This window comes from Cyanistes caeruleus, chromosome 4 (genome assembly GCF_971803275.1).
Source record: "Cyanistes caeruleus chromosome 4, bCyaCae1.hap1.1, whole genome shotgun sequence".
Taxonomy (NCBI): Eukaryota; Metazoa; Chordata; class Aves; order Passeriformes; family Paridae; genus Cyanistes; species Cyanistes caeruleus.
The window spans coordinates 322868-464413 of record NC_141704.1 but is presented as its reverse complement, the minus strand read 5'-3'; the positions used below and the strand labels follow the sequence as shown (position 1 = coordinate 464413).

Sequence of the window (141546 nt, the reverse complement as noted above, 5' to 3'; positions counted from 1 at the left end):
GGCTCTGGCGTTCGCGACCCCCCCGAGCGGCCGCGCCCCCCCCGGCGGCCCCCCCGAGCCCCCCGAGGGCGGCGGCGGGCGGGGGGCGGGCGAGGAGGGGGGGGCGCCCCCCGAGTCCCCCCTGGACGTGGACGGGGACCCCACGGCCGGGTACCGGCCCCCCTCCCCCATCGACCTGCGCCGCTCCATCGACGAGGCCCTGGGGGCGCCGGGAATGTTCCGCACCGGGATCAACACCGGGAACACCGGGAACGGCCGGATCGGCGGCACCGGGAACACCGGGAACACCGGGAATAGCGGGAAAAGCAAGAGCAACGGGATCAGCGTCCTCGGGAGCACCGGGAACACCGAGATCAGCGTCATCAGCGCGGCCGGGAGCGCCGGGAGCGCCGGGAGCACCGGGAGCACCGGGAGCACCGGCACCAGCGGCACCAGCGGCACCAGCGGCACCGCCTTACCGGGGAGCGGCAGCGCCGTGCCGGGGGTGGGCACCGGGAGCGGCGGCACCGGGATCCGCACAGCTGGAACGGCTGGAACAGCTGGAACAGCTGGAATAGCTGGAACAGCCGGCAAACCTGGCACAGCTGCTGCTCCTGACACACCTGGAACACCTGGCACAGCTGGAACACCTGGAACAGCTGGAACACCTGGAACAGCCAGCACAGCCAGAACACCTGGAACAGCTGGAACAGCCAGCAAACCTGGCACAGCCGGCACAGCCAGCACAGCCGGAGCAGCCAGAACAGCTGGAACAGCCGGAACAGCCAGAACAGCTGGAGCAGCCAGCACACCTGGCACAGCCGGCACAGCCGGAGCAGCCAGAACAGCCGGAACAGCTGGAACAGCCGGCACAGCTGGAGCAGCCAGCACAGCCGGCACAGCTGGAACAGCTGGAACAGCCAGCACAGCCAGAACAACCGGCACAGCCAGAACAGCTGGAACAGCCAGCACACCTGGCACAGCCGGCACAGCCGGCACAGCCGGCACAGCTGGCACAGCCGGCACACCTGGCACAGTCAGCACAGCTGGAACAGCCAGAACAGCCGGCACACCTGGCACAGCCGGCACAGCTGGAACAGCTGGCACACCTGGCACAGTCAGCACACCTGGCACAGTCAGCACAAGCAGGGACAGCAAAGCTGCGGCCCCGGGAATTGGCACCGCCGGCACCTCCGGGACTGCGGCAGCGGGCAGCAGCAGCGGCACAGCTGGAACAGCTGGAACACCGGGAACACCGGGAACACCGGGAACACCGGCCACAGCTGGAACAGCTGGAACAGCACAGGGAACACCGGGAACACCGGCCACAGCTGGAACACCTGGCACAGCACAGGGAACACCGGGAGCCCAGGGAACAGCTGGAACACGCGGCACAGCTGGAACAGCTGGAACAGCTGGCACCACACAGGGAACACCGGGAGTACCGGGGACACCTGGAACAGCACAGGGAACACCAGGAACACCTGGCACAGCTGGAACAGCTGGAACACCTGGCACAGCTGGAACAGCGGGAACACCTGGCACAGCTGGCCCAGCACAGGGTCGCAGCAGCTCCGGGCCCCGCGGCCCCCCCAGCGCCCCCCGCCCCCCCGGCCTAGCCCGCGCCGCCTCCTGCGGGGGTCCCTCCGGGGGTCCCTCCGGGGGTCCCTCCGGGGGTCCCTCCGGGGGGGATCCCGGGGCCGCCCCCTCGCCCCGGGGACCCTCCCGGGGGGACCCGGCCCCCAGCGCCCCCCCGCAGGGTCCCCCCCGGGGGGCGCCGCCCCCGCTGCGGCCGTCCCAGAGCTGGGCTGAGGGGAGCCCCCGGCCCCCCCCGGGCCCCCAGACCCCCGGCGGGGGGAGCCCCGCGCCCCCCGCGCCCCCCGCGCCCCCCGGGAGCGGTGACGGCCGCAGCCCGGGCAGCGACACCATAGACTTGTAGGGTGGGGACAGCGGGGAGACCCCGGCCAGGGACCCCCAGGACCCCCTCAGCCGCCCCCCAAACCCCTGAGACCCCCAGATAAGGGTGACAACCTCGGGACCCCCCAATTCCTGAGACCCCCACGTGCTGGTGACAATCTGGGGACACCCCAGGTCCCTGAGACCCCCCCCCCAATGCGGGTGACAATCCGGGGACCCCTCCCCGTGCCCTCGAGACCCCCAAGTGTTGATGACAATCCGGGGACCCCCAAGGTGCCCCCCCAGGTCCTCGAGACCCCCAAATACGGGTAACAAACTTCCCCCCCCCCATGTCCCTGAGACCTGGGACAACCGGGGGACCCCCCAAGTTCCTGAGCCCCCCAAGTGCTGACCATGACCTGGGGACCCCCCAAGTGGCTCCCAAGTCCTTAAGGTCCCCGCAGAGGGGTGACAGCCCGAGCCCCCCCATATCCTGGAGACCCCAAGTGCTGGTGACATTCCGGAGACCCCCCCGAGTCCCCCCAAACAGGGGTGACAAACTCCCCCCGCCCCAGCTGAGCCCCCCAAGTGCTGACACTGCCTTGGGGACCCCCGAGCCGCCCCCCAAGTCCTTGAGATCCCCAAATACGGGTAACGAAGTGCCCCACCCAAAGCCTTGAGCCCCCCGTTTGCTGGTGCCAATCTGGGGACCCCCCCCAGCCGTCCCCAAGTCCTCGAGACCCCAAAGGGCAGGTGCGAACCTGGGGACCCCCCCCAATTCCATCAGACCCCCAAATACGGGTAAGAAACGCCCCTCCCCCATGTCCTTGAGCCCCCAAAGTGCTGGTGCCAGTCTGGGACCCCCCGGACGCCCCTCAGGTCCCTGCGAGCCCCCCAATACGGGTAACAAAGTGCCGCCCCAGTCCCCGAGACCCCCAAGTGCTGGTGACGACCTGGGGCCCCCCAAAATCCCCCACGGCCCCCCCAGTTCTCCCCCCATTGTACCCAATAAAGTGCCACGTGCGAAGGATGTGTGCGACCCCCGGGACCCCCGGATGGGCTCCTGAGCACCCCCAGCCCAGGGGCGGGACCCCCGAGCCCCTCTGAGCCCCCCGAGCCCCTCTGACCCCCCCGAGCCTCTCTGACCCCCCCAATCCCCTCTGACCCCCCCCAATCCCCTCTGACCCCCCCAATCCCCTCTGACCCCCCCAATCCCCTCTGACCCCCCCAATCCCCTCTGACCCCCCCCCAATCCCCTCTGACCCCCCCAATCCCCTCTGACCCCCCCGAGCCCCTCTGACCCCCCCCCGATCCCCTCTGACCCCCCCCGAGCCCCCCAATCCCCTCTGACCCCCCCCCGAGCCCCTCTGACCCCCCCCCCGAGCCCCTCTGACCCCCCCCGAGCCCCTCTGACCCCCCTCAATCCCCTCTGACCCCCCCCGAGCCCCTCTGACCCCCCCCAATCCCCTCTGACCCCCCCAATCCCCTCTGACCCCCCCGAGCCCCTCTGACCCCCCCCCGATCCCCTCTGACCCCCCCCGAGCCCCCCAATCCCCTCTGACCCCCCCCCGAGCCCCTCTGACCCCCCCCCGAGCCCCTCTGACCCCCCCCGAGCCCCTCTGACCCCCCCAATCCCCTCTGACCCCCCCGAGCCCCTCTGACCCCCCCCAATCCCCTCTGACCCCCCCCGAGCCCCCCAATCCCCTCTGACCCCCCCAATCCCCTCTGACCCCCCCGATCCCCTCTGACCCCCCCAATCCCCTCTGACCCCCCCCCCGAGCCCCTCTGACCCCCCCCAATCCCCTCTGACCCCCCCCCCGAGCCCCTCTGACCCCCCCAATCCCCTCTGACCCCCCCAATCCCCTCTGACCCCCCCCGAGCCCCTCTGACCCCCCCCGAGCCCCTCTGACCCCCCCCAATCCCCTCTGACCCCCCCCGAGCCCCTCTGACCCCCCCGAGCCCCTCTGACCCCCCCCGAGCCCCTCTGACCCCCCCCGAGCCCCTCTGACCCCCCCCGAGCCCCTCTGACCCCCCCAATCCCCTCTGACCCCCCCAAGCCCCCCAATCCCCTCTGACCCCCCCTGAGCCCCTCTGACCCCCCCAATCCCCTCTGACCCCCCCCGAGCCCCCCAATCCCCTCTGACCCCCCCGAGACCCCCGCCCCGGGACCCCCGATGTGCCCCAGCCCCTCGGTCCTCCGCTCCGCCAGGGGGCGCTGTCCCCCCGGCCCCTCGGTCCTCCGCTCCGCCAGGGGGCGCTGTTCCCCCGGCCCCTCGGTCCTCCGCTCCGCCAGGGGGCGCTGTCACTTCCCGCGCTCCGCCAGGGGGCGCTGTTCCCCCGGGCCGTTCCCGCTCCCGGCATTCCCCGCGGGCCAAGATGGCGGCGGCCGAGCCGCGCACGGTGCTGGTTCGGGGCCTCCCCGGCGGCGCCACCGCCGCGCTCCTGGAGCGGCTCTTCGGGCACCTGGGGCCGCTCCGCCGCTGCTTCGTGGTCACCGAGAAGGGTCCGAGCCGGGGGGAGCGGGGGGGAGCGGGGAGCGGGCAGGGGCGGCGTGTGGGGCGGGCTGGGAGCGACGTTTGGGGGGCTGGAGAGGGTGGGAGTGGGACTTGGGGGGCTACAGGGGCTGGGGGCAGAGTTTGGGGGGGCTGCAGGGTCCCGGGGCAGAGTTTGGGGGGCTACAGGGTCCCGGGGCAGAGTTTGGGGGGCTACAGGGGCTGGGGGCAGAGTTTTGGGGGGCTGCAGGGGTTTGCAGTGGGATTTGGGGGGGCTGTCAATGGGATTTGGGGGGGCTGCAGGGGTTTGCAGTGGGATTTGGGGGGGCTGCAGGGGTTACAGTGGGATTTGGGGGGGCTGCAGGGGTTACAGTGGGATTTGGGGGGGCTGTCAATGGGATTTGGGGGGGCTGCAGGGTCCCGGGGCAGAGTTTGGGGGGGCTGCAGGGTCCCGGGGCAGAGTTTGGGGGGGCTGCAGGGGTTGGGAGCGGAGTTTTGGGGGTCTGGGGGTGCTGGGAGCGGAGTTTTGGGGGGCTGCAGGGCTGGCAGTGGGATTTGGGGGGGCTGTCAATGAGATTTGGGGGGGCTGCAGGGATTGGGGGCAGAGTTTGGGGGGCTGCAGGGGTGGCAGTGGGATTTGGGGGGGCTGTCAATGAGATTTGGGGGGGCTGCAGGGATTGGGGGTAGAGTTTGGGGGGCTGCAGGGGTTACAGTGGGATTTGGGGGGGCTGTCAATGGGATTTGGGGGGGCTGCAGGGATTGGGGGCAGAGTTTGGGGGGCTGCAGGGGTTACAGTGGGATTTGGGGGGGATGCAGGGTTTAGGGACAGAGTTTGGGGGGCTGCAGGGGTGGCAGTGGGATTTGGGGGGGCTGTCAATGAGATTTGGGGGGGCTGCAGGGGTTTGCAGTGGGATTTGGGGGGGCTGTCAATGGGATTTGGGGGGGCTGCAGGGATTGGGGGCAGAGTTTGGGGGGCTGCAGGGGTTTGCAGTGGGATTTGGGGGGGGCTGCAGGGGTTGCAGTGGGATTTGGGGGGGCTGTCAATGGGATTTGGGGGGGCTGCAGGGGTTTGCAGTGGGATTTGGGGGGGCTGTCAATGAGATTTGGGGGGGCTGCAGGGATTGGGGGCAGAGTTTGGGGGGCTGCAGGGGGGGGGCCGGGTCTGGGCACGGAGGGATTTGGGGGGGTTTGGGGGGGGCCCAGGTGCGAGTTTGGGGGGAATGGGGGGGTTGGGTTGCGGTTTGGGGGGGTCTGGGAATTGGGGGGGACATTTGGGTTTGGGGTCTGGGCTGGGAACGGGGTTTGGGGTGTCGGAAATTCGGGGTATCAGGAATTTGGGGTGTCAGGGATTCGGGATATCAGAGATTCGGGGTGCCAGGGATTCGGGGTGCCAGGGATTCGGGGTATCAGAGATTCGGGGTGCCAGGGATTCGGGGTGCCAGGGATTTGGGGTGTCAGGAATTTGGGATATCAGAGATTCGGGGTATCAGGGATTCGGGGTGCCAGGGATTTGGGGTGTCAGGGATTTGGGGTATCAGGGATTTGGGGTATCAGGAATTTGGGGTATCAGGGATTTGGGGTATCAGGAATTTGGGGTATCAGGGATTTGGGGTATCAGGGATTTGGGGTATCAGAAATTTGGGATATTAGGATATTGGGGTGACAGGGATTTGGGGTATCAGGGATTTGGGGATGTCAGGGATTTGGGATATCAGGAATTTGGGGTGCCAGGGATTTGGGGTGCCAGGAATTCGGGCTGTCGGGGATTTAGGGTGTCAGGAATTTGGGATATCGGGAATTCGGGATATCAGGGATTTGAGCTATCAGGGTATCAGGATATCAGGAGTTGGGGTATCAGGAATTTGGGATATTGGGAGTTTGGGATATCAGAGATTCGGGGTATCAGGGATTTGTGATATTGGGAATTTGGGGTATCGGGAATTTGGGATGTCAGGGATTCGGGATATCAGGGATTTGAGCTATCAGGGTATCAGGAGTTTGGGTTATCAGGAATTTGTGATATTGGGAATTTGAGATATTGGGAATTTGGGATGTCAGGGATTCAGGATATTGGGAGTTTGGGATGTCAGAGATTCGGGGTATCAGGAATTTGGGATATTGGGAATTTGGGATATTGGGAGTTTGGGATGTCAGGAATTTGGGATGTCAGGAATTTGGGATATTGGGAGTTTGGGATATCGGGAATTCGGGATTTCGGGAATTTGGGATATCGGGAATTCGGGATTTCGGGAGTTTGGGATATCGGGAATTTGGGATATTGTGAGTTTGGGATATTGGGAATTCGGGATATTGTGAGTTTGGGATGTCAGGGATTTGGGATATTGTGAGTTTGGGATATCGGGAATTCGGGATTTCGGGAGTTTGGGATGTCAGGGATTCGGGGAGCAGGATGGGGGCACTCAGCAGTCCCTGGGCTCAGGGGCTGGGCTGTGTTTGGGGGTCCCAGCTGGGTCTGGGGGTCCCAGCCGGGTCTGGGGGTCCCAGCTGGGTCTGGGGGTCCCAGCTGGGTCTGGGCTGTGTCCGGGGGTCCCAGCTGTGTCCGGGGGTCCCAGCTGGGTCTGGGCTGTGTCCGGGGGTCCCAGCTGTGTCCGGGGGTCCCAGCTGGGTCTGGGCTGTGTCCGGGGGTCCCAGCTGTGTCCGGGGGTCCCAGCCGGGTCTGGGCTGTGTCTGGGGGTCCGGGCTGGGTCTGGGCTGTGTCTGGGGGTCCCAGCCGGGTCTGGGGGTCCCAGCTGTGTCTGGGGGTCCCAGCCGGGTCTGGGGTCTCTCCAGCTCTCACCGCCCCCTCCCCAGGCTCTGTCTGGGCTGTGTTTGGGGGTCCCAGCTGGGTCTGGGCTGTGTCCGGGGATCCCAGCTGTGTTTGGGGGTCCCAGCCGGGTCTGGGGGTCCCAGCCGGGTCTGGGCTGTGTTTGGGGGTCCCAGCCGGGTCCGGGGGTCCGGGCCGGGTCTGGGGTCTCTCCAGCTCTCACCGCCCCCTCCCCAGGCTCTCGCCGGTGCCGGGGTTTTGGCTTCGTGACGTTCTCGCTGCCCGAGGACGCGGGGCGGGCGCTGCGGGAGCCCCCCGAGCTGGGGGGGCAGCGCCTGGGGGTGACCCCGGCCCGGCCCCGCTGCGAGGGGAGGGGGCAGGGCCGGGGGGAGGGGCGGGGGGCGCGGCCCCCCCCGGGACCCCCCCGGCCCAAGAAGCCGCGGGGCCCCTCCCGCAAGGCTCGGCTGATCCTGCGCAACCTCAGCTTCCAGGTGAGGGGGGCGGGACCCCCGGGACCCCCTGAGTGACCCCGGGACCCCCTGAGTGACCCCGGGACCCCCTGAGTGACCCCCTGAGTGACCCCCGGGACCCCCTGAGTGACCCCCGGGACCCCCTGAGTGACCCCCTGAACATCCCTGGGACCCCCTGAGTGACCCTGGGACCCCCTGAGTGACCCCCTGAGTGACCCCCTGAGTGACCCCCAGGACCCCCTGAGTGACCCCCTGAGTGACCCCCTGAGTGACCCTGGGACTCCCTGAGTGACCCTGGGACTCCCTGAGTGACCCCGGGACCCCCTGAGTGACCCCCTGAGTGACCCCCGGGACCCCCTGAGTGACCCCGGGACCCCCTGAGTGACCCTGGGACCCCCTGAGTGACCCCGGGACCCCCTGAGTGACCCCCTGAACATCCCTGGGACCCCTGAGTGACCCCGGGACCCCCTCAGCCTCCCCAGGACCCCCCTCTTCCCACAGGCCCCGTTCCCTGGGGAGCCCCCGGAACCCTCCAGGGACCCCCGGGATCCTCCCAGCACTCCCCCATCCCCAGGGACCCCCCAGCCCTCCCCAGGCCCCCCAGGACCCCCCCAGGACCCCCCAGGACCCCCCAGGACCCCCAGGCCCCTCCCCAGGACCCCCCCCAGGACCCCCAGGAACCCCCCAGGACCCCCCAGGACCCCCAGGCCCCCCAGGACCCCCCCAGACCCCCTGTCCCCCGTTCCCGCAGTGCTCCGAGGAGCAGCTCCGCGCTCTCTTCAGCCCCTTCGGGTCCGTCCTGGAGCTGAACCTGCCCCGCAAGCCTGGTGAGACCCCCGGGACCCCCTGAGCCCCCCTGAGCCCCCCGGGACCCCCCCCAGCCCCGGGGGCTCACTCGGGGGGCTCCTGCAGACGGGACCCCGAGGGGCTTCGCCTTCGTCCAGCTCCGGAACCTGCGGGAGGCGGCGGCGGCGCTGCGGGGGCTGCACGGGGCCGAGCTGCGAGGTGGGGGGGTCTCTGGGGGTCCTGGGGGGTCCTGGGGGGGTCCTGGGGGGTCCTGGGGGGCTCAATGGGGCCGAGCTGCGAGGTCTGGGGGTCCTGGGGGTCCTGGGGGGTCCTGGGGGGTGCTGGGGGGTCCTGGGGGGGTCCTGGGGGGCTGCACGGGGCCGAGCTGCGAGGTGGGGGGTGCTGGGGGTGCTGGGGGGGGTCCTGGGGGGTCCTGGGGGTCCTGGGGGGTCCTGGGGGGTCCTGGGGGTCCTGGAGGGGTCCTGGGGGGCTGCATGGGGCCGAGCTGCGAGGTCTGGGGTGCTGGGGGTCTGGGGGTCCTGGGGGGTCCTGGGGGTGCTGGGGGGCTGCACGGGGCCGAGCTGCGAGGTCTGGGGTGCTGGGGGTCCTGGGGGGGTCCTGGGGGGGTCCTGGGGGGTCCTGGGGGGGTCCTGGGGGGTCCTGGGGGGGTCCTGGGGGTGTCCTGGGGGTCCTGGGGGGGTCCTGGGGGGTCCTGGGGGGTCCTGGGGGGGTTCTGGGGGGTCCTGGGGGGCTCAATGGGGCCGAGCTGCGAGGTCTGGGGGTCCTGGGGGTCCTGGGGGGTCCTGGGGGGTGCTGGGGGGTCCTGGGGGGGTCCTGGGGGGCTGCACGGGGCCGAGCTGCGAGGTGGGGGGGTCCTGGGGGTCCTGGGGGGTCCTGGGGGGGTCCTGGGGGGTCCTGGGGGGTCCTGGGGGGTCCTGGGGGGCTGCACGGGGCTGAGCTGCGAGGTCTGGGGGTCCTGGGGGGTCCTGGGGGGTCCTGGGGGGGTCCTGGGGGGTCCTGGGGGGTCCTGGGGGGCTGCACGGGGCCGAGCTGCGAGGTCTGGGGTGCTGGGGGGTCCTGGGGGGTCCTGGGGGGTCCTGGGGGGTCCTGGGGGGTCCTGGGGGTCCTGGGGGGCTGCACGGGGCCGAGCTGCGAGGTCTGGGGGTGCTGGGGGTCCTGGGGATCCTGGGGGGGTTCTGGGGGTCCTGGAGGGGTCCTGGGGGGTCCTGGGGGGGTCCTGGGGGGCTGCACGGGGCTGAGCTGCGAGGTGGGGGGGTCCTGGGGGTCCTGGGGGGTCCTGGGGGGGTCCTGGGGGGGTCCCTGGGGGTCTCTGGGGGTCTCTGGGGGGTCCCTGGGGGTCTCTGGGGGTCTCTGGGGGGTCTCTGGGGGGTCTCTGGGGGTCTCTGGGGGTCTCTGGGGGGGGGTCTCTGGGGGGTCTCTGGGGGGTCTCTGGGGGTCTCTGGGGGTCTGTGGGGGTCTCTGGGGAAGGCACACACCGAGGGGGGGCTGTGGGGTGTGGGGGGCTCTCAGGAATTGGGGTCTGACCCCCCCTGACCCCCCCTGTCCCCAGGGCGGCCGCTGGCCGTGGACTGGGCCGTGGCCAAGGACAAATACCAGGGGACACAGGGACCCCCAAAAACACCTGGTGAGACCCCGAGACCCCCATGAGACCCCCAAAAACCCCTGAGAGACCCCCCCAAACCCCTGAGAGACCCCCAAAAACACCTGAGAGACCCCAAAACCCCCAGAGACCCCTGAGAGACCCCCCCAAACCTCCCAGAGACCCCCCCAAACCCCCTGAGAGACCCCCAAAAACACCTGGTGAGACCCCCAAACCCCCCATGAGACCCACAAAAACACCTGAGAGACCCCCAAAACCCCTGAGAGACCCCCAAAAACACCTGGTGAGACCCCAAACCCCCCTGAGACCCCCAAACCCCTGAGAGACCCCCCCCAAACCCCCAGAGACCCCCCCAAACCCCCAGAGACCCCCAAAAACCCCTGAGAGACCCCCCCAAACCCCCCCAGAGACCCCCCCAAACCCCCAAGAGACCCCAAACCCCCGTGAGACCCCCCCAAACCCCCTGAGAGACCCCCAAATCCCTCTGTGAGACCCCCAAAAACACCTGGTGAGACCCCAAACCCCCCGAGACCCCCAAACCCCTGAGACCCCCAAACCCCCAGAGAGACCCCAAACCCCCCAGAGACCCCCCCAAACCCCTGAGAGACCCCCAAACCCCCCAAGAGACCCCAAACCCCCAAGAGACCCCCCCAAGCCCCCCCAGCCCTGGGGGGGGCTGTCCTGCCGGGACCCCCGGATTTGGGGTGGGGGGTGACTGTGCCCCCACCCCCCGTTCCTGCAGAGGGGGGGCAGAACGGGCAGGAGGAGGAGGGGGAGGAGGAGGAAGAGGAGGAAGAGGAGGAAAAGAACGAAGAAGAGGAAGAGGAGGAAGAGGAAGAGGAAGAGGAAGAGGAAGAAGAGGAGGAAGAAGCCGCCCAGCCCCCCGGCAGACCCCAAAAGGGAAATCAGGGGTCAGAGCTGGGCTGGAGCACAGGAAAAGGAAAAAGGAGGAGGAAGAGGAAGAGGAGGAGGAGGAAGAGGAGGAGGAAGAAGCTGCCCAGCCCCCCTTGCAGACCCCAAAAGGGGGGTCAGGGGTCAGAGCTGGGCTGGGGCACAGGAAAAGGAAAAAGGAGGAGGAGGAAGATGAGGATGATGAGGATGATGATGATGAGGATGAAGATGAGGATGAAGAAGATGAAGATGATGAGGATGATGAGGATGAGGATAAGAAAGGTTTGTTGGGCGCTGGCAGGAGGGGCAGGGCTGGGGGCTCGGGGAAGGGGGAGGGGTCTTCTGGGGGGTCTGGGGGGGCTTGGGCAGAACCTGGAGGGGCTTGGGGGGCTCAGGGGGGCTGGGGGGGGTTTGGGGGGCTCCGGGGGGGCTGGGGGGCTCTGGGGGGGGGGTTTGGGGTGGGCTGGGGGAGGTTTGGGGGGCTCTGGGGGGGGTTTGGGGTGGGCTGGGGGCTCCTGGGGGGCTCTGGGGAGGTTTGAGGGAGGGGCTTAGGGTGGTCTGAGGGGTGTTCTGGGGTCTGGGGGGGTTTCTGGGGGTCCGGGGATGTTTTTGGGGTCTGGGGGGGTTTCTGGGGGTCCGGGGATGTTTTTGGGGTCTGGGGGGGTTTCTGGGGGTCCGGGGATGTTTTTGGGGTCTGGGGGGGTTTCTGGGGGTCCGGGGATGTTTTTGGGGTCTGGGGGTGCCCCTGGCTCACCCCCCCCCGCAGAGAAGCCCCCCCGGCAGCGCCCGTCGGACGTGGGCGAGGGCAGGACCGTGTTCATCCGGTGAGTGGGGGGCTGCGGACCCCCGCCCTGGGGGCTGCCCTGGGACCCCCTGAACGCCCCCCTGAGCCCCCCGGGACCCCCTGAGCCCCCCCTGAACGCCCCCCTGAGCCCCCCCTGAGCCCCCCCGGGACCCCCTGAGCCCCCCTGAGCCCCCCCGGGACCCCCTGAGCCCCCCGGGACCCCCTGAGCCCCCCCGGGACCCCCTGAGCCCCCTGAGCCCCCCGGGACCCCCTGAGCCCCCCTGAGCCCCCTGGGACCCCCTGAGCCCCCCCGGGACCCCCTGAGCCCCCCCTGAGCCCCCCTGACCCCCCGGGACCCCCGGGACCCCCGGCCCCGCAGGAACCTCTCGTTGGACACGGAGGAGGAGGAGCTGCAGGAGAGGCTGAGCCGCTTCGGGGGGCTCCGCTACGTCCGGCTGGTGCTGCACCCCCAGAGCGGGACCCCCAGAGGTGGGGCTGGGGGCACTGGGACCCCCAGAGCGGGACCCCCAGAGCTGGGGCTGGGGCTGGGGGGGCACTGGGACCCCCAGAGCTGGGGCTGGGGCTGCACCCCCAGAGCAGGACCCCCAGAGGTGGGGCTGGGGGCACTGGGACCCCCAGAGGTGGGGCTGGGGGCACTGGGACCCCCAGAGCTGGGGCTGGGGGGACTGGGACCCCCAGAGGTGGGGCTGGGGCTGGGAGGGCACTGGGACCCCCAGAGCTGGGGCTGGGGGCACTGGGGGGGCACTGGGACCCCCAGAGCTGGGGCTGGGGGCACTGGGGGGGCACTGGGACCCCCAGAGGTGGGGCTGGGAGGATCTGTCCCACATTTGGGGGGGTCTGTCCCATTTTGGGGGGCTCCTGTGTTTGGGAAGCCCCACGTTCCCACGGGGGGGATTCTCTCATGTTTGGGGTCCCCAATTTTGAGGTGTCCCACGTTTGGGGGTTGGCTCCCACACTTTGGGGTTCCCCCTCCCTCGGGAGCCCCCTGACCCCCCCTGACCCCCCCTGACCCCTCCTGACCCCCCCTGACCCCCCCTGACCCCCCCTGAACCCCCTGACCCCCCCTGACCCCCCCATGACCCCCCCTGACCCCCCTGACCCCCCTGACCCCCCCAGGCTCCGCCTTCGCCAAGTTCGAGACCCCCGAGGGGGCCCAGAAATGCATCGAGGCCGCCCAGGAGGGGCCCGAGGTGAGGGGGGACCCTGGGGGCTCCCCCAGAGTGACCGGGGACCCCCAGAGTAACCAGGGACCCCCAGAGTGACCGGGGACCCCCAGGGTGGGGTGGGGACCCCCAGGGTGACCAGGGACCCCCAGGGTGGGTGGGGGGACCCTGGGGGCACCCCCAGAGTGACCAGGAACCCCCAGAGTGACCGGGGACCCCTAGGGTGACCGGGGACCCCCAGAGTGACCGGGGACCCCCAGAGTGACCGGGGACCCCCAGGGTGGGTTGGGGACCCCCAGGGTGACCAGGGACCCCAAGAGTGACCAGGGATCCCCAGGGTGGGTGGGGGGCACTGGGGGCACCCCCAGAGTGACCGGGGACCCCCAGGGTGGGGTGGGGACCCCCAGGGTGACCAGGGACCCCCAGAGTAACCAGGGACCCCCAGAGTGACCAGGGATCCCCAGGGTGGGTGGGGGGCACTGGGGGGACCCCCAGAGTGACTGGGGACCCCCAGAGTGACCAGGGACCCCCAGAGTGACCAGGGACCCCCAGAGTGACCGGGGACCCCCAGGGTGGGGTGGGGACCCCCAGAGTGACCGGGGACCCCCAGAGTGACCGGGGACCCCCAGGGTGGGGTGGGGACCCCCAGGGTGGGTGGGGGGCACTGGGACCCCCCTGGGGGCACCAGGGGTCCTGGTGGGGGAGTTTTGGGGGGTTGGGTGGGGTGGGGGGGATCTTGAGGGGCTTTGGGGGGAGTTTGGGGGGGTCTCGGAAGGTTTTGGGGGCAGTTTGGGGTTTTGGGGGGTTAGGAAGGTTTGGGGGGAGGTTTGGGGGGGTCAGGAGGGTTTGGGGTGTGTTTGGGGGATGCTGTGGGGTTTTGGGGTGATGCTGTGGGGTTTGGGGGGTCAGGAGGGTTTGAGGGGAGGTTTTGGGGGGTCAGGAAGGTTTGGGGGGAGGTTTGGGGGGGTCAGGAGGGTTTGGGGTGTGTTTGGGGGATGCTGTGGGGTTTTGGGGGGTCAGGAAGCTTTGGGGGGCGGTTTTGGGGGGTCAGGAGGGTTCGAGGGGAGGTTTTGGGGTGTCAGGAAGGTTTGGGGGCCGGTTTTGGGGGGTCAGGAAGGTTTGGGGTGTGTTTGGGGTGATGCTGTGGGGTTTTGGGGTGTCAGGAAGGTTTGGGGTGTGTTTGGGGGGAGGTTTTGGGGGGTCAGGAAGGTTTGGGGTGTGTTTTGGGGTGTCAGGAAGGTTTGGGGTGTGCTTGGGGGGCGGTTTTGGGGGGTCAGGAAGGTTTGGGGTGTGTTTGGGGTGTGTTTGGGGTGTGTTTTGGGGGGTCAGGAAGGTTTGGGGGGTGGTTTTGGGGGGTCAGGAAGGTTTGGGGTGTGTTTGGGGTGTGTTTGGGGTGATGCTGTGGGGTTTTGGGGTGTCAGGAAGGTTTGGGGTGTGTTTGGGGGGAGGTTTTGGGATGTCAGGAAGGTTTGGGGGGAGGTTTTGGGGTGTCAGGAAGGTTTGGGGTGTGTTTGGGGTGTGTTTTGGGGTGTCAGGAAGGTTTGGGGTGTGTTTGGGGGGAGGTTTTGGGGTGTCAGGAAGGTTTGGGGGGTGGTTTTGGGGGGTCAGGAGGGTTTGGGGGGAGGTTTTGGGGTGTCAGGAAGGTTTGGGGTGTGTTTGGGGTGCTGACCCCGCTGTTCCAGGGCGGGGGGCTCCGCGTTGGGGGGCGGCTGCTGCGCGTGGACCCCGCCCTGAGCCGGGAGCAGGCCCGGGGGCTCCAGGGGGGCTCGGGGGGCGCCCGGCCCCGAAGCGGCACCAGGAACCTGTACCTGGCCCGGGAGGGGGGTGAGTCGGGGGTCCCCCAACCCCCAGACCCCACACCCATCCCTGCCCCCACACCCCCAGACCCCACAGACCCCCAGACCCCCACACCCCCAGACCCCACAGACCCCACACCCACAGACCCCACACCCCCACACCCCCAGACTCCACACCCATCCCTGCCCCCACACCCCACACCCCCACACCCCACACCTCCACACCCACAGACCCCCAGACCCCACACCCATCCCTGCCCCCACACCCCCAGACCCCACAGACCCCCAGACCCCCCACACCCCCAGACCCCACAGACCCCACACCCTGAGCCCCCACACCCCCAGACCCCACACCCATCCCTGCCCCCACACCCCACAGACCCCACACCCATCCCTGCCCCCACACCCCCAGACCCCACAGACCACACACCCCACACCCCCACACCCCACAGACCACACACCCACAGACCCCACACCCCACACCCCCACACCCCCACACCCCCACACCCCACACCCTGAGCCCCCACACCCCCAGACCCCACATCCATCCCTGCCCCCACACCCCACTGACTCCACACCCCACACCCCCACACCCCCATACCCCACACCCTGAGCCCCCACACCCCCAGACCCCACACCCTGAGCCCCCAGACCCCACACCCCCACTCCCCACACCTCCATACCCCCAGACCCTACACCCATCCCTGCCCCCACATCCCACACCCCCACACCCCACACCTCCACACCCACAGACCCCCAGACCCCACACCCCCAGACCCCACAGACCCCCAGACCCCACATCCCTCCCAGCCCCCACACCCCACACCCCCCACACCTCCACACCCCACACCCTGAGCCCCCACACCCCACACCTCCACACCCCACACCCCACAGACCCCACACCCCACAGACCCCACACCCCACACCCCACAGACCCCACACCCCCAGACCCCACACCCTGAGTCCCCACACCCCCCTCCCTGCCCCCCAATCCCACACCCCCAGCCCCTCGTTTTCCCCGTGACCCCAAACCCCCCAAGCCCCCGTTCCCTCTGCCCCCGACGCTCCCCAAACCCTTCCCAACCCCCCCGGCCCCTTTTCCCCCCAGAATTTCCCCAAATCCCCCTGACCCCCTCATCCCTTGCCCCAAACATCAGCCAAGACTGTCCCGTTAGCTGATCCCCAAATTCCCCAAATTATCCCATGTCCTCCGTGCCCTGAGCTCCCCCAATCCCCCTGACCCCATATCCACATTCCCATCCATCCCAAATCCCCCTGACCCCATATCCCATCCATCCCTGACCCCATATCCCATCCATCCCTGACCCCCTGACCCCATATCCCATCCATCCCCGACCCCATATCCCATCCATCCCCTGACCCCATATCCCATCGATCCCAAATCCCCTGACCCCATATCCCATCCATCCCTGACCCCCTGACCCCATATCCCATCTATCCCTGACCCCATATCCCATCCATCCCCAATCCCCTGACCCCATATCCCATCCGTCCCTGACCCCATATCCCATCCATCCCTGACCCCATATCCCATCCATCCCCGACCCCATATCCCATCCATCCCCAATCCCCCTGACCCCATATCCCATCCATCCCTGACCCCATATCCCATCCATCCCTGACCCCGTATCCCATCCATCCCCAATCCCCCTGACCCCATATCCCATCCATCCCTGACCCCATATCCCATCCATCCCCTGACCCCATATCCCATCCATCCCCAATCCCCCTGACCCCATATCCCATCCATCCCCAATCCCCTGACCCCATCCATCCCTGACCCCGTATCCCATCCATCCCCAATCCCCTGATCCCATTCCCATCCATCCCCAATCCCCCTGACCCCATATCCACATTCCCATCCATCCCAAATCCCCTGACCCCATATCCCATCCATCCCTGACCCCCTGACCCCATATCCCATCCATCCCTGACCCCCTGACCCCATATCCCATCCATCCCTGATCCCCTGACCCCATATCCCATCCATCCCTGACCCCATATCCACATTCCCATCCATCCCAAATCCCCCTGACCCCATATCCCATCCATCCCTGACCCCCTGACCCCATATCCCATCTATCCCTGACCCCATATCCCATCCATCCCCAATCCCCTGACCCCATATCCCATCCGTCCCTGACCCCATATCCCATCCATCCCTGACCCCATATCCCATCCATCCCTGACCCCATATCCCATCCATCCCTGACCCCATATCCCATCCATCCCTGACCCCATATCCCATCCATCCCTGACCCCATATCCCATCCATCCCCTGACCCCCTGACCCCATATCCCATCCATCCCTGACCCCATATCCCATCCATCCCCAATCCCCCTGACCCCATATCCCATCCATCCCCAATCCCCCTGACCCCATATCCACATTCCCATCCATCCCAAATCCCCCTGACCCCATATCCCATCCATCCCCGACCCCATATCCCATCCATCCCCGACCCCATATCCCATCCATCCCTGACCCCATATCCCATCCATCCCCAATCCCCTGACCCCATATCCCATCCATCCCCTGACCCCATATCCCATCCATCCCTGACCCCATATCCCATCCATCCCCAATCCCCTGACCCCATATCCCATCCATCCCCAATCCCCTGATCCCATTCCCATCCATCCCTAAATCCTCCTGACTCCATATCCACATTCCCATTCATCCCAAATCCCCTGACCCCATATCCCATCCATCCCTGATCCCATATCCCTGATCCCATATCCCATATCCCATATCCCTGATCCCTGATCCCATATCCCATATCTCATATCCCATATCCCATATTTCATATCCCTGATCCCATATTCCTGATCCCATATCCCTCTGATCCCATATCCCATATCCCTGATCCCATATCCCTGATCCCATATCCCATATCCCTGATCCCATATCCCCCTGATCCCATATCCCATATCCCATATCCCATATCTCATATCTCATATTTCGTATCTCATATCTCATATCCCATATCCCTGATCCCATTATCCCATATCCCATATTGCATATCCCATATTCCATATCCCATATCCCACATCCCATATCCCATATCCCATATCCCACATCCCATATCCCATATTGCATATCCCATATTCCATATCCCTGACCCCATATTGCATATCCCTGATCCCATATCCTGACTCCATATCCCATTCTCATCCATTCCAATATCCCTGACCCCGTATCCCGTTCCCTGACCCCATATCCCATCTCCCGTTCCCATATCCCACATCCCCTGTCCTGACCCTGTATCCCGTTCCCGACCCCGTATCCCGTTCCCGACCCCGTATCCCGTTCCTGATCCCACATCTCCTATCCCGACCCCGTATCCCGTTCCCATATCCCACATCCCCTATCCCGTTCCTGATCTCTGTTCCTGACCCCGTATCCCATTCCTGACCCCGTATCCCGTTCCCGACCCCGTATCCCATTCCTGACCCCGTATCCCGTTCCCGACCCCGTATCCCGTTCCCGACCCCGTATCCCGTTCCTGATCTCTGTTCCTGATCCCGTATCCCATTCCTGACCCCGTATCCCGTTCCTGACCCCGTATCCCGTTCCTGACCCCGTATCCCGTTCCTGACCCCGTATCCCGTTCCTCACCCCGTATCCCGTTCCTGACCCCGTATCCCGTTCCTGACCCCGTATCCCATTCCTGACCCCGTATCCCGTTCCTGACCCCGTATCCCGTTCCTGACCCCGTATCCCGTTCCTGATCCCACATCCCCTGTCCCGACGCCGTTTCCCGTTCCCATATCCCACATCCCCTATCCCGTTCCTGATCTCTGTTCCTGACCCCGTATCCCGTTCCTGACCCCGTATCCCGTTCCTGACCCCGTATCCCGTTCCTGACCCCGTATCCCGTTCCTGATCCCACATCCCCTATCCCAACCCCGTATCCCGTTCCTGACCCCGTATCCCGTTCCTGATCTCTGTTCCCGACCCCGTATCCCGTTCCTGACCCCGTATCCCGTTCCCGATCCCGTATCCCGTTCCTGACCCCGTATCCCGTTCCTGATCTCTGTTCCTGACCCCGTATCCCGTTCCCAGCGATCCGCCCGGGTTCCCGCGCTGCCGAGGGCGTCAGTGACTCGGACATGGCCAAGCGGGCGCGGGTGAGCGCCGGGCTTGGGGTTTGGGGTGCTGGGGTGGGTTTGGGGTGCTGGGGTTTGGGGTGCCAGGGCTGGGTTTGGGGTGCTGGGGTTTGGGGTGCTGGGGTTTGGGGTGCTGGGGTGGGTTTGTGGTGCTGGGGTTTGGGGTGCTGGGGTTTGGGGTGCCAGGGCTGGGTTTGGGGTGCCGGGGCTGGGTTTGGGGTGCTGGGGTTTGGGGTGCTGGGGCTGGGTTTGGGGTGCTGGGGTTTGGGGTGTCAGTCCTATATTTGGGGTACCATCCCCACATTTGGGGTGTCATTCCCATGTTTGGGGTGCTCTCCTCACGTTTGGGGTGCTCTCCCCACATTTGGGGTACTCTCCCCATGTTTGGGGTGCTCTCCTCACGTTTGGGGTGCTCTCCCCGTGTTTGGGGTGCTCTCCCCATGTTTGGGGTGCCCCCCTGCCCCCCCGATCCCCAGTTTGAGGAGCTGAAGCGGCGGCGGCTGCAGGACCCCAATGTTGGGGTGTCATTCCCGTGTTTGGGGTACCAGGGTGGGTTTGGGGTTTGACCCCATGTTTGGGGTGCTCTCCCCGTGTTTGGGGTGCTCTCCTCACGTTTGGGGTGCTCTCCTCACGTTTGGGGTTTGACCCCATGTTTGGGGTGCTCTCCCCATGTTTGGGGTGCTCTCCTCACGTTTGGGGTACCCCCGATCCCCAGTTTGAGGAGCTGAAGCGGCGGCGGCTGCAGGACCCCAATATTGGGGTGTCCCGGACCCGGCTGTGCCTGCACAACCTGCCCAAGGCGCTGGACACGGGGGGGCTGCGGGCGCTGCTGCGGGAGCGGCTGAGACCCCCGGGGGGGCCGGGACCCCACATCAGAGAGGTGAGGGGGGCTGGGGGGCACTGGGGGGACACTGGGGACACTGGGGGGGCACTGGGGGGACACTGGGGACACTGGGGGGACACTGGGGGGACATTGGGGGGACACTGGGGGACACTGGGGGGACATTGGGGACACTGGGGGACACTGGGGGGACACTGGGGGACACTGGGGGGACACTGGGGGGACACTGGGGGGCACTGGGGGGCACTGGGGACACTGGGGGGGCACTGGGGGGACATTGGGGGGACACTGGGGGGCACTGGGGGGACACTGGGGGGCACTGGGGGGACATTGGGGGGACACTGGGGGGCACTGGGGGATATTGGGGGGACACTGGGGGGCACTGGGGGGCACTGGGGGACACTGGGGGGCACTGGGGGGACATTGGGGGGACACTGGGGGACACTGGGGACACTGGGGGGACACTGGAGAGGTACTGGGGGATGTTTTAGGGGTGACCCGAGGATGTTTTAGGGGTGACCCGGGGATGTTTTTGGGGTGACTCGGGGATGGTTTTGGGGTGACCCGGGGATGTTTTTGGGGTGACTCAGGGATGGTTTTGGGGTGACTCAAGGGTGTTTCAGGGGTGACCCGGGGATGTTTTTGGGGTGACTCAGGGATGTTTTGGGGTGACTCAGGGATGGTTTTGGGGTGACTCAGGGATGTTTTGGGGTGACCCCGTCCCTTCCCCAGTGCCGGGTGATGCGGGAGCTGCGGGGCCAGGGCCAATCTTTGGGGTTCGCCTTCGTGGAGTTTGGGGAGCACGAGGAGGCGCTGGGGGCCCTGCGGTGCCTCAACAACAACCCCGAGCTCTTCGGGGCGCACAAGGTCAGTGGGGGCACCCCAAATCCGGGGGGACCCCGTTTCCACACCCCGGAGCTGCCCCCCACACTCCGGGGTCCCCCTGGCATTCCTGGGACCCCCCGGGGGTTTTGGGGTACCCCACGGCTTCTGGGGGTTCTCCTGGGTGTTTTGGGGTCCCTCTGGGTGTTTCGGGGTCCCCCCAGTGTTTGGGGTGTTGTTTTGGGGTCCCCTCGGTGTTTGGGGTGTTTTTTGGGGTGTTGTTTTGGGTGTTGTTTGGGGTGTTGTTTGGGTGTTGTTTGGGGTGTTGTTTGGGGTGTTGTTTGGGTGTTGTTTGGGTGTTGTTTTGGATGTTGTTTGGGTGTTGTTTGGGTGTTGTTTGGGTGTTGTTTCGGGGTCCCCTCAGTGTTTGGGGTGTTGTTTGGGGTGTTGTTTGGGGTGTTGTTTGGGTGTTGTGTTGTTTGGGTGTTGTTTGGGTGTTGTTTGGGTGTTGTTTGGGGTGTTGTTTGGGTGTTGTTTGGGTGTTGTTTTGGATGTTGTTTGGGTGTTGGTGTTGTTTGGGTGTTGTTTGGGGTGTTGTTTGGGGTGTTGTTTGGGGTGTTGTTTGGGTGTTGTTTGGGTGTTGTTTGGGGTGTTGTTTGGGGTGTTGTTTGGGGTGTTGTTTTGGATGTTGTTTGGGTGTTGTTTGGGGTGTTGTTTGGGGTGTTGTTTGGGTGTGGTGTTGTTTGGGTGTTGTTTGGGTGTTGTTTGGGTGTTGTTTGGGGTGTTGTTTGGGTGTTGTTTGGGTGTTGTTTGGGTGTTGTTTGGGTGTTGTTTCGGGGTCCCCTCAGTGTTTGGGGTGTTGTTTGGGTGTTGTTTGGGGTGTTGTTTGGGTGTTGTTTGGGGTGTTGTTTTGGGTGTTGTTTGGGTGTTGTTTGGGTGTTGTTTGGGTGTTGTTTCGGGGTCCCCTCAGTGTTTGGGGTGTTGTTTGGGTGTTGTTTGGGGTGTTGTTTGGGTGTTGTTTGGGTGTTGTTTGGGGTGTTGTTTGGGTGTTGTTTGGGTGTTGTTTGGGTGTTGTTTGGGTGTTGTTTCGGGGTCCCCACGGTGCCCCCCCAGCGCCCGATCGTGGAGTTCGCGCTCGAGGACCGGCGGAAGCTGCGGCTGCGGGAACAGCGGATCCAGCGGGGCCTGGTACGGGGAGCCCCCCTGAGACCCCCCTGGGACCCCCCCTGGGACCCCCCCTGAGACCCCCCTGAACCCCCTGAGCCCGCCCTGATCCCCCCCTGAGACCCCTGAAACCCCCCTGAACCCCCTGAGACCCCTGAAACCCCCCTGAAACCCCCCTGAGACCCCTGAAACCCCCCTGAACCCCCTGAGATTCCCCCTGGGAACCCTGAAACCCCCCTGGGACCCCCTGAGACACCCCTGAGACCCCCCTGGGACCCCTGAAACCCCCCTGAACCCCCTGAGACACCCCTGAGACCCCCCCAGAACCCCCTGAACATTCTCTGAGCCCCCCTAAACCCCTCCTGAACCCCCCTGAGCCCCCCCTGAGCCCCCCCTGAACCCCCCTGAGCCCCTCCCTGACCCCCCCTGAACCCTCCCTGAGCCCCCCCTGAACCCCCTGATCCTCCTGAGCCCCCCACTGACCCCCCAGACCCCCCAGCCCCCTCCCTGACCCCCCCTGAACCCTCCCTGAGCCCCCCCTGAACCCTCCCTGAGCCCCCCCTGAACCCCCTGATCCTCCTGAGCACCCCCCAGACCCCCCAGACCCCTCCCTGACCCCCCCTGACCCCCACCCCTCTCTCCCCCCAGCTGAAGGCCAAGGCCAAGGCCAAGGCGGCCGCGGGACCCCCAGAGCCGCCCCAGGGACCCCCGGATCCCCCCCGGGGGCAGCCAGACCCCCCCGCGGGTTCGGGGGGACCCCGGGCCCCCCCCGGGCCGCCCCCCGGGACCCCCTGGGCCGGGTTCCTGACGCAGGGCCCGGGGCAGGGGGGGGCTCCCGGTGCCCCCCGCACCAAAGTGCTGGCAGTGCCCTCCCACCGCGGCCCCAAAATCAGGTGAGGGGGGCCCGGAGCCCCCAGACTTCATCCCCCCCTTTTCCTTTTCCTTTTCCTTTTCCTTTTCCTTTTCCTTTTCCTTTTCCTTTTCCTTCCCCTTTTCCTTCCCTTTTCCTTCCCTTTTCCCTTCCCTTTTCCCTTCCCTTTTCCCTTCCCTTTTCCCTTCCCTTTTCCTTCCCTTTTCCTTCCCCTTTTCCCCCCTTCCCTTCCCTTTTCCTTCCCTTTTCCCTCCCTTTTCCTTCCCCTTTTCCCCTCTTTTCCCCCCTTTTCCTTCCCTTTCCCCCCCTTTTCCTTCCCCTCTTCCCCCACCATTTCCCCTTTCTCTCCCCTTTCCCCCTCATTTTTCTCCCCATTTCCCTTTTCCTTTTCCCCTCTTTTTTCCTTTTCCCCCCTTTTTCCCTCCCCCTTCCCTTCCCCCCGTTTCCCCCCGGGGGTCTCTGTCCCCAATTCCGCTTTTCCCGCAGGAAACGGGACCGGGCTCAGGCCCAGCCCCCCCCGAAGCCCCCCAAAGCCCCCCGGGGCTCCCGGCGGCGAAAGGAGAAACTGCCCCTCCCCCAGGTAGGGATTTGGGGGTTCACCCCCACCCCCCCCCCCCCCCAGCCCCGGGGGTTTTGGGGTCCCCCTGACTCTCGGTTCCGCAGGGCCGGCGCCGGGGGGGCCCCGGGGGGGCCGAGGTTCGGTTCCAGGAGCTGGTGGAGAGGTACAAGAGGAAGATTTTGGGGAGCAACCCCCCCACGGCCCAGGGGGGCAAATGGTTCGAGAGCTGAGACCCCCCCCCGGGCACCCCAAAACATCCCTGGCACCCCAAAACCCTCCCTGGCACCCCAAAACCCCCCCTGGCACCCCAAATCATCCCTGGCACCCCAAAACCCCCCCTGGTACCCCAAAACACCCCCCCGGCACCCCACACATCCCCCCACACCTGGGGGTGCGGGGGGTCCCAAACCTCCCAGGGGGGTTTTGGGGTCCCAGGGGGTTTTGGGGTCCCGGGGGGGGTTTTGGGGTCTGGGGGATTTTGGGGTCCTTGCAGTTTTGGGGTCCAGGCAGTTTTGGGGTCCCAGGGAGGTTTTTGGGTCCCCGGCTGGTTTTGGGGTACCAGGCTGGTTTTGGGGTCCCAGGGAGGTTTTTGGGTCCCCGGCTGGTTTTGGGGTACCAGGGCGTTTTTGGGGTGCTGCTCCCGTGCAGCCCGGGGGGGGTTGGGGGGTCAGACCCGGCCCTGGGTGCCCCCAGCCCCCCCCGGGATTTGGGGGTGCTCCCCTCCCCCCCCGCTGTTGTTCTGGGTTTTAATAAAAATGCGTTTTTTAAGGAAAATTTGGGCTCCTGGTGTCACCTCCACCTTGGGGGGGTCCCCAGGACGTCTCCCCTGGGGTGGGGGACAGCGCCCATGTCCCCCCCGTGTGTCCCCTCCATGTCACCCCCCGTGTGTCCCCTCCATGTCACCCCCTGTGTCACCTCCCCTGTGTCACCTCCCCTGTGTCACCCCTGTGTCACCTCCTGTGTCACCCCTGTGTCACCCCTTGTGTCACCTCCCCTGTGTCCCCTGTGTCACCTCCTCTGTCACCCCTGTCTCACCCCGTGTCACCCCCCCTGTCACCTCCCCTGTGTCACCCTTGTGTCACCCCTTGTGTCACCTCCCCTGTGTCACCTCCTGTGTCACCTCCCCTGTGTCACCTCCTGTGTCACCACCTGTGTCACCCCGTGTGTCACCTCCTGTGTCACCCCTGTGTCCCCCCCGGCCAGTGGGCGGAGCCTTGGGTGTGTGGCAGGTGACCCGGGGGTGACTGCCCCACAGCCACCAACAGCCACCAACGGCCACCAACGGCCACCAATGGCCACCAACGGCCACCAACGGCCACCAGCAGCCACCAACGGCCACCAACGGCCACCAACGGCCACCAATGGCCACCAACAGCCACCAACGGCCACCAGCAGCCACCAACGGCCACCAACGGCCACCAACGGCCACCAACAGCCACCAACGGCCACCAACGGCCACCCTGTCCTGGGGTGTCCCCACCGGGGGGATCCGGGCAGGGCCGGGAGGGACAGCGAGCGGCTCTCAGTGACACCATGTGTGACACTGACACCGTGTGTGTGACACTGACACCGTGTGTGTGACACTGTGCGTGTGACACTGACACTGTGTGACACTGACACTGTGTGACACTGACACTGTGTGACACTGACATCGTGTGTGACACTGACACCATGTGTGACACTGACACTGTGTGACACTGACATCGTGTGTGACAGTGACATCATGTGTGACAGTGACACTGTGCGTGTGACACTGACACCGTGTGTGTGACACTGACACCGTGTGTGTGACACTGTGCGTGTGACACTGACACTGTGTGACACTGACACTGTGTGACACTGACATCGTGTGTGACAGTGACATCATGTGTGACAGTGACACTGTGCGTGTGACACTGACACCGTGTGTGACACTGACACTGTGTGACACTGACATCGTGTGTGACAGTGACATCATGTGTGACAGTGACACTGTGCGTGTGACACTGACACCGTGTGTGACACTGACACCGTGTGACACCGTGTGTGTGACACTGACACTGTGTGACACTGTATGACATTGTGCGTGTGACACTGACACTGTGTGTGACACTGACACTGTGTGTGACACTGTCACTGTGTGCAACTGTGTGTGACACCGTGTGTGTGACACTGACACCGTGTGTGACACTGACACCATGTGTGTGAAACTGACACCGTGTGTGACACTGTGTGTATGACACTGACACTGTGTGCGACACTGTGTGACATTGTGCATGTGACACTGTGTGTGACATGGTGTGTGACACTGTGTGTGTGACACTGTGTGTGACAGTGTGTGTGACAGTGTGTGTGTGACTGTGTGTGTGTGACAGTGTGTGTGACAGTGTGTGTGTGACAGTGTGTGTGTGACTGTGTGTGTGTGACACTGTGTGTGACAGTGTGTGTGTGACAGTGTGTGTGACACTGTGTGTGACACTGTGTGTGTGACAGTGTGTGTGTGACAGTGTGTGTGACACTGTGTGTGACACTGTGTGTGTGACTGTGTGTGTGTGACAGTGTGTGTGTGACAGTGTGTGTGACACTGTGTGTGTGACACTGTGTGTGACAGTGTGTGTGACAGTGTGTGTGTGACAGTGTGTGTGACACTGTGTGTGTGACAGTGTGTGTGACACTGTGTGTGTGACAGTGTGTGTGACAGTGTGTGTGTGACAGTGTGTGTGACAGTGTGTGTGACAGTGTGTGTGACACTGTGTGTGTGACAGTGTGTGTGACAGTGTGTGTGTGACAGTGTGTGTGTGACACTGTGTGTGACAGTGTGTGTGACACAGTGTGTGTGACACTGTGTGTGTGACAGTGTGTGTGGCAGTGTGTGTGTGACAGTGTGTGTGTGACAGTGTGTGTGACAGTGTGTGTGACACTGTGTGTGTGACAGTGTGTGTGACACTGTGTGTGACACTGTGTGTGACAGTGTGTGTGTGACACTGTGTGTGTGACAGTGTGTGTGTGACAGTGTGTGTGTGACACTGTGTGACAGTGTGTGTGACAGTGTGTGTGACAGTGTGTGTGACACTGTGTGTGACAGTGTGTGTGACACTGTGTGTGTGACAGTGTGTGTGACAGTGTGTGTGTGACACTGTGTGTGTGACACTGTGTGTGACAGTGTGTGTGACAGTGTGTGTGTGACAGTGTGTGTGACACTGTGTGTGACACTGTGTGTGTGACACTGTGTGTGTGACAGTGTGTGTGACACTGTGTGTGTGACACTGTGACAGTGTGTGTGTGACAGTGTGTGTGTGACACTGTGTGTGACACTGTGTGTGTGACACTGCGTGTGTGACAGTGTGTGTGACACTGGCACTGTATGTGACACTTTGTGACACTAACATTGTGTGACACACTGTGACACTGTGACACTGTGTGACACTGTGTGACACTGTGACACTGACACTGTGACACTGACACTGTGTGACACTGTGACACTGTGACACTGTGTGACACTGACACTGTGACACTGACACTGTGACACTGACACTGTCACTGACACTGTGACACTGTGACACTGTGTGACACTGACGCTGTGACACTGTGACACTGACACTGTGACACTGACACTGTGACACTGACACTGACACTGTGACACTGTGTGACACTGTGACACTGACACTGACACTGTGACACTGACACTGTGACACTGACACTGTGACACTGACACTGTGTGACACTGTGTGACACTGTGACACTGACACTGTGTGACACTGTGTGACACTGTGACACTGACACTGTGACACTGTGTGACACTGACACTGTGACACTGTGTGACACTGTGACACTGACACTGTGACACTGTGTGACACTGACACTGTGACACTGACACTGTGTGACACTGTGACACTGTGACACTGTGTGTGACACTGTGTGACACTGTGTGTGACACTGTGACACTGACACTGACACTGTGACACTGTGACACTGACACTGTGACACTGTGTGACACTGTGACACTGACACTGTGACACTGACACTGTGACACTGTGACACTGACACTGACACTGTGACACTGTGTGTGCCCTCCTGTGTCCCCCCCGTGTCCCCTCCTCTGGAGGTGTTGGGGTCACTCGGGGCCGGGGGGTGACGAAGCCACCAGTGAGTCACCAACAGCCCCTGAGTCACCGCGGCCGTGTCCCCGCGTCACCCCTGGCCTGGGGACATCCTGGGGCCCCGCTGGCCCTGTCACCCCGTGTGTCCCTGTGTGTCCCCAGGGTCCTGTGTGTCCCCATGTCCCCCCGTGTCCCCGTGTGTCCCCAGGATCCCATTTGTCCCTGTGCGTCCCTGTGTGTCCCCAGGGTCCCCATGTCCCCCCATGTCCCTGTGTGTCCCCAGGGTCCCCATGTCCCCCCATGTCCCCGTGTGTCCGTGTGTCCGTGTGTCCCCAGGGTCCCGTGTGTCCCCATGTCCCCCCATGTCCCCAGGGTCCCCAGGGTCCCCAGGGTCCCGGTGTCCCTTGTCCCCAGAGTCACCACAGACACGAGTGAGGCTGCTGGAAAAGGGGCTTTAAATTCAATAAATTATTAATAATAGTAAATAATAATAATAATAATAATAATAATAATAATAATAATAATAATAATAATAATAATAATAATAATAACAATAACAACAACAATAATAATAATAATAATAATAATAATAATAATAATAATAATAATAATAATGGAATGTTGTAGATAAAAGCAGCTCGAGCTCTCTCCGGTGTCTGGGGATGCTCTTGGTGTCCCTGCTGAGGTCCTGGGGGGGTCCCAGGGAGGTCCCGGGGGGGTCCCGGGGGTCCTGATGAGATCCCGGGGGTCTCCGTGGGGTCCCGGGGGTGTCCCGGGGATCCCGGGGGTGTCCCGGGGGTCGGGGGTGTCCCGGGGGTGTTCCGGGGGTGTCCCGGGGATCCCGGGGGGGTCCCGGGGGTCCCTAACACGCGGGGACCCCCTCCAGGCAGGCGGCGACCCCCTCCAGGCAGCCCCGGAGCCGCGCCAGGGCCACCCCGGCCACCGTGTGCGGAGCCTCGGCGAGCGGGGCGGGGGGCGGCGGGGGGGGCTGGCGGGGGGGGGCGCAGCCGAGCAGCGCCCCCAGCACGGCCAGGAGGCTCCGCAGGTTCTCCAGGTCGTTGGCCACCTGGGCCAGGCGCAGGTCGCCCCCGGCCAGCGCCCCCAGGAGCCGCTGGAACAGCTGGAGCCGCTGGGCCGCCCACGCCAGCCCCGGAGCGACCCCCCCGGCCGGGACCCCCCCCTCCGGGACCCCCCCCTCCGGGACCCCCTCCAGGCCGGTGACGCGCAGGGTCAGCGGGAACAGCTGGGGGGGGACACGAACGCGGGGGTCGGGCTGGAGGGGACCCCCCCGGGGACCCCAGTTTGGGGCACGGAGCCCCCCCAGCTCTGGGTGTCCCTCGCTGGGGACCCCCAACCCTCGGGGTGCGGAGCCCCCCCCGAATCTCCATCCCTGGGGGTGCAGAGCCCCCCAGACCCCCCCACACCCCCCAGACCCCATCCCTGGGGGTGCAGAGCCCCCCAGACCCCCCCCGAATCCCCATCCCTGGGGGTGCAGAGCCCCCCAGACCCCCCCAGACCCCCCCAGACCCCATCCCTGGTGGTGCAGAGCCCCCCACACCCCCCAGACCCCCCCAGACCCCATCCCTGGGGGTGCAGAGCCCCCCCCTCAGGAAATGCCCGATTTAGGGTCAGACCCCCCCCCCCCCCCCAGCCACAGGCGCCCCTTCCTGGGGACCCCCGAAATCTGGGTACGGGATCCCCCCCACTGAGAACCAGCCCCCCAAATCTGGGGGACGTTCCCTTCCCCGCCCCAATGTCCCCCCGGTGTCCCCTCTGTCCCCCCGGTGTCCCCCCGGTGTCACCCCTGTTCCCCTGTCCCCCCTGTCCCCCCCTGTCCCCCTGGTGTCCCCGGTGTCCCCCCTGTCCCCCCGGTGTCACCCCTGTCACCCCCCGGTCTCCCCCCTGTCCCCCCTGTCCCCCCCTGTCCCCCCTGTCCCCCCGGTGTCCCCCCTGTCCCCCCGGTGTCCCGGTGTCCCCCCTGTCCCCCCGGTGTCACCCCTGTCACCCCCCGGTCTCCCCCCCTGTCCCCCCCTGTCCCCCCTGTCCCCCCTGTCACCTGCAGCTGCTGCAGGCGCGCGCTCAGGGTCCGGGTCAGGGCTCGCGCGTCCGCCCGGGCCCGCTCGAGCCCGACGGGGCGAGCCCGGGCCAGGGCCAGGGCCAGGGCCAGCAGCCCCCACAGGGACACGCGGGGACACCGCATCCCGCCGCCTCTGCCCGCGGGGACAGCGGGGACACGCGTCACCCCGCTCACCGGGGAGCCCCAAAACCCCCCGGGACAGCGGGGACAGCGGGGACACGCGTGACCCCCGGCGGTGACGTCACCGGGGACGGGAGCGGGACGGGAGCGGGGACAGGAGAGGGGACAGGAGCGGGGACACGAGCGGGGACAGGAGCGGGACGGGAGCGGGGACACGAGCGGGGACACGAGCGGGGACGGGAGCGGGGACGGGAGCGGGGACACGAGCGGGACAGGAGCGGGGACACGAGCGGGGACACGAGCGGGGACACGAGCGGGGACACGAGCGGGACAGGAGCGGGGACACGAGCGGGGACACGAGCGGGGACACGAGCGGGACGGGAGCGGGGACGGGAGCGGGGACACGAGCGGGGACACGAGCGGGACACGAGCGGGGACACGAGCGGGACGGGAGCGGGGACACGAGCGGGGACACGAGCGGGGACGGGAGCGGGGACACGAGCGGGGACGGGAGAGGGGACACGAGCGGGACGGGAGCGGGGACACGCGGGAGGTGGCGCTGCTGGCGCGGGGACTCCGGAGCCCGCCCGGTGTCGCCGTGTCCCCGCCGGCACGTGCAGCCCGCGCCGTGTCCCTGACGCCTTCCCGGAGCCCTTCGGCTCCTGTCACCGGGGCCAGCGCCGTGACGGTGACAGTGGCTCGGAGGGGTGGGGGGAGGGTCCCCAGGGTTGTGTCACCTCCCTGGGGACCCCCTGCCCTCGGTGGGGCGGGACAGCGGGGTCACCTCGTCACCCACTGCTTGAGGATGGGGGGCACGTGGGGACACGGGTGACACGGGGACACGGGACACGGGTGACACAGGAGCGGGGGGACACGGGGACAGGGGACACGGGTGACACGGGTGACACAGGAACAGGGGGACACGGGTGACACGGGGACAGGGGACAGGGGACACGGGGACAGGGGGACAGGGTGACACAGGAACAGGGTGACACGGGTGACACGGGGACAGGGGACACGGGGACAGGGGACAGGGGGGAAGCCGAGGGGACACGGGGACAGGGTGACAGGGGACACGGGTGACACGGGGACAGGGGACACGGTGACAGGGGACAGGGGGGAAGCCGAGGGGACACGGGGACACGGGGACAGGGTGACAGGGGACACGGGTGACACGGGGACAGGGGACACGGGGACAGTGCCACTCACCGGAGCCTCGCGCGCACTCGCTGAGCCTGGAACGGGACGGTGCCGGCTGAGGGGACACGGGGACCCCCGCCAGGCCCCCCCGGTGCCACCACCCCGGCGGGGAGGGCCCGTGTCCCCTGGGTCACCCCCGGCTGGTGGCACTGCCGGCACCTCGGGGACAGCAGGGCCGGGGGGACAATGACAGGGACAAGGACCCCCCCAGACCCCCCCAGACCCCCCCTGTCCCCGCCGGTCCCCCGGGGGGAGGGGCCGGGGGCGATGTCCCAGGGTGGGGGTCCCGGGGAGGGGGGCGGGGGACAGTGGGGGGGGTCCCTCTGGGGGGGTTGGGCTGTCCCGGTGCCGGGGGGGGTGGGGGGGGTCGGGGGTGATCGGGGGGGGTCAGGGGTGATCAGGGGTGTTCGGGGGGGGTCGGGGGGGTCAGGGGGGGGTTCAGGGGTGATCAGGGGGGTTCGGGGGGTGTCAGGGGTGATCGGGGGGGTTCGGGGGGGGTCGGGGGGGGTCAGGGGTGTCCGGGGGGTGTCAGGGCTGATCGGGGGGTGTCAGGGGTGTTCGGGGGGGGTCAGGGGTGTTCGGGGGGTGTCAGGGCTGATCGGGGGGGTTCGGGGGGGGTCGGGGGGTGATCAGGGGGGTTCGGGGGGGGTCGGGCTCACCTGGTGGCCTGGCGGGTCCCGTCGGTCGCGGCGGTGGCTCCATCGCGCCGCCCCCCCCTTTTATAGCGGCGGGGCCGATCCCCAAAGCGCTGCCCGCCCCCGCCCCCCGCCCCCCGCCCCCCGCCCCCCGCGCTGTCCGGCCGGGCTGTCCGGCTGTGTCCGAGCCGTGTCCGGCTGTGTCCCCCAGGGGTGTCCGAGCCGTGTCCCCCCGGGGTGTCCGAGCCGTGTCCCCCCGGGGTGCGCGGGGTGGGGGGTCCCGGGTGCCTCGATGCGGGGCGGGGGTCCCGGAGCAGGAGGAACTGGGGACACTGGGATGGCTGCGGGGGGTCGCGGGGCACTGGGGGGGTCCGGGGGGTCCGGGGGGGTCCGGGGGGTCCGGGGGGTCTGGGGGGATCCGGGGGGGTCTGGGGGGATCCGGGGGGTCCGGGGGGGTCCGGGGGGTCCGGGGGGGGTCCGGGGGGGTCCGGGGGGGTCCGGGGGGTCCGGGGGGTCCGGGGGGGTCCGGGGGGTCCGGGGGGGTCCGGGGGGGTCCGGGGGGGTCCGGGGGGGTCCGGGGGGGTCCCGGTTCCCCGCCCCCCCCAGTCCCCTCCCCCCCCGCGCATACGTGCCCAGGTGAGCGCAGCCCCGCGCGTGGCGGTGACACATCCCCCGCGCCCTGACCGCGGACACGCGCCCGTGTCCCCCTGTGTCACCTCCCGTGTCACCTCCGTGTCACCTCCCGTGTCCCTCCGTGTCACCTCCCGTGTCACCTCCGTGTCACCTCCGTGTCACCTCCCGTGTCCCTCCGTGTCACCTCCCGTGTCACCTCCCGTGTCCCTCCGTGTCCCTCCGTGTCCCTCCGTGTCCCTCCGTGTCCCCCTGTGTCACCTCCCGTGTCCCCCTGTGTCACCTCCGTGTCACCTCCCGTGTCCCCCTGTGTCACCTCCCGTGTCCCCCTGTGTCACCTCCGTGTCACCTCCCGTGTCCCCCTGTGTCACCTCCGTGTCCCTCCGTGTCCCCCCGTGTCCCCTCCCGTGTCCCCTCCCGTGTCCCCCTGTGTCACCTCCGTGTCACCTCCCGTGTCCCCCTGTGTCACCTCCCGTGTCCCCCTGTGTCACCTCCCATGTCCCCGTGTCACCTCCCGTGTCCCTCCGTGTCACCTCCGTGTCCCCCTGTGTCACCTCCCGTATCCCCCTGTGTCACCTCCCGTGTCCCTCCGTGTCCCCCTGTGTCCCCTCCCGTGTCCCCCCGTGTCCCCCCGTGTCACCTCCCCGTGTCCCACCCGTCCCCAGGCACACACACCTGGCACAGGATGGGGACAGGGACAGGGACAGGGACAGGACAGGGATGGGACAGGGACAGGGACACAGGGGACAGGGACAGGGACAGGGACAGGACAGGGACAGGGACAGGGACAGGGACACAGGGGACAGGGACAGGGACAGGGACAGGGACAGGGACAGGGACAGGGACAGGACAGGGATGGGACAGGGACAGGGACAGCACCGATGTCCTCGAGGCTCCCCGGTGTCCCCAAGGATGCCCCCGGACCATGTCCCCCCCCCCCCCCCCGGCCGGGGACACCGCCAGGGTGACACGGGGGGAGGGGGGACCCCCGCAGTGTCACTGGGGGGAGCAGGGTGGCTCCTGTCCCTGTCACCGCCCCGGCCCGGGGTGTCCCCAAAGTGTCCCCGAGTGGGTCCCCAGGCCCCGGGGAGGGTCGGGGTCCCCAGGCGGGGCTGTCACCGCCGGAGCTGGTGTCACCACGGCGGTGACACTCGGCCAACACTGTGGTGGCCCTTCCGGGAAGGCCGGCGGTGACACTGGTGACACCAGTGCCCGGCAGCCGCTGGCAGGACCCCAGGTGCCACCGCCAGGACACTGGGGACACACTGGGGACACACTGGGGACACACTGGGGACACACAGCGTTCCCCGCGGCCAGCACGGTGACCTGGGTGACGTCACGGCGTGTCCCCTCCCAGCTGGCATCCTTCGTGTCGCCGGTCTTGTCACCTCCTGGACAGCTCCCCTTGTGTCCCCATCCCTGTCCCCTGTCCCTGTCACCTCCCTGCCGGCTCCCCTTGTGTCCCCATCCCTGTCCCCAAGCCGGTGTCACTCATGTCCCCGTCCCCACCACCGAGGGCCACCAGGGGTCACGCGGCCACCCGCCCCTCCCCCGTCACTGGGCAGCGATGGGGACCCAAACTGGGAGCACTGGGGACCCCCCTGGCACCCCCAGGGTCACCCCCCGCCCTCGGGTGTCCCCAGTGTCACCCCCCGCCCTCGGGTGTCCCCAGTGTCACCCCCCGCCCTCGGGTGTCCCCAGTGTCACCCCCCGCTGGTCCCCGACCATGGCGGGAGCTGCGGTGGCCTCGTGCCCCCCCCGCGGCACGGCCCCCCCGCTGTCCCCTCGCTGTCCCCAAAGGGCCCAATGAGCCCCCCCCGCACTTACCTGGGGTCCCGGGGGTCCCGGGGGTCCCGGGGGTCCCGGGGGTCCCGGGGGTCCCCGCTGGCTCGGCCCCCCGCGGATGCTTTTTGGGGTAAGGGCTTCCTGGCTGGGGGAGGGACAGCAAGCCCAGACCGCAAAAAGACCCGAGAGGGACAGGGACGGTGGCCCCGAGGTGGCCCCGCGGTGACAAGGGAGCGGTGACAAGGGAGCGGTGACAAGGGGGACACGCGGAGCCCCCGGGGTGGCCCTGAGGGGGGACGCGGCCCCCGCCAGCCCCACGCTGTCCCCTGTGCTGGGGGGGACAGGGGACGCTGCCAGCCCTGGGTGCCACCCCCCGTGTGCCCCTGCCGTGTGCCACCTGTCACCTGCCGTGTGCCACCTGTCACCTGCGCGCTGCCCCGGCACTGCCACCCCTGAGAGGTGGCACAGAGGGACAGGGCACAGAGGGACAGGGACAGGGCACGGGGCGATGGGGACTGGCACAGTGAGGTGACACTGTGGCACAGAGTGACATGGGTGTGACACAGAGCCACGGGGACACAGCGCAGAGTGAGGTGACACGGCACAGAGTGAGGTGACATGGCACAGAGGTGACATGGCACAGAGTGAGGTGACACTGCACAGAGTGAGGTGACACGGCGCAGAGTGAGGTGACACGGCACAGAGTGAGGTGACACGGCACAGAGGTGACATGGCACAGAGGTGACATGGCACAGAGGTGACATGGCACAGAGGTGACACGGCCCAGAGTGAGGTGACACGGCCCAGAGTGAGGTGACACGGCGCAGAGTGAGGTGACATGGCACAGAGTGAGGTGACATGGCACAGAGGTGACACGGCACAGAGTGAGGTGACATGGCACAGAGTGAGGTGACACGGCACAGAGGTGACACGGCACAGAGTGAGGTGACATGGCACAGAGGTGACATGGCACAGAGTGAGGTGACACGGCACAGAGCAATGCTGGTGTGACACAGAGTGATGGGGACACAGCACAGACCACTGGGGACATGGCACGGGGTGACAGGGATGTGGCACAGGGTGACGGGACATGGCACAGAGCGATGGTGGCATGGGACAGAGCCGTGTCCCCAGCTCCTGCCAGCTCATCCTGGGTGTCCCCAGGCTCCTGTCCCTCAGCCACCAGAGCACCCGGGGATGGCAGGAGGCCACCAGAGGAGCCATCGCTCGGTGTCACCTCAGGAGCCATCGCTCGGTGTCACTGCAGGAGCCATTGCTCGGTGTCACTGCAGGAGCCATCACTCGGTGTCACCTCAGGAGCCATTGCTCGGTGTCACCTCAGGAGCCATCGCTCGGTGTCACTGCAGGAGCCATTGCATGGTGTCACCTCAGGAGCCATCGCTCGGTGTCACCTCAACAGTCGAATCTATGTCCCCACAGGGACGTGGCCGTGACCGATCCCGTCCTTGGTGGCATTGGCTGAGTGGCAGTGCCCGAGTTCGGGGTGTCCGAGCCGTGGCCGGGGCTGGGGACAGGACGGGCCCGTGGCTCCGGAGCTCCGTGGCTCTGTGTCCCCACGGCCACCCTGTGGCTCTGCTGTCCCTGTCCCTGTGGCTCTGCTGTCCCTGTCCCCGTGGCTCTGTGTCCCCACGGCCACCCTGTGGCTCTGCTGTCCCTGTCCCCGCGGCTCTGCTGTCACTGTCCCCGTGGCTCTGTGTCCCTGTCCCCGTGGCTCTGTGTCCCTGTCCCCGTGGCTCTGCTGTCCCTGTCCCCGTGGCTCTGTGTCCCCACGGTCACCCCGTGGCTCTGCTGTCCCTGTCCCCGTGGCTCTGTGTCCCTGTCCCCGTGGCTCTGTGTCCCTGTCCCCGTGCTCAGACCGGCTCTGTGGCCAGTCCAGGGAGGTGTCCCCAGCTCGGGGTCCCGGTGCCACGGGTGTCCCCGAGGGCCTTTGTGGGGATCCCCCGTTGGTGGCACTCCCCAGGGCTGGTGCCGAGGTGCCACCCCGGGGACAGCGGGAAGCGGCCCCGAGGCCACCAGCGGGCAGTTGGCTCCTCACTGGTGTCACCTGGGCCTGCACTGGTGTCACCGTCACCTGCAGCAGCGAACGCGTCCCTGCCCCACGTCATCCCCAGCCGTGATCCTGTCGCCACCCCATGGCCCTGTCCCCACCCCGTGTGCCCGTCCCCATGGCCCTGTCCCCACCCCACATCCCCACCCCATGTCCCCACTCCCCCCCGTCCCCACCCTGCAGCCCCAGCACGCCAGGGACAGGGATGGTGACACTCTGCTGGCTGCCACCCCCGGCCGTGTGTCCCCCCCGGCTGCAGCCAGAGCGGGACAGCCCGGGGGACACGGCTGAGGCCACCACAGCCCTGTCACCCCCAGCCCGGGGGACACGGCTGAGGCCACCACACCCCTGTCACCCCCAGCCCGGGGGACACGGCTGAGGTCACCACAGCCCTGTCACCCCCAGCCCGGGGGGAGCCCATTCGGGGGGATGAGGGGACAGAGGGGACAGAGGGGACAGAGGGGACAGAGGGGACAGAGGGGACAGAGGGGACATCCCTCGGTGGCTGCGCCTGCGGGGACTTGGGGGTGGCTCCCCCTCACCCGGGGGTCCCCCAGAGCTTGGGAGGGGCTCAGAGGGGACCGGGGGGATCCCAGAGGGTCCTTGAGCGCTGCCAGCAGCCGGGGCCGGGCGCAGGGGGACACTGGCGGTGGCAGTGGCGGTGACAGTGACAGTGGCGGTGACAGTGGCAGTGGCAGTGGCGGTGACAGTGGCGGTGACAGTGGCGGTGACAGTGACAGTGGCGGTGACAGTGGCAGTGGCAGTGGCGGTGACAGTGGCGGTGACAGTGGCGGTGGCAGTGGCAGTGGCAGTGACAGTGGCAGTGGCGGTGGCAGTGGCAGTGGCGGTGACAGTGGCGGTGGCAGTGGCAGTGACAGTGGCAGTGACAGTGGCGGTGACAGTGACAGTGACAGTGACGGTGACAGTGACGGTGACAGTGACAGTGACAGTGGCAGTGACAGTGGCAGTGGCGGTGACAGTGACAGTGGCGGTGACGGTGACAGTGACAGTGGCGGTGACGGTGACAGTGGCAGTGACAGTGGCAGTGGCGGTGACAGTGACAGTGGCGGTGACAGTGGCGGTGGCAGTGGCAGTGACAGTGGCAGTGACAGTGGCAGTGGCAGTGACAGTGACAGTGACAGTGACGGTGACAGTGACAGTGGCAGTGGCGGTGGCAGTGACAGTGGCGGTGGCAGTGACAGTGGCAGTGGCAGTGACAGTGACGGTGACAGTGGCAGTGACAGTGGCGGTGGCAGTGACAGTGGCAGTGGCAGTGACGGTGACAGTGACAGTGGCAGTGGCGGTGGCGGTGACAGTGACAGTGACAGTGGCGGTGACAGTGGCAGTGGCGGTGACAGTGACAGTGGCAGTGACAGTGGCGGTGACAGTGACGGTGACAGTGACAGTGGCGGTGGCGGTGACAGTGACAGTGGCGGTGGCAGTGACAGTGGCGGTGGCGGTGACAGTGGCAGTGACAGTGACAGTGACAGTGACAGTGGCAGTGACAGTGGCGGTGGCAGTGGCAGTGACAGTGGCGGTGACAGTGACAGTGGCGGTGGCGGTGACAGTGGCAGTGACAGTGACAGTGACAGTGACAGTGACAGTGGCAGTGGCAGTGACAGTGACAGTGACAGTGACGGTGACAGTGGCGGTGACAGTGGCGGTGACAGTGGCGGTGACAGTGACAGTGACAGTGACAGTGGCAGTGACAGTGACAGTGGCAGTGACAGTGACAGTGACGGTGACAGTGGCGGTGACAGTGGCAGTGACAGTGGCCGTGTGTGGCACAGACCTTTCCAGATCTCCGCGGGCGGGTTTGGGGTCCCCCGGGTGGGGAGGGCGGTGCCACCCCCGGGGACGTTCGGTGTGACCCCCCCGGGGGCAGCTGGAGCTGAGGGACCCCCGGTGCCCCCCGGGACAGAGGGGACACGGGGGGGGGCAGGGAGGGGCCGGGGCCGGGGGTCCCGGGGGGTCCCGGGGGGTCCCGGGGGGTCCCGGGGGTCTCGGACGGGGCTCGGGTCCCGGGGGGTCCCGGGGGTCCCGGGGGTCTCGGACGGGGCTCGGGTCCCGGGGGTCCCGGGGGGTCCCGGGGGGTCCCGGGGGTCCCGGGGGTCTCGGACGGGGCTCGGGTCCCGGGGGTCCCGGGGGGCTCTGGCGGGGCCCCCCCTGAGCCGCGCTCGGGGCCGGCAGGGCGGGGGTCCCGGGAGGGGGGGTTCCGGGGGGTGGGGGGGGGTCCCCGGGTGGGGGCTCCCCCATGGGCGGGGCGGGGGCGGGGCGGGGGGGGGGACAGGGGGATCCCGCCCCTCCCCCCCCGACCCCTCGGTCCTACCTGGAGCTGCGGCCGCGCTGCGCTGGGGGCGGGGGTCCCGGGGGTCCCGGGGGTCCCGGGGGTCCCGGGGGGCCCGCGGGGCCCGGGGGGGTCCCGGGGTGCGGGGGGGCCCCGCGGCGGCCGCGCGAGCCCCGGCGGCGGCGATTGACCCGCATTGACGTCACTGCGTCACCAGGGTTCCCCTGGAAACACGCGGGGGCTAAAAATAGCCCGGGGGGGCGGGGGGCGGGGCGGGGGCCGCCCCCTCCCCCGCGTCTGCCGCTATTCTGGGGACAAAGCGACAAATATAGAGCGGCCACTCCCGCCGCGGGGACACCCCCACGGGGGGCGCGGGGACACCGGGGGCGGACACCGGGGACACCCGCGGGACACGGGGGGGACGCGGGGGGGGACACGGGGGGGACACGGGGGGACACGGGGGGACACGGGGGGAACACGGGGGGGACACCGGGGACACCCGCGGGACACGGGGGGGACACGGGGGGACACGGGGGGGGGACACGGGGGGGACACGGGGGGGGGACACGGGGGGGACACGGGGGGAACACGGGAGGGACACGAGTGGGACACGGGTGGGGCACGAGTGGGACACGGGGGGGACACGGGGGGGACACAGGGGGACACGGGGGGACACGGGGGGGACGCGGGGGGAACACGGGAGGGGCCACGGGGGGGGACACGGGGGGGACACGGTGGGGACGGGCATGGGGACAGCGACATGGGGGGACACCATCACAGCGGACAGGCGACAACCGGGGAACAAGGGGACACGGGGCACCGGGACACTGAGAGAGGGGACACTGGGACAGGCAGATACCAGGACAACGGGACACGGGGACACCGGGACACGGGGACACCGGGACACTGAGAGGGGGGACACTGGGACAGGCAGATACCAGGACACCGGGACACCGGGACATGGGGACACCGGGATAGTGAGAGAGGGGACACTGGGAAAGGCAGATACCGGGACACGGGGACACCGGGACACTGAGAGGGGGGACACTGGGACAGGCAGATACCAGGACAACGGGACACGGGGACACCGGGACACCGGGACACTGGGATAGTGAGAGAGGGGACACTGGGACAGGCAGATACCGGGACACCGGGACATGGGGACACCGGGACATGGGGACAGACAGACACGAGGACATCGGGACACCGCGAGAGGGGACAGGGGACGGGAACAGGGACGGGGGGTAGGGACGGTCACAGCTGCAATGGGGCCCTACCGGGACTGGGCTGTACTGGGAATGGGCTGTACTGGGATGGGGCTGTACTGGGATGGGGCTGTACTGGGATTGGGCTGTACTGGGATGGGGCTGTACTGGGAATGGGGCTGTACTGGGATGGGGCTGTACTGGGAATGGGCTGTACTGGGATGGGGCTGTACTGGGATGGGGCTGTACTGGGAATGGGCTGTACTGGGATGGGGCTGTACTGGGAATGGGCTGTACTGGGATGGGGCTGTACTGGGATTGGGCTGTACTGGGATTGGGCTGTACTGGGAATGGGCTGTACTGGGAATGGGCTGTGCTGGGATGGGGCTGTACTGGGATTGGGCTGTACTGGGAATGGGCTGTACTGGGATGGGCTGTACTGGGAATGGGCTGTACTGGGAATGGGCTGTACTGGGAATGGGCTGTGCTGGGATGGGGCTGTACCGGGATTGGGCTGTACTGGGAATGGGCTGTACTGGGAATGGGCTGTACTGGGATGGGGCTGTACTGGGAATGAGCTGTACTGGGATGGGGCTGTACTGGGATGGGCTGTACTGGGATGGGGCTGTACTGGGAATGGGCTGTACTGGGAATGGGCTGTACTGGGAAGGGGCTGTACTGGGATGGGGCTGTACTGGGATGGGCTGTACTGGGATGGGGCTGTACTGGGATGGGGCTGTACTGGGATTGGGCTGTACTGGGATTGGGCTGTACTGGGATTGGGGCTGTACTCGGATGGGGCTGTACTGGGAATGGGCTGTACTGGGAATGGGCTGTACTGGGATTGGGCTGTACTGGGAATGGGCTGTACTGGGATTGGGCTGTACTGGGATGGGGCTGTACTGGGATGGGGCTGTACTGGGATTGGGCTGTACTGGGCTGGTTACACTGTGCATTCCACTGGGGTGGAACTGTACTGGGATGAGTTATACTGGGATGGGCGGTACCAGTACTGGTTCTGTACTGGGAATGGGCTGTACTGGGATGGGGCTTTACTGGGATGGGGCTGTACTGGGAATGGGCTGTACTGGGAATGGGCGGTACTGGGAATGGGCTGTACTGGGATGGGGCTGTACTGGGAATGGGCGGTACTGGGAATGGGCTGTACTGGGAATGGGCTGTACTGGGAATGGGCTGTACTGGGATGGGGCTGTACTGGGAATGGGCTGTACTGGGAATGGGCTGTACTGGGATGGGGCTGTACTGGGAATGGGGCTGTACTGGGATGGGGCTGTACTGGGAATGGGCGGTACTGGGAATGGGCTGTACTGGGAATGGGGCTGTACTGGTATTGGGCTGTACTGGGAATGGGCGGTACTGGGAATGGGCTGTACTGGGATGGGGCTGTACTGGGATGGGGCTGTACTGGGAATGGTGCTGTACTGGGATGGGGCTGTACTGGGATGGGGCTGTACTGGGATGGGGCTGTACTGGGAATGGCCTGTACTGGGAATGGGCTGTACTGGGAATGGGCTGTACTGGGATGGGGCTGTACTGGGAATGGGCTGTACTGGGATGGGTTGTACTGGGAATGGGCTGTACTGGGATGGGGCTGTACTGGGATGGGGCTGTACTGGGATGGGTCTGTACTGGGATAGGGGCTGTACTGGGATGGGGCTGTACTGGGAATGGGCTGTACTGGGATGGGGCTGTACTGGGATTGGGCTGTACTGGGATGGGGCTGTACTGGGAATGGGCTGTACCGGGCTGGTTACACTGTGCATTCCACTGGGGTGGAACTGTACTGGGATGAGTTATACTGGGATGGGCGGTACCAGTCCTGGTTCTGTACTGGGAATGGGCTGTACTAGGATTGGGCTGTACTGGGATGGGGCTGTACTGGGAATGGGCTGTACTGGGAATGGGCGGTACTGGGAATGGGCTGTACTGGGATGGGGCTGTACTGGGAATGGGCGGTACTGGGAATGGGCTGTACTGGGAATGGGCTGTACTGGGATGGGGCTGTACTGGGAATGGGCTGTACTGGGAATGGGCTGTACTGGGATGGGGCTGTACTGGGAATGGGCTGTACTGGGAATGGGCTGTACTGGGATGGGGCTGTACTGGGACTGGGCTGTACTGGGATGGGGCTGTACTGGGATGGGGCTGTACTGGGATGGGGCTGTACTGGGAATGGGCTGTACTGGGAATGGGCTGTACTGGGAATGGGGCTGTACTGGTATTGGGCTGTACTGGGAATGGGCTGTACTGGGAATGGGCTGTACTGGGATGGGGCTGTACTGGGATGGGGCTGTACTGGGAATGGTGCTGTACTGGGATGGGGCTGTACTGGGATGGGGCTGTACTGGGATGGGGCTGTACTGGGAATGGCCTGTACTGGGAATGGGCTGTACTGGGATGGGCTGTACTGGGAATGGGGCTGTACTGGGATTGGGCTGTACTGGGATTGGGCTGTACTGGGAATGGGCTGTACTGGGATTGGGCTGTACCGGGCTGGTTACACTGTGCATTCCACTGGGGTGGAACTGTACTGGGATGAGTTATACTGGGACGGGTGGTACCGGTACTGGGACGGGCGGTACCGGCACTGATTCTGTACTGGGATGGGCGGTACCGGTACCGGTTCTGTACTGGGATGGGCGGTACCGGTACCGGTTCTGTACTGGGATGGGCGGTACCGGTACCGGTTCTGTACTGGGATGGGTGGTACCGGTACTGGGATGGGCGGTACCGGTACCGGTTCTGTACTGGGATGGGCGGTACCGGTACCGGTTCTGTACTGGGATGGGCGGTACCGGTACTGGTTCTGTACTGGGATGGGCGGTACCGGTACCGGTTCTGTACTGGGACGGGTGGTACCGGTACTGGGATGGGCGGTACCGGCACTGATTCTGTACTGGGATGGGCGGTACCGGCACTGATTCTGTACTGGGATGGGCGGTACCGGTACTGGTTCTGTACTGGGATGGGCGGTACCGGTACTGGGATGGGCGGTACCGGTACTGGTTCTGTACTGGGATGGGCGGGACCGGTACTGGTTCTGTACTGGGATGGGCGGTACCGGTACTGGGATGGGCGGTACCGGTACCGGTTCTGTACTGGGATGGGCGGTACCGGTACCGGTTCTGTACTGGGATGGGCGGTACCGGTTCTGTACTGGGATGGGCGGTACCGGTACTGGTTCTGTACTGGGAGGGGCGGTACCGGTACCGGTTCTGTACTGGGATGGGCGGTACCGGTACTGGTTCTGTACTGGGATGGGCGGTACCGGTACCGGTACCGGTACTGGAATGGGCGGTACCGGTACCGGTTCTGTACTGGGATGGGCGGTACCGGTACCGGTTCTGTACTGGGATGGGCGGTACCGGTACCGGTTCTGTACTGGGATGGGCGGTACCGGTACCGGTTCTGTACTGGGCTGTTCTGTGTTTGTCGTTCCGGTCGGTCCCGCCAGGTGGCGCCATTTCCCTTCTGCCGACGGAGCCCGCCCAGTACGGACCAGTATAGACCAGTACGGACCAGTATAGACCAGTACGGACCCGTATAGACCAGTACGGACCAGTACGGACCAGTACGGACCAGTACGGACCAGTACGGACCAGTATAGACCAGTACGGACCCGTACGGACCAGTACGGACCAGTATAGACCAGTACGGACCCGTACGGACCAGTTCGGACCAGTATAGACCAGTACTGACCAGTACCGCCCAGTACGGACCAGTACTGACCAGTACCGCCCAGTCCCCCTCTGCTCCAGCAGCACCCCTGCACCTGCCGACCCCCAGAGACCCCCAGATGCACCCGGAGCCCCCGAGGGACCCCCAGAGACCTCCCGAACCCTTCCCAGGCCCCCGATGGGCTCAGAGCCCCCCAGAGCCCCCCCGGTCACATCCCCCAGAGCCCCCCAGAGCCCCCCCCGGTCACATCCTGACCCCTAGAGCCCCCCGGTCACATCCTGACCCCCAGAGCCCCCCAGAGCCCCCCCCGGTCACATCCTGACCCCCAGAGCCCCCCGGTCACATCCTGACCCCTAGAGCCCCCCAGAGCCCCCCCCGGTCACATCCTGACCCCCAGAGCCCCCCGGAGCCCCCCCGGTCACATCCTGACCCCCAGAGCCCCCCGGAGCCCCCCCGGTCACATCCTGACCCCCAGAGCCCCCCCCGGTCACATCCTGACCCCCAGAGCCCCCCCCGGTCACATCCTGACCCCCAGAGCCCCCCAGAGCCCCCCCCGGTCACATCCTGACCCCCAGAGCCCCCCAGAGCCCCCCCCGGTCACATCCTGACCCCCAGAGCCCCCCAGAGCCCCCCCTGTCACATCCCCCAGAGCCCCCCCGGTCACATCCTGACCCCCAGAGCCCCCTCCCCGGTCCGGAGCCCCCCCCGCGCCCCCAGAGCCTCGTGTGGGGCAGGTGAGGGTGGCCGGGTGGGGACAGGGACAGGGGGACAGAGGGACAGGGACAGGGGGACAGGGGGACAGGGCCCCCCCGCCCTCCCCCCCCTTTAATTACGATCGGTTCCCGGCGTTAATTATCGATCCTGCCGCTCCATGTTAATTGGCTTGGGATTCAATTAGCGCTGCCCCCTGCAGCCCCCCCCCCCCAGCATCGACCCGCGGGGACAGCGGGGACAGCGCGGGGGGGTCGGGGTGACCCTGGGGCGGGGGGAGGGGAAGCGGGGGGCTCGGGGGGGGACGCTGCCCCCCCCCAGGTCCTTTCGGGGTTCAGGGAGAGGGGTCCAGGTTTGGGGTCCAGGTTTGGGAGCCAGAGTTGAGGTTCAGGAGCCACTTTGGGACCCAGCTCTGGGGGTGGGGGTCCAAGGGCAGGGGCTGTTTTGGGGTCCCAGGGCGGGGGTCCCCGACTGGGACCCGGGTTTGGGGTCCAAGTCCAGGTTCCAGGGTTGGGGTCCCGATTTGGGGGTCCCACTTTGCCCCGGGGGGATTTGGCTGCTGTTCCTGTTCCCATCCCCCTCCACGCCCCCCCAGCAGCCAGGACAGGGTGGGGGTCCCAGGGCTGCACCCCCAGAGAGAACCCCCCCCCACAGAGCGGGGGTCCCAGGCTCGTTCCGAGGGGTGGGGGGCGCTGACCCAGCACAGAGGGGACCCCAAAACACCAGGACGCTTCTCTACGTTTATTGGGCCTCTGCAGCTTTAAATACAGGCCAGGGTTTGGGGGGGCCGGGGGGGGGGCAAGGCAGGGCGGGGGGGCTGAGGGCGCCCCTCCCCCCCCAGCACCCCCAGGGCTCGGAGCCGCCCCCCGGCCGCCCCCCCATGGGCCGGGGGGTTTTGGGGTGCCCCCAGGGCCCCCCCGGCCCCTCAGCGGCTGTAGCCGAACTCGTCGGCGTCGTCTGCGCGGAAATCGCCGTAACGCCACAGGTTCAGCTGGGGGGGACACGGGGGGGTCAGGGGGCTCCCCCAAATGGGGGGGGCTGCAGCTGGCACCACCCCGGGGTCGGGGGTGCCACATCCAGCCCCTGGCCCAGGGGTCCCCCCGGATTTGGGGTCCCCCCGACTCACCCGGGCGCTCTTGGCCGCCTCCTGCGCGTTCAGGTACTCGGTGATCTGGGGGGGCAGTCCTGGGGTGACCCCGGGCCCCTCCCCACGGGACCCCCCGGGGATGGGACCCCCCCTCCTTCTGTGGCTCCCACTGCCCACAGGGGTCCCCACGGGGGGGTTGGGGGGGGGGTGACAGCCCCAGGGGGGACCCGGGGGTCTGGGGGGGTGGGCAGCATGGGGGGTGGGGGACCCCATCCCCCCAGTGGGGCAGTGGCTGGGCTGGGATCGATCAGCGCTGGTGGGGTGGGGGCACAGGGACCCCCCAGAACCCACCTGACTCCCCCTGACACCCCCAGCACCCCCCAGAACCCACCCGACACCCCCGACAGTCCCCCCACCCCTCCAAGCACCCATATAAGGATCCCCAAAAACCAGCCCAACATCCCAGCACCCACCTAGAGCCTCCAGCCCCTCCAAACTCCCCCTAAGCCCCCACCCAGCACCCCCAGAACAACCCCCAGCACCCACCCAGCACCCCCAGAACAACCCCCAGCACCCACCCAGCACCCCCAGAACAACCCCCAGCACCCACCCAGCACCCCCAGAACAACCCCCAGCACACCCAGCACCCCCAGAACACCCTCCCAGCCCCCCCCGAGCCCCCCCAGCCCCCCCAGAACAACCCCCAGCCCCCCATCACCCACCCAGCACCCCCAGAACAACCCCCAGCACACCCAGCACCCCCCGAGCCCCCCCAGAACAACCCCCAGCACCCACCCAGCACCCCCAGAACAACCCCCAGCACCCACCCAGCCCCCCCAGAACACCCTCCCAGCCCCCCCCGAGCCCCCCCAGCCCCCCCAGAACAACCCCCAGTGCCCACCCAGCACCCCCAGAACACCCCCCCAGCCCCCCCGAGCCCCCCCAGCCCCCCAGCACCCACCACTTTCTGGAACTGCCTCTCCTTGCGGGGCTCCACCATCACCAGCCCCTCCTTGACGAGCCCCAGCCCCACGTCGCTCTTGGAGTCTGCGAACTGCAGGGTGACGTGGGGACAGCCGGGCCCCAGGTGCTCCACGTTGAGCAGGCACTGCGTGTTCTGGATGTCCCTCACCACGCTGTCCACCGCGTCCGCCCGCGCCTCCTCCTGCGGCCGCGCCCGTCACCGACCCCGCGGGGACCCCGCGGGGCCGCCCCGCACCCCACTGACACCCCCCGGCCTTCGGGGACCCCCCCATGACTGTTGGGGACCCCCGAACCCTCAGAGGTCCCCTGTGGCCTTCAGGAACCCCCCCCAGACCCCAGGGACCCCCCCACTGGGTGTTTTGGGGACTCCACAACCGTGGGCTTGGGGTTCCCCTGGGATTGGGGTTCGGGGTTGGGGTTTTGGGGTTCAGGGCACGCACTGGGGACCTGGGGTTGGTGTTCGGGGTCAGGAGACACATTTGGGTTCCAGGTTAAACGTTCCCAATCGGGACCAAGTTTGGGGAGACGCTTTGGGGTCCAACCCCTGATCCCAGGGTTGGGGTCCAGAGGTGGGACCTGGGGCAGGGGTGTGGGACTGGACCCACGGGTGGGACATGGGGTGGAGGTCCAAGGTGACAGAGGGGTCACAGAGGGGCTCAGGGCTGGGGCTGAGGTGTGGGGGCACAGTGGGACCCCCGGTACTCACGTCCTGCGGCACCTGGATGAAGGCGAAGGTGTACTCGGTGGCTTGGGGCGGCAGCACCCGCGGCGAGAACGCCGGGGGCAGCGGGGCCAGGCGGCTCGGGGGCAACGTCTCCTTCTGCAGGGACACCACCGGGGACATCACTGAGGGGTCACAGCGTGAGGGACACCAGGGACACCAAGGGGAGGGATGGAGGGACAGATGATGGACGATGGATGATGGATGATGGACGGATGGATGGATGGATGGATGGATGATGGATGATGGATGGATGGATGGATGGATGGATGGATGGATGGATGATGGATGGATGGATGGATGGATGGATGATGGATGGATGATGGATGGATGATGGATGGATGATGGATGGATGATGGATGATGGATGATGGATGGATGGATGGATGGATGGATGATGGATGGATGGATGGATGATGGATGGATGGATGATGGATGGATGATGGATGGATGGATGGATGGATGGATGGATGGATGATGGATGGATGGATGGATGGATGGATGGATGATGGATGATGGATGGATGATGGATGGATGATGGATGGATGATGGATGGATGATGGATGATGGATGATGGATGGATGGATGGATGATGGATGGATGGATGATGGATGGATGATGGATGGATGATGGATGGACGGATGATGGATGATGGATGGATGATGGATGGATGGATGGATGATGGATGGATGGATGGATGGATGGATGATGGATGGATGGATGGATGGATGGATGATGGATGGATGGATGGATGATGGATGGATGATGGATGGATGGATGATGGATGGATGATGGATGATGGATGGATGGATGGATGGATGGATGATGGATGGATGATGGATGGATGGATGATGGATGGATGATGGATGATGGATGATGGATGGATGATGGATGATGGATGATGGATGGATGGATGGATGGATGATGGATGGATGGATGGATGGATGGATGATGGATGGATGGATGGATGGATGGATGGATGATGGATGGATGGATGATGGATGGATGGATGGATGGATGGATGATGGATGGATGGATGGATGATGGATGGATGATGGATGGATGGATGGATGGATGGATGGATGATGGATGGATGGATGGATGGATGGATGGATGATGGATGGATGATGGATGGATGGATGGATGGATGATGGATGGATGGATGATGGATGGATGGATGGATGATGGATGGATGGATGGATGATGGATGGATGATGGATGGATGATGGATGGATGATGGATGATGGATGGATGGATGATGGATGGATGGATGATGGATGGATGGATGGATGATGGATGGATGGATGGATGATGGATGGATGATGGATGGATGATGGATGGATGATGGATGATGGATGGATGGATGGATGGATGATGGATGGATGATGGATGATGGATGGATGGATGATGGATGGATGATGGATGATGGATGGATGGATGGATGATGGATGGATGGATGGATGATGGATGGATGGATGGATGGATGGATGATGGATGGATGATGGATGGATGGATGATGGATGGATGGATGGATGATGGATGGATGATGGATGATGGATGGATGGATGGATGATGGATGGATGGATGGATGGATGGATGATGGATGGATGATGGATGGATGGATGATGGATGGATGGATGGATGATGGATGATGGATGATGGATGGATGGATGGATGGATGATGGATGGATGATGGATGGATGGATGGAGGATGGATGATGGATGATGGATGGATGGATGGATGATGGATGGATGGATGGATGGATGATGGATGGATGGATGATGGATGGATGGATGATGGATGGATGGATGGATGGATGGATGATGGATGGATGGATGATGGATGGATGGATGATGGATGGATGATGGATGGATAGATGATGGATGGATGGATGGATGGATGGATGATGGATGATGGATGGATGGATGATGGATGGATGGATGGATGGATGATGGATGGATGATGGATGGATGATGGATGGATGGATGATGGATGGATGATGGATGATGGATGGATGATGGATGATGGATGGATGATGGATGGATGATGGATGGATGATGGATGATGGATGGATGATGGATGGATGGATGATGGATGGATGGATGGATGGATGGATGGATGGATGGATGATGGATGGATGGATGATGGATGGATGGATGATGGATGGATGATGGATGGATAGATGATGGATGGATGGATGGATGGATGGATGATGGATGATGGATGGATGGATGATGGATGGATGGATGATGGATGGATGGATGGATGGATGGATGATGGATGGATGGATGATGCATGGATGGATGATGGATGGATGGATGGATGATGGATGGATGGATGATGGATGGATGGATGGATGGATGATGGATGGATGATGGATGGATGGATGATGGATGGATGGATGGATGATGGATGGATGATGGATGGATGATGGATGGATGGATGGATGATGGATGATGGATGGATGGATGATGGATGGATGATGGATGGATGATGGATGATGGATGGATGATGGATGATGGATGGATGATGGATGATGGATGATGGATGGATGATGGATGGATGGATGATGGATGGATGGATGATGGATGGATGGATGGATGGATGGATGATGGATGGATGGATGGATGGATGATGGATGGATGGATGGATGATGGATGGATGATGGATGATGGATGGATGGATGATGGATGATGGATGGATGGATGATGGATGATGGATGGATGGATGGATGGATGGATGATGGATGGATGATGGATGGATGATGGATGGATGGATGATGGATGGATGGATGGATGGATGGATGGATGGATGATGGATGATGGATGGATGGATGGATGGATGGATGATGGATGATGGATGGATGATGGATGGATGGATGATGGATGGATGGATGGATGGATGGATGATGGATGGATGGATGGATGGATGATGGATGGATGGATGGATGGATGGATGATGGATGGATGGATCCATGGATGGATGATGGATGATGGATGGATGGATCCATGGATGGATGATGGATGATGGATGGATGGATCCATGGATGGATAGATGGATCCATGGACAGAGGGATCCATGGAAGGCAGGCTGTTTTCCCCCCCCGTTTCCCGGTGCCACTCACGTTGCCGTAGTCAATGTAGAAGATGTGCACTTTCCCACCCGACTCCACCTTCTCCACGCGGGCGCGGTACCTGCAGGGTGTGATTTGGGGTTTGGTGCTCAGCCCACGCCCCGCTGCTGCCCTGGCCCAGCCCCGTGCCCTCCTCACCATTCCCCGTCGACAAACTTGGCGATGCAGAAGTCGCCGCGGCGCGGGGCGAAGGAGCCCTCCACGGGCGGGTGGGTGCCCACCTCGGCGCGCATGTTCTCCATCAGCTTCTCCAGCTGGGCGCCTGCGGGGTCCCGATCCCCGATAAACCCCCGGTCCCGTCCCAAAGCTGACCCCAGCCCCGCTCCCCAGTGCGGCCCTGGAGCCTGAACCCCAACGACGACTCCAGGGGTAAATCCCAAACCTGGAGCTCAGCCCCTGCCGCAAGACCCAAACCTCTGGACCCCAAAATGGATCCCACCCATGGACCCCCACCCTGGGGGGAGGAGAGGTGACCCCCCCGGACATCCAGGTTTGGGCGTTACCCACCAAAGCCACAAACCCTCATCCCGTCCCGCTGGCCCCCGCCGTGCCGGGTCTGGGGGGGCCCAGGTGTCCCCCCGTACCCGTCTCCACGTCCTGCACGTAGAAGTGGAGGTCGTCGGTGATCTCGGTGACAAACACGGGTTTGTAGTTGGCCGCGCGCTCCTTCTCCTCCAGCACCGGCACCACCTCTTCCACCGGCGTCTCCTCGTAGTGGGACCACACCTGGGGGGACACGGGCGTGGGGACCCCGGCCACGCTCCAGGGGACGGCAGTGGGAGCGTGGGGGGCTGCAGCCGGCACTGGGAACATCCCCAGGCCTCAGCTGGGGCGGTCGTGTGCCTTGGGTGGGACATCCCTGGGCTGGGACATCCCTGAGGTGGGACGTCTCTTGGCATGGGGACACCTCTGGGGTGGGATGTCTCTTGGCACGGGGACGCCCCTCAGAGTGGGGACATCTCTCAGGGTGGAGACTCCCCCTGGAGCGAGGCCACCTCTTGACACGGGACATCCTTTGGTGGGCACACGTGGTGTGGTGGGGCCATCTCCAGGGATGGGGCCACGTCTCTGGGGTGGTGACAGTGCTGGGCCGGGTCCCCTGATGTCCCCTCACCTTCTCCTTCCTCTGCTTGGCCGCGTCCTGGGCCGCCAGCAGCGCCTTGCAGTAGGGGCTGCGCTCGGCCGTGAAGTGGACGCGGGACAGCGCCTGCTCCACCAGCGCCACCGACAGGTTCACGCCCTCGATGTGCAGCCACCCGATGAAATTCCCGGCCTTGTCCATGCTCTCCACCTCCACCTCCACCTGTGGGACCCCGGGAGCCGCAGCAGCCGTCAGTGCCCGTCCCACCCCAGCCTGCCCCAACTGCCCGGGGGGGACCCCAGAGCCACCTCCCGGCACCCAGACACCCCCAAAGTGTTCCTGAGGGGGGGACAAGGGACACGGGGACCCAACCACAGGGTACAGGTGGCCACCAGGTCCTGCCACATCCCCTATCCCAGTCCATCCTGAGATCACATCCTGTGATCACACCTGGGGATCACATCCTGATATCACACCCTGGGATCACATCCTGATATCACACCCTGGGATCACACCCAGGGATCATCCTGGGATCACATCCTGATATCACACCCTGGGATCACACCCAGGGATCATCCTGGGATCACATCCTGATATCACACCCTGGGATCACACCCAGGGATCATCCTGGGATCACATCCTGATATCACACCCTGGGATCACATCCTGGGATCACATCCCGGGATCACCCCCTGGGATCACCCCCTGGGATCACATCCTGGGATCACACCCTGGGATCATCCTGGGATCACACCCAGGGATCACATCCTGGGATCACACCCTGGGATCACATCCTGATATCACACCCTGGGATCATCCAGGGATCACCCCCTGGGATCACACCCTGGGATCACATCCTGGGATCACATCCTGATATCACACCCTGGGTTCACACCCTGGGATCATCCTGGGATCACATCCCTGTCCCACCCCTGAGCCCCCCTGTCCCACCACAACCGCTCCCGCTGCTCCCCAAAGCCTGCAGGTGTCCCCCTGTCCTTGTACTGCACCGGACACGGCTCCAGTATGGACATCATGGCACCAGACTGGACATGGCACCAGTATGGACATCATGGCACCAGTATGGACATCATGGCACCAGTATGGCCACGGTACCAGTATGGACATCATGGCACCAGACTGGACACGGCTCCAGTATGGACACGGCACCAGTATGGACGTGGCACCAGTATAGACATCACGGCACCAGACTGGACATCATGGCACCAGACTGGACATGGCACCAGTATGGACATCACGGCACCAGTATGGACGTGGCACCAATATGGCCATGGCACCAGTACGGACACGGCACCAGTATGGACACAGCACTGTACTGGACATTACACTGTACTGGGCATGGCACCAGTATGGCCATCACGGCACCAGTATGGACGTGGCACCAGTATGGACATGGCACCAGTATGGACATCATGGCACCAGTATGGACATCATGGCACCAGTATGGACATCACGGCACCAGTATGGACATGGCACCAGTACAGACACGGCACCAGTATGGACATCATGGCACCAGTATGGACATCTTGACACCACTATGGACGTGGCACCAGTATGGACGTGGCACTGCACTGGACATCATGGCACCAGTATGGACACGGCACCAGTATGGACATCATGGCACCACACTGGACATCACGGCACCAGTATGGATGTGGCACTGGTATGGACATCACGGCACCAGTATGGACACGGCACCAGTATGGACATCATGGCACCAGTATGGACATCATGGCACCAGTATGGACACGGCACCAGTATGGACGTGGCACCAGTATGGACATCATGGCACCAGTATGGACATCATGGCACCAGTATGGACATCATGGCACCAGTATGGACGTGGCACCAGTATGGACATCATGGCACCAGTATGGACGTGGCACCAGTATGGACATCATGGCACCAGAATGGACATCATGGCACCACTATGGACGTGGCACCACACTGGACATCACGGCACCGGTATGGACGTGGCACCAGTATGGATGTGGCACCAGTATGGACGTGGCACCAATATGGACACGGCACCAGTATGGACAGGGCACCGCACTGGACATCACGGCACCCGTATGGACGTGGCACCAGTATGGACATCATGGCACCAGACTGGACACGGCACCGGTATGGATACGGCACCGGTATGGACGTGGCGCTGGTATGGACGTGGCACCGGTATGGACGTGGCACCAGTACGGACGTGGCACCGCACTGGACATCACACTGTACTGGCCGTGGCACTGTCCCTGCCGAGGCCGGTGTGTGGCAGGGCCGCGGTGCAGGACCCGGCCCCAGGCCACCGCTGTCCCCACAGTGCCAGTGCCGGGCTGGGCCCCGGGGTCGGCACCCTGTGCACAGCTGTGGCACAACCCCGGTGCCACCGGGTGACGCTCCGGGTGACAACAGTGTCCCTGTCCCCTGCGCCACCCCCGCGTCCCTGGCTGGGGGCCGCGCAGGAGCCGATGGACTCGGGGACGAGATGTGGCCGCTTGTGACCCGGGAACACGTGGGAGCCACCCCCGGGGGGGGCTCAGGAGCCACCAGCCCCTGCAGCTCCTGGGGGGGACGAGCCTGGAACAGCTGCAGCCCCCTGGGGACGTGCCACCCTCATGGGGACAGCCACCCCGGTGAGGAAGGACAGGAGGGCCCTGGGACACTGCCGGACAGGGTGTCCCAGAAGGGCCACCAGCCCCACCGAGGTCCCCACCAGCCACTGGTGGCACTCAGGTGACAGCCCCAAGGGCCACCAGTGCCACCGAGAGCAGGGGAGGGCACAGGGCACTCACAGGGGCTGCAGGTGGCACCGAGCTCCCCATGCCAGGAGCCGGGGGGGGACGGGACAGGGCACAGCTGGGGACACCAGGCCGTGGTCCCCACGCCCCCCCATGTCCCCCCGTGTCCCCCCGTGTCCCCCCCGGCCCTGCAGGGCTCGCGCTCCCGTCAGTGTCACAGCCTGGCTCGGGTCTCAGCCCCGCGGGGCCGGAGCCGGGGGGTTCCGGGGCCGGGGTCTCCCCGGTCCTTGTCACCTCAAAGCCGCCGAGCTCTGCCCCCCGCGCTGTCCCCGTCCGTCCCTCTGTCCGTCCCTCTGTCCGTCCATCCCTCTCCGTCCATCCCTGTCCGTCCGTCCGTCTGTCCGTCCCGTCTGTCCGGCCCCGGCCGCGGGGAGGGGTCGCTCAGGGAGCGCCCCCCCCTCTTTTCCCCGAGCCCCGAGCGGGGCTGCGGGGAGCGGGGGGGAGGAGGAGGAGGCGGCGGGAGGGAGGGAGGGAGGAGGAAGAGGAGGAGGAGGAAGCGGCGCATCCCGCATCCCCCTCCCCGCGCACAAAAGCGCTCCGGGGCCGCCGCACCGGCCGAAGCGGGGCCGGCGGGGGCCCCTCCGGAGCGCGGCGGGTGGGTGGGTGGGTGGGGGCGCGGGGGGGCGCGGGGGGGTCTGTGCGGAGCCGGGATGCGTCAGCAGGAGCAGCGGGAGCGGCGGCAGCAGCAATCCATCCGCGCTCGCACTGAAGGACAAAAGGATGAGCCAGCCGCCTGCGCGGCTGCTTCCCGCACCGCCCGCACCGCCCCGCACCGCACCGCCCGCACCGCCCGCACCGCCCCGCGCGGCCCCCGCCACCGGAGGATGCCCGCCGGCACCGCCACCGCCACCGCTGTCACCGCCGCTGTCACCGCCACCATCGCCCCGCGCCGCCGCTGAACGCGACACCCACGCGGGGACGCGGGAACGACACGCGGGAGGGGACGGGACGGGACCCCCCCGCCCCGCCACCAGCGCAGCCGCCGCCGCTACCGGGAGGTGCCCCCGGCATCTCCCCCCACCCCCCCTCCCCCCCCCGCCGACGCCCTTTCCTCCCCCCCGCTCCCTCCCCGAACCGCGATTTTCCCTCTCCCGGGGGGGGCTCCCCGCCATTTATTTATTTATTTCGGCCTATTTTTAATCTTTATTTTCCTGTTTTATTTTTAGGTTTCGTCCGGGTTGTTTGGGTTTTTTGATTTTTTTTTTTTCTTTTTTTTTTGGTTTTTTTTTTTTTAATATTTTGAATTTTTATTTTTAGTTTTTCATCTGATTTTAGCCTTATTTTAACTTTTATCCTCATTTCCGTTCTTATCTTGATTTGATTTTAAATTTTTTTTTTATTCCGTTTTTACCTCCTTTCCCAATTCCCTTTCCTCGCCAATTTTTTTTTTTTTTTTTTTTTTTTTTTTTCTCTCCCCATTCCCATTTTCCTCTCCGGTTTTCATTAATTTTATTTTTTTAAAATTTTTTTTTCCTCCCCCCCCCCCCCCCACTTTTTTTCTCCTGCGCTCCCTCCCCTTTCCCCAATTCTTCCTTTTCTCCCCGCTTCTTTTTTTTTTAATTATTTCCTTTTTCACCACTTTCCCCGCGTCTCCCCCCCCCCCTCCCCTTTTCCCCGCGGCCTGCGGGGGGGGGCGGCCATGCGGGCCCCGCCGAGCCCCCCGGGCCGGCGCCACGGGCGGAGGAGCGAAGCCGCGGGCTCGGCCGGGCTCGGGGGCTGCGGGGCCCCCGCTTAGCCGGGCCGGCCCCCCCCTCCCTGCACCGCAGCCTCCAGGAGCCATTTTGTCTTTTTTTTTTTTTTTTTTTTTTTTTTTTTTTGGGAGCCTGCCCCCCCCCTCCCCCCTCCTCGGTCCCGCGCTCGCCTCGAGCCCCCCCGGACCCCCCGATCCCCCTGCCCCAGGTAGGTACTGGCGAACGGGGCCGGGCGGGGGGGGTTCCTTCTCCTCCTCTCCCCCCACCCCCCCCACCCCCAGCACCTACCGCCGATTTTTTTTTTCCGCCCTAAATTTTAATTTTTCCCTCCTAAAGCCCCGCTCCCCTCGGAGCGCGCCCCCCGACCCCCAGCACCCCCACACCCCCCCCCCCCCCAAACTCCGGCCGGCCGGGCCCCCTCCCCAGCTGGTGGGAGCCGGGAGAGGGGGGGGCCCCAGCCCGTTCTCCTGTTCTCGCCGCCATCCCCAGACGATGGTGAATGATGAACGTGCCACACCATGAAGCTCTTGTGGCAGGTAACTGTGCACCACCTGCGCCGCCACCGCCGCCACCGCACCTGGCCGGGGCTCCTGGCCGCCTCCCTGACCCTGCACGCCTGGCTCCTGGCCGCGGCCGCCGCCTCGCCCGGCCCCCAGAGCTGCCCCTCCGTCTGCTCCTGCAGTAACCAGTTCAGCAAGGTGGTGTGCACCCGCCGCGGCCTGGCCGAGGTGCCCCCCGGCATCCCCTCCAACACCCGCTATCTCAACCTCATGGAGAACAACATCCAGATGATCCAGGCGGACACCTTCCGCCACCTGCACCACCTGGAGGTGCTGCAGCTGGGCAGGAACGCCATCCGGCAGATCGAGGTGGGCGCCTTCAACGGCCTGGCCAGCCTCAACACCCTGGAGCTCTTCGACAACTGGCTGACGGTGATCCCCAGCGGCGCCTTCGAGTACCTGTCCAAGCTGCGGGAGCTGTGGCTGCGCAACAACCCCATCGAGAGCATCCCCAGCTACGCCTTCAACCGCGTGCCCTCGCTCATGCGCCTCGACCTGGGCGAGCTCAAGAAGCTCGAGTACATCTCCGAGGGCGCCTTCGAGGGCTTGTACAACCTCAAGTACCTCAACCTGGGGATGTGCAACATTAAGGACATGCCCAACCTGACGCCCTTGGTGGGCCTGGAGGAGCTGGAGATGTCGGGCAACAACTTCCCCGAGATCAAACCGGGCTCCTTCCACGGGCTCAAATCCCTCAAAAAGCTCTGGATCATGAACTCGCAGATCAACCTGATCGAGCGCAACGCCTTCGACGACCTGACGGCGCTGGTGGAGCTCAACCTGGCCCACAACAACCTGTCCTCGCTGCCCCACGACCTGTTCGCCCCGCTGCGCTACCTGGTGGAGCTGCACCTGCACCACAACCCCTGGGACTGCGACTGCGACATCCTCTGGCTGTCGTGGTGGCTGCGGGAGTACATCCCCACCAACTCCACCTGCTGCGGCCGCTGCCACGCCCCGCTGCACATGCGGGGCCGCTTCCTGGTGGAGGTGGACCAGACCTCCTTCCAGTGCTCGGCGCCCTTCATCATGGACGCGCCCGCGGACCTCAACATCTCGGAGGGGCGCGTGGCCGAGCTGCGCTGCCGGACGCCGTCCATGTCGTCGGTGCGGTGGCTGCTGCCCAACGGGACGGTGCTGAGCCACGCCTCGAGCCACCCGCGCCTGGCCGTGCTCAACGACGGCACCCTCAACTTCTCGCACGTGCTGCTGGCCGACACCGGCCTCTACACCTGCATGGTGACCAACGTGGCCGGCAACTCCAACGCCTCGGCCTTCCTCAACGTCAGCACGGCCGAGCTCAACACCTCCAACTACAGCTTCTTCACCACCGTCACGGTGGAGACCACCGAGATCTCCCCCGAGGACGTGTCCCCCAAGTTCACCAAGCCCGTGCCCACCGCCTCGACGGGCTACCAGCCGGCCTACACCACCACCACCACCGTGCTGGTGCAGACCACGCGCCCGCCCAAGCAGGTGGCCGTGCCCACGGCCGACGCCGGCGACAAGCTGCAGACCAGCCTGGACGAGGTGATGAAGACCACCAAGATCATCATCGGCTGCTTCGTGGCCGTGACGCTGCTGGCCGCCGCCATGCTCATCGTCTTCTACAAGCTCCGCAAGCGGCACCAGCAGCGCAGCACCGTCACCGCCGCCCGCACCGTGGAGATCATCCAGGTGGACGAGGACATCGCCCCGGCCGCCGCGGCCACGCCCGCGGCCGCTCCGGCCGGCGGGGCCGGCGAGGGGGCCGTGGTGCTGCCCAACATCCACGAGCACCTCAACTACAACACCTACAAGGCCGGACACGGCGCCCACTGGACAGAGAACGCGCTGGGCAACTCCCTGCACCCCCCCGGGACCACCCTGGCCGACCCCTATTTAATCCAGACCCACCCCAAGGAGAAAGTTCAGGAAACCCAGATATGACTCTTTTTGTTTTGGGGCTTTTTCCTGCTTTTTTTTCTGGGTCGTCCTCCCCCCCCCCTCTTCTCCTCCAAGCCCGAATTATTATAAACACGATAGATGCACAAAAGCAGAACTCCAAAAAAGAAGGAAAGCCAGGAGAATTCCTCAACACTAAGGAAAACCAGGAGAATTCCTCAATAATAGACACAACTTTTGTACAGGGGGGGGAGAGACTCTTTTTCGTGTACATGCTTCTATAGCCAACCTCGGGGCCGAGAAGAGCAGCAGATTCTATTAAAATTTAACGAAACCCACCTAAAACTCCTACAAAAAAAAAAAAAAAACAAAAAAAACCCCAAACCACTATTTTCTAACTCGCAGGTTCTATTTAAACACAGAAAAAAAACAAAAAAACAAAACCAGGAGAAACAGAGGAGGAAAAAAAAACAAACCCAAACCCCACAAACAAATCGGTAATCGGAGGAAAAGCCCCCCGTGCTCGGGGCCGAGCGGCGCGGGGGACGCGGGGGACGCCGGAGCGGGGCCGGGGGCTGTCGGGGGGGGTTCGGGGGGGTCGAGGATGGTTTTTTTGGGGGTTCTCCGGGGGAAGAGGGGGGAGCTCGGCCCCCCCCCGAGCCCGAGGCTCTGCCCTTGGCCGCTCGCCGCGGGATCTCGGCCCCGCGCCAGGACCTTCCCAATGCAATAAAGGAACGGATTTTGGGGAGGGGGGCTCGGGGGGGGGCTGGGGATGGACGGCTGCAATGTATTCAAGCAAAAAAAAATTCCTCAAAAACCCACGGGAAGGGGAAAAACCCCGCAAGCGCCTGGGGGGGAGGGGAAGGGCGGTTTGGGGGGGAGCTCGGGGGGGACAGAGGGTGCCCCCCCCATCCCCCCCCCCGCTCCGTACCCCCTTTTCCCACGGTGTTTGTCACCCCCCCCCCGGACCCCCCGGACCCCCCGGCACAGGGCTACGGCTCCCGGGGGGCTGGGGGGGCCCCCACGGGAGACCTGACCAATGATTGTAACCACCTTCGCTAAAAACGGCATTTCTGTCCTTTTTTGGGGGGGGGGATGGGGAACACCCCCCTTCCCCGGGCGGGGGGACCCTGGGGACCCCCCCAAGGGCTGCTCATGGAACGGGGGGGGGGGGGGGGCTGGGAGAAATTAAGGGCTCGGGGAGAGGGGGGAGGTGACAATGGGGGGGCCACCAGCATCGGAGGTGGCGCCGGGGGGGTCCCGCTGGGGACCCCAAGTGCCTCGCGGGGGTCCCGGGGGTTTGGGGGGGTCGGGCAGCAGCGCGGGGGGGGCTCCCCCGCTCGCTCGGGCGCTGGAATTACTTTAATTTCTCGTTTTAGCTTTAAAATGTTCTCGGAAATGGGGAGGGGGGGGGCGGGGGAGGGGAGGGGGGGGCAAAGCTGAGCTCAAATTTTGTTTTTGGGGATGTCCGGGGGGGGCAGAAGGCGGGAAGGAGATGCAGAAATTCCCTCTCAGGCTGGAAACGCCGGAAGGATCCGACTGTACCGCGAATCCAACAACAACAACAACAACAAAAAAAAAAAATCAAGTGTATTTTTGTATTTTAATAAATATTGTTCCAAATTTGTACCAGCGAGTGCCCGAGGGGTTAAACGGGGGGGCCCGGGGGGGGGGCGCCCCCTCCCCCCCCTGCCTCAAAGGGGTTTTTTGTCCTCTCAGCAGGAAAAGCTTTGGAAAAATCGCGGAGCCGGGAAAGGACGGGAGGGAGAGGATGGAGGAGGGGAGGGGAGAGGGGACACGGGGGGACACGGGGGGGACACGGGGGGGGACACGGGGGGGACACGGGGGGGACACGGGGGGGGGACACGGGGGGGGACACGGGGGGACACGGGGGGGACACGGGGGGGGACACGGGGGGGACAGGGGGGGACACGGGGGGACACGGGGGGGACACGGGGGGGACACGGGGGGGGACACGGGGGGGACACGGGGGGGGACACGGGGGGGACGGGGGGGTGAGGGGACACGGGGGGGACACGGGGGGGGGGGACACGGGGGGGACACGGGGGAGACAATCAGGTGGTGACATTGGGGAGTGTGATGAGAAGCGGGGGCACAGCGGGACCCCCGGCCGGGGCTTGGGGGGCGCCCCCAGCTGGAATCGGGATGGGAGGGAGGGACCGGGATCAATCAGCGGGGCTGGCGCTGCCCGGAGGGACAGGGGACACCGGGACCACCGAGGGGACACCGGGACCCCCGAGGGGACACCGGGACACCCCCGAGGGGACACCGGGACACCCCTGAGGGGACACCGGCACCCCCAGCAGGGCGTCAGAGCAGCGGTGCCAGTGCCACACGGGCTGTGCTGGGGCTGGGGACAAGGGACACCCCTGTGGGGACAAGGGACACCCCTGTGGGGACCAGGGGACCCTTGGTGTCCCCCAGGTGCCACCTCCAGCCCCGTGCCAGGGCCGGTTCCCCCGGAGCTCTGGGGTTCAGAGCTGCCTTTTGGGGCGTTTTTAGGATTTTTGCTGTTTTTGGCAGATCCGGGTCAGTTTTTCCCCAAAGCACATTCCTGCTTTTCCCTCTATTCCCGAGTTTTCCCAGCCAGGCCAGCGTGGGAATGCCAACACCTCCTCCTGCCGCTCCTCCCTGCGCTGCGAGAGGAGCGATCCCAAAAATCCTGGGAATGCTGCAGGAAGGATTTACGGATTTAACTGGCATTGATCTGAGCCCCAGATCGGGGCAGCCGAGCTCTTCATCATCATCATCATCATCATCATCATCATCATCATCATCATCATCATCATCATCGTCATTGTCATCATCATCATTGTCATCATCGTCATCATCATCGTCATCATTGCCATTGTCATCATCATCATCATCATCATCATCATTGTCATCATCATCATTGTCATCATTATCGTCATCATCATCATCGTCATCATCATCGTCATCATTGTCATTGTCATCATCATCATCGTCATCATCGTCATCGTCATCATCGTCATCATCATCATCATCATCATTGCCATCATCATCAGCGTCATCATCGTCATTATCATTATCATCATTGTCATCATCATCACTGTCAACATTATCGTCATCATCATCATCGTCATCATCATCGTCATCATTGTCATTGTCATCATCATCATCGTCATCATCATTGTCATCGTCATTGTCATCATCGTCATCATCATCATCATCATTGTCATTGTCATCATCATCATCGTCATCATCGTCATCATTGTCATTGTCATCATCATCGTCATCGCCATCGTCATCATCACCGTCATCGTCATCATCATCATCATTGTCATCATCATCATTGTCATCATTATCGTCATCATCATTATCATCGTCATTATCATTATCATTATTGTCATCGTCATCATCATCATTATCATCATCATCATTGTCGTCATCATTATGGTCATCATCATCATCGTCATTGTCATCATCGTCATCATCATCGCCATCATTTCCCATCTTCATCCTCACATCCTCATCCCCATCCCATTCCCATCCTCATCGTCATCGTCATCGTCATCGTCATCGTCACCGTCGTCATCCTCATCCTCATCCTCATCTTCATCCTCATTCTCGTCTTCATCCCATCCCACCCTCATCTTCATCCTCATCCTCATCCTGCCCATCTCCATCCCCATTCCCGTTCCCATTCCCAAATCCCAGCTCCCAATTCCCGGAATTCCATCCCATCCCTGCATCCCGGGACCCCCGGAGCAGCCCCAGCATTCCCGGAACGGTTCCTTTGGATCAGGGCGGGAATCCGGGATGGGGGGAAGGCAAACGCTGACAAATCCGATCCCGGGATTTTGGGGGAATGTCAGGGAAGTCCCCACGGCAGCGGGAATTGGAGCTCTGGTGCCTCCCCGGCATCAGGGAGGGAGCGGGATGGGATCCTGGGATGGGATCCTGGGATGGGATCCTGGGATGGGATCCTGGGATGGGATCCTGGGATGGGATCCATGGGATGGGATCCATGGGATGGGATGGGATGGGATCCTGGGATGGGATCCTGGGATGGGATCCTGGGATGGGATCCATGGGATGGGATCCATGGGATGGGATGGGATGGGATCCTGGGATGGGATCCTGGGATGGGATCCTGGGATGGGATCCTGGGATGGGATGGGATGGGATCCATGGGATGGGATCCTGGGATGGGATCCTGGGATGGGATCCATGGGATGGGATCCATGGGATGGGATCCATGGGATGGGATGGGATGGGATCCATGGGATGGGATCCATGGGATGGGATCCTGGGATGGGATCCATGGGATCCATGGGATGGGATCTATGGGATGGGATCCATGGGATCCATGGGATCCATGGGATCCATGGGATCCATGGGCTGTGGGAGGATGCAGTGGGACATGGCGGATGCTCCAAGCACAGGGCTGGGATTGGCCCTGGGATTGGGATCAGGGTTGGAAGTGACCCTGGGATCAGGGTTGGGATTGGAGTTGGAATCAATGCTAGGATCAGCCCTGGAATTGGGGTTGGGATCAGAGCAGGGATCAGGCTGGGATTGGGATCAGAGCAGGGATCAGGCTGGGATTGGGATCAGGCTGGCAATTCCCAGCTCTACCTGGAGCGGGGGCTCCGGGGCAGTTTCCCGGCGTTCCCGGAGGATCGGCGGCTCCCGCCGGGTCCCTGCGGAGCCGAGGGGCTCCGGGGGTCCCCTGGGCCCTTTCGGGGTCTCTGGGGGCCGCGATCCCGCGGGATCATCCCGGCACCCCCCGCTCGGCGGGGCCGGCTCGTCAGCGGCGGCTCCGGGCCCGTGAGTCAGCAGCAGCCGGAGCCGCCGGATAAAAATATCCCAGGGCTGTGGGGGTGGGCAGGGATCGGCTGCCGGCGGGAACGCGGCCGTGGGAACCGCGGGGACCCCGACCCGCGGCCAGGAACGGGCCTGGGCAGCATCCCGGCCTCACCCACGGCGTTCCTGCATCCCAAATCCCGAATCCCTGCATCCCAAATCCTGAATCCCTGCACCCTGAATTCCTGTCCTGCATCCCCAATCCTGAATCCCTGCATCCTGAATTCCTGCCCTGCATCCCAAATCCTGAATCCCTGCATCCCCCATCCCTGTCCTGCATCCCCAATCCCTGTCCTGCATCCCAAATCCTGAATCCCTGCATCCTGAATTCCTGTCCTGCATCCCAAATCCCGAATCCCTGCATCCCAAATCCTGAATCCCTGCATCCCCCATCCCTGTTCTGCATCCCCAATCCCTGTCCTGCATCCCAAATCCTGAATCCCTGCATCCCCCATCCCTGTCCTGCATCCCCAATCCCTGTCCTGCATCCCAAATCCCGAATCCCTGCATCCCCAATCCCTGTCCTACATCCCCAATCCCTGTCCTGCATCCCAAATCCCGAATCCCTGCATCCCCAATCCCTGAATCCCAAATCCCTGCATCCTGAATCCCACCCCTGCATCCCGAGTCCCACGTGGCCTCCCCTCCGCCACGTTCCTGGGCAGCAGCCCATCCCTTCCCACGGCCTCCCCACGACATTCCCGGGAATGTTCCAGCTCCCACGTGTCCTCCTGCCAACAGCATTCCCGGGAATGCTCCAGCTCCATCCGCCATTCCCGGGCAGGTGCAGCTCCGGAATGTGCCGAGGCAGCGGAGCCAAACCCTCGGGATGCGGGTCAGCAATTCCCGGCAGCGCGGGGAGGGACGGCTGCGGTGTCACTGTGTCCCTGTCCGTGTGTCTGTGTGTCCTGTCACTGTCCCTGTGTCCCTGTGTCCCTGTGTCCCTGTGTCCCTGTGTCCCTGTGTCCTGTCCGTGTGTCCCTGTCCCTGTGTCCCTGTCCGTGTGTCTGTGTGTCCTGTCACTGTCCCTGTGTCCCTGTGTCCTGTCTGTGTGTCTGTGTGTCCCTGTCCCTGTGTCCCTGTCCGTGTGTCTGTGTGTCCTGTCACTGTCCCTGTATCCCTGTGTCCGTGTGTCCGTGTGTCCCTGTCCCTGTGTCCTGTCACTGTCCCTCTGTCCCTGTGTCTGTGTGTCCGTGTGTCCCCGTGTCCCTGTGTCCCTCTGTCCTTGTGTCCTGTCCCTGCCCGTGTGTCCCTGTGTCCCCGTGTCCTGTCCCTGTCTCCCTGTGTCCATGTGTCCCCGTCCGTGTGTCCCTCTGTCCATGTGTCCGTGTGTCCATATGTCCCTGTGTCCGTGTGTCCTGTCCGTGTGTCGTGTGTCCGTGTGTCCTGTCCGTGTGTCCCTGTGTCCGTGTGTCCTGTCCGTGTGTCCTGTGTCCATGTGTCCCAGTGTCCTCCTGTCCCCGCGTTTCCATTTCCTCGTGTCCCAGCATTCCCGTGTCCCCATTTCCCAGCATTCCACACCCTCGTGTCCCTGTGTTCCCACGTCCCCACATCCGGCACCACCGGCCTGCAGCTGCTGACACAGCTGGATCTGCCAACAACTGCATCCATGGCAACAGCTGGATCCACGCCCACAGCTGGATCCACACCCACAGCTGGATCCACACCCACAGCTGGATCCACGCCCACACCTGGATCCACGCCCACAGCTGGATCCATGCCCACACCTGGATCCACGCCCACAGCTGGATCCACGCCCACAGCTGGATCCATGCCCACAGCTGGATCCACACCTGCATCCGGGTCCACACCTGCACCTGCGTCTGCCACATCTGCATCCATGGCAACACCTGGATCCATGCCCACAGCTGGATCTGCAGCCACATCTGCACCCACAAACCACATCTGGATCTGCCAACAACTGAATCCATGGCAACAACTGCATCCCTGCCCACATCTGGATCCACAGCAACACCTGGATCCACGCCCACAGCTGGATCCATGCCCACATCTGGATCCACACCCAAAACTGCAGCTGTGTCCATATCTGCATCAACTGTGCCTGCAGCCATGACCACATCTGGATCCACAAACCCCACCTGGACCCATAAATTCCACCTGGATCCATAAACCCCACCTGGATCCACAAACCCCACCTGGATCCATAAATCCCATCTGGATCCATAAATTCCACCTGGATCCATAAACCCCACCTGGATCCATAAACCCCACCTGGATCCATAAATCCCATCTGGATCCATAAATTCCACCTGGATCCATAAACCCCATCTGGATCCATAAATTCCACCTGGATCCACAAATTCCACCTGGATCCACAAATCCCACCTGGATCCATGAATCCCATCTCGATCCGTGCCCATATCTGGATGGGAGCCTCAGTCCCTGAATTTTGGCCCAGGGGCCGGTGAGAGCTGGGGGAGGGATCTGGGATCCACCTCGGGAATGTGGATCAGGGATCAATTACCCAAAAGGGCCCTGGAGCTGCAATCAGGGAAATCCTGGGAATCCCGGGAATTTCAGTATCTGGAGACGTTAACGAGAACAGCTTCAAACAGGGGGATCCATCTGGAATCCAACCCCAGGATCTGCCCAGGGCACACTCAGTATCCTCTGGGATCCCCTGGGATCCCTCAGAATCACCCGGGATGTCTCCAGATCCCCTGGGATCTCTGGGTATCCCTGGGATCTCTGGGTATCACCGCACTCTCCGGTCCCCCGGATTCCACCCCCGGATCCCCCCGATCCCCCCGGATCCCCCGGCCGTACCTCCCGCTGCAGCACCAGCTCCTTGGTGAAGAGCGTGGCCTCCTCGCTGAAGGGCTCCCCCTCCTGCGCCAGCCCCGGAACGTTCCGGGCACCCCGCGGACACTCGATCCCTGCGGGAAAACCGGGAATCAGGGACCGGGAATGGATCCTGGGAATGGATCCCGGGAATGGATCCTGGGAATGGAACCTGGGAATGGATCCTGGGAATGGAACCTGGGAATGGATCCTGGGAACAGATCCCGGGAATGGAACCTGGGAATGGATCCTGGAATGGAACCCAGGAATGGAACCCAGGAATGGATCTGGGAACGGAACCTGGGAATGGATCCTGGAATGGATCCTGGGAATGGATCCTGGGAATGGATCCTGGGAATGGATCCTGGGAATGGATCCTGGAATGGATCCTGGGAATGGAACCTGGGAATGGAACCTGGGAATGGAACCTGGGAATGGATCCTGGGAATGGATCCTGGAATGGATCCTGGAATGGAACCTGGGAATGGATCCTGGGAATGGGACACGGGGATGGTACAGGGATTGGACACAGGGATTGGACACAGGGATGGGGACAGGGATGGGGACAGGGATGGGACACGGGGACACATCCAGCCCCCATCCCGACCCCTCTGTCACAGCCGCTCCCCTGTCCCTTCTCCCGCTGTCCCCAGGATCCCCCTGCCCCCGCTCGGAGCGAGGTCCTGCATCATTAATGATCATTTACATAATTTGCATAATGAATGAAGAGCCAGGAACTGCAGCTCCCAGCCGGAGCCCCGAGTGAGGAGGTGCCACATCCCCAGGGCCACGTCCGTGTCACCAACACCAGGGACACAGGGACACAGATCCTGCCCGGAGCAGCCGGGAGCGCCCAGAGCCCATCCCAAGGGACAATGTCCCAGTGCCACCGGCTCCTTCCTCATCCTCATCATCTTCTTCCTCATCCTCATCCTCATCCTCATCCTCATCATCTGCTTCCTCATCCTCATCTTCATCCCCATCCTCATCCTCATCCTCATCCCATTCCCATTCCCATTCCCATTCCCATCCTCATCCTCATCTTCTTCCTCATCCTCATCCCATTCCCATTCCCATCCCCATCCTCATCCCCGTCCTCTTCATCCTCATCCTCATCCTCATCCTCATCATCTTTCTCATCATCCTTATCTTCTTCCTCATCTTCATCTTCATCCTCATCCTCCTCATCTTCTTCCTCATCCTCATCTTCTTCCTCATCCTCATCCTCATCCTCATCCTCATCCTCATCCTCATCCTCATCCTCATCCTCATCCTTATCTTCTTCCTATCTTCATTCTCATCCTCATCCTCATTTTTCTCATCCTCATCATCCTCATCTTCTTCCTCATCCTCATCCTCATCCTCATCATCATCTCTGGGACTCTGGAAAAGGGGATTTCTGGGAAAGGGAATTTCTGGAAAAGGGGATTTCTGGAAAAGGGGATTTCTGGAAAAGGGGATTTCTGGGAAACACAGCAGGATGTGGGATGGGGATCAGGAAATTCCGGGATCTTTGTTAATGAGCTGGAACCATCAGGTCCCCCCAGAACCCGGGATCAGCCCGGGATCCTCCTTCCAGCCCCGGCTGGGCTCTGATCCCGACCCTGCCTGTGATCCCAAACTTCCCCAGCGCCGCCCCGGGAATGGGAATGAGGGGCTGGAGCTGCCCTTCCTCCCCCAGGAGGGCTCAGGGGCCACAACGGAATTTTTCCCCTCAAAATAACGAGGGAAGAGCTGAGCAAGCACCGGAATCCTTCAACTCCGCCAGCCCCGGCTCCCCGGGCCGGGACCGCGCTCCGGATCCTCTCCGGCCTCTGGCGCCTCCCAGACCCAGCCGAGGGAAGGTTCTGGAAAAGGGGAAGCTGCGAAGGCCGGGAATGCTGGCGGGAGAGGGGAGGGGACGCCTGGCACCCGGAAAAGTTCTCCAGCGCTTTATAAATAGCAGCTAATCCCGAGCCGGCGGCGGAGCCGCGCTTCCCGGGAAGCCGTGACGGATTAATGAGGGATGCGGCTGCGAGCGCCGCAGCCACCGCGCTCCCCGGGCTTCCCAGACAATTCCAGCACAATCCTGGAGAAATCCGGCGGCCGTGGGGCCGCTCCCAGCCCGGAACCGGCCCTGCAGGGACCCGGCAACAATCCCAGAGTGTCCCGCGGCATCCTGAGCGTCCCGAGGTATCCCTGAGCGTCCCACGGACATTCCAGAGCGTTCCTGGGTATTCCAGAGCATTCCAAGGCGCTCCTGGGTATCCCAGAGCATCCCTGGGATATGCTGGAGCATCCCAGAGCATCCCTGGGATATTCTGGAGCATCCCAGAACATTCCACAGCATCCCAGAGCATCTCTGGGATATCCTGGAGCATCCCAAGGCGTTCCTGGGTATCCCAGAGGATCCCTGGAGGATCCCGCACCAGGATTCCAGGAGGAATTCCTCCCGGGCCCTTGGTGGGGACAGATGGATCAGGACCATTCCAGCCTCGATTCCAGGGATTTGGGCGGCTTTGTGCCCCCGGCTGTGCCAGAGCCGGCACCGGGATCCGTCTCCCGCGGGATTGGCGGATTCTGGGAGCCGGGGAGGGAGGGGACAGCCGGGAACTGCGGGAATGGCACTGGAATGCCGAGGATCTGCTCCGGGACAGCCCCACGTTGGGAACGCCGACGTGGAAAACCTCCGGATTCCCATCCCGATTCCGGGAAGGTTTTGGGCCCTTCGGAGCCTCTCGGCCGCTCCAAGAGCCCCGGAGGTGCCCCCTCATCCCTCGGGAATTCTCCCGCCCCCAGCCCCCGCTCCGGGAAGGCGTCAGGCTCCCGAGTTTTGCCGGGAGAGGAATTGGGGATTAGAGCGGCGCCGGTATTTGCACATATTTATAGTGCTCTGACGGATCTATTTTAGCTGGAAAGCCGGGATGAGCTCCCGCGGGAGCATCCCTGGAGTCACATTTTAAGGGACTTGGCATCTCTTTCTGGTGCTCATTTGCATTTGATATCCATAAAAAAGGCAGGCGTTGATAAAAGGCGGATATTTATCCTATTCCTGGCTTGGCAGAGGAGGGTTGGGAATGGCACCGGGGAGAAATCCAACAGAAAACCGGGAAAATAAAAGCCAGAAGGTCCTGCCGGGATTGCGGGATGGGATGGGATGGGATGGGATGGGATCCATGGGATGGGATGGGATGGGATGGGATGGGATCCATGGGATCCATGGGATCCATGGGATGGGATGGGATGGGATCCATGGGATCCATGGGATGGGATGGGATGGGATCCATGGGATCCATGGGATGGGATGGGATGGGATGGGATGGGATGGGATGGGATGGGATCCATGGGATGGGATGGGATGGGATGGGATGGGATCCATGGGATGGGATGGGATGGGATGGGATGGGATGAGATGGGATGGGATGGGATGGGATCCATGGGATGGGATGGGATGGGATGGGATGGGATGGGATGGGATGGGATGGGATGGGATGGGATGGGATGGTCTTGGGGAGCAATCCCATCTGGAACAGAGCAGGGTAGAGCAGGAATTCCACGGAGCAGGGATCCCAATGGAACAGGAATTCCCATGGAACAGGAACTCCCACGGAGCAGGAATCCCAATGGAGCAGGAATTCCCAATGGAACAGGAATTCCCACAGAACAGGAATTCCCACAGAACAGGAATTCCCATGAGCAGGAATCCCAAGGGAAGAAGAACTCCCAATGGAACAGGAATTCCCACAGAACAGGAATTCCCTATGGAACAGGAATTCTCACGGAGCAGGAATTCCCATGGAACAGGAATTCCCACAGAACAGGAATCCCAATGGAACAGGAATCCCAAGGGAACAGGAATTCCCACGGAGCAGGAATTCCCATGGAACAAGACCATGGAACAGGAATTCCCACAGAACAGGAATCCCAATGGAACGGGAATTCCCACAGAACAGGAATTCCCAATGGAATAAGAATTCCCAATGGAATAAGAATTCCCAATGGAACAGGAATTCCCACAGAACAGGAATTCCCACGGAACAGGAATTCCCACAGAACGGGAATTCCCACAGAACAGGGATCCCAATGGAAGGGGAATTCCCACTGAACAGGAATTCCCAATGGAATAAGAATTCCCAATGGAACAAGAATTCCCAGTGGAACAGGAATTCCCACGGAACAGGAATTCCCACAGAACAGGAATTCCCACAGAACGGGAATCCCAATGGAACAGGGATGGCAGCACCGGGACATTTCCCCAGGAGATTCCCAGCCCCAGCGGGAGCAGGGATGGAGCCCCCAGATCCCAGAGGCCGATCCCGGTGTTCCCGGGGGACGGAGACCGGACACGTTCCCAGCTCCAGCGTTAATTGGGACCCTTCATCATCCCCAGACCAGGGAATGTTCCCGTCACAGCCTGGGGGGTGTTCCGGTGCCGGTCCCAGATCACCCCAGGACACGGATCCAGGATCCCAGATCCTGATCCCAGATCCCCAGGACATGGATCCTGGATCCCGATCCCAGATCCCCAGGACACGGACCCTGGATCCTGATCCCAGATCAGCCCAGGACACGGATCCTGGATCCTGATCCCAGAACCCCACAGGACACAGATGCCGGAGTGCAGATCCCAGATCCCCAGGACACGGATCCCCAGGACCCCCCAGCACACAGATCCCAGATCCCTACGACACAGATCCCAGAGTGCCAATCTCAGATCCCCAGGACACAGATCCTGGATCCCACAGTGTCAATCCCAGATTCCCCCAGTACACAGATCCCGGATCCCCCCGGATCCTGGATCCCCCCGGATCCCGGATCCCCGCGGCTGGATCCCGGCGCTCACCGGCGAGCAGGAAGGTGATCAGGCAGGTTTCCTTGGGCAGGAAGAGTTTGAGGCGGGAGCCGCTGAACACGTACTCCACCACGGCCTCGGAGCGGCCGGCGCGCTGCAGGAACGGCAGGAACTGCTTGGCCTTCTGCGTGTCCTGCGGGAAATCGGCAGCTCAGAGCCCCTCCGGAATCCCGGCCCCTCCGGAATCCCGGCCCCTCCGGAATCCCGGCCCCTCCGGAATCCCAGCCCCAGGAATCCCATCCCCTGTTCCTGCTGGGATCGGGATTTGGGAACCGAGCCGTGTCCAGCTCAGAGCCCCTCCGGAATCCCAGCCCCAGGAATCCCATCCCCTGTTCCCGCTGGGATCGGGGTTTGGGCACGGAGCCGTGTCCAGCTCAGAGCCCCTCCAGAATCCTGGCCCCAGGGATCCCATCCCCTGTTCCTGCTGGGATCGGGGTCTGGGCACGGAGCCGAGCGTGTCCAGCTCGGGATGGGCCCCAAACACCGGCCGGATCCGTCTCGGAATCCCAAATACGTCCTAAAGCGCATCTCTAAATACAGCCCAAAATAAGCCCCAAATCCATACAAAAACACATCCCAAACATATCCCGAGATCCAGCCAAAATCCATCCCCAAACCCCAAATATATCCCGAAACACGTCTCAAAATGCAACTCAAAACACATCTCAAATGACATCCAAGAATCCCAAATCCATCCCAAAATAAATCCTAAATATATCCCAAAACACATCCCAAATACATCCCAAATCCAGCCAAAATCCGTCCAAAATAAATCCCTAAACCCATCCCCAAACCCATCCAAATCCCAAATCCCAAATCCTCCCCAGGGCTGGAGCAGCAGGAGAGCTCCAGCCCCATTTCCCCCATCCCTAACGGAGCATCCCGCGGCTTTCCTGGGATCCCATCCCATCCCATCCCATCCCATGGATCCCATCCCATGGATCCCATCCCATCCCATCCCATCCCATCCCATCCCATCCCATCCCATCCGCCAAGAGCTCCACAGAAATCCTTGGAAATGTTAATTAACGGAGGGAAACTTAACGAGCTCTGCCGGGAGGTGTGGGGATCCCCAGATCCCCTCAGCAGAGCTGGGGAATCCCGGATTTTCCCACTGGCATTCCAGTGCTGGGCTCTGGATCCCAGGCTCTGGGGCAGCTCCCGGTTTATTGACCCGAGGGGAAACGGGAACAACCCCGGAGCTCCCGGGAAACGGTGCCGGGAGGCTTTTATCCCGTTTATTCCCGTGGGTTTTATCCCTGTGGCTTTTATCCCGTTTATTCCCACGGGTTTTATCCCTGTGGCTTTTATCCCATTTATTCCCACGGGTTTTATCTCCACAGGTTTTATCCCATCTGTCCCCACGGGTTTTATCCCGTTTCTCCCCATGGATTTTATCCCTGCAGGTTTTATCCCATTTCTCCCCACAGGTTTTATCCCATTTATTCCCGTGGGTTTTATCTCTGTGGGTTTTATCCCGTTTGTTCCTGTGGGTTTTATCCCGTTTCTCCCCACAGGTTTTATCCCATTTCTCCCCACAGGTTTTATCCCATTTCTCCAGGTTTTATCCCATTTATCCCTGTGTGTTTTATCCCATTTCTCCCCACAGGTTTTATCCCGTTTGGATCCTTACTCCGGAGATGTCGGCCACCCTGTGGATCGGCACCTCCTTCTTGCTGTGCAGCCCCTTCCCGTTCTTGATGGCCCTGCAAGAGGAGCCGGGAATGAGCTCCTGTGGATCCCGGGATCACTGGGAATGAGCTCCTGCCGGATCCCGGGATCAGCGGGAATGAGCTCCTGTGGATCCCGGGATCAGCGGCAATGAGCTCCTGCCGGATCCCGGGATCAGCGGGAATGAGCTCCTGTGGATCCCGGGATCGCCGGGAATGAGCTCCTGTGGATCCCGGGATCAGTGGGAATGAGCTCCTGTGGATCCCGGGATCACTGGGAATGAGCTCCTGTGGATCCCGGGATCAGCGGGAATGAGCTCCTGTGGATCCCAGGATCAGCGGGAATGAGCTCCTGCCGGATCCCAGGATCAGCGGGAATGAGCTCCTGTGGATCCCAGGATCAGCGGCAATGAGCTCCTGTGGATCCCGGGATCACTGGGAATGAGCTCCTGTGGATCCCGGGATCAGCGGCAATGAGCTCCTGTGGATCCCGGGATCACTGGGAATGAGCTTCTGTGGATCCCGGGATCAGCGGGAATGAGCTCCTGCCGGATCCCGGGATCAGCGGGAATGAGCTCCTGTGGATCCCGGGATCAGCGGCAATGAGCTCCTGTGGATCCCGGGATCAGCGGGAATGAGCTCCTGTGGATCCCGGGATCACCGGAATGAGCTCCTGCCGGATCCCGGGATCAGCGGGAATGAGCTCCTGTGGATCCCGGGATCAGCGGGAATGAGCTCCTGCCGGATCCCGGGATCGCCGGGAATGAGCTCCTGTGGATCCCGGGATCACTGGGAATGAGCTCCTGTGGATCCCGGGATCAGCGGGAATGAGCTCCTGTGGATCCCGGGATCACTGGGAATGAGCTCCTGTGGATCCTGGGATCAGCGGGAATGAGCTCCTGCCGGATCCTGGGATCAGCGGGAATGAGCTCCTGTGGATCCCGGGATCAGCGGGAATGAGCTCCTGCCGGATCCTGGGATCAGCGGCAATGAGCTCCTGTGGATCCCGGGATCACTGGGAATGAGCTCCTGTGGATCCCGGGATCAGCGGGAATGAGCTCCTGTGGATCCCGGGATCAGCGGGAATGAGCTCCTGCCGGATCCTGGGATCAGCGGGAATGAGCTCCTGTGGATCCCGGGATCAGTGGGAATGAGCTCCTGTGGATCCCGGGATCAGCGGGAATGAGCTCCTGCCGGATCCTGGGATCAGCGGGAATGAGCTCCTGTGGATCCCGGGATCAGCGGGAATGAGCTCCTGCCGGATCCCGGGATCAGCAGGAATGAGCTCCTGTGGATCCCGGGATCAGCGGCAATGAGCTCCTGTGGATCCCGGGATCAGCGGGAATGAGCTCCTGTGGATCCCGGGATCAGCGGGAATGAGCTCCTGTGGATCCCGGGATCGCCGGCAATGAGCTCCTGCCGGATCCCGGGATCAGCGGGAATGAGCTCCTGTGGATCCTGGGATCAGCGGGAATGAGCTCCTGTGGATCCCGGGATCAGCGGGAATGAGCTCCTGTGGATCCCGGGATCAGCGGGAATGAGCTCCTGCTGGATCCCGGGATCAGCGGGAATGAGCTCCTGTGGATCCCGGGATCAGCGGCAATGAGCTCCTGTGGATCCCGGGATCAGCGGGAACGAGCTCCTGTGGATCCCGGGATCACCGGGAATGAGCTCCTGTGGATCCTGGGATCAGCGGGAATGAGCTCCTGTGGATCCCGGGATCAGCGGGAATGAGCTCCTGCCGGATCCCGGGATCACTGGGAATGAGCTCCTGTGGATCCCGGGATCAGCGGGAACGAGCTCCTGTGGATCCCGGGATCAGCGGCAATGAGCTCCTGTGGATCCCGGGATCACTGGGAATGAGCTCCTGTGGATCCCGGGATCAGCGGGAATGAGCTCCTGTGGATCCCGGGATCAGCGGCAATGAGCTCCTGTGGATCCCGGGATCAGCGGGAACGAGCTCCTGTGGATCCCGGGATCACCGGGATCCGCCCGGAGCGCGGCCCTGCCCTGAGCAGCGGGGCCGGAGGAGCCTGGACCGGGAACGTGGGGATGGAACCGAGGGATGGAAAAGCAGCGGCAGATCCCAGCTGGATCCAGGCCCAGCCGGATCCTTGTCCCGGCACAGGGATGGGGGCTGGGATGTTCCCTTGGGATGTTCCCTTGGGATGTTCCCAGGATGTTCCCGGGATGTTCCCTTGGGATGTTCCCTTGGGATGTTCCCTTGGGATGCTCCTGGGATGTTCCCTTGGGATGTTCCCAGGATGTTCCCAGGATGTTCCCTTGGGATGTTCCCTTGGGATGCTCCTGGGGTGTTCTTTTGGGATGTTCCCTTGGGATGTTCCCTCTGGATGAGGCCGTGGGACAGTGACACAGGTGACACAGGACACAGGTGACACAGGTGACACACAGAGGTGACACAGGGGACACTCACCGAGCCTCAGCTGCCAGCAGCTCATCATAGTGACACACACAGGTGACACACACAGGTGACACACACAGGTGACACAGGTGACACACACAGTGACACACACAGGTGACACACACAGGTGACACAGGTGACACACACAGTGACACACACAGTGACACACACAGTGACACACACAGTGACACAGTGACACACACAGGTGACACACACAGGTGACACAGGTGACACACACAGTGACACACACAGTGACACACACAGGTGACACACACAGGTGACACAGGTGACACACACAGTGACACACACAGTGACACACACAGTGACACACACAGGTGACACAGGTGACAGAGGTGACACTCACCGAGCCTCAGCTGCCAGCAGCTCATTGTAGTGACACACGCAGTGACACAGGTGACACAGATGACACACACAGGTGACACACACAGGTGACACAGGTGACACACACAGGTGACACACACAGGTGACACAGGTGACAGAGGTGACACTCACCGAGCCTCAGCTGCCAGCAGCTCGTCGTAGTGTGCCGAGCGCTGGTCGTCGTCCTGCCGGTAGCGCAGCACCGTGGCCAGGCCCTTGCTGACCAGCGCCTCCGCGATGTTGCTGCGGGAACGGGAACGGGAACGGGAACGGGAACGGGTCGGGAACTGGGGCACGGAGACCCCAATCCCGCCCCAATCCTGTTCAATCCCATCCCAATCCTGCCCCAATCCCATCCCAATCCTGCCCCAATCCCGCCCCATTCCCACCCAATCCTGCCCCAATCCTGTTCAATCCCATCCCAATGCCATATGTCAATCCTGCCCCAATCCTGTTCAATCCCATCCCAATCCTGCCCCAATCCTGCCCCAATCCCACCCCAATCCTGTTCATTCCCATCCCAATCCCATATGTCAATCCTGCCCCAATCCCATCCCAATCCTGCCCCAATCCCATCCCAATCCTGCCCCAATCCCATCCCAATCCTGCCCCAATCCCGCCCCATTCCCACCCAATCCTGCCCCAATCCTGTTCAATCCCATCCCAATCCTGCCCCAATCCCATCCCAATCCTGCCCCAATCCCATCCCAATCCTGCCCTAATCCCGCCCCATTCCCACCCAATCCTGCCCTAATCCCATCCCAATCCTGCCCCAATCCTGTTCAATCCCATCCCAATCCTGACCCAATCCTGTTCAATCCCATCCCAGTCCCATATGTCAATCCTGCCCTAATCCCATCCCAATCCCATATGTCAATCCTGCCCCAATCCTGTTCAATCCCATCCCAATCCTGCCCCAATCCTGTTCAATCCCATCCCAATCCCATATGTCAATCCTGCCCCAATCCTGCCCTAATCCTGTTCAATCCCATCCCAATCTTGCCCCAATCCTGTTCAATCCCATCCCAATCCTGCCCCAATCCTGTTCAATCCCATCCCAATCCTGCTCAATCCTGCCTCAATCCTGCCTCAATCCTGTTCATTCCCATCCCAATCCTGCTCCAACCCTGCCCCAACCCTGCCCCAATCCTGCCCAAATCCCACCCAACCCTGCCCCAATCCCATCCCAATCCTGACCCAATCCTGTTCATTCCCATCCCAATCCCACCCAATCCCATCCCATCCCAAGGGAAGGCCTGGAGTGACACATCCCAGTTCTCTGAGCACACTGGGGGGGGACCAGAACTGGACCCCAAAAACCCCACCCCAAAATTCCACCCCAAAAACCCCACCCCAAAATTCCACCCCAAAATTGCACCCCAAAATTGCACCCCAAAATTGCACCCCAAAATTGCACCCCCAGCTCCCAAACCCCAAACCCCGCAGGCTCAGCATTCCCAGCCCCAGGAGCCTCCTGCGTTTCCCAATCCCATCCCGGATCCCCCCAGATCCGAGGGGAATCTCCCCGATTCCACCATCCCACTTTTTCCTGGGAGAGCAGTTTGGGGGGGGCTGGGCAGGGCGACCCCCCGCCCCCATTCCCGTGGGGATTTCCGGGATTTCTGGGATCAGCCAGGGGGGCTGGGCAGGGCAGGGATGAGTCCAGCACATTCCACTGCTCTCAGCAAATCCATGGATTCTCCTTTGCCAGCACATCCCCGATTCTCCTCCAACCCCCCCCCCCCCAGCTCCCTCCGGATCCCAAACGAGCGGATCCATCCCCAGGATCCGGATCCCCGAATCCCCGAATCCCCGGAGTGCCGAATCCCGGGGAGGGGGAAGGGCAAATTCCGGGAGCTGGAATTAGGTCTCGGAGCAGGGGGAGGAATCAAAAATTCGGGATTGGCAGGCGAGGGAATCGCTGCAGCCGGAGCAGCTGCGGCAGCCTGGGAATGCTGAAAACCGGGAATGCTGAGCACTGGGAATGCTGAGAACTGGGAATGGGAACCCTGGGAATGCTGAGCACTGGGAATGCTGAAAACCGGGAATGCTGAGCATTGGGAATGCTGAAAACCGGGAATGCTGAGCATTGGGAATGCTGAGAACTGGGAATGGGAACCTGGGAATGGGAACTGGGAATGCTGAGCACTGGGAATGCTGAGCATTGGGAATGCTGAGAACTGGGAATGCTGAGCATTGGGAATGCTGAGCAGTGGGAATACTGAGCACTGGGAATGGGAACCTGGGAATGGGAACTGGGAATGCTGAGCATTGGAAATGGAAACCCTGGGAATGGGAACCCTGGGAATGCTGAAAACCGGGAATGCTGAGCACTGGAAATGCTGAGAACTGGGAATGGGAACCTGGGAATGGAAACTGGGAATGCTGAAAACTGGGAATGCTGAGCATTGGGAATGGGAACCCTGGGAATGGCGAGCATTGGGAATGAGAACCCTGGGAATTCTGAGCATTGGGAGTGGGAACCTGGGAATGCCGAGAACTGGGAATGCTGAGCATTGGGAATGGGAACCCTGGGAATGGCAAGCACTGGGAATGCTGAGCATTGGGAATGGGAACCCTGGGAATGGCGAGCACTGGGAATGAACACCCCGGGAATGCTGAGAACTGAGAATGCTGAGCATTGGGAATGCTGAGCATTGGGAATGGGAACCTGGGAATTCCGAGCACTGGGAATGGGAACCCTGGGAATGCTGAGAACTGGGAATGCCGAGCATTTGGAATGCTGAGCATTGGGAATGCTGAGCATTGGGAATGAGAACCCTGGGAATTCTGAGCATTGGGAGTGGGAACCTGGGAATGCCGAGAACTGGGAATGGGAATCCTGGGAATGCCGAGAACTGGGAATGCTGAGCATTGGGAATGAGAACCCTGGGAATTCTGAGCATTGGGAATGAGAACCCTGGGAATTCCGAGCACTGGGAATGAACACCCCGGGAATGCTCGGGAAGGAGCAGGAGCCGGGGGAAGCCAGGGAAGGGCCGGGGGGCTCCTGGCACTCCCTGACATTCCCGATCCCAGAGATCCCGCTCCCCATCCCAATCCTGGAGAGTGGAAAAGCTCCCCCCTTGTCCCTCCCTGGGCCACCGGAGAGCCTGGATGTTCCGGAGCATTCCCGGAATCCCCAGCCATGAATTCCGGCTGCTTCCCAGAGCCAAAGCACCACGCTGGGATCAGGAATGGGATCAGGGATGGGATCAGAGCTGGGATCAGAGCCGGGATCAGGAATGGGATCGGGGCTGGGATCAGGAATGGGATCAGAGCTGGGATCGGGGCTGGGATCAGGAATGGGATCAGAGCTGGGATCAGGAATGGGATTGGGGCTGGGATCAGGAATGGGATCAGAGCTGGGATCAGGAATGGGATTGGGGCTGGGATCAGGAATGGGATCAGAGCTGGGATCAGGAATGGGATCGGGGCTGGGATCAGGACTGGGATCAGGACTGGGACCAGGGCTGGGATCAGGGCTGGGATCAGGACTGGGATCAGGAATGGGATCAGAGCTGGGATCAGGAATGGGATCAGAGCTGGGATCAGGACTGGGATCAGGAATGGGATCGGGGCTGGGATCAGGACTAGGATTGGGGCTGGGATCAGGAATGGGATCAGGACTAGGATTGGGACTGGGATCAGGGCTGGGATCAGGGCTGGGATCAGGACTGGGATCAGGGCTGGGATCAGGAATGGGATCAGGACTGGGATCAGGGCTGCAGCTCCTGCCCTGGCTCCCACCCCGGCGCTGTCGTGCCCGGAATTCCAAGCAGGCTCAGCCCAGCCCAGATGCCGGGCGGACACTCCAGGAGGACAAGCCAGGCTTTATTCCCTGCTCCATCCCAGCCTGGCAAAGGCCTCGGGACACAGACCCGGCTCTGTTCCGCCCCCGGCATCCCGGGATGCAGCACCGGGAATGGCCCTGGCCCTGCTGGAATATCCCGGGATGCAGCACCGGGAATGGCCCTGCTGGAATGTCCCGGGATGCAGCACCGGGAATGGCCCTGCTGGAATGTCCCGGGATGCAGCACCGGGAATGGCCCTGGCCCTGCTGGAATATCCCGGGATGCAGCACCGGGAATGGCCCTGGCAGTGCTGGAATATCCCGGGATGCAGCACCGGGAATGGCCCTGCTGGAACATCCCGGGATGCAGCACCGGGAATGGCCCTGCTGGAATATCCCGGGATGCAGCACCGGGAATGGCCCTGGCAGTGCTGGAATATCCCGGGATGCAGCACCGGGAATGGCCCTGGCCCTGCTGGAATATCCCGGGATGCAGCACCGGGAATGGCCCTGGCCCTGCTGGAATATCCCGGGATGCAGCACCGGGAATGGCCCTGGCCCTGCTGGAATATCCCGGGATGCAGCACCGGGAATGGCCCTGGCAGTGCTGGAATATCCCGGGATGCAGCACCGGGAATGGCCCTGGCCCTGCTGGAATATCCCGGGATGCAGCACCAGGAATGGCCCTGGCCCTGCTGGAATATCCCGGGATGCAGCACCAGGAATGGCCCTGGCAGTGCTGGAATGTCCCGGGATGCAGCACCGGGAATGGCCCTGGCAGTGCTGGAATGTCCCGGGATGCAGCACCAGGAATGGCCCTGGCCCTGCTGGAATATCCCGGGATGCAGCACCGGGAATGGCCCTGGCAGTGCTGGAATATCCCGGGATGCAGCACCGGGAATGGCCCTGGCCCTGCTGGAATATCCCGGGATGCAGCACCGGGAATGGCCCTGGCAGTGCTGGAACATCCCGGGATGCAGCACCGGGAATGGCCCTGGCCCTGCTGGAATATCCCGGGATGCAGCACCGGGAATGGCCCTGGCAGTGCTGGAATATCCCGGGATGCAGCACCGGGAATGGCCCTGGCCCTGCTGGAATATCCCGGGATGCAGCACCGGGAATGGCCCTGGCAGTGCTGGAACATCCCGGGATGCAGCACCGGGAATGGCCCTGCTGGAATATCCCGGGATGCAGGGACAGCTCCCCCAGCTCTCCCGGCTCTCCCAGCCCTGGGATTAGGGAGCAGGAACACCCAGCTCTGATCCCGGATTTTGCAGGAAGGAGGGAAAGGACGGGAAGGAAGGGAAGGCAGGCGAGTGCAGCTCCCAGCCCCTGGATCAGGGAGGGAAAGGCAGCGCTGCAGCGCTTTGGGCGCTTTCCAAAATAGCTGCTACCGGGAAAAAAAACTGGGAATGCAACCAAGGGCCTATGACAAATCCTCCCTACGCAGCTCCCGGAGCCGCTGCCAGCCGGAGCCCGGCCGCTCCGCGGGGATGTGCCGGAGCCCCCGCTCCAAGGGACGTGCCAGGGACGTGCCAGGGACGTGCCAGGGATGTTCTGGAGCCCCCTGCCCACAGGGATGTGCCCGAGCCCCTCCTCTCTCCCGGGATTTGCCGGAGCCCCCCGCCCCCAGGAGGAAAGGCCACACATTCCAGCTGCAGGGAAGCTGCTCTGGAACATTCCCCACTCCCAAAGCTCCTGGTGGGGAAGGGAAATCAGGGAGGGGCCCTCGGGAAGGACAAACGTTTATCCCGGGATGCAGAGCGGGGATGAATCCTCCAAAGCCACCCCTGGGACTGGGGGAACCTCATCCCGGTGTCCCCAAAACCGACACAGCCGGGGGGGTCCAGAATCCCAACGGATCCCACAGGATCCCAACGGATCCCACAGGATCCCACAGGATCCCAATGCCAGGAAACCGGGAATGGGGGCTGGGCCAAGGGGGGAGCGAGACTCCCTCACACCCCAGAGTCCTGGAACAGATCCTGGGAATGGATCCTGGGAATGGAACCTGGGAATAGATCCTGGGAACGGAATCTGGGAATGGATCCTGGGAATGGAACCTGGGAATGGATCCTGGAATGGAACCTGGGAATGGATCCTGGGAATGGATCCTGGGAATGGAACCTGGAATGGATCCTGGGAACGGAATCTGGGAATGGATCCTGGGAATGGATCCTGGGAATGGATCCTGGGAATGGAACCTGGGAATGGAACCTGGGAATGGATCCTGGGAATGGAACCTGGGAATGGAACCTGGGAATGGATCCTGGGAATGGAATCCGGGAATGGAACCTGGGAATGGATCCTGGGAATGGATCCTGGGAATGGATCCTGGGAATGGAACCTGGGAATGGATCCTGGGAATGGATCCTGGGAACGGAATCCGGGAATGGATCCTGGGAATGGATCCTGGGAATGGATCCTGGGAATAGATCCTGGGAACGGAATCTGGGAATGGATCCTGGGAATGGAACCTGGGAATGGAACCTGGGAATGGAACCTGGGAATGGATCCTGGGAATGGAATCTGGGAATGGATCCTGGGTACGGCAGTGGGAATGGCAGTGGGAACGGCAGTGGGAATGCCGGGTGGGAATGCTGGGTGGGAATGGCAGGTGGGAATGCCAGGTGGGAATGCCAGGTGGGAATGCCGGGTGGGAATGCCGGGTGGGAATGCCGGGTGGGAATGCCGGGTGGGAATGCCGGGTGGGAATGCCAGGTGGGAATGCCGGGTGGGAATGCCAGGTGGGAATGCCGGGTGGGAATGCCGGGTGGGAACACCAATCCCTGGAAGGACTCACATCCCGCCGATGGACACGGTGGCACACGTGCGCTCCGAGAAGGCCGGGACGGTTTCGGTGGCGCTGCTGGCGGGACGGATGTAATCCACGGAAACGTTCACCTGCAACGGGGACACGGCTCAGGGCCAAACCCCCGGATCGGCCAGACAGGCCTTCATCTTCATCATCATCATCTTCATCATCATCATCATCTTCATCATCATCATCATCATCATCTTCCTCATCATCATTATCACCATCATCCTCATCTTCATCATCTTCATCTTCATCATCATCATCATCCCCATCATCATCCTTATCCTCATCATCATCATCACCATCCCCATCCTCTTCCTCATCCTCATCCCATGGATCCCATCCCATGGATCCCATGGATCCCATCCCACGGATTCCATCCCATGGATCCCATCCCATCCCATGGATCCCATCCCACGTATCCCATCCCATGGATCCCATCCCACGGATCCCATCCCACGGATCCCATCCCATCCCGCATTCCCGCTGTCCCTGCCGGGGTCCCGGAGCCGTTTCCCGGCGGTTCCGGCGCTGCCGGAGTTGCGGGCACACGGAACCAGGACGAGGTTCCAGCCGGGATCCGGAGCCGGCCGGGTGTTCCCAGAGCTCCGTGGGGATCCCGAGGCACGGCGGCCCCGGCACTTCCCGGTTCATGGACACGACATTCCCGCCAGGATGGGATGGGATGGGAGGGGAAGGGCAGGGCCGGGATCATCCCGGGCCCGGAATCCCACGGAATCCCCACGGGAGACCTCTGGGATCCCGGACACGAACCGGGAACACCTCGGGGCGGATCCCGCTGGATCCATCGGCTCTCACTGCACCAGGGCTCGGGATCAGCCGGGGGATCAGGGAATCCCGGGATGGTTTGGGATAGAAGGGACCCCCGAGCCCCCCCAGTGCCCCCCTGCCATGGGGGGATCCATGATCCATCCATGGGACGGGATCCATGGGATCCATGGGAATCCATGGGATGGGATCCATGGGATCCGTGGGATGGGATCCATGGGATCCGTGGGATCCATGGGGTGGGGTGACCCCTCAGCAGGAAACCCCCCAGCCGTGTCCTGCTGTGTCCCAGGGCACGGATGTGCCAGGGGCAGGAGGGATCCAGAGGGATCCACAGGGATCCCTGGAAGGGCCGGACGGGGCTCGGAGCCAGCTGGGACAGGGGACGCGTCCCTGCCATGGCAGGGCTGGGACCACTCCACAATTCCATGGAATTCCACGCCCAGCCCTGGATCACTCCGGACACGGAAAGCTGGGAAAGGCCCCGGAGCTGCAGGGACAGCGCTGGGATCGTCCCAGGGCAGGGCGGGGTCTGTGTGACACCACGTGTGACACCCCGTGTGACACCCTGTGTGACACCACGTGTGACACCCCCTGTGACACCCCGTGTGACACCACGTGTGACACCCCGTGTGACACCACGTGTGACACCCCGTGTGACACCCTGTGTGACACCCCGTGTGACACCCCGTGTGACACCTCGTGTGACACCATGTGTGACACCACGTGTGACACCCCGTGTGACACCACATGTGACACCCCTTGTGACACCACGTGTGACACCACGTGTGACACCCCGTGTGACACCACGTGTGACACCCCGTGTGACACCACGTGTGACACCCCGTGTGACACCCCCTGTGACACCCCGTGTGACACCACGTGTGGCACCCCGTGTGACACCCGATGTGACACCTCGTGTGACACCATGTGTGACACCGTGTGTGACACCACGTGTGACACCCCGTGTGACACCACGTGTGACACCCCGTGTGACACCGTGTGTGACACCACGTGTGACACCCTGTGTGACACCCCGTGTGGCACCCCGTGTGACACCTCGTGTGACACCGTGTGTGACACCACGTGTGACACCACATGTGACACCACGTGTGACACCCCGTGTGACACCCCGTGTGACACCACATGTGACACCACATGTGACACCACGTGTGGCACCCCGTGTGACACCACATGTGACACCCCTTGTGACACCACGTGTGACACCACGTGTGGCACCCCGTGTGACACCCCGTGTGACACCTCGTGTGACACCACGTGTGACACCACGTGTGACACCCCGTGTGACACCACATGTGACACCCCTTGTGACACCACGTGTGACACCACGTGTGACACCCCGTGTGACACCACGTGTGGCACCCCGTGTGACACCCGATGTGACACCTCGTGTGACACCATGTGTGACACCGTGTGTGACACCACGTGTGATACCCCGTGTGACACCACGTGTGACACCTCGTGTGACACCATGTGTGACACCCCGTGTGACACCACGTGTGGCACCCTGTGTGACACCATGTGTGACACCACGTGTGACACCCCGTGTGACACCGTGTGTGACACCGTGTGTGACACCGTGTGTGACACCCCGTGTGACACCGTGTGTGACACCGTGTGTGACACCGTGTGTGACACCCCGTGTGACACCCCGTGTGACACCACATGTGACACCCCGTGTGACACCACGTGTGACACCGCGTGTGACACCGTGTGACACCGTGTGACACTGTGTGTGACACCCCCTGTGACACCCCCTGTGACACCCCCTGTGACACCCCGTGTGACACCACGTGTGACACCTCGTGTGACACCTCGTGTGACACCGTGTGTGACACCCCCTGTGGCACCCCGTGTGACACCCTGTGTGACACCGTGTGCGACACCCCCTGTGACACCCCCTGTGATGCTCCGTGTGACACCCCCTGTGACAGCCCGTGTGACACCCCCTGTGGCACCCCATGTGACCCCAGAGGTGGCACCGGCACCCCCCGGCTCCGGGGACAGAGGGACATTCCCGGGATCCACGGCAGGGCTGGGAAGGGCCGGCCGGGGCTCCAGGGCGGTTCCAGGGTCAGGGAGGATGGAATCACCCCGGCAGCTCCCGGGAGCGAATCCAGCCCGGAACAGCGGCACCGCCCCGGGCTGAGCGGCCGGGGCTGGCACTGTCACCCACGGGGACCCACGGGGACCCGGCCGGGGCTGGCACTGTCACCCATGGGGACCCACGGGGACCCGGCTGGGGCTGGCACCGTCACCCACGGGGACCCACGGGGACCCGGCCGGGGCTGGCACTGTCACCCACGGGGACCCACGGGGACCCGGCCGGGGCTGGCACTGTCACCCATGGGGACCCACAGGGACCCGGCTGGGGCTGGCACCGTCACCCACGGGGACCTGGGGACCCACGGGGACCCGGCTGGGGCTGGCACTGTCACCCACGGGGACCTGGGGACCCACGGGGACCCGGCCGGGGCTGGCACTGTCACCCATGGGGACCCGCAGGGACCCGGCCGGGGCTGGCACCGTCACCCACGGGGACCTGGGGACCCACAGGGACCTGGCCAGGGCTGGCACTGTCACTCATGGAGACCCAGAGGGACCCATCCACCCCTGACAGTGTCACCCGTGGGGACCCAGCCAGGGCTGGCACTGTCACCCAGAGGGACCTGGGGACCCACAGACCCAGCCCCCCCTGCCAATGTCACCCATGGGGACCCAGCCCTCGCTGCCTGGGGTCACGGGTGCAGAGCTGGAATTGGGGGGATGGGGTCCCCAGGACACAGCCCCTGTCCCCTGTCCCCTGTCCCCTGTCCCCTGTCCCCTGTCCCCTGTCCCCTGTCACCTGTCCCAGAGCGGCCGTTCCCAGCCCCTGTCCCCTGTCCCCTGTCGCCTGTCCCCTGTCCCCGGGCGGCCGTTCCCAGCCCCTGTCCCCTGTCCCCTGTCCCCTGTCCCCTGTCCCCGGGCGGCCGTTCCCAGCCCCTGTCCCCTGTCCCCTGTCCCCTGGCGGCCGTTCCCAGCCTCTGTCCCCTGTCCCCTGTCCCCTGGCGGCCGTTCCCAGCCTCTGTCCCCTGTCCCCTGTCCCCTGGCGGCCGTTCCCAGCCCCTGTCCCCACCCGGGTGGGGTTCCCGGGGTGCCACCCTGTCCCGAGGTGGGGGACAGACCCCCGCCCCCCATGTCCCGCCCCAGTTCCATCCCGGGGGGACACAGTGGGACATTGCAGGCCCATCCCCCGCTCCGGCCCCAGGACCCCGCGGCACCGGGGACACGTCCCCACCCCCGGGGGGACAGCGGGGACCCCCCGGGCCCGCCTGGAGAGGGGCGAGGGGCTCACACCCCCCCCACCTTTGGGATGGGGAGGGCGGGGCGGGGCAGGGGACAGGGGGCAGGGGACAGGGGACAGGGGACAGGGGGCAGGGGACAGGGGGCAGGGGACAGGGGACAGGGGGCAGGGGACAGGGGACAGGGGACAGGGGGCAGGGGACAGGGGACAGGGGACAGGGGGCAGGGGACAGGGGACAGGGGGCAGGGGACAGGGGACAGGGGACAGGGGGCAGGGGACAGGGGACAGGGGACAGGGGGCAGGGGGCAGGGGACAGGGGGCAGGGGGCAGGGGACAGGGGACAGGGGGCAGGGGACAGGGGGCAGGGGACAGGGGACAGGATCCCCGCTATTCCCGCATCCCACGGGGGGCTCCGGGGGGCCGCGGGGACACGGGGGGGGACAGATGGGGGGTGGGTGGCAGCCCAGACCTGCCGGGATAAAAATACCCCTCCCGCCCGCGGATCTCCCGGCCCGGCGGCGTCACCCGCTGCCGGGAATATTTCTATTTCCCTGGCAGCTCGGGCAGGGCGCAGGGCCGGGGGGCTGGGAGGGGCTGGGGGGGCTGGGAGGGGGCTCGGGGGGCTGGGAGGGGGCTCCGGGGGGCTGGGAGGGGGCTCGGGGGGCTGGGAGGGGGCTCGGGGGGGCTGGGAGGGGGCTAGGGGGGGCTGGGAGGGGGCTCGGGGGGCTGGGAGGGGGCTGGGAGGGGTGGGAAGGGTCGGGAAGGGGCTCGGGGGGGCTCGGGGGGGTGTGGGTGCCCCCCGGGTCCCTCCCGTGTTGGGGAAGGCTCCCGGAGAGCCGGCGGGGCAGGGACAGGGACAGGGACAGGGACAGGGACAGGGACAGGGACAGGGACACAGGGACAGGGACAGGGACAGGGACAGGGACAGGGCTGGGGACAGGGACAGGGACACACAGAGACAGGGACAGGGACAGGGACAGGGACAGGGACAGGGACAGGGACAGGGACAGGACAGGACAGGGACAGGGACAGGGACAGGGACACGTGGGGACAGGGATAGGGACAGGGACACACAGAGACAGAGACAGGGACACAGGGACAGGGACACAGGGACAGGGACAGGGACAGGGGACAGGGACAGGGCAGGGACAGGGACAGGGACAGGGACAGGGACAGGGACAGGGACAGGGACAGGGACAGGGACAGGGACAGGGACAGGGACAGGGACAGGGACAGGGACAGGGACAGGGCAGGGACAGGGACAGGGACAGGGACAGGGACAGGGACAGGGACAGGGACAAGACAGGACAGGGACAGGGACAGGGACAGGGACAGGGCAGGGACAGGGACAGGGACAGGGACAGGGACAGGGCAGGGACAGGGACAGGGACAGGGACAGGGACAGGGACAGGGCAGGGACAGGGACAGGGACAGGGACAGGGACAGGGACAGGGCAGGGACAGGGACAGGGATGTGCGGGATGATCCCGGGGGATGGGGGCAGATCCAGGGAAGCTCACCCCGCCCCGCTCCCATCCCGCTGCGGGATCTCCTGGGAATGGGGAGCAGGAGCCGGCCCCGCTTCCCTCCCCGTGCTGCTGCCATCGCTCCGGGAACCGGGAACAGCCCGGGATGCGGAACGAGGACATTCCCGGGAGCCTCCAGCGGCCCCGGCACCGCTGGGAGCGGATCCCGCGGGATCCCGGCTCCATCCTCCCCCTGGCACCGCCAGGAGCGGATCCCGCAGGATCCCGGCTCCCCCCGGCACCGCTGGGAGCGGATCCCGCAGGATCCCGGCTCCATCCTCCCCCTGGCACCGCCAGGAGCGGATCCCGCAGGATCCCGGCTCCACCCGGGCACTGCCGGGAGCGGATCCCACAGGATGGCGTTCCCAGCTTTTCCCGGGGCTGGGATGGCATTCCCAGCTTTTCCCGGGGTTGGGATGGCATTCCCAGCTTTTCCAGGGCTGGGATGGCATTCCCAGCTTTTCCAGGGCTGGGATGGCATTCCCAGCTTTTCCCAGGGCTGGGATGGCGTTCCCAGCTTTTCCCGGGGCTGGGATGGCATTCCCAGCTTTTCCCGGGGCTGGGATGGCATTCCCAGCTTTTCCTCCTGCTGGGATGGCATTCCCAGCTTTTCCAGGGCTGGGATGGCATTCCCAGCTTTTCCCGGGGCTGGGATGGCATTCCCAGCTTTTCCCGGGGCTGGGATGGCATTCCCAGCTTTTCCTGGGGCTGGGATGGCGTTCCCAGCTTTTCCCGGGTCAAAGCCGTTTTGAATCCCGAATTATCCCGGCTCTGATCCCCAGCAGCGCCGGAAACCCCAAAAGGAGAATCCCGGGAATCCCGGGGCCTCTGAGGGGAGCACACAGGAAAATGCCCGGGAAAAACACCGGGAAAACACTCGGGGCTCTGGAGATGGGCGGAATTCCCGGCTGGAATCGGCATTCCCGAGAGGGATGGGACAGGGAGGGGACAGGGACGGGACACAGGGACACAGGGACACAGGGACACAGGGATGGGACACAGGGATGGGACAGGGAGGGGACAGGGAGGGGACAGGGATGGGACAGGGATGGGACACAGGGATGAGACACAGGGACACAGGGATGGGACACAGGGACACAGGGATGGGACAGGGAGGGGACACAGGGATGAGACACAGGGACACAGGGATGGGACACAGGGACACAGGGATGGGACAGGGAGGGGACAGGGATGGGACAGGGATGGGACACAGGGACACAGGGATGGGGACACAGGGATGGGACACAGGGATGGGGACACAGGGACACAGGGATGGGACACAGGGACACGGGGATGGGACACAGGAACACAGGGATGGGACACAGGGATGGGACACAGGGATGGGACACAGGGATGGGACACAGGGACACACAGATGGAGACACGGGGACACAGGGATGGGGACACAGGGACACAGGGATGGGGACACAGGGACACAGGGATGGGACAGGGAGGGGACAGGGAGGGGACACAGGGATGGGGACACAGGGACACAGGGATGGGACAGGGAGGGGACAGGGAGGGGACACAGGGATGGGGACACAGGGACACAGGGATGGGGACACAGGGACACAGGGATGGGACAGGGAGGGGACAGGGAGGGGACACAGGGATGGGACACAGGGGCACAGGGATGGGGACACAGGGAGGGGACAGGGATGGGACAGGGATGGGACAGGGATGGGACACAGGGATGGGACACAGGGATGGGACACAGGGATGGGACACAGGGATGGGACACAGGGACACAGGGATGGGACACAGGGATGGGACACAGGGATGGGACACAGGGACACACAGATGGAGACACAGGGACACAGGGATGGGACACAGGGACACAGGGATGGGGACACAGGGATGGGACACAGGGATGGGACACAGGGACACAGGGATGGGACACAGGGATGGGACACAGGGATGGGACACAGGGACACAGGGATGGGACACAGGGACACAGAGATGGGACACAGGGATGGGACACAGGGACACACAGATGGAGACACAGGGACACAGGGATGGGGACACAGGGACACAGGGATGGGACACAGGGATGGGACACAGGGACACAGGGATGGGACACAGGGACACGGGGATGGGACACAGGGACACAGGGATGGGACACAGGGACACAGGGATGGGGACACAGGGACACGGGGATGTGACTCAGGGATGTGACTCAGGGATGTGACTCAGGGATGGGGTCCTGGGACACCCCAGGGATCCCCCCCTTTCTCTCCCCCGGAGCAGCTCTCAAGGGCAGGGCGGCATCGCTTCCCTGCCCAGGGAATTTCCATCCCGGAGCTCTCCCTTGCCAGCGGCCTCCATGCGAGCGATTAATCCCGGAGTTAATTAGGGAAGAGCCACGATCCATCCCCCGCGCCCGGCGCAATTATCCGGAGCCGCTCCCCGGCGGAGCGCGATCCATGGGCGGAGGAGCCGCTCCTTCCCGACGCGCTCCGATTGATCCCACAAACCCATGGCGGCCTGGGCGGCCGCCGCTGGCTCCCGGGCAAATTCCAGCGGCCGGGAAGGACACGGGGAGAGCCAAAAACCCCAAAGCCAGTCCTCGTGTGCCACGGAAATCCCAGCCTGGAAAATTCCCGCTGCTCGGGAATGAGAGGGCAGGAGGGGGAAGCGCATCGCGTTCCGTCTCTTCCCAGGGAATGCAGAGCTGCATTCCCACATCCCGGCTCCTCTCCCAGCAGGAGCTGAGGGACACGGAGCCGTGGCAGCCACCACGGGATCGCTGCTTTCTCCACTGGGAATTGCTTGGGGAAGCCGGGCTGGCCCAGCATTCCAGCAGGATGGAACGGGGAGGAATCTGGCAAAGGAATTCTGGGATGAAAGCCAGGGTGGGTTTTGGGCTCTCCTGGCATGAACTGGAGCAGCCGGAGCTGGAATCCCCTCGGGAATGTTGGGATGGATGGAACAGGCGGGAGGAGCTCCGGGAGACCCAAATCCCAGTGCTGCAGGCTCCTGCTGGAACAGCGGCACCCCACTAAGATCCCAGTTGGATTCAGCTGGTGAATCCCAGCCTCGGAGCCGGGAATGGCCATGCGGAGCCGGGATCTCCTGGGATCTCCTGGGATCTCCTGGGATCTCCTGGGAACCCATTGTGTCCAGAGGGGGATCTGAGGGATCTGCCCCAAGCACGGAGCTGCCCTGGGTGGGACATTCCAGGGAATCCTGCTCCATTGGGATGTGGCCGTGAGGAGCCTCCCAAGGCACAGGGATGGGATCCCTGAGGATCCCTGAGGATCCCCGAGGATCCCCGGAGCCAGGACCCGGGGCAGGAGGAGCTCCCCGAATCCCAGAACCCAGGGATCCCCAATTCCAGTCCCTGATCCAACACAGGGCGGTGGAACCGGCACCGGTAACCCCGGAACGGCTCAAACTGGGCCGGCAGAATCCCATCGCAAACCCCACGGCGCCCCCAGAGCTTCCACAGCCGATTCCCGCTAAAAACACCTCCCCAGCCGCTCTCCTGCCGTGTCCCGGTTTTCTCCGGAATGCCCGGGCAGGCTCCGAGCTGGAAAGATCCGATTAGGCGGCGGAGCAGCCCCGGCCACGACGGGAATCGATTGGATTTGAGCGCTTAATGAGCGTCGGAAAATCGCGCTCCGCTGGGTTAATGCGCCCCTCATTCCCACAGCCGCTCCCAACCGGCCGCGGAAAACGAGGCGGAATTCCTGGGAAAGGGGGAGAGCATCCCGAGGCTGTCCCGGAATTCCTGGAACTCCCCGGAGCCGCAGGGATTCATCCATCGCCTCCCTCATCCCTCGGCCTCACCCCGGCCTGTCCCGGCTCCCTCCGTACCTTCTTCCCGATGAGCTTCTTCCGCAGGAATTCCCGGGCCTCGAACATGTAGGGAATGTCGTAGAGGGGCCTCAGCTTCCTGTTCTTGTCCTGCTGGGAGAGGGGACACGGCTCAGCATTCCCATTCCTGCCTGGATCAGCCAATCCCACATCCCAGGGATCCCTGGATACATTAGGACTCACATCCCAGGGATCCCTGGATCAGCCAATCCCACATCCAGGGATCCCTGGATCGGCCAATCCCACATCCAGGGATCCCTGGATCAGCCAATCCCACATTCCAGGGATCCCTGGATTCCCCAGCCCCACATCCCGGGGATCCCTGGATCAGCCAATCCCACATCCCAGGGATCCCTGGATTCCCCAGCCCCACATCCCGGGGATCCCTGGATTCCCCAGCCCCACATCCCAGGATCCCTGGATTCCCCAGGTCCTGCTCAGCTGAACCCCGAGGGGCCCCGGGATCCCCCCCAGGAGGGATCGGGAGCCTGGAGCAGCGGCAGCTCCGGAGGGAGCGGGATGATGGAATTTGGGGTGACCCCGGGGCTGTCCCGGCCCTGCCCAGGGAATCCCAGCCCCACAAAAAGGGGAGAATCCCAAGGGAAACGGGGATTGCACCCAGCGCCATCCAGCACAACCCAGAGACACCCAGAGACACCCAGAGTGACCCAAAACAACCCAAAACAACCCAAAACAACCCAAAACAACCCAACGTGACCCAACACGACACAAAGTGACCCAGAGTGACCCAAAACAACCCAAAGTGACCTAAAGTGACCCAAAAGTGACCCAGAAGTGACCCAGAGTGACACAAAGTGACCCAAAACAACCCAAAGTGACCCAGGGGGTGCCCCGGGGTGGGCTCAGCCCCCACTTGGGCATCTCCTGCCCCCACAGCTGATCCCACAGCAGATCCCACAGCTGATCCCACAGCCAATCCCACGGCAGATCCCACAGCCAATCCCACGGCAGATCCCACAGCTGATCCCACAGCAGATCCCACAGCCAATCCACAGCTGATCCACAGATCCCACAGCAGATCCCACCGCCGATCCCACGGCAGATCCCACGGCAGATCCACAGATCCCACAGCAGATCCCACAGCCAATCCCACGGCAGATCCCACAGCCATTCCACAGCTGATCCACAGATCCCAAAGCAGATCCCACAGCCGATCCCACAGCCGATCCCACAGCTGATCCCACAGCCGATCCCACAGCCAATCCACAGCTGATCCACAGATCCCACAGCCGATCCCACGGCAGATCCCACAGCTGATCCACAGATCCCACGGCAGATCCCACGGCAGATCCCACGGCAGATCCCACAGCCGATCCCACGGCAGATCCACAGATCCCACAGCAGATCCCAGGTGCTGCTCCAGCCCCTGGAGAGCTCTGAGGAGCCACTGAGGCAGCACCGGCCTCTCCCTCAGCCCCTGCCCAGGGCGGCACAGCTCCCCTCTCCCGACTTCCAGCCCCCGCCCGCGGGATCCCGGAGCTTCCTCGGGATCGTTCACAGAGCTTCCTCGGGATCACCCCTGGAGCTTCCTCAGGATCACCCCTGGAGCATCCTTGGGATCACCCCTGGAGCATCCTTGGGATCACCCCTTGATCACTCCTGGAGCTTCCTCGGGATCATTCCCAGAGCACCCTCGGGATCTCCCCTGGAGCTTCCTCGGGATCATTCACAGAGCTTCTTTGGGATCATTCCCAGAGCACCCTTGGGATCTCTCCTGGAGCTTCCTCGGGATCTCCCCTGGAGCACCCTCGGGATCACCGCTGGATCACCCTCAGGATCACCCCTGGATCACCCTCGGGATCTCCCCTGGATCACCCTCGGGATCACTCCTGGATCACCCTCGGGATCTCCCCTGGATCACCCTCGGGATCATCCCTGGAGCATCCTTGGGATCACCCCTGGATCACCCTCGGGATCTCCCCTGGATCACCCTCAGGATCACCCCTGGAGCATCCTCGGGATCACCCCTGGAGCACCCTCAGGATCTCTCCTGGATCACCCTTGGGATCTCCCCTGGAGCACCCTCGGGATCTCTCCCGGACCCTGGCACCGGTGGGATCCGATGGATCCGGCCCTGGGACGCTCCCGCCCTCGCCAAGGTCACGGCACAGCTCCAACACCGAAGCCCCGTCCAACACTAATTAATCCTCGTTAACGAACTCCAGATTTATGGCTCAGCTCAGTGTCTGGCACAGGCTGGGAAATCCCGATCCCAGCTCCAGGGGACAGCAGATCCCAGCAGATCCCGGCAGATCCCGGCAGAGAATTCCCAAAGGGGGCAGGACCAGAGCCCTGGCCAAAACCCCACGGGGTCTGCAGCCACTGGGACCGGCCTGGAAAGGGATCACCCCAAAAAGGGATCACCCCAAAAAAGGGATCACCCCAAAAAAGGGATCACCCCAAAAAAGGGATCATTTCAAAAAGGGATCACCCAAAAAAAGGGATCACCCCAAAAAGGGATCACCCCAAAAAGGGATCACCCCAAAAAAGGGATCACTCCAAAAAAGGGATCACTCCAAAAAAGGATCACCCCAAAAAGGCATCCCCCCACGCAGGGATCCCCCCACAGAGGGATCACCCCATGCAGGGATCCCCCCAAGCAGGGATCCCCCCATGCAGGGATCCCCCCCACGCAGGGATCACCCACAGAGGGATCCCCCCACGCAGGGATCCCCCACGCAGGGATCCCCCCACGCAGGGATCCCCCCACGCAGGGATCCCCCCACGCAGGGATCCCCCCACGCAGGGATCCCCCCACGCAGGGATCCCCCCACACAGGGATCCCCCCACGCAGGGATCCCCCCACGCAGGGATCACCCCACGCAGGGATCCCCCCACGCAGGGATCACCAGCGCAGGGATCCCCCCACGCAGGGATCCCCCACGCAGGGATCACCAGCGCAGGGATCCCCCCACGCAGGGATCCCCCCATGCAGGGATCCCCCCACGCAGGGATCCCCCCACACAGGGATCCCCCACGCAGGGATCACCCCACGCAGGGATCACCAGCGCAGCCCCCGCCGTGGCACCGTTGCAGCCCCGGATGTTCCGGGCCGAGCGCTCCCATCCCGCCGCTGCTGCTGCTGCTGCTGCGGTGCCAATTCCCTGCGGGAATTCCCGGCCGGAATTCCCGGCGCTGCCAGGAGCCGGATGTTGGGAAGGTTTCAGGGCCCCCAGCTCTGCCCCGTCAGCCCCCGGCTCCGGGAATCCGCTCAAACCTCGGAGCTTTTCCAAACAAACACCAAAATCAATGGAACAGCGGGAACGGAACGGAATTCCACAGGCGGCAAACTCCGGAAATTTCCGGCACCGAAAGTGGGGATTTTGTTGGGTTTAAGGCATTTTCCGAGGCGGGAGTTGGATCCCGGGGATGGAATCACCTCGGAAGCTGTGGGTGCTGTCACAGGCTCCCGGGAATCCATGGAATCCCAGGACATCACATGGAATCACATGGAATACTCAGGGAGAGGCCAGACAGGAACAGCCCGGAGTGGTGGAAATGTCCCTGCCTGTCCTGGATGGGCTCCAAGGTCCCATCCAACCCATCCCATCCCATGGATCCCATGGATCCCATCCCATCCCATGGATCCCATCCCATGGATCCCATGGATCCCATCCCATCCCATGGATCCCATGGATCTCATCCTATCCCATTCCATGGATCCCATCCCATGGACCCCATCCCATCCCATGGATCCCATCCCATCCCATGGATCCCATGGATCCCATCCCATGGATCCCATGGATCTCATCCTATCCCATCCCATGGATCCCATCCCATGGATCCCATTCCATGGATCCCATCCCATCCCATGGATCCCATCCCATGGATCCCATGGATCCCATCCCATCCCATGGATCCCATGGATCCCATCCCATGGATCCCAACCCATCCCATCCCATCCCGGGCTCCTGGAATTCCATGTAATTCCGGTCCCGGCTCTCCTCAGCTGCTGGAGAGACTCATCAGCCACTGAGAAGTTAATTAATCTGAGGCTCACTTAATTAACGTGAGCGGCGAGGTCGGAGCAGGGGGGGCCGCGCTCCCTTCGCTCCCGGGATCTCCATCCCGAATTTGATGGGAACGCTCCGGTTGGTGGCTCCGGAGGGGGATTCCCAAATTCCCTCCTCCCCCAGGAGCCCCCCAGGGCCGGCAGCTCCGCCAGGGGAGACAATTCCGCCTCTCCCGCCCAATTAACAGCCGGGAGGGGCCTCATTAAAACCCCTCTTTCCAGCGAATTCCGCAGCAGCTTCCATCGGGATTCCGGGGGGGATGGAACATGGAATGTCACATTCCCGGTCCCGCTCCCAGCCCCTTCCCGAGGGCACAGCTGGAACAGCTGGAAACGCTCCCAGAGCCGGGATGGCAAATCCAGCTCCACATCCCAGAGATCCCAGGGAGGGGAACCTGCTCCCTTCTCCTTGTGGGAGAAGGATTCCATCCAGAGCAACGGAGGTTCCTGGGAATCCATGGAACCCCAGGCTCTCAGGAATCCATGGAATCCCAGGCTCTCAGGAATCCATGGAATCCCAGGCTCTCAGGAATCCATGGAATCCCAGGCTCACAACAATCCATGGAATCCCAGGCTCCCAGGAATCCATGGAATCCCAGGCTCCCAGGAATCCATGGAATCCCAGGCTCCCGGGAATCCATGGAATCCCAGGCTCCCAGGAATCCATGGAATCCCAGGCTCCCAGGAATCCATGGAATCCCAGGCTCCCAGGAATCCATGGAATCCCAGGCTCCCGGGAAGGGCCGCTGGCTCCCCAGCGATGTCGCTCCACGCTCCACCCCGGGCTGAACCCGCCAGGGATGTGCCAGGTGGGAATTCCATCCCGGAGATCCACCCCGGAGGGAACAGGAACGCGCTTCCCGCTTTTCCGGGGCGCTGGGATCGGGGGGAACAGCCCCATCCCCCAGGAGCAGCTCCCGGCCCCCCGCCAGCGCATTCCGGGTCTTTCCCCCCCCGTTCCGGGGGGTCCCGAGGGGCGGCAGGTGGGGAGAGCCCCCCCCGGCCCTGCCAGCGCAATTAGGGAAGCTCATTATTTGTAAAGTAATTAGCAGAGCTAATCAAATCCCAGCGCCAGGGCGGAAGGAGCGGGAGGAGAGCGGGAGCTGCCAGCTGGAAACGGCAGCGCTGGGAGCGGGGAGCGGGACCCCCGGAGCCCCCCGGAGCCCCCCGGAGCCCCCCGGAGCCAGTGGGGAGCGGGACCCCCGGAGCCCCCCAGAGCCCCCCGGAGCCCCTGGAGCCAGTGGGGAGCGGGACCCCCGGAGCCCCCTGGGAATGGAGATCAGGACCCTGCAGCCCCCCGGAGCAGGGAGCGGGACCCCTGGAGCCCCCCAGAGCCAGCCTGGATCAGGGATTGGGACCCTGCAGCCCCCAGAGCGGGGATCGGGACCCTGCAGCCCCCCGGAGCTCCCCAGAGCAGGGGTCGGGACCCCCAGAGCCCCCTGGAGCCAGCGGGGATCAGGACCCCACAGCCCCCTGGAGCAGGGATCAGGACCCTGTAGCCCCCAGAGCCCCCTGGAGCGGGGATTGGGACCCTGCAGCCCCCCAGAGCGGGGATTGGGACCCTGCAGCCCCCACAGCCCCCCAGAGCGGGGATCGGGACCCTGCAGCCCCCCGGAGCTCCCCAGAGCACGGGTTGGGACCCCCAGAGCCCCCTGGAGCCAGGGGGGATCGGGACCCCCGGAGTCCCTGGAGCCAGCGGGGATCAGGACCCTGCAGCCCCCAGAGCCCCCTGGAGCCAGGGGGCATCAGGACCCCACAGCCCCGCTCCCTGCTGGCTCCAGGACCCCTCTGCTCCATCATCCTCATCACCCTGGACAGGGAGGAAGGCCCAGGGAGCCTCGGATCCGCCGGGAGCCGTAGCGGGAACGCCGCAGGACAAATGGGAACGGCGGGGAACGATGGAAGCGACGGCACGGAAATAACCGGAGCTGCTTCAGCACAAGGGAGAACTAAAAATAATAAAGTTATAAATGATAGAATCGGGGAATGGTTTGGGATAGAAGGGACCCCCAGGAGCCCCCAGTGCCCCCCTGCCATGGCAGGGACACCTCCCACTGGCCCAGGCTGGGGAAGGGAAGGATCCAGGGAGAGCTTCCAGAATGTTCCAGGGCCTGAAGGGGCTCCAGGAGAGCTGGGAATGTTCCCCTGGAGAGGAGAAGGCTCCAGGGAGAGCTCAGAGCCCCTGCAGGGCCTGAAGGGGCTCCAGGAGAGCTGCAGAGGGACTGGGCCAGGGCTGCAGGGCCAGGAGCCAGGGAATGGCTCCCAGTGCCAGAGGACAGGGCTGGATGTTGGCAATTGGCAATTGGGAATTGCTGGCTGGGCTGGAATTGCCAGAGCAGCTGGGGCTGCCCCTGCATCCCTGGCAGTGGCCAAGGCCAGGCTGGAGCCTGGGGCTGGGAGCAGCCTGGGCCAGTGGGAGGTGTCCCTGCCATGGCAGGGGGGCACTGGGGGGCTCGGGGGTCCCTTCTATCCCAAACCATCCCGGGATTTTGTGATCCCAGCATTCCTGGCTGAGGAAGAACAGGGGAGGGATTCCCCCATTGGGGCTCTCCGGCCCCAATCCCAAGGAATGACCGGGGGAGCAGCGAGCCTGGCTCTGCCCATTCCCGGGGGATTCATCATCCCACAGCCCTGGGCTCGCTGCCCCCTCCCCGGGGCTGATGAGGAAATTGAGGCATCCCAAAATATCCTCTCCTTCCACGGATCCCTGCGCTTTTCCCTCTGTCATTTCCCCGCTGCGGCGCTGGAATTCGCTGCTCTCCGAGCCCGACTTCCCCGGCAGCTCCGGGAGAGCCGAGATCCCTGGAAAAGCTGAGCCAGCAGCCCCAGCACGGCCGGGAGCGTTCCCTGCTCCAGGCATCCCGGTCTGCCCGCAGAAACCGGAGACGCGGGAATCTTCTCCTGGATTCATCCGCCCTCAGCCTGCGTCCCCCTCAGCAATGAAGTGCCCGGGAAAAGGTGGAAATCACAGCAGGAAATTGGATTTGTGCTGAATTTCCTTTGGCTGCTGGAATGCAGATCCTCAGCAGCACCTGGACACCCCAAACCTGGCAGCTGGAATTGGGGGGTGCATCTTGGACACCCCAAATCTGGCACCGGGAATTGGGGGGTGCATCCTGGACACCCCAAACCCGGCAGCTGGAATTGGGGGGTGGATCTGCTGGAATCCAGCGGGGTTCCGGCTGCTCCATGACCAGGAGAGGGAAAACGGGGTCAGCGTTCCTGGAACGGGGATGATCCGGACACCGGGAGATGCCTCTGCTTCCCAAAACCGTCACCGAGGGGACGGGAACGGGCACAGGGAACGGGCACAGGGACGGAGCCGGCAGCTGCTGCCGGGCACGGCCGCTCCAGGGCTCCGGGAGGAGGCTCCAGGCACTCCCTGCCGTTATCCCGGATTCCAGGAGAACTGCAGATCCCAAGGGATGCACAGCAGGGCTGCCCCTCCAGCCGTCCCTGCCCTGGATCTGGGGGCTCCCAGCCCCTTCTGTCCCCGCTCCCGGCTCATTCCCGAGGATCCTCCGGAGCGGGGTCAGGGCAGGAACGGGGAGAGCTGGAATGCGGGAGCGGCTCGGAGCCCAGCCCGGAGCCCAGCCCAGCTCAGAGCCCAGCCCAGAGCCCAGCCCAGAGCCCAGCCCAGAGCCCAAGCCCAGTTCAGATCCCAGATCCCAGCTCAAATCCCAGCCCAGCCCAGATCCCAGCCCAGAGCCCAGATCCCAGCTCAGATCCCAGCCCAGAGCTCAGATCCCAGCCCAGCTCAGATCCCAGCTCAGATCCCAGCCCGGAGCTCAGATCCCAGCTCAGATCCCAACTCAGATCCCAGCCCAGAGCTCAGATCCCAGCCCGGAGCTCAGATCCCAGCCCAGCTCGGATCCCAGCTCAGATCCCAGCTCAGATCCCAGCTCAGATCCCAGCCCAGCCCAGATCCCAGCTCAGATCCCAGCCCAGCTCAGATCCCAGCTCAGATCCCAGCTCAGATCCCAGCCCAGCTCGGATCCCAGCTCAGATCCCAGCCCAGCTCAGATCCCAGCTCAGATCCCAGCTCAGATCCCAGCCCAGCTCAGATCCCAGCTCAGATCCCAGCCCAGAGCTCAGATCCCAGCTCAGATCCCAGCCCAGCTCAGATCCCAGCCCAGCTCAGATCCCAGCTCAGATCCCAGCCCGGAGCTCAGATCCCAGCTCAGATCCCAGCTCAGATCCCAGCTCAGATCCCAGCCCAGATCCCAGCTCAGATCCCAGCCCGGAGCTCAGATCCCAGCTCAGATCCCAACTCAGATCCCAGCTCAGAGCTCAGATCCCAGCTCAGATCCCAGCTCAGATCCCAGCTCAGGTCCCAGCTCAGATCCCAGCCCAGAGCTCAGATCCCAGCCCAGCTCAGATCCCAGCTCAGATCCCAGCCCAGCTCAGATCCCAGCCCGGAGCTCAGATCCCAGCTCAGATCCCAACTCAGATCCCAGCTCAGAGCTCAGATCCCAGCTCAGATCCCAGCTCAGATCCCAGCTCAGATTCCAGCTCAGATCCCAGCCCAGCTCAGATCCCAGCTCAGATCCCAGCCCAGCTCAGATCCCAGCTCAGATCCCAGCTCAGATCCCAGCTCAGATCCCAGCTCAGCTCCCAGCCCGGAGCTCAGCTCGGAGCGATCCAAAGCCGCCGCACGTGACGGGAAGGAGGAGAAGCAGCTGTGGAAAAGTGGGACAGCAGGGCCGGGAGCCAGGGAAGAGCTCGGGAGAGCGGAGCTGCCTCCCCTCTGCAGGGGACAGGGACACACCGAGCTGGCATTGTCATTCTCACTGTCACTGTCACTGTCATTGTCACTGGCACTGTCACTGTCATTGTCACTGTCACTGTCATTGTCACTGTCACTGTCATTGTCACTGTCATTGTCACCGGCACTGGCACCATCACTGACACTGTCACTGTAACCGTCACTGGCACTGTCATTATCACTATCATTGTCACTGTCATTGTCACTGTCATTGTCACTGTCACCATCACTGTCACCAGCACTGTCACTGTCACCATCACCATCACCGGCACTGGTACTGTCACTGGCACCATCACTGTCACCGTCACTGTCACTGTCACCGTCACTGTCACTGTCACCCCAGCCCTGCCACAGGACACCCTGAGACCCCCTCGGCCCCCAGGGGCTGAGCTGTGCCGGCAGCTCCGGGAAAAGTCCGGATGGATCCAGGATCCCATCACAGCCAGGATGGATCCAGGGATGGATCCAGGATCCCATCACAGCCAGGATGGATCCAGGGATGGATCCAGGACCCCAGCACAGCCAGGATGGATCCAGGATCCCAGCACAGCCAGGATGGATCCAGGGATGGATCCAGGACCCCAGCACAGCCAGGATGGATCCAGGGATGGATCCAGGGATGGATCCAGGAATGGATCCAGGATCCCAGCACAGCCAGGATGGATCCAGGGATGGATGCAGGATCCCAGCACAGCCCCAGCCCCTGGCACAGCCCAGGTCACCTCCAGGACACCACGGTGACACCGGGGCCGTGCCGGGTGAGACCTTTCCCACTGCCAGGCCCTGCAGATCCAGGGCAGCTCCTCCATGGAAAATCCTTCCCAAGGCTCCCCACGGCTCTGCCGCTTGCTCTGGGGATTTCGGGGGGGTTCTGAGGTGCCCCCGGTGTCCCCAGGGGTGCCCGGTGCCACCGCAGCGCAGGAACTGGAGCCGGGGGGGCCGTTCCCAATCCATCCCCGCTCCATCCCATCCATCCCTCACGTCTCCAAACGTCTGGCACCAAACGCAGCCGGCGCTAACGGAGGGGGAATATTCATGATTCCCAATTCTGGGAGCTGCAGGAATGGGGGTGTTTGGATCAAACCCCCCGGCACTGCCGGGGCTGGGGAGGCTCCGAGCGGGGAGGGATGGGAGCCCTGGGATGAACACGGAGCCCTGGGATGAACACGGAGCCCTGGGATGAACACGGAGCCCTGGGATGAACATGGAGCCCTGGGATGAACACGGAGCCCTGGGATGGACACGGAGCCCTGGGATGGACACGGAGCCCTGGGATGGACACGGAGCCCTGGGATGGACACGGAGCCCTGGGATGAACACGGAGCCCTGGGATAAACACGGAGCCCTGGGATGAACACGGAGCCCTGGGATGAACACGGAGCCCTGGGATGAACACGGAGCCCTGGGATGAACACGGAGCCCTGGGATGAACACGGAGCCCTGGGATGAACACGGAGCCCTGGCACAAACACGGAGCCCTGGGATGAACACGGAGCCCTGGGGCAAACACAGAGCCCTGGGATGAACACGGAGCCCTGGGATAAACACGGAGCCCTGGGATGAACACGGAGCCCTGGCCCAGCTGGGAACCCCCAGGACCGCTCCGAAGCGGGAGCAGGACGGAACCGGGATGGGATCCCTGGGGTTCTGGGGCCGGAGTTTCCCTGTCCTGCCGGGGGAGCCGGCACCGCGGGCCCGGCTCTGCCCCCTCGTCCCGCACGGAGCAGAGGCTCCCGAGCCGGGAGACGGGAACGGAGCCAGCGCAGGCTCATCCCACACTGAAAGCAGGGATCGATTCCCGAGGCACGAGGGCCGGAGCGTTAATTGCAGAGCTCAGCTCTGTGCCAGCACCGAGGCTCTGCTCCAATTCAGCGCAATTTTCCGTGCGCTGAGGAATTCCGGCAGCTCCCGAGGAGCTCAGAAGGTCAAAGCTCCGCTCTCCCGGCGGCGTTTCCACGCTCGTCCAGCGGAGCGAGAAACAGCCGGGGCTGGGCACGGAGCAAACCTCTGGAGCGGCTCCCGGAGCAGCGTTCCCAGGAACGCGAGCTGGCAGGTGCCAGGATCCCCTCCAAGCATCGGTGCCACAACACCGGGCAGCAATTCCGGAGTGGAACGCGAGCGCCTGGCGGGAGGAGGCGGCTGGGGAAGGATCTGGCACAGCCGGGTCTCCGGGGGCCGCTCCTGCCAGCGGCAGATCCAGCAGCAGATGGGCCGAGCGGGGCCGCACGGAAAAGCTGCTCCGTAATTGCTGGCAAAGCTCATGCCCGGCTGCTCCGGCACCAGCCCGGCTCCTGCTGCCGCTCCGGCCCGGGGGCTGCTCCCGTTCCGCCGCTGCTCTCCGAGCCGTGAGCGATTTCCCGGGATGCCAGCAGCTGAAATCCATACAGGAGCCCAGCTGTGCCAGCTCGCAAACGAACCCCAGCCGGAGCAGGCCTGGAGCGCAGAGCGGGGCCCATCCCCGGGTCCCCCCCGGCGGATCCGAGCTCCCTGCGCTGCTCGGGATCCGGCCCCGCTTCCAGAGCCGCTCCGGGCGGGAGGACTCCGGCAGCTGCTCGGGAATCCAGGGAATCGCAGCACTTGCTGCCCGCAGGGCACATCCCGGGCTCCCAGCACACGCTGACTGCGGCTCCCATTAAATATTGATCCGGGAACTCCGCTGCCCCCGCGCCTCCTCTCCCGGCTCTGCCAATATTTAGAATCCATTAAAGTCGCGTGCGGCGCGCTCGGAGCCGCCGAGCCCGGTGCGTTACACAAGCCCGGGATGAGTTCACGGCTTTGTTCCTCGTTAATCTTTCATGCTCGTTGAGTGCGGAGCGATTTGTGTAGTACAAACCCCGCGGATCGCGGCCGCCACCGGCTCCGTGCGCATCCTGCCCGCGCTCCCAGCGGGAATGGAATAAATTGGAATTGCCAGCGGCTCCGCCGGCGGCGAGACCTCAGATCCAACCCCCGGACCTCGGGACCGGCTCCGGGACCGACCTCGAGGCAGGGACAAGGACAGGGGGGGACACGGGGGGCTCGGCCGAGCTGGTTCCTCCAGGATTGTCACCAGAAAGATCCTGGGATGGTTTGGGATAGAAGGGACCCCCGAGCCCCCCAGTGCCCCCCTGCCATGGCAGGGACACCTCCCACTGGCCCAGGCTGCTCCCAGCCCCAGGCTCCAGCCTGGCCTTGGCCACTGCCAGGGATGCAGGGGCAGCCCCAGCTGCTCTGGCAATTCCAGCCCAGCCAGCAATTCCCAATTCCCAATTCCCAACATCCAGCCCTGTCCTCTGGCACTGGGAGCCATTCCCTGGCTCCTGGCCCTGCAGCCCTGGCCCAGTCCCTCTGCAGCTCTCCTGGAGCCCCTTCAGGCCCTGCAGGGGCTCTGAGCTCTCCCTGGAGCCTTCTCCTCTCCAGGGGAACATTCCCAGCTCTCCTGGAGCCCCTTCAGGCCCTGCAGGGGCTCTGAGCTCTCCCTGGAGCCTTCTCCTCTCCAGGGGAACATCCCCAGCTCTCCTGGAGCCCCTGCAGGCTCTGGAACGTTCTGGAAGCTCTCCCTGGAGCCTCCTCATCCCAGTAAAGAATTTTTTCTGATATTTGGGATAAAATGAACTGCAAGCCCTCGGTGTTTCCAGCCTGGCCTGGGCAGTCCCAGGGATCCAGGGGCAGCCACAGCCCCGGCACCGCAGTCCCAGGGATTTGTGCCGGTGCCTCCATCCCCTCCCCGAGGCTTTGGCAGATCCCACCGAGCCATTCCCGGCTGGAAAACGCCGCCTGTGGCAGCCCCTCCTCCCTGGCAGGGCTGTGCCATCAGCCTCTGCAGGGCCCCAGAACGTTCCCAGCTCCCGGCACGGCGCTGCCAAGCCGTGCAGCCGCCCTCTTCCCAAAATCCAGCTGGCTGCTCCCTGGAAAAGCTCCCGGAGGACACCTGCGGACCATCTGGCAGCGGCACCCACGGGCCCCGGGCTCCCCGCGGGGATCCAGGGTGGCTCAGAGCCGGGAGCGGCGGCTCTTTTCCAGGGATGGAGCAGCTGGGACTGCTAAAAACGGGTGGGATGTGATCTTTCCCGGCTCCTTTCCCGGCTCCTTTCCCGGCTCCTTTCCCAGCTCTCCCGCAGGGTTATAAATCCAACTGGGTTTATAAATCCAACCAGAGCGGCCTCAAAGCGGAGCTGCCCTTGGCTCCAAGGTCGTTCCGTGCCCTGCCTGCCTCCGGCGAGGCTGGCGCAGCTCCAGGCTCGGAGCTCTCCCGATCCCGCGGGAATATCCCGGGAAGCGGCGAGGGACAGGGACAGCAGCAGCTCTGAGGGGCTCAAACATTCCCTGCCATCTGCTGGAATCCTGGATGAGCAGGACGGCCACATCCACGCTGCTCTCCCAGGGAATGAGGGACACGCAGCGGCCTCCACATTCCCGGCACACAAAAATCCCAAATCCAGGAGTCCAGGCCTGGCACCTGCGAGAGCCCCTGGGGTCGGCAGGACACGGGCACAGGAATTCCCCCGGCACCACCCCCGGAATGTCCCACATTCCAGCCGGGATGCCGATCCCCGGCTGCGAGGATCCCACAGGATCCCGGCCCGGATGATCCAGCAGCTCCCTGCCTTCGGAATGTCAGCAGAAAGCCAAGGAAGCCGCACGCAGCTCCTCCGAGAGCTGGGAAAAAACCTCCCCGAGCCCAAATCCATCTGTTCTCCCTCTTCCCGAAGCCATTTCCAGCTCTCCGGTGCCGCCGGCCTTTCCCTGCCGGGGCGCTGGCAGAGCAGCAGGATCCCCCATCCCAAATCCCGGATCCCTGCTGGGGGGCACAGCCGGGGCAAGCCGGGGAGCCCCAGCCTGGCATCCCGGGAAAAGACGTCTGGAAGCGTCCCAGGGCCATCCCGACATTCCCTGGGGAATCCCTCGCCTCCGGGGCCAGCCTGATCCGGGCTGTGCCAGGGGGTCCCGGGAAAGGAGCCGGGATATTCCCAGCGCTCCCGAGGGCCCCACGCCGCCCGTCCCATGGGGATCCGCGCCGCCCGCTCCCCCTCCTCCGCACAGCTCCCAGTTAAGAGATCAATTTAGATAAATTGGGGGCTGGAGCAGATTTGTGCTCCAGAAAATTCCGCCGGAGCGGCTGGTGGGGCCGGGAACCGATCCCAGGGAACGGGAAATGGGAACGGAGAGATCCCGAACTCTGGAACGCTGCTGGCACCGACACCCCGGGAAGCTCCGGGGCAGAACCGAGAACCGAGCCCCTCTCGCTCTTCCCGGGAACCGGCTCCTCCTTCCATCCCAAGGAACTGGGATGGGATGAGGCCTCCCGATGGATCCAGGGCCGGCAGACGGCTCCGGGGAGGATGGATCCACCTCCAGATCCGATGGATCCCAAACCCCGCCGCAGGCTCCGGGGGCTGAGCCTCGGGAATGGTTCCCTGCATCCACAGGCACCGGGAGCATCCCAAGGATTGGAGCATCCCACAGTGGCAGCCCCAGATGGGGATCCCAGGGAGATCCCAGCAATCCCAGAGAGATCCCAGCAATCCCAGAGAGATCCCAGCCATCCCAGAGAGATCCCAGCAATCCCAGAGAGATCCCAGCAATCCCAGAGAGATCCCAGACATTCCAGTGAGAGATCCCAGCAATCCCAGAGAGATCCCAGACATTCCAGTGAGAGATCCCAGCCGTCCCAGGGAGATCCCAGCAATCCCAGTGAGATTCCAGCAATCCCAGTGAGAGATCCCAGCCATCCCAGTGAGAGATTCCAGCCATCCCTGTGAGATTCCAGCAATCCCAGTGTGAGATTCCAGCAGTCCCAGTGAGATTCCAGACATTCCAGTGAGAGATTCCAGTCCTTCCAGTGAGAGTTTCCAGCCATCCCAGTGAGATTCCCACTATCCCAGTGAGATTCCAGCCATCCCAGTGAGGTTTTCCAGCCATCCCAGTGAGATTCCCGCTATCCTGATGAAGATTCCAACCATCCAGGCCAGCTTTTCCAGCTGTTGCAGCAGCTGGAGATCCGTCTCCATCCCGATCCGTGCTGTTCCCGGATGGAGCCGAGCACCGGGGCCGGCGCTCCCGGGATTCATCCGACGCCCGGAGAGGAGAGGCTGGAGAGGAGAGGCTGGAGAGGAGAGGCTGGAGATGAGGAGAGGCTGGAGATGATGAGAGGCTGCAGGATTCCATCGCTCCCTTTTCCATCTGTCACCTCCTGTCCCCTCCATCCGGAGCCATTAGCGCCCGGCAGGGCGGGATGGGATTCCCGACGGAGCTGCGACATCCCGGCGCTCCTGCTCCGCTGAGAGGCCGGGAAGAGCCCACAGAGGGGGAAAAGCTTCCAGGGGAGCCTGGAATCAGCCCCAAATTGCCTTTCATGTGTTTTATATTTTATATTAAATAAAGGCACGTATGTTCCTAGGATTTATATGGATCACAGAATCCCGGGATCCCTGGGGCTGGAAAAGCTCTCCAAGGTCACCGAGTGCCAGCTGTGCCCGATGCCCACCTTGTCCCCTGAGTGCCACCTCCAGGAATTCCCTGGGCACCTCCAGGGATGGGCACTCCAAAATTCCCCTTCCAGGGCCTGACCCCCTTTCCATGGGGAAATTCCTGAGGCCGTTCCCTCTCCTCCTGTCCCTGTTCCCGACCCCTCCTCTGCTGATTTCCAATAAATGCTCAGATCTCATAAATATTCCCATGGATTTCCTGTAAATCCCGACACATTCCACATCCATGGAACACGTTCCACAGCCATGGAACACGTTCCACATCCATGGAGAACATTCCAGACCCATGGAACACGTTCCACATCCATGGAGAACATTCCACACGCATGGAGAACATTCCACACCCATGGAGAACATTCCACACCCACAGAGAACATTCCAGACCCATGGAACACGTTCCACACCCACGGAGAACATTCCACATGCATGGAGAACATTCCAGACCCATGGAGAACATTCCAGACCCATGGAACACATTCCACATCCATGGAGAACATTCCACAAGCATGGAGAACATTCCAGACCCATGGAGAACATTCCACATCCATGGAACACGTTCCACATCCATGAAGAACATTCCACACCCATGGAGAACATTCCACATCCATGGAACACGTTCCACATCTATGGAGAACATTCCAGACCCATGGAGAACATTCCAGACCCATGGAACACGTTCCACACCCACGGAGAACATTCCAGACCCATGGAACACGTTCCACACCCATGGAGAACATTCCAGACCCATGGAGAACATTCCAGACCCATGGAGAACATTCCAGACCCATGGAACACGTTCCAGACCCATGGAACACGTTCCACACCCACGGAGCGATGTCCGTGCCGACGTCTGATCCATAAAAAGTTGTGTCCGCGCTCCCTGAGCTCCGGATCCATCTCTGGAAGAGCAGCTGGATGGGGGATCCCCACCCCGAGCCCCAGAGGGGGAATCCGGTCCTTCTGGAATTCCTGGATGTTTTTTCCATCATTTTAACTGCTGGGGTGGAAGGGGAGGGGCGGAGCCGTCACTAATTGCACTGCCAGCTAATTAAGGACAGCGCCGTTAACGACAGGGACGGGAACGCTGCGCAAGGATGAGACCTGGGGAGCAAAAACCGGGATTTAACGGGAGCAGAACCGGGAGCAGAACAGGACACGAGAGGAGATCCCGCTGATCCTGAGGAGATCTCACTGATCCTGAGGAGATCCCGCTGATCCTGAGGAGATCCTGCTGATCCTGAGGAGATCCTGTTGATCCAGAGGAGATCCTGCTGATCCAGAAAAGATCCCACTGATCCTGAGGAGATCCCGCTGATCCTGAGGAGATCCTGCTGATCCTGAGGAGATCCTGCTGATCCTGAGGAGATCCCGCTGATCCTGAGGAGATCCCGCTGATCCTGAGGAGATCCTGCTGATCCTGAGGAGATCCTGCTGATCCTGAGGAGATCCCGCTGATCCTGAGGAGATCTCACTGATCCAGAGGAGATCCCGCTGATCCAGAGGAGATCCTGCTGATCCTGAGGAGATCTCACTGATCCTGAGGAGATCCTGCTGATCCTGAGGAGATCTCACTGATCCAGAGGAGATCTCACTGATCCAGAGGAGATCCTGCTGATCCTGAGGAGATCTCACTGATCCTGAGGAGATCCTGCTGATCCTGAGGAGATCTCACTGATCCAGAGGAGATCTCACTGATCCAGAGGAGATCTCACTGATCCAGAGGAGATCCTGCTGATCCAGAGGAGATCCTGCTGATCCAGAGGAGATCCCGCTGATCCTGAGGAGATCCTGCTGATCCTGAGGAGATCTCACTGCTGCCAAGGAGATCCCACTGCTGCCAAGGAGATCCCACTGCTCCCAAGGAGATCCCATTGCTCCCAAGGAGATCCCGCTGATCCCAAGGAGATCCCGCTGATCCCAAGGAGATCCCGCTGCTCCTGAGGAGATCCCACTGCTCCCAAGGAGATCCCACTGCTCCCCTCCAGCCCCCGGCCCGTGGCAGCTCCGGGCCCCGCGGAGCCGATGCCAGAGGAGCAGCGGGAAGAGGCAGCTCTGGGAATTGCTCCAGAATTCCACGTGGCCGGAACAAGGCGCCATCCAGGAATTGCCAAATTCCCGTTCCCACAGCAACGCGGGGTCACCTCGGGAGCCGCCGCCCACCAGGCCGGCCCGTGGTGCTCCAGGGTGGAAAACAGCCGGGAAAAGGTGGGGTTGGAGCAATCCTGGCTCGGCCCCCTCGTGTGCACGGGCAGGAGCATTCCCAGGAGCCTTCCAGGAACCTTCCTGGAACCTCCCCAAGAACCTTCCCATGAACCTTCCCAGGAACCTTCCCATGAACATTCCCAGAAACCTCCCCAGGAACCTTCCTGGCATCTCCAGAGACACTGGAGGAGGATGAGGATGAGGATGAGGATGAGGATGAGGATGAGGATGAGGATGAGGATGAGGTGAGGATGAGGAGGAGGATGAGGAGGAGGATGAGGATGATGAGGATGAGGTGAGGATGAGGAGGAGGATGAAGAGGATGAGGATGAGGATGAGGATGAGGATGAGGATGAGGATGAGGTGAGGATGAGGAGGAGGATGAGGAGGAGGATGAGGATGATGAGGATGAGGTGAGGATGAGGATGAGGATGAGGTGAGGATGAGGATGAGGATGAGGATGAGGATGAGGATAAGGATAAGGATGATGAGGATGAGGTGAGGATGAGGAGGAGGATGAAGAGGATGAGGATGAGGATGAGGATGAGGATGAGGATGAGGATGAGGATGAGGATGAGGAAAGATGTGCCAGAACAAGGCAGGCTCTCCGAGGGTCTCGGGAGCTCGGTGATCCCACAGCTCCGAGCACATCGGCCATGGAGGGAACGCAGCACCAGAGGGAAAAGCAGCAGCACAAATCCATCCCTGAGGAGCCCCTGCTGGGCTGGGATCATGGGACACAGCGGCAAGGGCCCGGCTCCTGCAGCCACAGCCCGGTCCTGGAAAGGGACACGGGGATGGGAGCCTCATCCCGGCTCCCGGAGCAGCTCCGGAGCTGGGAGGGGCTGAAGGAGGCTCTGTGGCACAGGCCCTGATCCCTGATCCCCGATCCCTGATCCCTGGTCCCAGAGTTGGGAGGGGCTGAAGGAGGCTCTGTGGCACAGGCCCCGATCCCTGATCCCTGATCCCTGATCCCAGAGCTGGGAGGGGCTCAAGGAGGCTCTGTGGCACAGGCCTTGATCCCTGATCCCCAATCCCTGATCCCCGATCCCCGATCGCTGATTCCCGGTTTCCAGCTCAGCACTGAGCTCTGAGCAGTCAGGGACGCTCCGTGTGTGACACGGGGGCCGATCCCTCGTCCCCACTCCTGGCACAGCTCCGGAGCTCCGAGCGGGGTCAGGAGCACCGCACGGATCGGAGCCGTGTCCCGTTTCTCACAGAGCTCCAGAGCTCCAGACCCAGATCAGGAGCACCGCACGGATCGGAGCCGTGTCCCTTTTCTCACAGAGCTCTGAGCAGGGTCAGGAGCACCACACGGATCGGAGCCGTGTCCCGTTTCCTGCAGAGCTCTGAGCAGGGTCAGGGATGCTCAGCACGGATCGGAGCCGTGTCCCGTTTCCCGCAGAGCTCTGAGCGGGGTCAGGGGCTCTCAGCACGGATCGGAGCTGTGTCCCGTTTCCTGCAGAGCTCCGGAGCTCCGAGCAGGGTCAGGGGCTCTCAGCACGGATCGGAGCCGTGTCCCGTTTCCTGCAGAGCTCCGAGCAGGGTCAGGGGCTCTCAGCACGGATCGGAGCCGTGTCCCGTTTCCCGCAGAGCTCCGGAGCTCCGAGCAGGGTCAGGGGCTCTCAGCACGGATTGGAGCCGTGTCCCGTTTCCTGCAGAGCTCCAAGCGGGGTCAGGGATGCTCAGCACGGATCGGAGCCATGTCCCGTTTCCCACAGAGCTCTGAGCAGGGTCAGGGATGCTCAGCACGGATCGGAGCCGTGTCCCGTTTCCCGCAGAGCTCCGAGCGGGGTCAGGGATGCTCAGCACGGATCGGAGCCGTGTCCCGTTTCCCGCAGAGCTCCGGAGCTCCGAGCAGGGTCAGGGATGCTCAGCACGGATCGGAGCCGTGTCCCGTTTCCCACAGAGCTCCGAGCGGGGTCAGGAGCACCACACGGATCGGAGCCGTGTCCCGTTTCCCACAGAGCTCCGAGCGGGGTCAGGAGCACCACACGGATCGGAGCCGTGTCCCGTTTCCCACAGAGCTCTGAGCAGGGTCAGGGGCTCTCAGCACGGATCGGAGCCGTGTCCCGTTTCCCGCAGAGCTCTGAGCAGGGTCAGGGATGCTCAGCACGGATCGGGGCCGTGTCCCGTTTCCTGCAGAGCTCCGAGCAGGGTCAGGGGCTCTCAGCACGGATCGGAGCCGTGTCCCGTTTCCTGCAGAGCTCCGAGCAGGGTCAGGGGCTCTCAGCACGGATCGGAGCCGTGTCCCGTTTCCCTGCAGAGCTCCGAGCGGGGTCAGGGATGCTCAGCACGGATCGGGGCCGTGTCCCGTTTCCCGCAGAGCTCCGAGCGGGGTCAGGGATGCTCAGCACGGATCGGAGCCGTGTCCCGTTTCCTGCAGAGCTCCGAGCAGGGTCAGGGATGCTCAGCACGGATCGGGGCCGTGTCCCGTTTCCCGCAGAGCTCCGGAGCTCCGAGCAGGGTCAAGGTCGCTCCTGGCGCCCGATCCCGGCTCATCCCGGCGCTTTCATGTCCCTGCTGGCCTGAGAGAGCTCAAGCACAGAGCCGGGAGCAAACTGTGCGGGAACAATGCGGCGCTTCCCGACACTTCCCGACGCTTCCCGACGTTCCGGCGCCCGTGGGAGCGCTCCGGCTCCTGACAGCATCACCAGCTGCTCCGGGCTGGGGCAGAGCTCCCCGAGCCCGGCCGGCCCCACGGCCCCGGGACGGAATCCAGGGATTCATTCACCTGGAGCCATCTCCAGCAGCTCTCCCGGGGCTGCCCCACGGCTGGGACACGAATCCCAGGAGGGACGGAGCCGCCTCCCGCAGCCACCAGAGCCCGTTCCAGCCCCTCCTGCATCCCAGGGGATGGGATCCCAAGGAAGGGAAAGGGGGACTCGCTCACCCCAGAGAGAGCAGGAGCCCCACAGGGAGGGGTCTCCACGCAGAGCCACTCCCGGCCCCCGGCCAGCCCCTCCCTGTCCCCGCAGTGTCACCTGGGTGCTGTCCCCTGTCCCCTCCCTGTCCCTGCAGTGTCACCTGGGTGCTGTCCCGTCCCCTCCCTGTCCCCGCAGTGTCCCCAGGCGCTGTCCCCTCCCTGTCCCCTCCCTGTCACCTGGGTGCTGTCCCCCTCGAGCCGCGGGGGTCGGATGCTGGACAGGTGAATGGTTTTGTGGTCCCCGGAGTTGAGCTTCACCACGATGGCGTCGGCATTGAGCACCTGCATCACCTGGGGACAGAGACGGAGTGTGGGCACACCTGGGCACACCCAAACACACCTGGGCACACCCAGACACACCTGGGCACACCCAGACACACCCAAACACACCTGGGCACACCCAGACACACCTGGGCACACCCAGACACACCCAAACACACCTGGGCACACCCAAACACACCTGGGCACACCCAGACACACCCAAACACACCTGGGCACACCCAGACACACCTGGGCACACCCAGACACACCCAAACACACCTGGGCACACCCAGACACACCTGGGCACACCCAGACACACCCAAACACGCCTGGGCACACCCAAACACACCTGGGCACACCCAGACACACCCAGACACACCTGGGCACACCCAGACACACCTGGGCACACCCAGACACACCCAAACACCCCTGGGCACACCCAAACACACCTGGGCACACCTGGGCACACCCAAACACACCTGGGCACACCTGGGCACACCCAAACACACCTGGGCACACCCAGACACACCCAAACACACCTGGGCACACCAAGGGCCAGGTGCCACCGGCGCTGCCAGCCATGCCCAGCACAGAGAGCGGCCCCAGCTCCAGCCCGGCTGTCCCGGGGGTCCCGGGGGTCCCGGGACGGTGACATGGTGACCCCCGGGCACTGCCAGCCGTGTGTGTCCTGTGCCAGGGCTCAGCCCCCTGCGGATCATTCCAGAGGCAATTCCAGAGGGGCAGGAGCTCCAGCCGGACACCGGGACGATGCTCAGGGAGGAGGGAGCAAGGACAGCCCATGGTGGGAGTGAAACTAATCAGGATCAGAAAGTCCAGGAATCCCAGGATGGTTTGGGACAGAAGGGACCCCCGAGCCCCCCAGTGCCCCCCTGCCATGGCAGGGACACCTCCCACTGGCCCAGGCTGCTCCCAGCCCCAGGCTCCAGCCTGGCCTTGGCCACTGCCAGGGATGCAGGGGCAGCCCCAGCTGCTCTGGCAATTCCAGCCCAGCCAGCAATTCCCAATTGCCAATTGCCAACATCCAGCCCTGTCCTCTGGCACTGGGAGCCATTCCCTGGCTCCTGGCCCTGCAGCCCTGGCCCAGTCCCTCTGCAGCTCTCCTGGAGCCCCTTCAGGCCCTGCAGGGGCTCTGAGCTCTCCCTGGAGCCTTCTCCTCTCCAGGGGAACATTCCCAGCTCTCCTGGAGCCCCTTCAGGCCCTGCAGGGGCTCTGAGCTCTCCCTGGAGCCTTCTCCTCTCCAGGGGAACATTCCCAGCTCTCCTGGAGCCCCTTCAGGCCCTGCAGGGGCTCTGAGCTCTCCCTGGACCCTTCTCCTCTCCAGGGGAGCATTCCCAGCTCTCCAGGCTGGCTCCAGCCCAGGACACTCGTGTTTAACATTCCCGGTTCTCCAGCCCGGCCGAGTGGAGCCTCTGGATGTTCCCAGCGGAGGACAGGGACCTTTCCCCGCTCCCAGCACAGCCCAGTTTCCCAGCGCCGGGGCTCCATGAGCTGCGGCTCATCCCGGATCCCACACGGCGCATCCCGGGAGCCGCAGGCAGAGCTGGCCCCGCTCCAGCCCCCTCTGCCCGCCAGGGCCAGCCGGGGCCGCGGGGAGAGCGCGATTTGAGGAACTGAGATCCGAGCAGACACCGAGGACCAGCTCGGGGCTCGGCAAAGCCCCCGGGATCGCCCCGGCCTCTCCCGGCCCCGGGACGTTCCCTCGGCAGGAGCAGCCAAAGCCGAGCGCCTGCCAAGTGCGGTAATCCAATCTCACGCTCCAGGGCTCCCAGCGCCGAGGAGGGAGCGGCCTCTCTCCTTCCTCCCGGCCGAGACTCGGGAGAATCGGGATGCGAGCGGAGCCGCCGTGGCCGGGCCAGCTCCGGGGGCAGATCCCGCGCTCCATTACACATCCAGCACATGTTTCCCCGGGAGCCCCGGGAGCCCCGGCAGCGCCATCACATCTCATTTCTTCCCTGGCAGGAGCCAGCAGCCGGCATTCCAGCGGCTCCCGGTATTCCAGCGGCTCCCAGTATTCCAGCGGCTCCCGGTATTCCAGCGGCTCCCGGTATTCCAGCGGCTCCCGGTGCCCCAGTGATTCCCGGTGCCCCAGTGATTCCCGGTGCCCCAGCAGCTCCCGGTGCTCCTGGTGCCCTGGAGGGGCTCCCGGTGCTCCCGGTGCTCCGGAGGGGCTCCCGGTGCTCCTGGTGCCCTGGAGGGGCTCCCGGTGCTCCCGGTGCTCCGGAGGGGCTCCCGGTGCTCCTGGTGCTCTGGAGGGGCTCCCGGTGCTCCAGAGGGGCTCCCGGTGCTCCCGGTGCTCCCGGTGCTCCGGAGGGGCTCCCGGTGCTCCGGAGGGGCTCCCGGTGCTCCCGGTGCTCCGGAGGGGCTCCCGGTGCTCCCAGTGCCCCAGCGGCTCCTGGTGCCCCGGTGGCTCCCGGTGCTCTGGAGGGCCTCCCGGTGCTCCCGGAGCCGTGCGGGAGCAGCAGCGGGGACCGGCCGGGCCCCTCGGGCCCCCAGAGCCCCTTCCTGGCAGGACGAACTCACGGGACCCCGAGCCGGGATGAGCCGGCTGCCAGCGGGATGCGGGACACGGATAGAGCGGGATATGGGATAGAGCGGGATATGGGATACAGCGGGATATGGGATAGAGAGAGATATGGGATAGAGCAGGATATGGGATACAGGACACGGATAGAGCGGGATACAGGACACAGATAGAGCAGGATATGGGATAGAGAGGGATATGGGATAGAGCAGGATATGGGATACAGGACACGGATAGAGCGGGATATGGGATACAGGACACGGATAGAGCAGGATGCGGGACACGGATAGAGCGGGATATGGGATAGAGAGGGATACAGGACACGGATAGAGCAGGATGCGGGACACGGATAGAGCGGAATATGGGATACAGGACACGGATAGAGCGGGATATGGGATATAGGACACGGGTACAGCGGGATACAGGACACGGATAGAGCGGGATATGGGATAGAGAGGGATATGGGATACAGGACACGGATAGAGCGGGATATGGGATAGAGCGGGATACAGGACACGGATAGAGCGGGATACAGGACACGGATAGAGCGGGATATGGGATACAGGACACAGATAGAGCTGGATATGGGATAGAGCAGGATATGGGATACAGGACACGGATAGAGCAGGATGCGGGACACGGATAGAGCGGGATATGGGACACGGATAGAGCGGGATATGGGATAGAGAGGGATATGGGATAGAGAGAGATATGGGATAGAGCAGGATATGGGATACAGGACACGGATAGAGCGGGATACAGGACACGGATAGAGCGGGATATGGGATAGAGAGGGATATGGGATAGAGCAGGATATGGGATACAGGACACGGATAGAGCGGGATATGGGATAGAGAGGGATATGGGATAGAGCGGGATATGGGATGCAGGACACGGATAGAGCGGGATATGGACACAGCGGGATATGGGCTGTAGGACACGGGATGTAGCTGAAGGGAAACAGGAAAGGGGACACAGCAGGGGACAGGACACAACAGGACACAGGACAAGGGGACACAGCAGGACCCAGGACAGGAGACACAGGACACAACAGGACACAAGGACACAGCAGGACACGGGACAGGGGACACAGCAGGACCTAGGACAGGGGACATAGGACACAGCAGGACACAGGGACACAACAGGACACAGGACACAGGACAGGAGACACAGCAGGACAAGGGGACACAGCAGGACAAAGGGACAGGGGACACAGGACACAGCAGGACACAGGGACACAGCAGGACCTAGGACAGGGGACATAGGACACAGCAGGATATGGGACACAACAGGACACAGGGACACAGCAGGACATGGGACGGGGACACAGCAGGACCCAGGACAGGAGACACAGGACACAACAGGACACAGGACATAGGACAGGGGACACAGGACAAGGGGACACAGCAGGACAAAGGGACACAGGACAAGGGGACACAGCAGGACAAAGGGACACACAGCAGGACACAGCAGCCGGAGCCAGGGCTCCCAAGGGATGCCGGTGCCATCGGGACACAGCAGGGTGGCACAAGGGACACCCACAGGTGCCCACCTGCCCCGGGCAGCCGCTGCCTGCTCCTGCGGGAGGCTCCCGGGGGTGACCCGGTGCCAGCGCCGGTGCCACAGGACGGGCCCCTCGGTGTCCCCACGCTGCCAGCCCGCCGCATCCGATTCCCCGATCCAGGATTTCCTGCGGCCTCTCCCCCCCCCGAGAGCCCCTCTGACAGCGGCTCGGGAAGGACGAGCCCGTCCCGGCAGAGCCGGAGCGCTCCGGGCCCCGGGAACGGCCCCGAGGCACCGGCCGGGCCCGGAGCCCGCAGCCCCGGCCTGATTCACCACGGAACGGTTTCTGCTGCAAGAGCCCATCCAAACAAAGCCTCCGATCCCCCACCCCCGGCTCTGCTTGTCCCCAGTACTGGGGGCACACACCGCAGCCGCACGGCCGCGATCCGGGGACCGCGGGGTGCTGGGGTGGGACCGCGGGGTGCTGGGGTGGGACCGCGGGGTGCTGGGGTGGGACATGGGGGTGCTGGGATGGGATCTCGGGGTGCTGGGGTGGGACATGGGGGTGCTGGGGTGGGATCTCGGGGTGCTGGGATGGGACATGGGGGTGCTGGGGTGGGACATGGGGGTGCTGGGGTGGGACCGCGGGGTGCTGGGGTGGGACATTGGGGTGCTGGGATGGGACATGGGGGTGCTGGGATGGGAGATGGGGGTGCTGGGGTGGGACATGGGGGTGCTGGGATGGGATCTCGGGGTGCTGGGGTGGGACATGGGGGTGCTGGGGTGGGATCTCGGGGTGCTGGGATGGGACATGGGGGTGCTGGGGTGGGATCTCGGGGTGCTGGGGTGGGACATGGGGGTGCTGGGGTGGGATACTGGGGTGCTGGGATGGGATCTCGGGGTGCTGGGGTGGGATCTCAGGGTGCTGGGGTGGGATCTCGGGGTGCTGGGGTGGGATCTCGGGGTGCTGGGGTGGGATCTCAGGGTGCTGGGATGGAATCTCGGGGGGCTGGGGTGGGATCTCGGGGTGCTGGGATTCCACCTTGGGTGGTTTCACTGGAGCTGGGGCAGACACGGACCCCCCCCCGCTTGTCCCAGCTCCCGAGGCTCCCGACTGCTGCACCCCTGGGACACCCCTGGGACATCCCTGGGACAGCCCTGGGACACCCCTGGGACACCCCTGGGACACCCCTGGGACACCCCTAGGACACCCCTGGGACACCCCTGGGACACCCCTGGGACACCCCTGGGACAGCCCTGGGACAGCCCTGGGACACCCTTAGGACACCCCTGGGACAGCCCTGGGACAGCCCTGGGACACCCCTAGGACACCCCTGGGACACCCTTAGGACACCCCTGGGACACCCCTGGGACACCCCTGGGACACCCTTAGGACACCCCCCTGTCCCGGAGCCACGGCCCAGCACCACGAGAGGCTCCGCTGTCCCCTCAAACCAGAAGTGTCCTTGGGAGGGGCTTGGGCAGCTCCCGGGCTCGGCTCTGCCGCATCCCAGCGAGCTCCGGGATGGTTCGGCCGCGAGCGGAGCTCCCGGGGAAGGGACCGGGACCGGGACCGGGACCGGGACCGGGAGCGGGAGCGGGGCTGGGAGGGGGCGGCTCCGGGACCCTCCCGGTGATAGGAGCGGGACCGGGGCTGGGAGGGGGCGGCTCCGGGCCGGCCCCAGCGGGGGGAGCGGGACCCCGAGCCCCGCGGCTCCGGTGCAGCCCCCGCTCAGAGGATGCTCCCGGGCCCCCGAGCCGAGGATGCTCCGGTGCAGCCCCCGAGCCGAGGATGCTCCCGGGCCCCCGAGCCGAGGATGCTCCCGGTGCAGCCCCCGAGCCGAGGATGCTCCCGGTGCAGCCCCCGAGCCGAGGATGCTCCCGGAGCAGCCCCCGAGCCGAGGATGCTCCCGGTGCAGCCCCCGAGCCGAGGATGCTCCCGGGCCGGCGCATGCAGGGCGGGCTCCGCGCCGTGCCCCAAATCCCGCAGCTCCCGGGAGCTGCCGCAGCCGTTCCGGGAGCTCCTGCAGCCCCTCGCACATTTCCCATCCTCCGCTTTTCTCCTCTCCCAACCCCCGAGCGAGCCCGAGCCTCTCCCCGGCGCCCCCAAAATCTGCCGGGATTGCCGCGGTGGATCGCAAATCTTCCTCCTCCTCCTCCTCCTCCTCCCCCTCCCCCGGCAGCCCCTCCGCAGCTCCTGCGGCAGCTCCGCCGCCTCCAGCGCGGCCCCAGCCCCGCTGCTCACAAAAACGGCATTTGGGATAAAAATGCCCCAAATAACCCCAAAGTGAGGGGGGAACGCGGGGGGGCTGCGGCTCCAGGGCCCGGAGCGGGGAGGGGGATGGAGCCCGGGGGGGGAGGAAGGCTCGGGTCCCCCAACATCAGAGCGCGGGGTCTGCGGGATCCCGGGGATCTGGGGGATCCCGGGGATCCCGGGGAATCCGGATCCTGCTGGAGCGGAACCGGGAGCGATCCCAGCCCGGGGGATCCCGCAGAGCCGGGGATCGAGGGATCCTGTGAACCCTGCCCAGCCCGGGGATCCTGTGAACCCTGCCCTGTAACCCGGGGGATCCTGTGAACCCTGCCCTGTAACCCGGGAGATCCCGCACAGCCGGGGATCGAGGGATCCTGTGAACCCTGCTCTGTAACCCGGGAGATCCCACAGAGCCGGGGATCGAGGGATCCTGTGAACCCTGCCCTGTAACCCAGGGGATCCCGCAGAGCCGGGGATCGAGGGATCCTGTGAACCCTGCCCAGCCCGGGGGATCCTGTGAACCCTGCTCTGTAACCCGGGGAATCCCGCACAGCCGGGGATCGAGGGATCCTGTGAACCCTGCCCTGTAACCCAGGGGATCCCGCAGAGCCGGGAATCAGGGGGATCCTGTGAACCCTGCCCAACCCGGGGGATCCCGCAGAGCCGGGGATCAGGGGGATCCTGTGAACCCTGCCCTGTAACCCGGGGATCCTGTGAACCCTGCTCTGTAACCCGGGGATCCCGCAGAGCCGGGGATCAGGGGGATCCTGTGAACCCTGCCCAGCCCGGGGATCCTGTGAACCCTGCCCTGTAACCCGGGGATCCCCCAGAGCCGGGGATCGAGGGATCCTGTGAACTGAGCCCAACCCGGGGATCCTGTGAACCCTGCCCAGCCCGGGGGACCCAGCAAACTCTGCCCCCCAAGCCGGGGGGATCACACCCCACAGCACCAGGGATCGATCCCCAGCGATCCCAGGGAAAGCTCCAACCCTGGCACAGCCCTGGCACAGATCCTGGCACAGATCCTGGCACAGATCCTGGCACAGATCCTGGCACAGCCCTGGCACAGCCCTGGCACAGATCCTGGCACAGATCCTGGCACAGATCCTGGCACAGATCCTGGCACAGATCCTGGCACAGCCCTGGCACAGATCCTGGCACAGATCCTGGCACAGCCCTGGCACAGCCCTGGCACAGCCCTGGCACAGATCCTGGCACAGATCCTGGCACAGATCCTGGCACAGCCCCGGCACAGCCCCGGCACAGATCCTGGCATAGCCCTGGCACAGATCCTGGCACAGATCCTGGCACAGATCGTGGCACAGATCCTGGCACAGATCCTGGCACAGATCCTGGCACAGATCGTGGCACAGATCGTGGCACAGATCCTGGCACAGATCCTGGCACAGATCCTGGCACAGCCCTGGCACAGCCCTGGCACAGCCCTGGCACAGATCCTGGCACAGATCCTGGCACAGATCCTGGCACAGCCCTGGCACAGATCCTGGCACAGCCCTGGCACAGCTCTGGCACAGATCCTGGCACGGATCCTGGCACGGATCCTGGCACAGATCCTGGCACAGATCCTGGCACAGATCCTGGCACAGATCCTGGCACAGATCCCCAAGCCGGCACAGGAGCCATTCCCAACCTCATCCCAGCAGACTCGATCCCACGGGATCCGTTCCCACGGGATCCGTTCCCACGGGATCCGTTCCCACGGGATCCGCTCCCACGGGATCAGCTCCCACGGGATCTGCTCCGCATGGACGGGGCTGGAGCAGCTCCTGCTGTCCCGGCAGCTCCAGAGCTTCTCCATCCCTGCTCCACCCAACCCTGGCACCCAAATCCCCCCAGGATCTGCCAGGCCTGATCCCATTCCTGCCCTTCCCCAGGATCTGCCAGGCCTGATCCCATTCCTGCCCTTCCCCAGGATTCCCAGGCCTGATCCCATTCCTGCTTCCCCAGGATCTGCCAGGCCTGATCCCATTCCTGATTCCCCAGGATCTGCCAGGCCTGATCCCATTCCTGCTTCCCCAGGATCTGCCAGGCCTGATCCCATTCCTGCCCTTCCCCAGGATCTGCCAGGCCTGATCCCATTCCTGATTCCCCAGGATCTGCCAGGCCTGATCCCATTCCTGCTTCCCCAGGATCTGCCAGGCCTGATCCCATTCCTGCCCTTCCCCAGGATTCCCAGGCCTGATCCCATTCCTGCTTCCCCAGGATCTGCCAGGCCTGATCCCATTCCTGCTTCCCCAGGATCTGCCAGGCCTGATCCCATTCCTGCTTCCCCAGGATTCCCAGGCCTGATCCCATTCCTGCCCTTCCCCAGGATCTGCCAGGCCTGATCCCATTCCTGCCCTTCCCCAGGATTCCCAGGCAAGGCCGGGCTGCTCGGTCACGATCCCGATCCCGATCCTGATCCCAATCCCGATCCTGATCCCAATCCCGATCCCGACAGGACCGGAGCAGCTGGAAGGAGGCCCCGGGGCCGGATCTGGCCCCGCACAGGGATCGGGTCGGATGCGGCTGCTGCGCATTCCCAGGAAATTCCAGGAGCCGCTGCCTGGGCGAGGCTGGAGCTCCATCTAGTGGGGCTGATCCACGGATCCTGCCCGGATCCCGCAGCTCCCGGATCCCGGCCGGGATCATCACAGCCGGGATCATTCCAGCTGGGATCATCCCAGCCGGGATCATTCCAACTGGGATCATCCCAGCCGGGATCATCACAGCCGGGATCATCACAGCCGGGATCATTCCAACTGGGATCATTCCAGCCGGGATCATCACAGCCGGGATCATCCCAGCCGGGATCATCACAGCTGGGATCATCACAGCTGGGATCATCACAGCCGGGATCATCCCAGCCGGGATCATTCCAGCCGGGATCATCCCAGCCGGGATCATCCCAGCCGGGATCATCACAGCCGGGATCATTCCAACTGGGATCATTCCAGCCGGGATCATTCCAACTGGGATCATCATAGCCAGGATCATCCCAGCCGGGATCATCCTACCCTGGATCAGCCCTCGCAGCTTCACCTCCCTCTGGATCCTCCGAATCTGCACCAGGACAGGGATCCCCACAAAATCCACAGCCAGGGATCCCCATGGAATCCAGGGACAGGGATCCTCTGGAATCCAGGGACAGGGATCCCCATGGAATCCAGACAGGGATCCCCTGGAATCCACAGACAGGGATCCCCTGGAATCCACAGCCAGGGATCCCCTGGAATCCAGGGACTGAGATCCCCATGGAATCCACAGACAGGGATCCCCATGGAATCCAGGGACAGGGATCCCCTGGAATCCACAGACAGGGATCCCCTGGAATCCACAGCCAGGGATCCCCATGGAATCCAGGGACAGGGATCCCCATGGAATCCAGGGACAGGGATCCCCATGGAATCCAGGGACAGGTATTCCCATGGAATCCACAGCCAGGGATCCCATGGAATCCAGACAGGGATCCCCTGGAATCCACGGACAGGGAACACACCAGCACCCACCAGGAGTGGGGCTCAGCAGCATCTCCAACCTTTGGGAACACTGGGAAAGGATCCATGGGAAGCCATTCCTTCCCTTAGGAGGATCAGGAATGGATCCACAGGCAGCCATTCCCCGGGAGGATCAGGAATGGATCCATGGGAAGCCATTCCCTCCCCCGGAGGATCAGGAATGGATCCACACGCAGCCACTCCCTCCCCCAGAGGATCAGGAATGGATCCACGGGCAGCCACTCCCTCCCCCGGAGGATCAGGAATCCAGGCAGACCCGATCCCGTTCCCTGATCCCGTGGCCGGTGTGAGGTGCCGGGACCCCCCCGGTCCCTGCCCAGAGCCAAAGCCTCTCCCAGGGCTCCTCCTTCCCTTCTCCAGCCTCGAGTGTCCTGGGATCCACGGCTGGGATCCACGGCTGGGATCCACGGCTGGGATCCACTGTTGGAATCTGTGCCCAGGATCCATGTCTGGGATCCACGGCTGGGATCCACGGCCGGGATCCACTGTTGGAATCTGTGCCCAGGATCCATGTCTGGGATCCACGGCTGGGATCCACGGCTGGGATCCACGGCTGGGATCCAGCCAAGGGATCCAGTGGGGTTTGTCCCCCCTTGGAGCTGGGGACCATTCTGTGCCCCAAAGGTCCCCAAAGATCCCCAAAGGCCCCCAAAGGTCCCCCCAGCCCCCCAGCCCCTGCCCCGCTCACCTTGGCCATGAACTGTTTGTCCTTCTGGTCCAGGTTTGCCGTGGGGGCCACGTAATCCCTCCAGATCCTCAGCTTGCGCTCCTTGGCAAACCTGGGTGGGGATGGGGACACGGGGCTGGGACACCCGGAGCAGCCCCGGGAGAGATCCAGGGGATCCCAGGGATCCCAGGGATCCCAGCCTGGGTCAGCCACACGGGGCTGGGACACCCCCAGAACAGCCCCGGGAGAGATCATGGGGATCCCAGGGATCAGCCGGGATCAGCGGGATCAGCTGGGATCAGCGGGATCAGCTGGGATCACTGGGATCAGCAGGGACCAGCAGGGATCACTGGGATCAGCTGGGATCAGTGGGATCAATTGGGATCAGCAGGGTCACTGGGATCAGCGGGATCAGCTGGGATCAGCTGGGATCAGCTGGGATCAGCTGGGATCAGCGGGGATCAGCTGGGAGGGACCAGCGGGACCAGCAGGGATCACTGGGATCAGCTGGGATCACTGGGATCAGCTGGGATCACTGGGATCAGCTGGGATCAGCGGGATCCCCTCCCCACCTCTCGGCCGCGCGCAGTTTGTCGGCGCCGCGGGTGTAGACGGCGATGGACCAATCCACACAGCGAGCGAAGCCCTCCCGCAGCAGCAGCTCCGTGATGTTCCCGTTCTGTGGGGAGCACGAGCGGGGTCAGAGGATCCCCGGGATCAGCAGGATCCCCCTGGGGTCAGCAGGATCCCCCTGGGGTCAGCAGGATCATCCCAGGGGTCAGCAGGATCCCCCTGGGGTCAGCGGGATCATCCCAGGGGTCAGCGGGATCATCCCAGGGGTCAGTGGGATCATCCCTGGGGTCAGCGGGATCCCCCTGGGGTCAGCGGGATCCCCCTGGGGTCAGCGGGATCCCCCTGGGGTCAGCAGGATCCCCCTGGGGTCAGTGGGATCCCCCAGGGATCAGCAGGATCATCCCAGGGGTCAGCGAGATCCCCCTGGGGTCAGCAGGATCATCCCAGGGGTCAGCGGGATCACCCAGGGGTCAGTGGGATCATCCCAGGGGTCAGTGGGATCATCCCAGGGGTCAGCGGGATCCCCCTGGGGTCAGCGGGATCCCCCTGGGGTCAGCGGGATCCCCCTGGGGTCAGCGGGATCCCCCTGGGGTCAGTGGGATCCCCCAGGGATCAGCAGGATCATCCCAGGGGTCAGCGAGATCCCCCTGGGGTCAGCAGGATCATCCCAGGGGTCAGCGGGATCATCCCAGGGGTCAGTGGGATCATCCCTGGGGTCAGCGGGATCCCCCTGGGGTCAGCGGGATCCCCCTGGGGTCAGCGGGATCATCCCAAGGGTCAGCAGGATCCCCCTGGGGTCAGCGGGATCCCCCTGGGGTCAGCAGGATCCCCCTGGGGTCAGCGGGATCCCCCTGGGGTCAGCGGGATCCCCCTGGCGTCAGCGGGATCCCCCCAGGGGCCAGCAGGATCATCCCCCCAGGGATCAGTGGGATCACCCAGGGTCAGCACCATCCCCAGGACCAGAGGATCCCAGGATCAGAGGATCTCTGGGATCAGCAGCATTTCCCAGGGGTCACCAGGATCCCCAGGGTCAGGGGATCCCCGGGATCAGAGGATCTCTGGGATCAGGGGATCCCTGGGATCAGAGGATCTCTGGGATCAGGGGATCCCTGGGATCAGCAGCACCCCCAGGGTCAGGGGATCCCCGAGATCAGAGGATCTCTGGGATCAGGGGATCCCTGGGATCAGCAGCACCCCCAGGGTCAGGGGATCCCCGGGATCAGGGGATCTCTGGGATCAGGGGATCCCCGGGATCAGCAGCATCCCCAGGACCAGAGGATCCCCGGGATCAGAAGATCTCTGGATCAGGGGATCCCCGGGATCAGAGGATCTCTGGGATCAGGGGATCCCCGGGATCAGAGGATCTCTGGGATCAGGGGATCCCCGGGATCAGCAGCACCCCCAGGGTCAGGGGATCCCCGGGATCAGAGGATCTCTGGGATCAGGGGATCCCCGGGATCAGAGGATCTCTGGGATCAGGGGATCCCCGGGATCAGCAGCACCCCGGTGAGGCGCGGCAGGGAGCCCCGGAGCGGCACTTGCCGGGTGCAGGATGGTGCCCAGGATGTTCTGGTTGTGGCAGCTCTCCAGCACGATCTGCACGTCCCTCTGCAGCAGCCGCGACTCCGTGAAGAATTTGGCTTCGGCCGCGAACGGCTCCGGGACCTCGGCGTCGGCCTCGCGCTTGAACGTGGGGCACTGCGGGACACGGGAACATCGGGAACATCGGGAACGGGCCGGGAAACCACTGGGGAGGAGACACTGCCCCCATTCCCCGGCTCCAGGGGGGCTTCGGGGCTGAAATCCGGGAATTTGTGTAAGGACAGAGCCCTCGGAACGCCCCGGGAAACGGGAACCAGCTCCAGCCCTGGGAACCTGGAGAGACACCTGGAGCTGCTGGGGAGAGCCCAGAGGAGACCCCGGAGCTGCTCCAGGCCTGGAGCCCCTCAGTTCCCAGGGATCCAGCCTGGGAGAGCTGGGAATGTTCCCCTGGAGAGGAGAAGGGTCCAGGGAGAGCTCAGAGCCCCTGCAGGGCCTGAAGGGGCTCCAGGAGAGCTGGGAATGTTCCCCTGGAGAGGAGAAGGCTCCAGGGAGAGCTCAGAGCCCCTGCAGGGCCTGAAGGGGCTCCAGGAGAGCTGGGAATGTTCCCCTGGAGAGGAGAAGGCTCCAGGGAGAGCTCAGAGCCCCTGCAGGGCCTGAAGGGGCTCCAGGAGAGCTGGGAATGTTCCCCTGGAGAGGAGAAGGCTCCAGGGAGAGCTCAGAGCCCCTGCAGGGCCTGAAGGGGCTCCAGGAGAGCTGCAGAGGGACTGGGCCAGGGCTGCAGGGCCAGGAGCCAGGGAATGGCTCCCAGTGCCAGAGGACAGGGCTGGATGTTGGCAATTGGCAATTGGGAATTGCTGGCTGGGCTGGAATTGCCAGAGCAGCTGGGGCTGCCCCTGCATCCCTGGCAGTGGCCAAGGCCAGGCTGGAGCCTGGGGCTGGGAGCAGCCTGGGCCAGTGGGAGGTGTCCCTGCCATGGCAGGGGGGCACTGGGGGGCTCGGGGGTCCCTTCTATCCCAAACCATCCTGGGATTCCAGGACTTTTTGATGCTGATTAGTCTGTGGGAATTGGGCAGTGGGAATTAGACAGAGGGAACAGGACAGGAAGGAATTGCACAGCAGGAATTGCAGCGGGAATTGCACAGCAGGAATTGCAGCGGGAATTGCACAGCAGGAATTGCAGCAGGAATTGCACAGCAGGAATTGCAGCGGGAATTGCACAGCGGGAATTGCAGCGGGAATTGCACAGCAGGAATTGCAGCAGGAATTGCACAGCAGGAATTGCAGCGGGAATTGCAGCGGGAATTGCAGCGGGAATTGCAGCGGGAATTGCAGCGGGAATTGCAGCGGGAATGGGGAATGGGCTCACCTTGATCCCCGAGAGCATGACAGTGACCAGGTAGAAGTCGGGCAGGAGCAGAGCTCTCACCACGCTGCCGTCCCGAACGTGCTCAATGATGGCTGTGGACACAGGAGATCATCCCAACGGGGACACGGGGACAGGGGGACACGGGGACATGGGGGACACGGGAACACGGGGGACACGGGAATGTGGGGACATGGGGACACGGGGACACAGGGATATGGGGACACGGGAACATGGGGACACGGGAATGTGGGGACATGGGGATATGGGGACATGGGGACACGGGAATGTGGGGACATGGGGACATGGGGACATGGGGACACGGGAATGTGGGGACATGGGGACATGGGGACACGGGAATGTGGGGACATGGGGACATGGGGACACGGACACACGGGGATATGGGGACACAGGGATATGGGGACACGGGGACACGGGGACATGGTGACACGGACATGGTGACACAGGGACATGGTGACACAGGACCGTGGGATAGGGGGACATAGGGATATGGGACACAGGGATAGGGTGACACAGGGACACAGGGATATGGTGACACAGGGACATGGTGACACAGGGATATGGTGACACGGTGACACAGGGACATGGTGACATGGACATGGTGACACAGGGACATGGGACACAGGGACATGGGACACAGGGACATGGGACACAGGGACACAAGGACACAGGGACACGGTGACACAGGGACACGGTGACATGGTGACACAGGGACACGGTGACACAGGGACACGTTACCATTGACAGGTTTCTGGTGCAGGGAGTCCACGAAGTGCCGGGGGTTCTCCAGGCTGTACTTGAGGTCGCGCACGGTGTGCGAGCCCGAGCCCTCGCTCCACATTCCCTTCTTGGCGCTGCGGGCCTGCTCCTCCAGCTCTGCCAGCCGGCTCTGCTCGGGGCTGCGGCACACAGAGCCTTCATCCCCATCCCCATCCCCATCCCCATCCCCATCCTGAGCCTCCATCCCCATCCCCATCCCCATCCCCACCCCCATCCCGAGCCTCCATCCCCATCCCCATCCCCATCCCCATCCTCACCCCATCCCCATCCCCGGCCTCCATCCCCGGCCTCCATCCCCATCCCCATCCCCATCCCCATCCCCAGCCTCCATCCCCATCCCCATCCCATCCCCAACCTCACCCCATCCCCATCCCCATCCTCACCCCATCCCCATCCCCGGCCTCCATCCCCGGCCTCCATCCCAACCCCTGCCAGCCCAGCCCAGCTCCTCCCGCCCCCCGGCACAGCGGGAACACAGCGGGAACCCCGGGAACACGAGGAACCTGAGGAACCCTTCCTGGGGAACCAGGGGAACCTGAGGAACCCGGGGAACCCTTCCTGGGGAACCCAGGGAACCTGAGGAACCATTCCTGAGGAACCCTTCCTGGGGAACCCAGGGAACCCCAGGAACCCGGGGAACCTGAGGAACCCTTCCCAAGGAACCCAGGGAACCTTTCCCGAGGCACCCGGGGAACCCCAGGAACCCTTCCCGAGGCCGCAGCGTTCCCGACTCCCAGCAGGGCACAGCAAGTTTGGGAGAGCGGGGAAGGCACATTCCATGGGAATCCATGGATCACCCCGCCCTGCACACCCTGCAAGGCCACCAGAGTGACCACGAGCCCATCCCAGCCCTGCCACAGCAAATCCCGGGATTCTGAACAGGGTGCCCAGAGCAGCTGGGGCTGGCCCTGGATCCCGGGAATGGCCAAGGAAAGCTTGGAGCAGCCTGGGATGGTGGGATTGGAATGGGGTGGGATTGAAGGTCCCTGGATCCCATCCCAAACCATTCTGGCATTTGGGAGGCTCTGAATCCATCCCGAGGGATTTTTCTGGAAGTTGGGGCTGGGAAAGGGAAGGGAGACCCTTCCTGCAGTGCCGAGATTCCCAGGGAAACCCCTGGATCCCAAAATTCCTCCCTGGAGCGGAGCCGGGGCAGGGCTGGAGAGAGGGAATGGAGGGAATTCCCTGGGCAAGGGGAGATGGGGCTGGGATGTTGGGAATTGGCAATTGGGAATTGCTGGCTGGGCTGGAATTGCCAGAGCAGCTGGGGCTGCCCCTGCATCCCTGGCAGTGGCCAAGGCCAGGCTGGAGCCTGGGGCTGGGAGCAGCCTGGGCCAGTGGGAGGTGTCCCTGCCATGGCAGGGGGGCACTGGGGGGCTCGGGGGTCCCTTCTGTCCCAAACCATCCCGGGATTCCCTGGCCCCACAAACGAGGCTGAGTGTCCTGCACCCTCTGGCCTGGGATCCCCGTCCCCATGGATGCAGCTCCTCTCCCCTGCCCTGGGATGTGGGGGAGCCCGGGAAACGCCTGGGCTCTGCTGGGATCACCCAGCCATGTCCCAGCCCCTCCTCTCCAGCGGGAATTCAGGGGATTCACCCCCCCAGGTGTGACTGGAGGGGCTCCACAGCCCAGGGACACCCCAGGACAGGAGACCCCGGCCCCTGCCCGGCCCCAAAGCCACGGAACACCCCGGGAACACCGGTGGGATGTGGGAGCTGAGGAGCAGGAGCTGCTCCAATGGCTGGGCCCCCGGAGCCAGGGATGGGGATGGGGATCGGGATTGGGACCAGGATTGGGATCGGGATCAGGATGGGGATCAGGATCAGGATGGGGATCAGGATCGGGATCAGGATCAGGATGAGGATGGGGATCAGGATCAGGATCAGGATGGGGATCAGGATCAGGATCAGGATGGGGATCAGGATCAGGATGGGGATCAGGATCAGGATCAGGATGGGGATCAGGATCAGGATCAGGATGGGGATCAGGATCAGGATGGGGATCAGGATCAGGATGGGGATCAGGATCAGGATCAGGATGGGAGCTGTGCACGTACTTGTTGGCTCGGATCCCCTCCCGGCGGGAAGCCAATCCTTCGGCCACCAGGGACTCGGCGATGTTCTCACCACTGGTGTCTGGGAGGGAGGAGCAGGAGGGTGAGAGGAGCCAGAGGGACATGGGAACCGGGCAGAATTCCCAGTGATCCCAGGAAAGCAGCGCTGGAACAGCCCCAGAGCTCTCCTGGGGACACCACTGACCCCAGCCTGGGCTCCCTGGGCACTTCCAGGCCCTGACCTGAGCCCCTTTCCATGGGGAAATTCCTGCTGCTGCCCAGCCTGAGCCTGTCCTGGCCCATCCTGAGCCTGTCCTGGCCCAGCCTGAGCCTGTCCTGACCCAGCCTGAGCCTGTCCTGGCCCACCCTGAGCCTGTCCTGGCCCATCCTGAGCCTGTCCTGGCCCAGCCTGAGCCTGTCCTGGCCCAGCCTGAGCCTGTCCTGGCCCGGCCTGAGCCTGTCCTGGCCCATCCTGAGCCTGTCCTGGCCCAGCCTGAGCCTGTCCTGGCCCACCCTGAGCCTGTCCTGGCCCAGCCTGAGCCTGTCCTGGCCCAGCCTGAGCCTGTCCTGGCCCAGCCTGAGCCTGTCCTGGCCCAGCCTGAGCCTGTCCTGGCCCACCCTGAGCCTGCCTGGCCCAGCCTGAGCCTGTCCTGGCCCAGCCTGAGCCTGTCCTGGCCCAGCCTGAGCCTGTCCTGGCCCAGCCTGAGCCTGTCCTGGCCCAGCCTGAGCCTGTCCTGGCCCAGCCTGAGGCCATTCCCTCTCCTCCTGTCCCTGTTCCTGGCAGCACAGCCCGACCCCCCGGCTGTCCCCTCCTGCCAGGGACTTGTGCAGAGCCACAAGGTCCCCCTGATCCCCCTTTGCTCCAGGCTGAGCCCCTTCCCTGCTCCCACAGCTCTTCCTGGGGCTCCAGACCCTTCCCTGCTCCCACAGCTCTTCCTGGGGCTCCAGAACCTTCCCAGCTCCCACAGCTCTTCCTGGGGCTCCAGAACCTTCCCAGCTCCCACAGCTCTTCCTGGGGCTCCAGAACCTTCCCAGCTCCATCCCTGGACAGCTCCAGACCCTCCAGGGCTCTCCTGGCAGGAGGGGCCCGGAGCTGTCCCCAGGATTCCAGGGTGTCCCTCAGCAGGGCCAGCACAGGGGACAGTCCCTGCCCCAGGCCGTCCCTCACCCTGGGGCCTCATCCCAGCTCCCCGTCCCTCTGCACAGCCCCACATCCCACCCTCCCATCCCGGAGCTGCTGCAGGGAACCTGTCCCAGCATTCCATTAATGGAGCTAAAGCCCTGGCCAATTCCAGCAGGAAACGTTTCCAGCCTCGTTTCTCCCACCGGCGCCGTTCCCGGCTGGGCTGGAGCTGGGAGGGACGGGGACGGCACCGGGAGAGGCCCAGCAGGAGCCGATATCCAAACCCATCCCAACATCATTCCCAACATCCAAACCATTCCCAACATCCAAACCCATCCCAACATCATTCCCAACATCCAAACCCATCCCAACATCCAAACCCTTCATTCCCAACATCCAAACCCATCCCAACATCCAAACCATTCCCAACATCCAAACCCATCCCAACATCATTCCAAACATCCAAACCATTCCCAGCCTCATTCCCAACATCCAAACCCATCCCAACATCCAAACCCTTCATTCCCAACATCCAAACCATTCCCAACATCCAAACCATTCCCAACATCCAAACCCATCCCAACATCCAAACCCATTCCCAACATCCAAACCCTTCATTCCCAACATCCAAACCATTCCCAACATCCAAACCCTTCATTCCCAACATCCAAACCCTTCATTCCCAACATCCAAACCATTCCCAACATCATTCCCAACATCCAAACCATTCCCAACATCCAAACCATTCCCAACATCCAAACCCTTCATTCCCAACATCCAAACCATTCCCAACATCCAAACCCTTCATTCCCAACATCCAAACCATTCCCAACATCATTCCCAACATCCAAACCATTCCCAACATCCAAACCCATCCCAACATCATTCCCAACATCCAAACCATTCCCAACATCATCCCAACATCCAAACCATTCCCAACATCCAAACCCTTCATTCCCAACATCCAAACCCTTCATTCCCAACTTCCAAACCATTCCCAACATCATTCCAAACATCCAAACCATTCCCAACATCCAAACCCTTCCCAACATCCAAACCATTCCCAACATCCAAACCCATCCCAACATCCAAACCCTTCATTCCCAACATCCAAACCCTTCCCAACATCCAAACCATTCCCAACACCCAAACCCTTCCCAACATCCAAACCATTCTCAGCCTCATTCCCAGACCCAGCTTTTCCCAGGAATTCCCCCATCCTCACCTTTTCCCAGGAATTCCCCCCTCCTCACCTTTTCCCAGGAATCCCCATCCCAGCTTTTCCCAGGAATCCCCATCCTCACCTTTTCCCAGGAATTCCCCCCTCCTCACCTTTTCCCAGGAATCCCCCTCCTCACCTTTTCCCAGGAATTCCCCCCTCCTCACCTTTTCCCAGGAATCCCCCTCCTCACCTTTTCCCAGGAATCCCCATCCCAGCTTTTCCCAGGAATCCCCCTCCTCACCTTTTCCCAGGAATCCCCCTCCTCACCTTTTCCCAGGTACACCATTCCGTACTCCCGGCCCTGCGGGGTTTTGTACTCCACGGTGAAGCAAACCTCCTTCCCGATCAGCTTCTTCCGCAGGAATTCCCGGGCCGGGAAGCCCCAGGGCTGCGGGAGGGAAGAGCCCTGAGCCTCGGCATTCCCAAATTCCCGGCAGATCCCGCTCTCCTCCCCAGGGGAGCCCCGCTGGGAACCAACTCCCCCACAAAGGGATCCCGGGAGCTTTCCCAGCTCCCCAAAACCGGGAAAGCTCCCGGGGCAGCCCCGATTCCCATGGATGTGCCGGGGGCGCCTTCCCGGGAGCTGCTGGGGCAGGGAGGGCGAGGGATGGGAACGGAGGGAGCGGAGGGAGCAGAGGGATGGGAGCAGAGGGAACAGAGGGATGGGAGAAGCAGGAACAGAGGGATGGGAGTGGAGGGATGGGAGCGGAGGGATGGGAACAGAGGGATGATCCCAGCAGGATGGGAACAGAGGGATGGGAGAAGCAGGATGGGAACAGAGGGATGGGAGCAGAGGGATGGGAGCAGAGGGGTGGGAGCAGAGGGGTGGGAGCAGAGGGGTGGGAGCAGCCTAGGAGCAGAGGGATGGGAACAGAGGGATGATCCCAGCAGGATGGGAGCAGAGGGATGGGAGAAGCAGGAACAGAGGGATGGGAACAGAGGGATGGGAGCAGAGGGATGGGAACAGAGGGATGGGAACAGAGGGATGGGAACAGAGGGAGCAGCAGGATGATCCCAGAGGGATGGGAGCAGAGGGGTGGGAGCGGAGGGGTGGGAGCAGCCTAGGAGCAGAGGGATGAGCCCAGTGGGAGTAGCAGGATGAATCCAGCGGGATAAGCCCAGCGGGATGGGAGCAGAGGGATGAGCTGAGCTGGGAGCAGAGGGATGGGAGCAGCAGGACGATCCCAGCAGGATGATCCCGGCAGGATGATCCCAGCAGGATGGGAGCAGAGGGATGGGAGTAGAGGGATGGGAGCAGGATGATCCCAGCAGGACGATCCCGGCAGGAGCAGAGGGATGATCCCGGCAGGATGATCCCGGCAGGATGATCCCAGCAGGATGATCCCGGCAGGAGCAGAGGGATGGGAGTAGAGGGATGGGAGCAGAGGGATGGGAGCAGGATGATCCCAGCAGGACGATCCCGGCAGGAGCAGAGGGATGATCCCGGCAGGAGCAGAGGGATGATCCCGGCAGGATGATCCCGGCCGGGCTCTCCCAGCCCCTCGCCGGGCACGGGAGGCTCCGTTCGCGGCTCCGTTCGCTCCCGGGGCGCGCTCCCGCTCCCGGGGCGCGCTCCCGCTGCAGCGCGCGGGTGGGCGGGAGCGCGGCCGGAGGCGGGAACATGACGCGCTCATAAACAATTAGCACAATTAGCGGGGCTGACAGGCGTCACTTTGGCACAGAGTGACATTTAGAGGCTCTTTGGAAGACAAAACTCCCCAGGGAGAGCAATTATCTGTCAGCGCTGCTCCCGCCGCCCCCGGCCCGCGGGAGGGGGAACCGGGTGGGACCGCCCCGTGCGCCCCAAACCATCCCCCAAAACCATCCCCCAAAACCATCCCCCATCCCTAAACCATCCCCAAACCATCCCCCCAAACCATCCCCTGTGTCCCAAACCATCCCCAAACCATCCCCCAAAACCATCCCCCAAAACCATCCCCCATCCCCAAACCATCCCCAAACCATCCCCTGTGCGCCCCAAACCATCCCCCAAAACCATCCCACATCCCTAAACCATCCCCAAACCATCCCCAAACCATCCCCCATGTCCCAAACCATCCCCAAACCATCCCCCATCCCCAAACCATCCCCCAAAACCATCCCCCATCCCCAAACCATCCCCCAAAACCATCCCCCATCCCCAAACCATCCCCCAAAACCATCCCCCATCCCCAAACCATCCCCCAAAACCATCCCCCATCCCCAAACCATCCCCAAAACCATCCCCCAAAACCATCCCCCATCCCCAAACCATCCCCCATCCCCAAACCATCCCCAGTGCGCCCCAAAACCATCCCCCAAACCATCCCCCCAAACCATCCCCCAAAACCATCCCCCCAAACCATCCCCCGAGCCCCCCATCCCCGCCAGGTGCAGAGGGGTGAAGGAGGAGAGGATTCCCCCGAATCCCCCCCAGGGCCGGGGCAGCACTGGGGGGTCCCGGGCAGCACCGGGGGGTCCCGGGCAGCACTGGGGGGTCACCGGGGGGTCACCGAGGGGTCACCGGGGGGTCCCGGGCAGCACCGGGGGGTCACCGGGGGGTCACCGGGGGGTCCCAGGCAGCACCGGGGGGTCACCGGGGGGTCACCGGGGGGTCCCAGGCAGCACCGGAGGGTCACCGGGGGGTCCCGGGCAGCACCGGGGGGTCCCGGGCAGCACCGGGGGGTCCCGGGCAGCACCGGGGGATCCTGGGGCAGCACCGGGGGTCACCGGGGGGTCCCGGGCAGCACTGGGGGGTCACCGAGGGGTCACCGGGGGGTCACCGGGGGTCCCGGGCAGCACCGGGGGGTCACCGGGGGGTCACTGGGGGTCACCGGGCAGCACTCACCTCGTCGGGGCTGTCCCTGGCCTCGGGCTGGCTGGGGGCCGCTCGCCGGGCCAGGCTCCCCGCGCGGATGTTGCTGAGGTTGATCTGGCGCTCGGGGGGGGGACCCCCACGGGGCTGGCCCCGAACGATGATGGCACAGCCAGACAGCACCTGGGGGGACAGGAGGGGACAGGGGGGGTCAGGGGGTGTCCCCAGTGATGGCACAGCCAGACAGCACCTGGGGGGATGGGGGGCTCAGGGGTGTCCCCAGGTACAGGGGGGGTCAGGGGGGTCCCCAAGGGGGACAGGGGGGGTCAGGGGGGTCCCCAAGGGGGACAGGGGGGCTCAGGGGGTGTCCCCAGGGACAGGGGGGCTCAGGGGGTGTCCCCAGGGACAGGGGGGCTCAGGGGTGTCCCCAGGTACAGGGGGGCTCAGGGGGGTCCCCAAGGGGGACAGGGGGGGTCAGGGGGTGTCCCCAGGGACAGGGGGGGTCAGGGGGTGTCCCCAGGGACAGGGGGGGTCAGGGGGGTCCCCAAAGGGGACAGGGGGGCTCAGGGGGGTCCCCAATGGGGACAGGGGGGCTCAGGGGGTGTCCCCAGGGACAGGGGAGGCTCAGGGGGTGTCCCCAGCCCGGCGGGGCAGGCTGGATGAGCACGGGCAGGGGACACTGCAGGGCCACACGGGATTGCGGGGATGTGACCGAGGGGCACAGGCCAGGAGCTGAAATGAGGGGTGGGACCAAAATCCGTGTCCTGGGCTGAGCCCGCAGGGGAGGGGGGACCCTGCCCCCGTGCCCAGGTGAGACCCCACCTGCAGAGCTGCCCCAGCCCTGGGGACACAGCAGCAGCACCTGGAGCTGCTGGGGAGAGCCCAGAGGAGACCCCGGAGCTGCTCCAGGCCTGGAGCCCCTCAGTTCCCAGGGATCCAGCCTGGGAGAGCTGGGAATGTTCCCCTGGAGAGGAGAAGGGTCCAGGGAGAGCTCAGAGCCCCTGCAGGGCCTGAAGGGGCTCCAGGAGAGCTGGGAATGTTCCCCTGGAGAGGAGAAGGCTCCAGGGAGAGCTCAGAGCCCCTGCAGGGCCTGAAGGGGCTCCAGGAGAGCTGGGAATGTTCCCCTGGAGAGGAGAAGGCTCCAGGGAGAGCTCAGAGCCCCTGCAGGGCCTGAAGGGGCTCCAGGAGAGCTGCAGAGGGACTGGGCCAGGGCTGCAGGGCCAGGAGCCAGGGAATGGCTCCCAGTGCCAGAGGACAGGGCTGGATGTTGGCAATTGGCAATTGGGAATTGCTGGCTGGGCTGGAATTGCCAGAGCAGCTGGGGCTGCCCCTGCATCCCTGGCAGTGGCCAAGGCCAGGCTGGAGCCTGGGGCTGGGAGCAGCCTGGGCCACTGGGAGGTGTCCCTGCCATGGCAGGGGGGCACTGGGGGGTTTGGGGGGGTTTTGGGGTCCCTCAGAGCTCAGCTGGGGTCACCTCTGGGCACCACAGAGGATTTGGAAAATCGGGATTTTACCCCTGGTGCTTCCCAGCTGAGCCCAGCCCGATCACCCCGAGCTCCGGGCTGGGCACTCCCAGGGATCCCTCACCCCTCCAGCCCCAACATCCCCCAGCAGGGCCGGGATCGGGGCCAGGAGCCGGAGATCTCCCTGCTCCTGGGATCTCCCTGGGATCTCCCTGCTCCTGGGATCTCCCTGGGATCTCCCTGCTCCTGGGATCCCCCTGGGGATCTCCCTGCTCCTGGGATCTCCCTGGGATCTCCCTGCTCCTGGGATCTCCTTAGAGATCTACCTGCCCTTGGGATCCCCCTGGGGATCTCCCTGCTCCTGGGATGTCCTTGCTCCAGGGATCTCCCTGTTCCCTGGGGATCTCCCTGGGATCTCCCGGGATCTCCCTGGGATCTCCCTGTTCCTTGGGATCTCCCTGGGATCTCCCTGGGATCTCCCTGGGATCTCCCTGAGGATCTCCCTGGGATGTCCCTGTTCCTGAGGATCTCCCTGGGATCTCCTTGGGATCTCCCCGGGATCTCCCCGGGATCCCCCTGCTCCCAGACCTGTTTCCAGCCCCAGGATGGGTTTCCAGCCCCACACCCCGGAACCCCCAGGGACGCTCCTGGGGTCCCAGCCCCCCCTGGAATGACCCCACTGAGCCCACCCCGAGGCTCTGGGTGCCCCCCACGCCCCAGAGCGATGCCAGCGCTCTGTAATTAACGACTCGGGGCTTTCCCGGCTGTAATTAACCCCGAGCTGTAACGAACCGGGCGCGGGGGGTGCTGGAGCCCCGCTGGGTCCCTGCAGGAGCTGCTCCGTGCCCTGGGGTCGTGGGGGGCTCTGGGGGGATTTTCCATCCCCTGAGCCCACGGAGGGGTCCCAGGCCCCCACACGCGTGGGGACACCGGCCCGGCTGTCCCTGTCACCCCAGGTGCCACCTGCCCCACCCAGGGCTCCAGCAGAGAAATTTGGGTTTAAACCAGGCTTAATCGGGCCTGGAGAAGGGAGGGGACACAGGGACACGGGGACACAGGGACACAGGACACAGGGACACGGGGACAAATGGACACAGGGACACGGGGACACAGGGACACAGGACACAGGGACAGAGGGACAGAGGGACACAGGACACGGGGACACAAGGACAGAGGGACAGAGGGACACAGGGACAGAGGGACACAGGGACACAGAGACAAATGGACACAGGGACACAAGGACAGAGGGACAGAGGGACACAGGGACAGAGGGACACAGGGACAGAGGGACACAGGGACTCAAGGACACAGGGACACGGGGACACACGGACACAGGACACGTCACCGGAGCAGGGAACCCAAATCCCACATCCAGAGCCCAGAGCTGCCCCTGGGGGCACAAAGGGTTAAAAATCCTGACAGGGGAAGGGGGAGAATTCCTGCTCTCCATCCCCACCCTGCTCCCAGAGCCCCCGGTCTCATGGGGAGGTGCAAGGACCCCCCAAAACCTGCGGGCTGGGGGGGGAAGCGCAGCAGAGCGCGAGGCTGGCACCGGGGCTGCTCCAGCAGAGCCAGGGACCCCTTCCCTTCCCTCTCCTCCCTCCCTTCCCTTCCCTTCCCTTCCCTTCCCTTCCCTTCCCTTCCCTTCCCTCCCTTCCCTTCCCTTCCCTTCCCGCACCTTCCCTTCCCTCCCTTCCCTTCCCCTCCCCTTCCCTCCCCTTCCCTTCCCTTCCCTTCCCTTCCCTTCCCTTCCCTTCCCTTCCCTTCCCTTCCCTGCCCTTCCCTTCCTTCCCTCCCTTCCCTTCCCTCCCTTCCCTTCCCTTCCCTTCCCTTCCCTCCCTTCCCTTCCCTTCCCTTCCCTTCCCTCCCCTCCCCTCCCCTCCCGGGGGGATTGGGGATCCCTCAGAGCACATCCCGGGATTGGGGCACAGGGGGGCTCTGCCTCCCAGCCAGCCTGAGCCAGAATGCACCCCAAAATCCTGCTGGGGACCCCATGGGGCACAAACAGCCAGGGGAGGGTCCTGCACCCCAAAATCCTGCTGGGGACCCCCCGGGGCACAAACAGCCAGGGGAGGGTCCTGCACCCCAAAATCCTGCTGGGGACCCCCCGGGGCACAAACAGCCAGGGGAGGGTCCTGCACCCCAAAATCCTGCTGGGGACCCCCCGGGGCACAGCCAGGGGAGGGTCCTGCACCCCAAAATCCTGCTGGGGACCCCTCGGGGCACAGACAGCCAGGGGAGGGTCCTGCACCCCAAAATCCTGCTGGGGACCCCCCAGGGCACAAACAGCCAGGGGAGGGTCCTGCACCCCAAAATCCTGCTGGGGACCCCCCGGGGCACAGCCAGGGGAGGGTCCTGAGCACCCCAAAATCCTGCTGGGGACCCCATGGGGCACAAACAGCCAGGGGAGGGTCCTGCACCCCAAAATCCTGCTGGGGACCCCATGGGGCACAAACAGCCAGGGGAGGGCTCTGAGCACCCCAAAATCCTGCTGGGGACCCCATGGGGCACAAACAGCCAGGGGAGAGTCCTGCACCCCAAAATCCTGCTGGGGACCCCCCGGGGCACAGCCAGGGGAGGGTCCTGCACCCCAAAATCCTGCTGGGGACCCCCTGGTGAACAGCCAGGGGAGGGCTCTGAGCACCCCAAAATCCTGCTGGGGACCCCCTGGTGCACAGCCAGGGGAGGGCTCTGAACACCCCAAAATCCTGCTGGGGACCCCCCGGGGCACAGCCAGGGGAGGGTCCTGCACCCCAAAATCCTGCTGGGGACCCCCCAGGGCACAAACAGCCAGGGGAGGGTCCTGCACCCCAAAATCCTGCTGGGGACCCCCCAGGGCACAAACAGCCAGGGGAGGGTCCTGCACCCCAAAATCCTGCTGGGGACCCCCCGGGGCACAGCCAGGGTGTCCCCAAACCGGAGCACGGAGCCCCGGCGGCCCCGGGCAGGTTCCCGGTGGCCGTTCCCACACCCCAAATCCGTGGGGTCCATCCCGACACCCCCGTGCAGGGTCCCCGGTGTCCCCAGCCCGGTGACAGCCGGGACAAGGGCTGGCCCCGGGGGCAGCCGAGACCCCCGGACCCCCCCGGACCCGGTGACAGGAGCCCCGCAGGCTCCGGGGACGCGGCAGGGACCGGGCTGGGCCGGGACACGGGGACCGGGACACGGGGACATGGACACGGCCCCGGGACACGGGCACCGGGACACGGGCACCGGGACACGGGGACATGGACACGGGGACCGGGACACGGGGACCGGGACACGGCCCCGGGACACGGCACCGGGACACGGCACCGGGACATGGGGACCGGGACACGGCCCCGGGACACGGCACCGGGACATGGGCACCGGGACACGGCACCGGGACACGGCACCGGGACATGGGCACCGGGACACGGCCCCGGGACACGGGGACCGGGACACGGCACCGGGACACGGGCACCGGGACACGGGCACCGGGACACGGCACCGGGACACGGGGACCGGGCTGGGCCGGGACACGGCACCGGGACACGGGCACCGGGAGACGGGCACCGGGACACGGCCCCGGGACACGGCGACCGGGACACGGCACCGGCGCACGGCCCCGGGACACGGGGACCGGGACACGGGGACCGGACTGAACCCGACCTTCGCTCTCCCGGGCCGCTGCCGGCGCACGTGGGGACCGGAGCGGGGGGCGCGGGGGGCGCGGGGGGCGCGGGGGGCGCGGGGGGAGCGGGGACCCTTCCCGGGCCACCGGACGGGCCGGGGGTCCCCATCCCCGCGCTCGGTCCGTGCGGAGCCGAGCCGGGGCCCGGGGATCCCGTCCGGCCCGCGGGGAGGTCCCGGGAACGGGAAGCACGTGCGGCACCCCCGGGATGGCCCCGCCGCTCCTCGGGGCTCCGGGACCGCCCGGACACAGAGCCCGGCCTGCCGAGCCCGGTACCGGGACAGCGGGGAACCGAGCCCGGTACCGGGACAGCGGGGAACCGAGCTCGGTACCGGGACAGCGGGGAACCGAGCCCGGTACCGGGACAGCGGGGAACCGAGCTCGGTACCGGGACAGCGGGGGAACCGAGCCCGGTACCGGGACAGCGGGGGAACCGAGCCCGGTACCGGGACAGCGGGGGAGCCGAGCCCGGTACCGGGACAGCCGAGCCCGGTGCCGGGACAGCGGGGAACCGAGCCCGGTGCCGGGACAGCGGGGGGGCCGCGCGGGGCCCGCGGGCTGCGGGCGGTAACGGGTCCGCAACGGCCCCGGGAAGGGAACCGGGAGCACCGGAGGGGCTGCAGCGGAGCCGGGACACCCGGGCACCGCGGGGAACGGACGGGCTCCCGGCTCCCGGGAAGCGAGGCGGGGAGCGGAGCGGGGTCCCGGAGCAGGCAGCGGGAGCCGGGGGTCCCCGGTGAGCGGCGAGGCGCGGCTCGGTGCGAGGGGCGGCGGGCACAGCCCTTACCATCTTGACGATGCCGCGCTGGACGGCGGGCGGCGGCGCGGGGCCGGCCTGGCCGGGGGTGGCCGCGGAGGCCATGGCGGGGCCGGGCGGGCGGAGGGGCCGGGTCGGGCCGGGCGCGGGCGGCGGGAGCGCAGCGGGGCCCGGGGCGAGCGCGGAAGGGACCGCGGGGCGGAGCCGGGGCGGTGGGAGGGGCGTGGTCTCCGCGCGGCCCCGCCCCCCGCGCGGCCTGCGGCCAACGGGCGGCCGCTCCCGCCGCGCGCGCCGCTCCGCCCCCCCGCGCCTCGGCCAATAGCGGCGCGCGGCCGGTGACGTCACGGGCGCCGCGGCCCCGCCCGGCCCGGCGCGCGGGAGGGGGCGGGACTTCCGGGGCGCGCGGCGCCAGGGACACGTCGGCAAAGGCCGCCCGCGCGCACACGTGGCCTCGCGCCGCGCCGGGGGCGGGGCCACCTCGGGACACGCCCCCTTCCTGCCCTGGGGGCGTGGCCTTCCTGAGACACGCCCCTTTTGTCATCGGAGTGCGCCGGGCGGGGGGGGGGGGGGCACCCAGAGGGGACCCCCGGGACCCCAACCCAGCCCAGCACGGTCCCGGGGGACCGGGGATCCCCGGGACATTCCCGGGGGACCGGAGATCCCCAGGACATTCCCGGGGGACCGGGGATCCAGTGGGGTCAGCAGTGAGGGTCCCCCGGCACTGAGCGACCTCTCCGTGACACCCCCGTGACACCCCCGTGACACCCCCGGTCCCTCCCGGTCCCCCCGTGACACCCCCGGTCCCTCCCGTGCCCGGCCGGAGCCCCGGGGATTCCACACCTGAGGGATCGGGGCACACCTGAGGGATCGGGGCACACCTGAGGGATCAGGACACACCTGAGGGGATCAGGACACACCTGAGGGATCAGGACACACCTGGGGAGGGATCAGGACACACCTGGGGGGATCGGGACACACCTGGGGAGGGATCAGGACACACCTGGGGAGGGATCGGGGCACACCTGGGGAGGGATCGGGACACACCTGGGGAGGGATCGGGACACACCTGGGGAGGGATCAGGACACACCTGGGGAGGGATCGGGACACACCTGGGGAGGGGTCAGGACACACCTGAGGGGATCAGGACACACCTGAGGGATCAGGACACACCTGGGGAGGGATCAGGGCACACCTGGGGAGGGATCAGGGCACACCTGGGGAGGGATCAGGGCACACCTGGGGGGATCAGGGCACACCTAGGGAGGGGTCAGGACACACCTGAGGGGATCAGGACACACCTGAGGGATCAGGACACACCTGGGGAGGGGTCAGGACACACCTGAGGGATCAGGACACACCTGGGGAGGGATCAGGACACACCTGGGGAGGGGTCAGGACACACCTGAGGGATCAGGACACACCTGGGGAGGGATCAGGACACACCTGGGGAGGGATCGGGGCACACCTGGGGAGGGATCAGGACACACCTGGGGGGATCAGGGCACACCTGAGGGATCGGGGCACACCTGGAGGGATCGGGACACACCTGGGGAGGGATCAGGACACACCTGGGGAGGGATCAGGACACACCTGAGGGATCAGGACACACCTGAGGGATCAGGACACACCTGGGGAGGGATCGGGGCACACCTGAGGGGATCAGGACACACCTGGGGAGGGATCAGGACACACCTGGGGAGGGATCAGGGCACACCTGGGGAGGGATCAGGGCACACCTGAGGGATCAGGACACACCTGGGGGGATCAGGACACACCTGGGGAGGGATCAGGGCACACCTGGGGAGGGATCAGGGCACACCTGGAGGGATCGGGGCACACCTGGGGAGGGATCGGGACACACCTGGGGAGGGACCGAGTCCCCCCGGTCCCCTCGGGACCATCCCCGGGACATCACGGCTCATTTCCCCTGATCCCTGCGGATTTTGCGCTGCTTCCCCGCCCGCGCTCTCTGTGTCCCGGGGCAGCCCCCGCCCCTGTCCCGGGGGTCCCGGGGGTCCCGGGGGTCCCGGGGGTCCCGCTCCAGGCTTTCACTGCCCCGCCTGTGCCAGCTTCTCCCGAGGATTCCCCTTCCCCCTCTGTCCCTGCCCCCGCTCCCCCCGCTCCTGCTTTTGGGTGCTCCTTTATTCATTTCTCCATTTCTCGGGTTTCTCCCCGTTTTTAACATTCGCCCCCTGATCTGTGGCAGGAAACCTCTGCCCCAGCCCTGCCAGGGCAGCTGGATCATCCCAACCCACGGAACCCCCGGGCCATCCCCGCCGTGTCCCCTCTGACCGCCGCACCCCGCCGGGAGGAGCCCCCCGAACCCCCGGGTCCCTTAACAATCAAATAATCATCACTGGGAGGGAGGGAGGGAGGGAGGGGATAAACTCCGCTCCCTCGCTCGGCTGAGTCCGCCGGGATGGATTTGGAGCTTCCAGCGGAGCTTTCGGCAGCAGAGCACAGAATTCCCGAATTCCCAGGGGCTCAGGGAGGAGCAGGGACAGAGCCCCGAATGGTCCCAGACAGCCCCGGGGGGGCAGGGAGGAGGGAAATGAGGGAATCACG

The 141546-nt window shown here is 64.2% G+C and overlaps 5 protein-coding genes across 5 annotated transcripts in view; 2 read left to right on the top strand and 3 right to left on the bottom strand.

The window, feature by feature from the left end:
* GCC1 (GRIP and coiled-coil domain containing 1) overlaps positions 1-363 on the bottom strand; it is a 3457-nt gene extending 3094 nt beyond the window's left edge. The window contains exon 1 of the mRNA XM_086885604.1: positions 155-363. Within this exon, the coding sequence (XP_086741730.1) occupies positions 155-363 (209 nt within the window). The remainder of the gene's footprint in view (positions 1-154) is intronic.
* A 3873-nt stretch (positions 364-4236) lies between these two features.
* Positions 4237-23825, top strand: RBM28 (RNA binding motif protein 28). Its single transcript, XM_086886229.1, has 18 exons — positions 4237-4378; positions 7369-7622; positions 8353-8428; positions 8514-8606; positions 9958-10032; positions 10751-10878; positions 10968-11181; positions 11666-11723; positions 12063-12172; positions 12821-12894; positions 14550-14691; positions 18751-18815; positions 19510-19674; positions 20368-20502; positions 21571-21645; positions 22270-22514; positions 22979-23072; positions 23156-23825. Exons 1-18 carry the CDS (start codon positions 4252-4254, stop codon positions 23279-23281), a joined length of 2256 nt encoding a protein of 751 aa, XP_086742355.1. The 5' UTR covers positions 4237-4251; the 3' UTR covers positions 23282-23825.
* Positions 23826-27992: 4167 nt separating this feature from the next.
* LEP (leptin) lies at positions 27993-30737 on the bottom strand. Its single transcript, XM_086886228.1, has 2 exons — positions 29187-30737; positions 27993-28373 (listed from the first exon to the last, which is right to left on the bottom strand). The coding sequence occupies exons 1-2, from the start codon at positions 29328-29330 to the stop codon at positions 27993-27995; spliced, it is 525 nt and encodes a 174-aa protein (XP_086742354.1). The 5' UTR covers positions 29331-30737.
* Positions 30738-44273: 13536 nt separating this feature from the next.
* Positions 44274-139246, bottom strand: SND1 (staphylococcal nuclease and tudor domain containing 1). Its single transcript, XM_086886225.1, has 24 exons — positions 139011-139246; positions 133142-133291; positions 130582-130702; positions 127973-128051; positions 125875-126035; positions 125119-125210; positions 123753-123908; positions 122210-122316; positions 121659-121749; positions 111070-111183; positions 90500-90589; positions 81052-81152; positions 74588-74698; positions 71616-71688; positions 69974-70115; positions 65137-65246; positions 50587-50775; positions 50057-50198; positions 49611-49734; positions 49464-49533; positions 46325-46438; positions 45596-45799; positions 44674-44718; positions 44274-44538 (listed from the first exon to the last, which is right to left on the bottom strand). Exons 1-24 carry the CDS (start codon positions 139083-139085, stop codon positions 44473-44475), a joined length of 2727 nt encoding a protein of 908 aa, XP_086742351.1. The 5' UTR covers positions 139086-139246; the 3' UTR covers positions 44274-44472.
* Positions 55576-58068, top strand: LRRC4 (leucine rich repeat containing 4). Its single transcript, XM_023947215.2, has one exon. The coding sequence runs from the start codon at positions 55576-55578 to the stop codon at positions 57544-57546; it is 1971 nt and encodes a 656-aa protein (XP_023802983.2). The 3' UTR covers positions 57547-58068.
* Positions 139247-141546: the final 2300 nt, after the last annotated feature.

Coding starts and splice junctions, on each gene's coding strand:
- RBM28 (XM_086886229.1), top strand. CDS start 4,252: ATGGCGGCGGCCGAGCCGCGCACGGTGCTGGTTCGGGGCCTCCCCGGC. Junction 10,033..10,750: donor GGGACCCCCAAAAACACCTG/GTGAGACCCCGA, acceptor CCGTTCCTGCAG/AGGGGGGGCAGAACGGGCAG. Junction 12,895..14,549: donor CCGCCCAGGAGGGGCCCGAG/GTGAGGGGGGAC, acceptor CCGCTGTTCCAG/GGCGGGGGGCTCCGCGTTGG.
- LEP (XM_086886228.1), bottom strand. CDS start 29,330: ATGCGGTGTCCCCGCGTGTCCCTGTGGGGGCTGCTGGCCCTGGCCCTG. Junction 28,374..29,186: donor CGCGCCTGCAGCAGCTGCAG/GTGACAGGGGGG, acceptor GTCCCCCCCCAG/CTGTTCCCGCTGACCCTGCG.
- LRRC4 (XM_023947215.2), top strand. CDS start 55,576: ATGAAGCTCTTGTGGCAGGTAACTGTGCACCACCTGCGCCGCCACCGC.
- SND1 (XM_086886225.1), bottom strand. CDS start 139,085: ATGGCCTCCGCGGCCACCCCCGGCCAGGCCGGCCCCGCGCCGCCGCCC. Junction 71,689..74,587: donor CTGCTGGCAGCTGAGGCTCG/GTGAGTGTCACC, acceptor CTCCTCTTGCAG/GGCCATCAAGAACGGGAAGG. Junction 46,439..49,463: donor TCTACATTGACTACGGCAAC/GTGAGTGGCACC, acceptor GTGTCCCTGCAG/AAGGAGACGTTGCCCCCGAG.